The following is a 144,179-nucleotide window of genomic DNA, read 5'->3' on the forward strand; positions in this document are numbered from 1 at the left end:
TTAGCCGGCATCGCGAATACATGAACACATTTTAACAGTCGTTTAAAGTTCATTTTGGTTTAACCGAGGTCATTTTATGTTCATTCATGTTAAAATAAACGATCGCCAAAACAGTTAACGACTGCTCGATATCGCATATAGGCAAACACGGGGAAAAAACTCGAGCAGTATAATTAAACGACTGTTAATTTGTACCGCAAACGCTCTTGACAGTCGTTTGTTTAACAGCGGCATAGGATCAGTCGTTAAAAATAACAAAGGAACTCAATGCGTTCCCGATGCCAAATTCTAGCAATTTTAAACGATTCTGGTTAATTTTTAACGACTGCTAATTTTAAACCATTTCATTTGGCTATAATTTGGCCTTAAAGCGGCCTATAATCATGGCCTTAAAGCGGAATTGGCCGACTGTATGCTGAAGTTGATTTAGAAATTGAGGCGCAGATAATATATATTCAATGACATTTTTTCTATGAATGGTTTGAAAATCATATTATGTTTTTCTTAAATATGACTGCCCATCCGGAAATAATTTCATTTGAAAAACTAAACTTAATTTAAAAAAACTTTTCTTCAACAAACTATCACATTGCATCTTCAGGCGGTGACTGTCAGAAGGTGATTTCCTCTTTTACTAGAACTGACATTTACTAAGATATAAATTTCATCTTTTCGTTAATCAATCAACTGATACATTTTCCAAAACTCATAAGCATCTCAGCTTAAAACGTTAGTTCGCGAAGCGAATACTGAGAAATGTGCTACCATCTCCGACACACGCACACACCGGCACAACTACAAAGCCACAAGGAAAGCGACGGGTGCAATTAAATTTTCATACAATTCTAAGCATGTTCGAACATTAGCGTATTTAAACAACGATGCTACAACGCAGCGATGCAGCATGTACACTCGACGTTTGAATAATTGAGATAAGATTCCAAGTGGGTGTGAGACGAGAGAAGGACAAAAAAAACAGCAGAATTCTAACACGCCATCAGCAAACACACCATGCGTTAGTTATATTTCCTTTCCAATTGACGCATCCTAACGGGGTGCGCAAAACATATATACACACACCGACCTCCCAAACCCTGTGTAGTGAGTGTGTATGTGTGTGTGTGCGCGCGCGAATGTAAACATGATTTAGTAAATATTTAAACGCCGTATGATAAGTTGTCCGAATGCGAAGTCAGGGACGAAAACGGATACCCCCAGCAAAGCAAACCGACGGCAACACCAACAAGCACCAAGCCAACAGAAAAGAAACCTTGGAGAATTCGAAATCGGACACCAGCTTTCCATCCTGCGGGCGGCTGGTTGGAGTCGCTTGGCCTGCAGCTGGCGGCGCTGGGTTTTGGAACAGTGGCATGCCGGGTGGCATACCTATCCAAATGAGTTTTCGTGTGCCCGTTGTTCTTGTGCTGATAACACCGCACCGATGTGCTGTGGCTCATGTTGTTGTGTTCGGGGAGGGGAGGTCGAGTTTTTCGCCGTCAACTCAACGGTGCGAATGAAGAACATTGCATGCTCTTCTCTGTTCGCTGTGTTTCAATAAATTATGAACACAAGCGAGCTGAGCAGCAGCAGCAACAACAACATAGGTAGAACATCCTCCAGAACGGCAGCGCCCCGTTTAGTGAAGAAGATAGAAGAAAAGGGCGCAAAGGCTAAAGGGGCACCATTTTCACACGAGCAAAGCTCAGGACCTTTGCGAACCCCGAAGAATGGAAGGTCGGGGCGTGTGGGCTTGGACGACTTTGGACCTCGGTAGAACACAGCACACAGGCCATTGGGTAGGATTAGGATGTGCGTTCTACTCACCGATCCTTGGGTCCCGGGTTCATGAGCGATGAAAATGGGATGATATATTGTGCCTCATGCAAACAAATACACACACACACACACACACACACATGATTCGCTCGGTGGACATACGAAGGGAAGGTTTGCGAAAAAAGACACACCTCATGCCATCCCAAAAACTAAGTAAAGGATTACTGCGGGGCGAAAGTTTGCAGTGCTTAAGAAAGGCATCAAAGTTTCGCTTCATTGCGGAGATCCTCCCGATACTGGGACTGGGTCCAAAATTTGTTTTCCCGCTCTGTTTGGAGTTGAGTAGGCAGAAGCCTCCGAACTCGTAGCGTGCTCCTGCGTATGAGGGCCGGGCCGGTGTTGCCAATGGAGCCAGAGGAACAGTGGTTTGAATGATTTATGCTCGAAATAAGAATTTTGTTTGCTTTTTTGCATGCTTCGGGGGTGCCTTTCTTCATCGGCCTGTGCTGCTGGCAATTGTCTTCGAGTCTTTCCACTATCTTTGAGCTCGGTGTTCGCTCGAATGGAATGTTGTATTGGCACACGACCCAATCAGAATGTCTAAGAATAATATCTTGGACGACATTATTGTGAGCAGTGAGAGCAGGGGAGCAGCTTTTGTTGGTGTGTGTGTTTTTTGTAGTTGTTTCGTACTCACACAAGATCACATAACGCAACCTGGATGCTGCTTTGAAGTGCACCGGTTTTCGGTGAAGCTGTCGATGCCTGTGCCTAGCATATGTGTAGCATCCAGCAATTGTATGGAACGGTGAAACGTGATCGGAAAATTTGCGTGTACTTGTGAAAATGGGGCGATGAGAGTGAGGTAGAGAAGGAATTTTCCATTTCCTGAAATTTTCTCAACCACACACTCTTTCTACCACTCTCCCCTCTTGGGCCGCTTTGCTTCCCTCAGTATAGAGTGCATGTTTCCAATCGTCCATAGAATCTTTTGTCGTCCGTTCGATCACTTGCAATCAGATAATAAACGGATGATTGGGTAAAGCGCACAAGGAAAAGCGACAAAAAGGTCTTTCTCTACACACACAGAAAAAATTCTCTAACTGGAATGTGGACTACAGTTCGAGCATGATTGGTCGTGAGGCGAGGGCAAGAGGCTAGGTTCTCCGGTTGCGTTCCAAGATTTTATCATGCTTGCCATCGCAACGCTCATTCTTCCTGTGCATTTCCGGAAGGTCCAGATTAATGCACCGAACGACACAGAAGGGGCGTCGTGAGTGTTCTTCCATACACATGTGTTGTGTGTGTGGGTGTGAATGTGTGTCATGTGAGAAGAAGGATGTCAGCCATACCAGGATTGAGTGTATGGTGGTGTGAAAGTTTGATTGGATTTATCAATATTGATTGTGATAAGAAATGGAGCGTTCTGCATATTGGTCATTGTGTGTTGGTGTGCTTTTATGTGTGCAGTTCAAATCTGTATGATGGAGCTGGAGTGAAAGAGGAGCAATAGTTTAATCTCAATTTTTATATTTTGTTTATGGAGACGGTTCATTTGGAATGGAAAAAAAGGACGCATTGAGAAAATCTGTTTTTGAGGTGAATGAACGATGTTTTTTTATGAATAGTGGAATTGGATATTAACATTCAAAGCAGATTTTGTGTGAGAGCATTTGAGCATATTGAATTGAATAGATATGTTACATATTTAAGACAACATAAAATAACACTTTTCAATTGCTTAAATTCTTGCACTACTGTTATCTGTTTCATATTTTTTCTTTTTATAATAATGATTTATAATTGCGGTCTGGTGGTACAGTCGTCAACTCGTGCGAGGTAACAACATGCCCGTCATGGGTTCAAGTCCCGAATAGACCGTGCCCCCATACGTAGGACTGACTATCCTGCTATGGTAACAATAAGTCATTGAAAGCCAACCTCACTTCATTAGCGGGTACAGGCAGGCCTTGACCGACAGCGGTTGTTGTGCCAAAGAAGAAGATAATAATGATATTAAATTAAATTAATTAATTAAATTTAGACTTCATTGAGGAATGTTTGTATTTGTAGTGTTCAAAAGAAGTGTATCACACATAATATACCATTAAAAAATATAATCATAACTGACTGTAAACAATGTCCTAATAAAGAAATGTAATCAAATCAACGAGCAAGCCAGCTGAAATTGAGTAAATATGACACAATACCGAGCTTTTTTTTAAGAAGCCCAGGTTGTAAACTCAGAAGCTCAGCACAAACTGTCTTCTATGAAGATCATTTAAGCATAATGTAACTTTGAGTTATCCAAACGAAGCTCTTTTTTTTGCTGCACAACAGTGAGATAGTCGCATAGCTCATGTAAATTGTCGTAGTATCGGCACCTCCATTGTCCTTTCACAGATACGGGGCCTTCTGAGGATCTTCTTCACGAACACGGCTAAGCGGGTTTCGTCATATTTGGATAATGATCCTTATCTCAGAGGCGTATGTGAATACGATGTAGCCTCAGTTTCGTCTGTCGCGACAGGTTCTTTAAGGTGAACTGCTTTACAAGGCTGTAGAATGCTCGGTTGGTTTTTTATATACTTACGCGCAACTCAGATTCCTTACTGTTGACCTTTGACCCGAAATAGGTGAAATGTGTGTTCATTTATCCCATATGGGAGAGTTGCCGGCCAATTATATCTCTATCATCAGCGTATACCATGAGCTGATTGACTTGGTTCCCGATATCTACAATCTCGCGTCCCTCTACAACCTTTGCCCAATTTACCTAATAAACTTATATTTACTAAATGTCAATGCGGTTTTTTAATGATTCAAAATCTAAATTTACGTAGAAAGCTGATCGGTAATGATTTCGCTTACATAATGACAGGAACTTTTAGTTATTCCAGCAACATTTACTGTTCCTCCTGTTTTAAAAAGTGATATTGAATGTTTCGTACAACTCAATTGGAATCTCAAAACTTGCATACGGAAGAATGATATGTATATGGTATTTAAACTCGAATATAATAAAATAATAAAGTATAAACAAATTGTACGATGTCCAGCTCTACATGTCCTGCCACGTCTACAATAAATTCTGATCTGATTGTGATCATTAAAATAATATTATCGTGTTTAGCTAAAGCTATTATTACATCTTTAATATTCTCTTATTTTTAACTTTAAAACTTAAGATTTTTGGATTAAATACAAGCTTTTAATTTATTTACCTATCCTGAAACTACTCTTTTAAAATCTCTATAATAAAATTCTAGTAAAGGCTGATCAGCGTTACTTTAGAGCAATAAAAATAAAAGGTTGGACAAATAACGGACTGGCAGACGAAGCCGCGAGACATTGAGCGTTTTTGGACACTTCTGAGGCAGACCAAGACCGCATAGCGGTTGTAGCGCCGGATAAGTAAGTAGGTATCTAAACATTATCATAAAAAAACTAAGCATAGCAGTTTTTAATTTTTGAAACTGGTTTTATAATTTAATACGCACATAAAGTACCAAAAATGACAAAACATTTATTATTCATATTCTACTTCATAATGTTCACTATTGGGAAGGTAAGGGGCTGAGAAATGAAGATTTCCCGACTGTCGCAGGGGACCTTACATCTTCGCGCCTTTTTTATATATTTGAATAATTTACAATGATATTTCAAGATATCGGCGTATTTTTTTACAGGAGCACATTCAACAAATATCATGTACGACGTGTAAAAAAATATTTTCCGATAAATTGTTCAAAAAACTGTGCATAAAATCTTAAGGTCAGAAGATATGAGATATCCGGTTTTAGTATAGATCCGGCTCTATGAAAATGTCGCAGCAATCTTACTGCAATGGCAACATAAACAGATCTTTCTTTTTTCCTTTTGTATTTTAATGTGCATTTATTAGTCCACAAATTTTAGCTTTAGCAAGCGTCCCAATTTCCTGCTGCAAATAAACATACAGGAAAAAAATGTGCTAAATAGTTCCTTGACTTAGATAGATACTCTTCAATTTGACGTAAACGTTATGCTTGAAATATGCCAGTCTATACAACTTCCAGACTTTATTCAGTACCAAGCACCCGGATAGTCAGTCCTCGCTACGGGGGGATGGTCCATTCTAGGATTAAACCCACGAAGTGCATGTTGTTAGGATGTAGGAGTTGGCGACTGTACCACGGGACCACGCGGTACAGATACAGGTTCTGTTTTTTGGCCATAATAAAAAAGACATAAATTTCAGGCAGCAGTTTCAGCGATTTGAGGCCAGTTCCAAGATAGGAATATTGTAAAAATCTGTTCCAGGAGAGGTATAGGTTCTGAATCTCTTATAAAAGCGATATGCAAACGAAATCAATGCCAGAACCAGTATAGGCGCGTAATCTGTTCCAGGACTGGTATATAACAACGGGTTATAAAACGGGTTATTTAAAAGTTCCAGGATCTAATTTGTCTTAATAATGCTCTTGGATTCAAGAGACAACCGATTGCGTTGTCTTTAAAAAAACCTTGACGCACATCATGATAACACCCCAATTATATTGCATAGCTCTGAAACGGTGCAAAATTAACTAGTTCATTTAAAAATACTGGTTTAATGGTGTAATAACAAACCAAATTAATTTTTACTACAACCCACCATAACACCATACGAATCAGTACAGAATAGGGAAACCACATTCGGTACCATACCAACGTGACCTGTGTCCCCTTACCCATGATATTGCCATTTACACACCGCAAAAAGAAGCGGCAAAAAAGTGTGTGCAGTATTTTACCACCATAACCCATCATGTTGTATCGCCTGAACCATTAACCATTAACCACACTTTGTCCCTTTTTCTACGCTGGCTGGCGTTGACTTGCTGTCTCTTCCCACTCCCAAGGCAAACTTCCAAATGTGTGCTATTTCGGGGTTGATTGAAATGATATTTATTCATCATTTCTGCCATTAGCAGTCAATGAGATGAGGCAGTAGAAGCCGGTAGTTTGCCGGGTTGGTTCGCATCGTTGCTACCGAACAAAAGGCGCGAAGAAAAGGAATCATCTTTTTTTTGTCGTGTGGTGTGGCGTACCGCCCTTCCTAGTGTCGCGCTTCTATGGATCCGGTGTTTTTTTTGTGCATTTGACAGATCATTTGTACGCACATGAATTTTGGAGCGTCATGCCATGCAGTCGCATAAAGATAAGAAGCGTAGAGCATTGGATTGCTCGTGGTGAAGGAGACACGAGCTCATCGTGAGCATGACGGAGGAGCTTTCTTTAATGTTCGGGCGATGCCTAGTACTGATGGGCGAACGGTGAACGGTGGTTGAAGGGACTGACTGGAGGTGGGTGTTATCTTTTAACCATGCGTCTTGTGCGCCGTTTGCCGTTCGCGCATGTTTGCGAAGCGAATATTAAAAGTCGAAAGCTGAAAGGATAATAGCGAACGACGCTTGACACACTGCACTGATGGGTGTCGTGCAATGTAGAGGGGAAACAATGATTATTTTGGCGTTCTTTGGTGGAATAAGATGACGTGAAGGAAGACGCCTAAAGTATGGAGGGAAATCATTAGTAGGAATATTAAAAGATATGAACAAATAAAAGAGGTAAACTAAGAAAAAAACCACTCACATATTGGAGCAATAATTAATAAACAAGACATAAAGATTAATGGTCAGGTCAAATGTCAAAATGTGTCAAAATTCGTATCCCCCTTCTGATGAGCCTGCCATCGCCGTGAGCTGTTAGATGTTGTATCTAACAGTGTTCTACCCCTGCACACACCAGTAGCACACATTCATCCGTGTATTTTCCACTTCACGAGCAACATAATAGAATAAACATAAAGAAAAGTGACGCAAAGTGTTAATGATGAGCCAGCAACTTCTGGCCGATGGCACAGAAGAACGACTCGACTCCACCAGCCCTGTCCGGTCGGCATCTTCTGACGCTGAAACATCCAATCGATGGCAACCGAGTGTGACAGGAGTGTGCTGGTATTGCTACTAAGCGCTCCCTTAGCAGCAGCAAAACGCAACATTTCGCCCGCATGCAGTACGGAGCAAACAGGGGATGGGGTGACACAGCCAAGCGGAAGTCATCCTCGGACGTCCTGCCTAGTGAAGAGAGTGCGCCGGGCGAAAGGAACGCGCCGAATCATTCCATACGCAAAGCGGCCACCCGCCACCGTGATGGCTCGTGATATGGCAGCGTACAGCCACCGTTCGGGGTTGGGTTGGGAAGGAAGCACTGTGCGCTAGGAATGTGCTGGGTGTCATAGACCCTTTCTAGCGTCCTTTGCAGTACAGGGTTTCGGGGTGTGTGCTTTTTCCACTTGGCATGGCATCGCACGAAATCGTGCGCATGAAAACGCGCAACTGGCAGTTCGTGTCATCTTCCCGGAGGTTGACTTTCACTGTGCAGTTTTACCACGCTGCCCTATCTATCGTACGAGCCCTTCAGCCCCGGTACGTGTGTCCTTATGAAGTGCCGCTTGTGTACGTGTGTGTATGATGCCGCATTGATGATGACTTTGATTTCTTATTCTCGGGCAAAAGCGACCGATTGGTCCTGCTGTTGGCATCGATACCGATGGGTTCCGGATTTCCCATTCCCGCACACACATACACACACATACAGGCATAAACACAGACCCTCTCTTGCACCTCTTCCGTGCGGTCTAATCGTGCACAATAACGCAAGGCAGTTGACCTACGACGTCCTAGTACACATTGATTTGCTTCCTTTCGCTAGGTGCGCTGTTGAACCATTGGTTGAGCGAAACGATGCGACGTGAAAGCTGCACGGCAAATACGGCGACTTCGTTCGTGTATATTTGTAGGTGTGTGTGTGTGAGAGTGTGAGTGTAGCCGGCGAGATAAAGCTCCCTACTCTTCCACAAAACGCATACCTTTCATGCAAACAGCCCGTGCGCTCCCCGCCCGACTGTGTGCGCATCCCATTTGGGAGCGCTGGTGGTGAATGGTTCGAAAGATCGAAGAGAAAAGTTAATGTCTGATAATGATGCGTCTATTTTGCCATTCGATTAAACACAGCCTCCCCAGAGTGCCAGTTGCTTCGGCCCTGATCTGGAAGGTCGTACAATTCGAGACAGCATAATCATTTTCGGTTGACTCGAGCTTGTGTCCAAAGACGAAGCGGCGGTGCTTGTGTCGGGTGTGAGTGGTTGGGGATTGCGCGGCACGCTGCTTCCGATTGAATTCGCACGGAAGACAATCGCGCGATGATTGTCTGTCTTGGTTCACTGTTTCCCATCCCATCGTATTGGTTGAGGGCAGTATTAGTAGTTGTGTTCTATGAAGGATATTTTCAGCTGTGGAATGATTTTTTTTGCAGTTTTTTTTTTTAAAAAAGGAGTTGGTTTGCAGTTTGCGAAAGTTTAAGAAAAATAAATAATAGAAACGATGTGAAAACTCTGAATGATTAGAATAATAAATTTAATGAAAATATTGCTTTTTAAGAAAATAAAACATATTTTTTATTTATATTAGTTTATTTGGACCAGTTACAGGGATATGCAAGATAATTTCAAGAAATTTTGTAACTTTAAGGTGCGGGCAAAGGATTTTTAATAAGACAACGTCAATTCCTGGTGACTTTTAAGGCCCGGTTCTATGAAAATGTTGCGGGAACATTTGTTGCCAAATCGTGTGGACGAACTGTCAATGCGTGTCATGTTGCGGGAAGATTTATGTTGCAAGAGAAACAAATCGATTTGTTTCATGTTTATTTGTTGCAGGAACTTTTTTGCATACCAAAACGGATAAAAATATTTATTTAAGCAAAAACTTATAAATTGTTTGAAAAAAAAAGGAAAATTCAGAAATGTTGGTATTGAAAAAATGTTGTCGCAACATGTTCATAGACCCGAGCCTCAGGGACACATACCGATTCAGAACCCATACCGTTCCTGCAATTTTACAGATCTTATACTAATGAAGGAAATTACTCCAATCCCATTTCAATTGAGATTGACTCTATTCCGGTCCTGGACCTGCTTCTAAAGCCGCATCAGTTATGGAATTGATCCTGACCCTATACAGTTCCTGTAATATGTACCTACCGGTACTGGAGCTGATAACAAATACATACTGGCCCTTGAACTGATTAAGATTATATATCGGTCCTTCTGCAGGCCCTGTAACTGCTTCCTTTTTAATTTGGGTCCAAAAATAGTGCCTACATCTGTCTCAGTTATGGAACAATCGAATCCAGTGGTTATCCTTTTTTGCATTGGGAGGTCCTGCAGTATTATCGTCTATTTGGACTCTTAATAACATGTCTGTCTTGGGTATCAAACCTGCAAATAAAATTTTTCATGAAACAATTTGATATGCAGTGGAGATCAGGCTCTCATATAAATAATTTTTTGCCCTTAAGACAAGAAACAAGTTATTTGCAAGCTTTTATTTTTATTTCATCGTAAAATGCTTGGATAAGGGAACATTTAATTCATTTCATTTATTCATTCACATTATGTAAGCCGTGAGGGTTGTACGTATGTTGAATCTTATTGGGAAATCTCACTTAACGGCCATTACAACTAAGAGAATGAGTGGCTAGAAAGCTATTGGGAAAGTTGCATGGGTTCAACGACATAATAAAATCTCAGCTTACCAGAATCATTAACGAACAGAAAGTGCAATTAAAGAGATATAAAGCTAAAAAATAACAAAAAAAGGTTTTCAATGGCATAATAATATGAGTTTATAACTTGAATCAACAAAAACAATAAATAAATAAATCATCAACAATAAACAACAAATAGAATTCTGATGGTAAAAAACATAAAAGATAAAATAATAGCCAGGCAAATCAATAAAAATTAAAATCCTCACATCGTTCATTGAATATATGTATGCAACGTTGCAAAGGATCATCAAATACAGATCGCCGGGGCTCTATATATAGGGCAGCTCGATCTTCTCGCAGGAACGTACCAATTGAGTTTCGCTAATAATGCGGGAGCATCGATTTTAGTTATATTCATTTGCCTAACACATGTTTAATTTTATCATATTTTACCACATTTAATCAATATTCTAGGACCTATATGAACGACCTAGTCGAGATAGAAACGGCAATTACATCGGGATAACGGAGTGGTAGAATAAGGTGCGAGGCCGTGAACGGTTTTGGACGCTCCTGGAGAGGGCAAAGGTCGCGATGCGGTTGTAGCGACTAAGTAAACAATTATCGCATAATTTCAGCCTATGTATTTAATTGTATTACTACGGATTATTCGGAGGAGTAGGAGCACAGACACACTGGGAATGGGTTCAAGCCCGGAATGGATCGTACCCTCGTAGTAAGGAATGACTATCCGGCTACGTAGTATTGAATAAAGTCTAGAAAGCCTGTATAGGCCGGCATGTCCGCGTAGGACGTTTACGCCAAATAGAAGAAGAAGAAAACAACAGGATCAGGCGTTTGTAAACAAATTTGATGGCAATTTCGATACGCTTCGGTATTTTGTCTATAATTTCGTAAAAAAAATGCTAGTCCTATTGTTTCGTGTACGAAAAAATCACGAAATACTGGACATTTATAGTTGATGGTTAAAATAAGATAACAATGAACGTTCTGTAAAATAAGTCTATATTCCCCGTATTTTTGGATACGTGGGCAACACTGGCTTTGGAGAGGATCTGCTAAGAAAAATGGCCACCAAGCGTGCCACGTGCTCTTCGAAACCATAGTTTACAGCGTATAGGGAACCGTGTGTTGTTCTCACATTCGACACACACATTCGTCACGGTTGTACTGAAATGTAACCGAGCCGAAACCTTCCCATTCGAAAGCTTTCCATCTTGTGATCATGTTCCATCTTGTGGTCATGTTCAGCTCAACCTATCCCTAAGAATGGTTCATGGAGACTTTTCGCTCGCACGGTGACCGATGTCGAAGCCATGTGTGGATATGCGTGTGTGTGTATTATTTTTGTAGAGCGATAATACGACACTCCGTTGACCAATCTGTCCATTACTGGTTGGTCTTTTTTCCAAACGTTCTTGCTCGAGTTTTCCAACGGACGGGCACGACACATTGTGGCGGCATTCGAAATGGTGTGGAAAATTGTTCTCATGATGACCATTAGGAACCGATCATGCCGTAATAAATACACATTTTATTATGGTTTATGCTGGTGGCAAACAAATTTGTTATGGCGTTAGTGTTGCCCACCCGTGCGGGCAGTGTGTCGCTTTGCCCTTTCGTGCCATCGCTCACCCGGTGCGCTACGGTGCGGTATAGTGTCCGAGTGAAGAATTCTTTTATGTTCCGGGCTGGTGTTGTTTGTTGTGCTTCGGGTGGTGCTTTGTAAGGTACGGTTTTATAGTTACATTTTCCGGAACACATAAGAACCAGCGTTTTTTTTTATATTGTGTTTACTTACCACCAACGTTAGCTTTTCTTTCTCGTCGACTTGCTTACCTTGATGGATTGAGTACGGGATTGTAGTGGGTTTTGTAGCTGGTGTTCCTGGAAGTTGTTGCAGCAGGAAGCTTTGCTTTGATTTTTTGTTCCCACTTGGGGATGTCGTTAGCCGATTGTGCTGTACGGTCTAGTTTCACCTCTTTTACAACAGACGGTGGTAGAGAGTGTGAAAAGTGTTTTGCACACTGTAGTACAAACACTACAAATTGGCCTTGTTGTTAAGGTGTCCAGTGAGGTAGTTTTTATGGATTAAATTCTACACAGACTAGGAGCGAAGTATTTAGCCAAAGGGGAAATTGTTTACACGTGTAGATGAAGGATAATTTGCTACCGGTATGTTTGTGTCTAATATTCCATACCTGATCGACGGTTAATATTTATTTAGGCGATTAAAAGTATTTTTGGTGTTATGGAGCTCACTAGAAACATATTAATATTTTGCTTCTTGTGTGAAACAAATTTACAGCGAGCAGCTTTCCTAGCAGCACAAATGGCAAAGAGGGGCCAAAGTGTACACTGAACACTCAAGGTTTGTTTTTCCGAAAAACTTGTACCAGTGAATATTTTAGATATCCTAATTGAAAATCCTTTATTCTAAATAATCCATAATGAAGTTAGTTAATTATGTAAAAAAATATGTTTCATATAAATATTTAGTTTTTACTTATCCATAATCACAAATGAATGTTTGTATTTTTTAATATATTTTAAACCGATGAGTGGGTGGCGAACAATGATAGTCATATTTGTTTTTTAAATGCATATTTGATAGTTTATCTTTTTCGTGTGGAGGAAATAGTAAAGGGTAGGACAGAAAATATAATAACGATTTTTAAAAAGAAGACAACAATTTAAAGAATTTTCAGAAACTGCATGATTATTTTATTACCATAAATTATCATATAGAGGCAAATTTTGATCTGACACTGCCCATCAAGTTCAGCGCAGACTTGTCCCCGACGATTTTTGAAACTTTTGATTTACAGGAGTCCAGGTTTTCAACCTCTTTTCGAAAATGCCTCGCATTTTGAAAGCTGGACTCCCGAAACTTTTGAATGGCGGTTTGTATAGTTCCGAGAGTGACACCTTCTAATTTCGCTAATTGGCTTAGCACCGTTTGTACAAAACACTTTTGAACTATTCGACGGAAATACCTCGCATTTAAAAGAAATGGCTGAAAAAAATAGTTTCAATAGTTTGTAGTTTTGAATATAGACAATCTAGCACACGAGGAATCGGCTGTTTTGCACCATCCGTTTACTAGTAACTTAATTATCAATTCGTGCGTTTTCTTCCTGGTACACCCTTTGTGAAAACATTAGCAAAATAATAAATTAAAATGGATATTTCATATTTATTTGATTAAGTCATCTGGATTCAACAACTAAACAGGTGTTCCCCGAGATACGACTGTATTTGGGACCGAAAAAAAATACTTAAAGCAAGTAGTAAGTCGAAATAGTCGTATGTCGAATATCTGTGCATATAAAGTTTATAACCGAAATTGAAGAGTCGGAATCTATGAAATCGTGAATTTTATTTAAAATTTAAAATAATGTACGATAATGTATTAATCGAGGGAGTCGTAACTCGGGGGACGCCTGTAGTTACAACTTATTCCTTATACAAGACAGGATTAAATTGTCAGAAAATAATCGTCAATTCATCTGAGTTAGTATTAAAGTCTACACAGATATTGCACTGTTGACTATTGCAATTTTTTCAACATGAGTAATTGGCATTCACAGTGGATTAAAAACAAAGAGAAACAAATAAAGAAATAATTAAACACACGATTTTAATAAAAATAACTATACAATATAGTTTAATTATATTGCACTGTTTTATGGGTCAGTTTTCAAAGATAACATCAGTTTAGTGACATTTCAACAGCAAAACAGTATCTAATATATGATAGCTTGAGCATTGACTAATGCTGTTTGTAGTACTTTATACGCTAGCGAGAGATTATAACACCATATAAGACACCATAATTGCAGAAGTTTTCTTAAACATAATGTTTCATTCCAATCCTTAAGAGCACACGTTTGCCTCGCTTTCCATTTCCATTGTAAGCGACGCGTTGAATCTGTGTTCTCTCGCGCGTATTCACGCGAATCCACCCCAATAAACCCTTGTGCAGCTGGGTCACCTCGGCAGCGGCTACACATACCGTACACGTTCGATAAATAATGAAGTAATGGGTTTTATTTATGTTTTGCGATTGCTTAAATCTAGATTAACTGGATCTAATATTTGGCACGGATGCGTGAATAAGGGGAAACAGCAGCTCATTGATAGTAGGTTTCGCTGATTAGCTTTTTCTGCTCTGCTCAGCTCTGGTTCTGGTTTCTGGTCTGTAAGGAAAGGGATACAAAGCGAGCGGGCACTTCATCGACGGAAGAAACCACTTGGCATTGGTTGGCAGGCAATCCACTCGAGAGTTATTGCTGCACACCCGCTCCGCATCGTCCATTTGGCAAACCGGACGACCTTCTATCCTTAGCTCAGGAAGAAGGAAAAACAGGACTATGCTTTATTACCGCCCGCTAAACCTTGGGCCACACTGACTGGGGTAGTGGCGCGGAAGAGGGTGTTATTATAATGCTACCACACAGCCAATTGAACGTGTGTAGCTAACAGAAAGGAATCTATTTACTCACAGGCTGACAAGCACGTCGGAAGAGTTGCGCGTATCGTAATGGTATCAAGTGGCTGGCCACAAAAGGCTGGCTGGGTCAAATGTGATGTAAAAGGGGTTCCGTGAAAATGGTCTTGGCTTCAAGGGGCCTCCACGACGCAATGCAAACGATTGTGATTGACTTCCGCATTGGCAGCCGGTACTTTTCCCTGTTTTTTGCTTTCATGGCACATCGATTCCTTTTTGCAGTGATATCGCGATAAGTGTTGAGCTGTTGTGATTTTAGCTTTTGTATTTTTCACTCCTCCACCTTCACTGATCGGCTACCGATTTGAGTCCTTTGTACGCCTTTCATCTCGGGAGCTCTCTTGGATGCGAAGTGACGAATGCTTTATTTGAGCCCGATTTTGTGCGGCGTGTAAGCTAACACCTGGAAAAATGGTTCCTTCTGCCTGGATTCACGTTCACGTCATCAACATCACGCTCTTCACAGCTGGCCGTACAGTCGGCTTGCGGTAAGTAGCTATTAGTGCCAACATGTGCGGACAACTTTCATCTTTTTCGATGTCAAAAGGTAGCTCAGCATCTGCACGAGTTGCTTTTCATCCGAATTTCGTACGCACACGTACGTCCAGAAAGATGCAAATCGTCTCGTCGGTGCAACATTTTGTGTTGTGTTGTGTTGCGGTTTTGTGCAGCCGACTGCCCGTTGGGTTGTGGACAATTATTGTTCGGCTCGGAGGCAGCTTTAAAGTACGGAACCGAGGAGGAGAGTGCCAAACTTTCCACAGCAGGTGATAGTGCGGCAAAAAATAATTTTCGGATTTTGTTTCTGGCTGCTGCAACGGGTGTTGGGTATGGTGTATAATATTGAACGTGAATATATTACAGATAATAGGATTGACCCGTTTTGTGTGTTGCGTTGAAATATAGGCGTATTACGATAGGTACCTTAATGAAAAAGCGTCTATAATTATTAAACTCTTTGTGGGTTTCAATAGATACTTTTTTAAGAGCTTTGTTGTGCTTCTCTGAAAGTAGAGTGAATTTTTATACATATTCTGAATGGTGCAGCTTGTAATGTGCTTAGTAAGAACTATATTTAATTTTCAAAATCACTCGTTTAGTTTCAGATGTAATGTTATTTTACACATTATTTAATTTAACTAATTTAAAGATTTTTATCAAAATTGCAAGGTGTAGAAAGATGTTCAAATATATAGTGGCTTACTTAATTGATGGTATAACTGCATAGAATTTGCATATTAAATTACATTTAAGTTCTTAAGTTTCTAATTTAAGTTCTTGTATATTTTATTGAAAATAGGGTGTTAAGCACGTACATGGCCAATATTAGTAGAAACAAAAAATCATTGAGCCGAGGTAGTGAGGCATAAAATACATAAAATGTCCGATTAGATTTGGATTCAACATGATTTATTTCATTGTTCATTTTGTCGAAATGTTTTGATGTTAAACTCAGACTACGTTCCTTTTGACTCCTATTTTCATGAGTTTTTAGGAACTATTTTAGTCCAAAACAGGCATCTTTCGTTATTTAACTGTAGTCTGAGGCTGGCTGGTGAACTTTATATTACCATTAATTAATTTATTTATTTCGATGACTTATACATGAAGTCTAAGTGTCATAATTTTTTTGACTTTGAAAATATTTTTGAAAACATTGTTTAAAATGCATTAGATAATGTTTGATGACTTTCCTGTTTTAGAATCAAATCAATGCACATAAAGATTATTTATCAAATGGCATATGTTTGGTCTAGCGTGAGAACTGGCCACGATATTTGCAAAAAAAAACTGCGAACATTTTCAATCTCTCATACCTTTTAAGATATCACCGTATCCAAGCAGAATATTCTAAAATATAAGCGAAAAGGAATGAATAATGAATCTTCATCAAGAACACAGTGATTTTTTGATATGTGTGTATTAGTTTAAATTATCATTACTGGCAAATATCAAATTATTGTTAAGCAAAAGATACAGGGTAGTTAAGAGGTAATGAAATGACCTTACAAGGGAAATGGCTCTTCCATCTATAACAGCTTTCTGAACCAAAACTGTACATTTGTGGAGGTAGAAAAAATGCACTGCATGATTAACAGGGATTTACAACAGTTGCCCTGATATAACGTTGTTCGATGTCATAAACAGTGCTTTATACACGACATATTTGAATTCACCTCTACTAAGTGATAAAGTTTTTCTATTATTTTACAGGCTAATTCACCATTGAGCCGGTCTGGTGGTACAGTCGTCAACTCGTACGACTTAACAACATGCCCGTCATGGGTTCAAGCCCCGAATAGACCGTGTCCCCATACGTAGGACTGACTATCCTGCTATGGTACCAATAAGTCACTGAAAGCCGAGCCCACTAGTGGTACAGGCAGGCCTGGACCGACCACGGTTGTTGTGCCAAAGAAGAAGAAGAATTCACCATTGAAGCTTGCTTTTCAGTGGTCATCATTTTGAAATCTGGCTTTGGTTGTAAATTCATCTTTACTTTCCAGTTATTTAATGAAGGTTCCTAAAAAGATGACTCTTGACCATATTTAATCAGGTGCGGAAAACGGCGTTCAATAAAGGAACTTATGAAAAACATCATCTTCAAAAATTTTAATGCCTAAATTATTTTGCAATTTTCTACTTTAATTAGATTTGTAATGTTTAAAAACTGTGTTCATCAAAATCATTCATCCAAAATACTCATTTTAAAGCGCATACCATTAAAATTATAATTACTGTTCTACTATGATCATTATTGTATTACGGAACAAAAAGTGCTTTACACTTGATTGACATATTTAAGCTCATCAGCCAATCTCTCTTTTACGGGCTGTCGCCACCAAGCTCAGACTTTAACGTTCCCCCCGAAATGCTCAATTTCTTCTTCTTCTTCTTTGGCTCAACAACCGATGTCGGTCAAGGCCTGCCTGTACCCACTTGTGGGCTTGGCTTCCAGTGACTAATTGATTCCCCCCCATAGCAGGATAGTCAGTCCTACGTATGGCGCGGCGCGATCTATTTGGGGATTGAACCCATGACGGGCATGTTGTTAAGTCGTACGAGTTGACGACTGTACTACGAGACCGGCTCAATTTAAAGCTGTAAAATTATGATTAACAGCCCCGAACTCGTTTTAGCCATTTGGTTGAAATTGATTTCGAAACTCCGTGTTCCCGTAGCTTCAGCCTGTATTTTATGGAATCTTCTTTTCGAACAAAACAACTCTAACCCCATCCACAACCTTCTACCAGCTGCATCTGCCGTGTTGCATCCTTGCCCGATTGGCTCGTGCGTCCGAAGTCTCCGAAAAGAATGGAACAAGAGCGGGGAGGAGTAGGAGGACGAGCTGAAATGGGAAAAAGTTGGCTGTTTAATTGCGCACTCGTAAAACTTGCTCCATCGACCCACTGTCACCTGCACGACGATGTGCGCGCCAAAGTCCTCGAACTTGGGAGTTTTGGGCTCGTCGGCCCCGGCGGTTTATTTTCACCTGCACGCTTTGGCAATGTGTGCACGATGGATGATAACAACAGCGAAAGGAGTAAGAGAAGATGGGAATGGAAAAAAAAATAATAAAACACCACAGACGGCGAAGAGTTGTGTTTACAGTGCCGATCGATGACGCGGGCCTGCAAAATGGGTGCGATTATGCTCGACCACGGACACGCGCCACGCGTTCCAGTGCTGCACCTGCCGCGAGGTAAGTGACACTCGTGCAAGAAGGAAGCTTTTAGCTGTTTCTCAGCAGAAATACGATCGGAAAGGAAGACCGAGAGAGGAAAGGCAGCTTTTTTTGCTCATATTTTTGATAATCTGTTTTCTTCCTGCTCCTTCGATTGATGGACGGAAGTTTGGTTCGTTGCTATTTTTGACAGGTGAAGTCCGGAAGACGCAAACGCTTGGCAGACGGGTATACGGAAGGAAATGGGAAGGAAGCGTTCCTTGCAGCCATCATCTGCGCGGTTGTTTCCCACGGTTTTGGAGATAAGTATGGGGTTTGGTATGGTGCTGGGAAGCAAATGTGCAAAAATGTGTACACGCACTCACTCCACACTCTCGAAAGCGTACCGGTGTCCACATGATTCAGGAGGCAATTTTTCGGCGGTCCAATCTATCAAAATTCACATGTGCAACCGAGCAAACCCGGGGACTTTGTAATTGCTGGTGAGACTCGCTTCAAATGGGCTTACATCGGTGATCATTGGGTGTGTTGTTGCACTGGCCACTGGTTTGCCTTACCCTGTTCTGACGTCGTCTTATCATGCACACACAAACACAAACTGGGAAGAAAGCATGTGGACTGGAACGTAGCGCAATGTATCCTTCTGGGGGTACACGCAAAAATCAACGACGGCAAAAGGGACATGTTACGCTCGCCGTCTTGGGCAGCTTGTGCTGGATGAGAGCACACATTTGATGGTCGATTGTTTTCGGGACATGTCCCAGGGGTTCTCGATGGCGGTGCAGTTTTTCTTTCTTCTCTCTGGTCGATAAATATAGTGCGGTCGGATAGGTAATGTAATAATAACACGAGCGAAACGGGCAGCCATTTTTACTAAATAAGGTCAACGAGATGATGAAGTGAAATCACATCCGATTGGTGACTGTACAGTGGTAATGAGATGCATTATATGTAACGGAGATGTTAATTTTGGAAGCAATTGAAATTAGGGAAGCAAGCATGGGAAAATCATGCAGCGTTGAATGGGAATTTCTGTCCAAGATGTTGCATTTTAGTTGATTAAATAATGAATTAATTGGTATTTTAGGAGTTTCAAAACTGTGTAAAAAGGTAAATCAAGCCGGGTAGCATGACTATGGCCGGGGCTCATAATATACTATTATACCTAACAGACTCAAACCTAGCTTACAGGATTTCTCTAGCTAGCTCGATATCGGAAGCGAACAATTGAATCCCGTTAAATACATTTCAACATTAACAATGGAAATGCGAATGATCCGTCATTAGTTGTTCGGTATAGGCTCGACATTCATTTGACAATATTGAATAGAGATTTTACGGATTGGAAATGAAGCTTACAATGTTGATCAGACTAGAGGAACACTGTATCGCTGTTCAGCACCAAAGTAATGAAACATTTGCAAAGAAAATTAATTATATGAATAAATATAAACTAGTACCACCGACAAACCGACGTGACACTTGCGTTACAAAACTGTCCCACACCAAAGTACTATCATTTGCAATGAAGGCGATCACTTTAGCTCATATTGCTCTGTTCGCAGCTGCTTAGATGGAAACAACTTTTCCAAGTACAAATGGCGGAGGAAGTGTTAGGCAAGATTTTATGAAAATAATTGGACAAAATACTCAGAAAAATCATTTGATGGGGTTTCAAATCAATAAAAATGATATGAGGAGTGGAGAAAATATTCTTCGTTGGAAGTTGGGGAGAGCAAGCAATCTAAATTAGTTAGTTGATTTGATTTCAACTGAAGATTAAAATTTTGTACCTTTTACATTTTAACCAAAAGGGAATTTATTTTGCTTTTAACATTTCATGTGTCAAATCAGTACAATTTGCTCAAGAATGTTATAAGAGACCAGGTGGTGGAATAACCCTTCTGATAGCTTGCCATTGGAGAACCCGCGTGTCACTTTTCCCAAGTTTGAATATGCAATTATTTAAATTACGTTCACTTTTCATTTATCTTACATTACATAAACATTATAAAATGATGTTTTTCATATAAATTAACCGTTTATTTCGTTAAATATGTAAAAAATACAAACAAATGTTTTTACGAATTTTTAAGATGCATGGGATCTGACATAGCGACTCTTGCTGGATCGAGAACCTACACTTCAAGAGGCGGTTTGTCAAATTGCTCTGTATTCTACCACCTGGTCTCTTTTAACATCCTTTTATTTGCTAAAAAAAACTGTCAAATTAAGAAAATCGAGTTTGTCTGGGTATACCTGTATATCTTCTATATTGTAAATTGTTTTTTTATTGAGTGCATTAAACTATTGGATATAGGATTGAACTATGATCTTGTAAGTATGACGTATGAGCGTGACATGGTAAGAATGGACGTGTAAAAACCATTTCTGAACATAAATATCAAACGAATATTTCAAAGCATCGACTCACAATTATCTACAAAATATACATGTTCTTTTTTTGGAAGTAAAGCTATAATTGCTCTATTCTATGTATTTTTCTTTTTTTTGTACTTTTTGTAGTTATTGTTACAATTACAGTGTTCGATCGTTGGCGTCTCTAAAATAACTTCAAGTATAAAGAAAAAAGCCGGTCTCGTAGTACAGTCGTCAACTCGTACGACTTAACAACATGCCCGTCATGGGTTCGATCCCCAAATAGACCGTGCCGCCATACGTAGGATTGACTATCCTGCTATGGGGGGAAATCAATTAGTCACTGAAAGCCAAAGCCCACAAATGGTACAGGCAGGCCTTGACCGACAACGGTTGTTGAGCCAAAGAAGAAGATAAAGAAAAAATGCAACGCCAAATATTTCTGATTTTATTTTATCACTACCAACCACACAAAGTTTATCAGTCATTCATAATCATCATAATGGCGCAAGGTATGATACTTTTATGCCTTTTTAAATCATCCTTTTTTCATATTCATGGTGTCCCCGTTCGCTGCCCATGGTTAATGTTCTGTTTGTGTGCTACAAACGCTGTTTATGATTAATACTTTCACGTAAGATGCGTTACTTTCAAAATTTAACTTGTATTTTTTGAATCTTGTTTCAATCTTGTTTTGGGCTAGTTCAAGTAACTTATTAGGTCAAAATAATACCATCCATGTTTGTAGTTTGAAGAAGACAAGCCAAAACGTCCAGCAACTTTGTTCGAAGAATAATATCGTGAGAAGAGTACTTCATAATTGTATGTTCTTAATCATCTTTTGTAGACAACGTGATAAACATATAACACATAGCTAGCTAGTAAAAAACATCCATTTTTTATCTTATCTTGCTTTACAAATTGAAATCAAAAAAAGGTAATTTAATAACTGCTTGTAACATTCAATTTACGTCACACATTACATAATTTCAATCTCGTTACATTAAGCTGGCCGTAAAATTCATAGCTTTTTTCCTTCTCAAATTGATTGATCATATGAAAAGTCAGTAAAAAGGGAACAATCTTGCAACTGGGGGGGAGAGGGGGGGGGTAGGGGAAAGAAACGTTCAATCTTCATACGATACTGCCGCACACAAACCATCCCTCGGGCCGAATCAAACGTAATATTGTAAAGGCTTCGGTGTGCTGTGCGGACGCTTCCTGCAAGCGGTAGAAGTAGAGTGAAATCATTTTTCGACACACTTGACCTCCAATGTCAACGTACTCGCTCTTCCGGATGAGAAACCCGAACCCTCGGTTGAAGATGCGTACCTGCAGTAAGGAACCCGGGCTGCATCGAGGGAAGCAGCAAACGTAAGGAAGGAACGCAGGCAACCAAAGAATTAACCGACCGGACCTTAAACGTCGGCAATCGCCTACCCTATCGCCGAAGGGATGAACCCTCCGCTCGTCCGCGTGGCAAATGTACGGTATTAATTATGATTCCCTTTCATTCAGCCCTCCTGTGATGGAAGCCCTCGATTGTTGCGCTTCGTCGTCTGCTCTGTCTCAAACTGTTTCCCAATGCAATGCTGAATTGTAAAAGATGCGTAAAGGGCTGATAATATTAATAATAATAACACACATAGCCACACCGCAAGGGGTGCATCACTTACGTTGGTGTTGGTGCAACGTAGCTGCTGCATTCACCACCGGTTGACCGGTTTTCTAATTGCTACCGAAAGCAGAAAACGCCTGAAGATGGAAAGAAAGGAATGAAAAAAAAAAATACGCTCGGCCGGTGTTTGGCAGGTTGCATTCATAATAATTGCAGGTGGCCGGTGGTTTTCTGGACCTGTTTCGATGGTTCACGTTCCGGAGTTCATCGCTGTAGCGTTGCGTGCAAGTTCATGCAACAACCGGGCATGGTAGCACCAGCTACCAGCCTTCAGCCTGTTCGTTGTATGGTGAGCCATCGACTGTTATACGGCGCTATGCTGCTATGCTCGCACCGGGCACAGCGAAGGAACGCACGATGAGAAGCGTAGTGAGACATCGGGCAGGGCTCGATTGCGCAAGCCCTCGCGAGTTCGACTTGCGGTCGCTCTGCTGAGTGCTCTCCGGAGTGTCTTCCGCGCGCTCTCTCTCTCTCTCTCTCTCACCCAGTGTCTGAAGATTGAGACATCTCGCGCGGCAGCATAACGCAGTCGGCAGCATCGGCAGAGCAGAGTTCGCCCATCTCCGCCGAGACCGTGGTCGGGCAGTTAGTAAGAACTTCATCTCGGAACTGAACGGTTGGTCGTCGTGGAAGAATCGCCCGGGAACTGGGAAAACGCTTCCCACACTTCTGTATTCCTCTCGCCGCGAAGCAGTACGTGTGCGTGTGTGAGTACGTGTGTGTGTGCCCGTGTGTGTGTTGTGTGCATCTACGTGCGTATGTGTCCCAATAGTGCGTGTGCGCTGCGGCAAATGTAAGCAAGCGAATCTCAAAGCCGTAAAAGAAAAAGTCCACCGAATTAGTTTTTTAGGCTCTCTGGCCTATAAAACGACGCCAAACGTTGAAGGAAGGGAAGATACAAAAAAGTGACCAGTGCTTGATGTTTTTGTGACTCACCAGAGGCCCGCAGTTGACAGTGGAGTTGACGAAGTGTGCCTCCCCATATATCGGCCGTCTGCGGCCCACGGTCTCTGCACGACCACGCAAAACAGCAGCACAAAACGAAACGCTGAATAATATGAGGAGTCTTTTCGGTTCGGTTTCGTTTTTTTTATTTCTTTGGTTCACCTTTTCGGGTGTCTGACAACTCATCCCAAGTGACCCGAGACCTCGGTAATACGGTTAAAGTGCTACAGCGATAAAATAGGTGAAACTCCAGGGGTTGAGTGCGTGAAGAAGCAAAGGAACAGGAAAGAATTTTGCGTCCCTTTTGCGACGGAAGCGAGGGAAGATCGACCGAAAAAAGGATAATGGGAGGAACGGGGAGTTAAAACGATCAGGTGTGTTTCAAAAAGCCCCTGGCCGTGCATCAGCCGTGCTGCAGGTGCTGGCGCAAACGAATGCATGTAGTACAGTGGTATAATGTTTGTGTGTGAGTTTATTTTATTTTCTCATTTGTTCCATTTCTGAAACTACTGTCTGGATATAACGAACGAGAGGCAATTCAACCAAACAGTGAATGTGAAGAACGCAATGATTCCATGTTGAAGATGCCAGTGCCTAGCAACCGGACCAAGAGCTCTGCCTACGCCAATAACACGGAAGGACAAACTATCTCTGGCAAAATCCCAGCAAGCCGCCTACTATGCAAAAGGAAAAAAAAGTCATCCGAAACAGCCTCCCTGTTCGCTACGAACGGTGTCCTTTCGTCGGCCTTTTCGCAATATTTCGAGGCTCTGTGTGCGTGCGGGAGCGTGTGTGTCTATGGTGTGAGTGCGTGTTTGTGTTGGTAGGTGTTTTTCCTTTGCTCCACGCGGTCACGAGGCCAGAAGCGAAAAAGTCGACGTTCCGTTTTCCGACATCTGTTCCAGATCCGTGGGGAGATTGAGGCTTAAGGCTTTCCAGAAAAAAAGACGATCAGTAATAAGCTGGCAGAAGTCTCAACGTTGCTATCAGGAACATTGTGTTCTCTACTTCAGATCAAAATATTACCAAAAACAAGGGTGGAAAACCTGACCGTGCTTGGATACCACCGTGTGGCCAAGTTACTGTGTGTGCGTACATCACTGCTTATTCGTCCCGTACCAACCCGTATCGTGATGTGTTAATGTCTGAGTCTGTGTGTGCGATTGATGCTTGCCAGTGTGCGTGTGTTTTCTGGGGGAGAAAAATCCTTTTTGCGGAGGAAAATCTAACAGCATCCCAATTTTTCCCGAACCAACCGAGGGCAGTTCTCCGAGGTTCGCGTCGTGTGTCGTGTGTTTACGGAGGATTCGGGTTTGGGTTCGTTCTCACGGATCGGAACGGCACTTTTCGTCCTCCGAACCTCGTGCTGGAGAGCATAGATTGGAGTGCAGTCTCTCTCTCTCTTCTGGTTTGTGTGAGCTTTTCGCAAATACAGAGGAAAAACTCCCCTTTTCGTGAGGAAATGCAGGCCACGAAAAACTAAAACGGTGATGAGAAAATCGGGCTGCGAATGAGCAACCATGTGAGTGTGCGAAAATGTTGACAGTGATGCAAAAACAACAAAAAAAGAATGAGAAGAACGGAACGAACAAAAATCGTGTGTGCCGTAGGTCCGGTGGAAAAATCCTAACCCATCCACCCAACTGTCCGGTGTGCGTGTGTATTGCTGAAGAGTGGTGCGAGGTGGAGCTCACACTCTTCCGCTGCAGCGTCCACGTTCGTCGTTGGGAGGAGGTTAGGATTTTTCGCTCTCGGAGGAACTCGGTGGACAGTGAAGGATGCTGTGCAGGAGACGTACAGCAGAAAGACAGTGCGTGGCAAACCGTTGGTGTGTGGTACCGCCAACCGCGATGTTCGGTGTTGGCTATAACACGGCCGCATCATAGTTACCGCCCCAGCCTACTCGAATGCCCTGGTGCCTGGTGGTTCGTTTGGCACACACAACCGCTGCTGCGTTTGACAGCTGGAGGCTGGAAATACTGTCGATAGTGTTTTGTTTCCACTTATTTCGCTAGTCGTATTATCAATATCGTGGTGTGTGTTAGTGGGTGCGTTTTCAGCGTGTGATTTAGTTTGTTTTTGGAGTTTCCCCCTGGAGTTAGCGAAACTTCATATCCATGACATGAGCTCCTTAGCTTCCACTTCAGCTCTTCAGTGCTTCTACATCTTCATCTTAATTTCTGTATTCCTTCCATTCCTTCTTTCGATAGGTGGTTGTTGCTGCGATGGATTGTTTAGCTAAGTGTAGAAAGTGAGTGAAAATTCCCTAGCGACCGCAACTTCATCTCCGGTGACACACAGACCCGGGTACATGGCGAGGAACAGCAGCACTGCCTACCAACGGAGCAATAGCTAATGGGTAGCTGGCTCATATAAAAGTGTACCATAGTAGAGTGTGCGTGAGTGTGTATGTGTGTATAATTTTTTTCCCGGAGCAAAAGGTGTCGAATTTCATTATCACATCCCGGAAGGAAGGAACGACACCTCAATGGCTACTACGTGGGGAATGCTTTTGCGGCAGTGTGAAAAGGTGCTTGTGGAGGCCGTGTGCTGAAAGAAACAGTGGAAAATTCTCATCCAAAGCCCATTTATCTGCGTGTGCGGTGCGTTTGTGGAAGTGACATGAGATGGTGCAGTGTGAAATGATTTGCCTACAGAAGGAGGATGCCCGATAGCAACGTCCGTGCGGTGTGTTGATAGTTGCTTGGTCCCGGGAGGCCTAAACTGTGTGTTGTGTGTGAGTGTGTGTGTGTGTCGGTGGGTTGGTGTGTTTCTGCTGAACGAATCAATTGAAAAGGATAAAGAAAACGGGGGTCGAAAGTCCCCTGTATCATCGGAAAGTGTGTTTGTGTGCGTGCGTTTGTGTATATCGGGTGTGTTAATTTGTTTTACCTATCGTCAGGATACAGTCAATATTGCTTCTTCCGGTTGTAAACATCGAATTTTTAGATAGGTAAGTAGTGCACAGTTCGAAAAGGAGATTTTGTGCCGAAAAGCATTGAAAATATTTGTATAAAAGTCCATTAGTGATTAAAATGCGTTAAAATGTCCAATAAGAACAAGGCGTATTTTACAACTAATTAAATGGAACTTAGGAAACATGTAGAAAATTCCTCATTAGTTTCCTTAATTTGGTAACTCTTTTTCTATCGTTGGGATCGACCACGCAACAATGACAAGGAACGAAGCCTAGACTGCGCGGCGGCTGCATGCTTAAGCTAAGAAAACCTATAAAAATCTGACGCGACTGCGTTAGGTCGTTAAACCAACGGAGAAGTCCATTTGTATCTTCCCTTGTCATTAAAGACTGAATTTTTATCTCCAGCAAGGCTTTCGTGCGTCAGTGTTTTATTTCGATTGTGTTGATTTGTGTTGCGACGTGGATGTGCCCTCATGAATATTCTTTCACATATTTTCCATCTCATCGAGCGGATCAAAATCAAACCATTGGTGTTGTGTGAAGTCATTGGTAAAATACCAAGATTTTCAAAACCGCAGGGAAGAAACTTAGCGTGACAACACAGAGAGATAGCAATTAGTTTAAACATTTTGAGTCTTTAATGTTTGAGGATACAGGTAAAATAACATAAAAATGGAAGTGAATTAATGAATGAATAATCATTGGAATGATAACAAAATGGTAAAAGTAACTAGTAATTGTTTTGCAACAAGTTGTTCAATAGAAATAGGCGAAAGAGGATCTTGAATTCTACATAATCAATTGTACAACAAGAGCATATAAAAAAGAGTTAAGCTCAATTCATGTTGTTGTGAATGCTTGAAAGGAGGTAAATTAAACGAATGCTTTAACGAAATAGGTTGTCTATACAGAAGACAACAACAACTCATGGAAATAGAAATTATGGCTTTGAATGGTTTTGATGTGCGTGGGATTTGAAAATTATTCAAATTATTGAAATAAAATGTTCAAGTTTTTAAATATTGCTTTTTTTTAAATCTTGGCATTTGGAATACGTAGCCTGTGACACGAGTATTGTACAAGAAGGCATCGGCAAATGTAAAACCAGAAAATATTCATATCTATCTGGCTACCTTTTTGTTACTGTACAAGAGAACGAGTGTGATTTACCGCAGTCTCTCATCAATTGTAGAAGCTATCTGGCTTCTGGCCATCTCACGGTTACAGATACAGGGTTTTTTTTACACCCATTGTGCAGATTAGGCCAAATATCCTTCAACCTTAATTACCACCAATCACGAGTTCATCAATTTTGCCGCACAGCATCGCAGCAAAACCATCGCTCATCCGCTCGCTGGGACCTTGGTGGAGCCACTAACAACAGCAAAAAAAAAAAAATGAAGAAAAACGAAAACTCTGAAAGGATATCCGTCCTCAACGTCCGCATTCGCCGCTGATTGGAGAGGCATGCAAGTTGATTTTCTGCTTTGCCGTTAACTCCTCGTTAGCGTATCGGGAGGCGTGTGCTTTCCCGGAAATGATTTATGGTAAGCAATGCTCACCATTTACACACCCACAGTGCCACGGCAATGCGGGGCAATGTGGCGGGCCAGACAGCACCGACATGTACCGTGTACATCTTTGGTGCTGTGTTCGCGTTGCCCCGTTTTTTCCTTCCACGTTCCATGCCGCTGTGTTGTTTGCCCGAATTGTTGCCTCCCTGACGAGATAAAATTATCCCATCCGATGTCCTTGGAAGTGTTCGAAACATTCGCCATTCGCTCACTCCCAATTGGAAGACAAGCTCGGTAGGCGGTGAAGCTTCCGTACTTCCGTTGGTGCCTGGGCAAACAAACGGAAGCTGAAGTGAATAGATAATAGGAATGAATTTATCAAAAATAATTTTGACAATTCTTCGGGATCTCCCGCAGTCCTCGCTGGTGGCGGGATGATAATGTAGGCCAGGGCCGAGCTCGGTCTGAGTGACGGCTCCCTGCCAAAAAGGGCTTAGGAACTTCCTTAACGGCTCACACAGCTAGCAAGAGGAAAGTTCCAGAGACATTAGCGGGGCCCGAACAGTAAAAAAAATCGTAACAAATTAGATATAATTCTTATCAATCTAAAGCATCACTTAAACAAGCGTACTTCGCTTCGCATGTTTTGTACCTTTCCTTTGCGGGAGAGTGTTTCGGCAATCAACCGCTGCTTTGTCCTTGGTACATATTAGGGCGCTAGAAGCTACCGACCCTCCTTGGACTGAATTTTCCAAGATATACATTTTTTTTCCATCTCAATGCGCTTCGAGGAGGCGAACTCATGGTACTGTGTTCGAGCGCGCGCGCGCGTATGTGTGTGTGTGTGTTTGCGTTACTTTTCTTTCACTCCGTGACCGTACTTATCGCTCGCTAGGTGGCACTGGAAGGCACGCAGGATGTTGTATGGAAGAAAAATGCCACGCGTTTCGAATTGGAAGGCAAAAAACGGGCGTGCCGCTGGGTGCAGATAGGTGAGGTGAATTGAAAATAGGAAAATAAGAAAGCAGCACACGCACAAAAGAACAGTAGAGAAATTATGAAGGCGAAGAATATACTGAGCTCTCCCACTGGCAACGACAACATACCCCTGGCTCCGACACAGAAGACGTCGACTGTTTATATTCCCCTGCTGCTGCTGCTGGCTTAGTGCGTTCGCGTTCATCTCCTGCCGAGCGTAAGCAAGCGTGTTAGACTCTGCTTTGCGGTGCACATGGTCCACTTATTAGTGTGTAGTGGTGTGTGCCTGGGTGGTGGGGGCCGCTTCTCGCTAGCTAATTTTACGCCTGTCGTTTTACTTTTCCAGCGGAATAATATTATGCCAAGCGTGGCGTGCATTTCTGCACAAGCTTCGCCACGCTGCTGGGAAGAGCGTTTCGTAGGGAAGCGCTCCTATCCTGCTTAGGTTAAACTGGGTATCCAGTTGCTCGGCAGTGGCCAGTCAGCTCGAATTAGATACGTTGCGTGCGTTAACTAAGTATGACAAATGCTGTGAACAGTAATTTCCCATCATACAAAGCGTTCAGTTCGGCAGTTTGCATAAATACATCCACCGGCGCTCATGTGTTGGCGAGAAAAGCCCCAAATAGCGAGTGCTGCGGTTTGAGGTTTTCGTTCCATTTTGCTTAAAATCAGTGTTGAAGGGCCACGATCGAATTGAGTTGTATGTTGCAAACACTCAGCACGAGCTTTATTTGTTCACGGACGGGTGAATTCTTCCCGACCTCCCCATACACAATTGGGATGTCGTGATTGCAGCCCATAAGCTATAGTATTCAGAACAATCGCCATTGGAAATGGAAATGGGATGGGGCGAAGGAAGGTAACAAAAATAGTTCTGATTGCCTTCCATTATTCATAACGCTCGGTTCGGCATATCGGCACGGTGTGTGTGTGTGTGTGAGAGAGAGAGAGGTGTGCTCATTATCTTGCAATGCTTATGCAGTTGCATGCACGCTCAACGGATTACGCCTTGCAACCCCAATTCCAGGAAACTAGGGCCTAGGTGCGGTGCGGTGCAGTCTCAATTCGATGCCGACCATTTGCAAGTGACCGGTCAACAGACTATGGCTTAATTGGGCAGGGCTGTTATAATAACCGTATCTGTCTTCTGCTTCTACCAAACCCACACACAGACACATATAGTGCCAGCCACGATTGCCACAGGATACCAACCAAGGAGCCCTGCTGTCCCTATTGTCCGGATGGTGTGGTGTAAGAAAACATGATGTCATACGGATGTGTGGGACGAGTCGGGTCGGTTCTTCGTTTCCTTCCTGCTTGACCTCAGCTCTCGATCCGACGGCTCTAACTGTTAAATCATGCTGATAAGGGTTGCTGCTGAATTAATTTTAATTATGTCTCCTTCAACCATTCCGATTGTTCTCGCTCTTGCTCAAACACAATCAATCTTGCTCTCTCCGTCTCTCGGCTTCTGGTTCCTTGGATTCAATTGGATCCGAATGACCTTCCCGGAGAAGGTGCAGGAGGCGAATCACTATCATCAGTGTGTGTGTGTGTGTGTGTGTGTGTGTGTGTGTGTGTGTGTGTGTGTGTGTGTGTGTGTGTGTGTGTGTGTGTGTGTGTGTGTGTGTGTGTGTGTGTGTGTGTGTGTGTGTGTGTGTGTGTGTGTGTGTGTGTGTGTGTGTGTGTGTGTGTGTGTGTGTGTGTGTGTGCGCGTGGGCCAGCAATGGTTTTGCCCTAGTTAGTACCACTTTGACCCGCATGACACCTAGCGGCATCGAATTCCCAGCGTTTGTGTGGTGGAAATATCTTCACAATCGCTCCAGCCAGTTCCGTGCTTCTCCGTGTCAAACACGTAGCTAACCCATGGTTTATACGGGCCGGGTGTATTTATACATGTGTGTTTGTATGTGCATTTAGTGCGCGAATCAATAGCGCACCACTATCGCTATCTTCGCACTTCATTGATGTTGGCGCGATTAGCCCTGCATGGGCAGCAAATCATGCAACGGTGCGCGCAAAGAAATACCACAAGTGTTTAAGCTGTTCCTGCAGGTCCTCGTGTGCGCACTTTCTCTCTTCTACCACGCATTCACACACACAGACAGAAGTGGACTGGAAAATGGCGCGTGTAAATGTGATTGCTTTCGGGTAGAACAGCACGTTGGTTTTCGTGGTACTGTTTGTTGGGAAAATCGAAGGAAATCCAAGGGTAGGTGGGTGCAAATTTCTGTACGACTTCCCCTCCCAGAACGCTCGCTGGTGGGATCTGATTTCAATTGATTTGACGCAGCAAACGCTTTGATGTACCTTAGTGCTTTTGCGTTGCCGGTACTGCTGGTAGTTTTGATGAAGATTGCCGGGGTTTGTTTGCTGGAATTGAGACTTTTGTTTATCGAACCGTTCGGGATTCGTATTAAATTGAAACCATGGTGAGCGTGACGTCGCAGCTCGTTCTTCTTTTCCCCTCAACCGATCCAGGACTCAGTTTCTTAATGATTAATCCTGAAGTAGTACTTGTGTAGGAATTATGGTCTAGGTGTAGGATATCTTTAGCAAGTGCTTCAGTGACTAATGTATTACCTCCTCTCTTTCTCTCTTCCAGGAATACCAAAATGAATCTACAAACGCTGTTGATAAGACTTTTAACACCAATTCTAACAGGTAAGTAACGTGTACCACTAGAAAGCTTAAGCACACTCCGTACCATTCAGACGCTACTTGAGCCGAAGCTCCCGGAACTTCCAGGGTGTTCAGTGTGTTTTGTACAGGTACACAGAGAGGGGTTGCGTAAAATTTACTTACCTTTAACGAGCGAGGTAAGAGCTTCGGCAAACTTTGCTACCGTGTGTTTGTATGCTCCGGGGGATGTCTCCTTACGTTTTGATCATTACGTTTGGAATCTTCCAAAGGAAGCGTTACAACTTTCCAATTTGGATTTCCATTCCGAAGGATTTGCCATCTCCTGCACCTAGAGCGTCGGTACCGGTCATGGGTAAATTGAAAGCGCTCCCGGTCCGGGACAGTTTGTAGCGCTGTCCTTTTCAGTATTCCATTTGCCAGCCGGAGACCGGAGCATTTAAGGGGCTGCCAGCTTCCGTTTGGTTTGGGGAGGTTTTCCCATGCAGCCGGATGCAGCATCGGACGAGAAAAGGCTGCAGGTCGAAGCGCAATAATTCTTGATTAAAATCAAATAAAACTATTTTATTAAATATCCTTTTCCCATTCCGAACTCGCTCGCCCTTTGATGTTCGGTCGGTGCAAAAGCTTTTGTGGTGCAGGGTTGCCTCGTTTGTGTGTCCCTTGTTTTCCGCGTTTACCTCCCTTGCGGCATTGTGAGCCTGTGTGTCTGTGGAAATGTGTAAAAAACCCCTCTTTTCGCACTGAACATCGCCTGCATTGTGTTACGGTGCAGTTGCAGATTTTCAGCTCTACCCAGTGGCACACTGCCTATTGCTTCTGCTGCAGACTGCGTTGGAGCTCGTAGCCAATTTCCAAGTAGCTGTGAGAACGTGTGTTTTTGCGTGACTGTGTGTGTCTGTGCTTCGAGCAGTTTCAACCGAGAAGGTTCCAGGGCTTCAAAGGATCAAAGAAGCAAGCCAGCAAGAAGCTGGCAGCAAATGGGCTCAAACACTCGTCCGTCCTCTCTCTCTCTCTCTCTCTCTCTCTCTCTCTCTCTCTCTTTATGTCCTTTGGTTTCCCCTGCGATCAGGTCAGACGCCATGGCACCGGAGCGCATCCGTTCGGTGGATGACTCTTGGTGAAGCAGTGTGTCGCAATGTTCTAGTTTTCTCACACCATTTCCAAACGATAAAAGGCGTCACTGCATTGACTGCAGGGGAGGGGGAGGGGATTGCAAAGACGAAACAGTTTTCACGATGTGCGGGGCTCACACAAAACGGGGCACACACAAAAGCGAACTAACAGAAAAGTGCTGACGGTGGCCCGATGCGGTACACGCAGACACACACAAAAAGCGTGGAAAGAATGAAATGGAATGGGAGGAAAGAGTTTATCCCACACCACTCGGGTGGGCTTCTCTTAAGATCGTTTGCAAAAAGTCACATGGACATGGTTTCGTCTTGAATCAACGTCGACATTTGCGCTTGGCAGCCGGCGGAGCAGCCGGGAAGCGGGTGCCTGAAGATAGTATCGGAGGTGGAATATCTTGTCTCGAAATCTTTTATGCGAAGATTTTATTCAAGATCTTCCCCTCACACACACACACACATACACACGCGTACATACGGTCATGGCCTTGTATGCTGGCGCTTATATTGCTTCGAATTGCTCGGGGTTATGCTTGCGGAGGGAAATTCACACTGGGAACGGAAGATAGCAGTGGGGCAAAAATGTCCCTCCAAGGGAAGTTTCAAAAGAATACGACCTCATCCTTAGAAACTGGCACACATTGAAACGCACACTTCTACCGTAGATGAATTTCACGATCGAACATTTCCCCACTTGTATCCGCTTCTATAGGAAAGCGCATATGTGTTTGTGTGTGGATGTACGTTACTGTGCTGCTGAAGTACACGGTGACATAAATTTTCATCCTACTCTTGAATTCAATTTCGACATTGTCTTGTTCTCCTCTGCGCGGCAGGGGCATCATTCGATGGCAACGGTTGTGGGACATTATTACTAGAGCGGCATACCTCTTAGAGCACGCGGTAGACACGCGGAAGCACACGCACCACTAGAGGTCGTGATCCTTCTAGGGCGCGACGCTTTAAGACACGCGACGGGCAAAGAAAATGCCACGCTGCCTGCCGCAGGGAAATATCGATAGAGTGTGCGTATTTCGCCGGGGAAAGGGCCAGCGATGGTGGCCTGCGGAGCAAGGCTTTTGAGCGCAAATTATGCTACCATTGGCAACAAATCGTTGTGATTTTGTAGGTACACGCGCGCGAGCTGCTCGTTTACTCACGCGCATAATGAGCTCGAGGCTCGGTTATCTCGGAGGTTGTCGAGGCGTTTCGGGCTGCATGGCAGAGGGGCCCTGGTGGTAATAGAATTATGGCTTTGGAAAGCATTTGCCTCGGCTTCGTAGCAGCTGGCGGAAAATGGTGGTTGATTTAGAGCGGGATGGGCCTTTTTTCTACAGTCAATGAGCTGCTTGCAGGAAATCCTTAGATAAGGTCGTCGTTGTTTGAGTACCTGAAGAGTTTTAAGTGAACGTTCGGTGTTGTTAACTATATTGGAGGTGAAAAAGTATGCGTTAAACATTTGGGAAAGCTGGCACTGCGTTGTTTAAAAATGGAACAATCGTTTTATTTTTATTCCTCAACACAAGCGTATGGCTTCCGATTCCGAATTGTTTGCGGGCGTTGCAAAATTTCGTATTCCATTTTGCGCTTTAAACCCATTCAATCCTTTCGGGAACGATGGCTTTAAAGTGTCTCCGCCGTTTGATGGTAGTGGTGGGCGCATGGTTTGCAACGTACGCCGTACTTCCCAGCGCTCCGGAAGTGTATCATAAACGATTGCGAAAAGCTTTTCCGATTCATCCGAATTCTGATGAATAATTCACACCATCCTGGCATCTCGGCGCTCATCGTCACCGTCAACTCGGGTGGTTTTTGTGGAAGCAATGTGTCCGTGTGTATGTGTGTGTATTTGTCGGTAAAATCGGCAGCTGGAAGAACAGCATTTTCCCAACTTCCCGTTTCCCGGAAACGAAGAGCTCTCAGTGGCCTCCACTCACCCGGTCGGTGATGTATGGAGCTGAACTGTGGCTTTATTTTCTGCAATGGATTCAAGCACGGTATGGAAAGTTGTAAGGCGCCGCGCTATCCTCCACTGACCGTGATAATGATCTGAAATTTATTTTCTTCTCCTCGGACGGCCGCCGGCGTGAATGCGGCGAAATCCCCAGAAACGTATGGGCCAGCCTGGCTACGGGGCACAGTGTTGTTGTGGCTGGAAAATCCTTCCATTCGCTTTCTCTCACTCCGTAAATGGTGTTGCGCTATTGCGTAGGCTTTAGCAAGATGGGTGGCTAGGGGGTAGGAACAAAATCGCACCCATCCCCGTACACAAGGGTGTCGGAGAGGATTTCCCATGTGTGAGTGTGTGTTTTTTCGGATTTTACGTGGGATGGGGATGTGTGCATCCCGATCGTACTGGATCGATAGGATTTTATGAGGGAGAAAAAGTCGATGAGCTTTGAAGTATCTAGATTTACGGGTGAAAAATGATGTTCGACCATGTGTGTGTAGGAGAGAGAATAAACGAGACGGAGGATGGGTTTATGTGGGGTAAAGTGAAAATACCACTGTAAATAGGATTTGATGATGGAACGTCTATGTTTGTCGATAAAGAAAAGGTCGGAGAAAGTTCATCCATAACTGGAATCATTCAGAAGTGGCCTGGAACATTAAAAAGGTTTACTTTCTGGTACATTAGTTCAAGTATCGCCTTATTATTTGCCTAACTATATTATAATGAAAAATAACAGTTTTATGACATTTCTTTTAAGAACCAATGTCATTATTTTACTGCCCTAATAGTTTAAGCCGGTCTCGTAGTACAGTCGTCAACTCGTACGACTTAACAACATGCCCGTCATGGGTTCAATCCCCAAATGGACCGTGCCGCCATACGTAGGACTGACTAGCCTGCTATGGGGGGAAATCTATTAGTCACTGAAAGCCAAGCCCACAATTGGTACAGGCAGGCCTTGACCTGACCGACAACGGTTGTTGAGTCAAAGAAGAAAAAAGAGTTTTTAAAATACAAGTGAAACATCTCTTCACTTCTCCCGGATACAACACAATATAGTTGCTTTTAGTCTAAGCTAAGCTTTTAAAAGATTAGCCACATCTCCAAAGTTCAAGGTACAAGCCTTGCTTGGCCAACTGAATTTGCACTTGAATAACTTTATCTTATCCCACAACGCAAACTTCACTAAGTCTGCTCAGGTTCCATTTCCGTTTTTCCATCGTCGCGCTAGAGTCTAAAAACTTTAAATCTGCAACATTAAATAACGATCACCGCACACGCAAAACTGGACGGGTTTTTTGTCGTTGTTGTTGTGTGTGCCTCCGTCTAATTTCCATAATCGTGGCATTCTGATTTGGCCAGCGCTAGGGTTGTGCGTGCGTGTTTATTTAGTGTCAATCGCCCAGCCAAACGGCAATATGATGGACCAACTCGGTTAAGAAGCTTGGCGCACGAACGCGTCGGCAGGAATATTGCTCGATTGGCAGATGAATGAAGCTTATGGAGAATCTATGTGGTTGTGAAATGGGATTAGGTGGAGCGGTAGCTAGAGCATCATTTGTGCTAAAACGAGCAAGAAACCAAAAAAAGTGACACAAAAGATGAGCTGGGTTGCATTTGCATATTGATGATAATTTCAATTTGCCATTCCTTTAGCAGAAAAGTGGCCCCGTTTTGGGTAACATATCCGTGTGCCCGAGTGTGTTGAGCAGCTAATAGAGGGCGTCGTTGTTCAATTTTCTTGGACCAGCGACGCGACACAGCGTGTCCGCTTATCATTTGCAACTGCTGTGCCCGTTTAACCGTTTAGCCAAGGTTTTGTTCCCTTTTTGTCCTAGTTGACCTTCTTCTGTTCGTTTTTTGTGACTGCGGGCATTTGCTGCGGTGCTAAGATCCCGAACCGCTGATATGGAAACAGGCGTCTCCATTCCGCTAGATTGACGCTAGCGATAGTCATTTGCTCCCGGAGCTCTGACGTACGGCCAGCGCTTAATTGGGCCTATGGGATGTCGGCGTGGGGGAACAAAAAACTTTCACACAGCATCAACCGGCTCCATCCTGTTTTCGGATCCTTTCCACCGCCAGTAGGATTGTCCAGCAGGCGCGCGCGAAACCGAATGCGGTGAAATAAAATTGCCCATCAAGCTCATCGTCCTGGACAGTGGATGCGAGCGCGTGCTCATTGGTGTCCTTGGCGAAATTTGCTCCCTTCCCACTGGCATTAGAAGGGGACGGGGCGCGCAATTTTCACTTGCTTCTTGAGGTACGGGTAGAGGCAGTCATCATCAACCGCATTGATTGACAGCTAGCAAATGAGCGAAGATTAATAGGTTTTTTTGGTGTTATTGTTGTTGTTGCTGCGGGGTTAGAATCTCCACTGCACAGTACGAGACATTCTGGCAGCCGTGCTGCGTGTTCTTCGCAGAATGAGAGATGGAACAAATCTTCGGTTGGAAGTGAGAGAAAGAGCTCAGCATGGGGGTAGAAACGTGGACAGAATAAAGGAGAGCGCAGTGGCACACCCGAACACGCGTATGATGTGAAAAAGCCGCGCCGAAACCTAAGGGCTCGATAGACGTGACTCAGGGGGATTTGAAATGGAAGCTTTCAGGGCAGAGGCAGCCCACAGCAGCTCGCGGCTCAAAATGACATCCCGCTCCTTCGGCCGATGGCGAGGTAGGGGTGACGGGAGGCCACCACCACTTTCTCCGTACGACCGTGTCGTCCGACGGCCTGATGCCGATAACTTAACTGCGAACATCAGACCAGGGGCTGAAGTGGTGCAAATCGCACGCTGGCTTTTCCGCTTTTTCCGAAAGTGACGCACAAACACTGTGAACACAGAAACGAGCAGATCAGAACGCGGCACGCGGCACCACAGCAGCTTTTCCTCTTTTTCCTACCCCCCTCCCAAGGGAGGATGTGAAAAGGAGAGAAAATCCATCGACCGTCACAACAACCGCAATGCGGTAAAATTTTACAATAATGTTTTGAAAGCATCCGGCCGGCGCTCCATCCCCGGTGGCTGGTGGTTTTGGTCCGTGAGCGCAGGGCTTCTGGGTTCTAGGTGGTGTGGGGATGGATGTGACGCCGCTTATCTCTATCGCAGAATTACGGATCGAGCACTTATCTGACGCCAGAAGAAGGCTCTCCCCAGCACCCAGCATCGAGCGCGAGCATCGAAGCCAAGTGCCAAGATCGCGGTTGGCGTGTGTCGATGGTGGTGATAAGAAGAGAGGGAGAGACCGCAAAAGGGAAAAAATCCTAATGCCGGAAATGGTGTGACATGCGTGTGACAGACTGACAGACAGACTGTACAAATGGAAGGGAACCAGGTCTGTCTGTTCATATTGGAGCTTGGAAGTTTGGAGTTTTTGTTTTTATTGCAAGTGTAAACTGTGTCCTAATAAAAATCGAACCACGATTAATCGTGCGGAGCTGAAGACCCTCAAAAGTCAGGACGTGCATTGGAAAAGAAAAGTCCACAGAAGCTGATGGATGCTTTTGTTGGGTTAGTTTGAGTGGAATAAATTACCGGACGGGCTGTGGATGCTGGCGAATGAGCCACCGTCTCTTGCGGTAGCCAATGACGTCACCGCCCATGAAGGTTAATGTCTATTTTGGGGCTTTTCAGAGCTGGCATGTTTAGATTATACTCAAGTTGTTGTTTTTCCAAACGGTACATTCTCGGAACTTTTGTATCAGTTTCAGCAGTTCCCCGAAACCGGCTCTACAACGATGTGAATTTTGCGTGCTTTATAAGCATAAATACATATTCTGCTTGGGTGAATAATGCACGATAAGCTTACTTAAAACAAAAAAAAAGTTTAAAAAAACACAAGCTTATTGTTATTGAACCTACCCATCAAAACCTCTGCCCATGGCCTGATCTGATATGGAGCCGTAGATTTATTATTTCCAGTGCGCTGTTGCCCCTCGACTCCTTTCGAATTAAGACGCAGATGATGTCTCATAAATTATTTCCATATCATTTAAAAATTAACTTCTCGCTCTCTTTCACTCCACGCTTTTGCGTCGAGCACCGCAAACCGACCGAACAATGTGTCTGTAATGTACCATATGTTGTGAACATAAGAACCATGTAGCGGTTTTGCTGCCGGGCCGACTTTTCTTCCCATGCAATGTTGGGTGAGTGGCTTTTTTTTTTGGTTCGGGGACACACTTGGGGTCCTCCTTTTGTTTTTTTTTTGTGGCTTCCACGGAGAAGAAGGATACATTCTGAATTAAAAAAACCACATTCTCTTGCAGTGAGCAGGAGGCACACAATGTTTAAGCGTTGCTTCTTTGTGTATGTGTGCATGGGTACCCGGTTTCAATTGACCGTTGTGCAAAACGGCGACTCCTAACACAATTGACTCTCGAGGTTTATTCTCGTGTGCGGGACAGTAGGACCCAAAACGGGAGAAAAACAGGATGCAAGGGCAGAAAATGAAGAGCGAAGAATCCTCACCGTACGAACACAACGGTAAAACAAGTGGTTGCCAAACATTGCTCGCTCGGTGCGGTACACCGCATGATGGTGGCATCCGGTTATTTTTGGAGTTTTTGCTTTTCGGTTGCATGTGGTCTTGTGTCCCTCTCCACTTTGGGAAGGACGAGTTGGAGGGACGGGTAGGCAAACATTTTTCCCAGGGAGTTGGTAACTTCGGGACCCGCAGCTCCCCGTATGGTTGTGTTTATTTGCTACACTAACGAAGAAGGTTAGCCGAGTAAGAAGGTTGCGTCGCACAAACCTAAACCCCCGTGGCCTGGACTAACTTCCTTGCAACTACTCGTGTGCGATCCCCCTTGGGAAGCGCACATACTACACACAGCCTGAAGTAATTTGGCTGAAATTTGTGTTTCATTTGCATCTTTTTCCGTTCCCCCGTCTACCCAGCCGTGTGGCGGGCATGTGTTGTTGTGTAACGTGTAGATATTTGCGATGATTGAAGCCATTCCTAACATGTGTGCTACACAGGTTCGTCGTCTGCTCGCTGGTGGTAGTGCGAGGCAGAGTTTTGAAGGTCCAGCGCCTTTATGAGCTAGACATGAGTTGCCTCTCGAGGGGCTAGTGTTAGGAAATAAGACACGGCGGTGGGCTCGTATGGTGTGAATCGTAGAAATGGTTCAATGGCAAAATGAAATAATATCTCCCAAAACGGTGGAACCCCTTTGGTTTTGCCTTTCGGCCGCATGTTCTCTGGCGTATGGCGTACGCAACGCAAACAGATGGTAAATGGATCGAGAGAGGAATGAAGAGATGAGCTGGTGGCTGTTCATCTCAATCGAAATATAGCCGAATCGGAAAGGCGTAAAAAATTGGATGATATTATCATGTGGCCGATGATGGTGGCGGCTAGGCCGGGCTCGCCGCGTATGTGTGATGTGTTGCGGGTTAACACATTAAGCAAACGCGGTTGGCGCATCCGACAGCGATCTATAATTATAAAGATTTATTTCACATAAACAGCACCTAGCCTAGAAAAGGGCTATGGATGGGCAGGGGCTCTCTTTCTCTCTTTCTTCCTCTCTTCCTGCCTTCCTCTCTATCATTTGTATGTTCCCTTTGGGGTAGACTTCAGTTAATGAGTGTGATATGTGTGCTATTAACGAAACACATTTATTTAGCGTAATTATGAGCCCCATTCGAGTGCAGACCATCATCAAAACCCCTTTCACAATAGGCCGCGATAAGGCAGTTAATGAAGTTGGTTCCGTCAATAGAATGGTTTCAGCGTTCTGTATTTGGTTTTTTAAAGAGTTCATTTCGATTTTTGAATCGAGAGCCCGTGTGAGTCTGTGTAGACTTTTGGAAAAGCAAGAATATAACTTCGGTTGGCTCGGAGTACCAGCATTGGAGCAGTGTGTAACCAGCTAGCAGATGTTGGATCGCTTCCGGCTTGACCATATATTCAGACACTGTGTGCGTGTCTTTCGTCTACCAACTCCGACAACTCCGAACTGTATCTGTCCGACCGTTCGAATACATCCGACACTGGGTGCCTTTGTTTTGTCTTCCGGCACCGAGATACAGGACATTCTGGACGCACACACACTCACACTATGCCTATGGAGTATAGAAGGACTTGAACATTTCCAACCGGCATATTAGGCATGGAGACTGCCCGGAGGGTAGAAAGATTACAGACACGGACAACGCACGCCAACACAATGGTCCTGTGGCGAAAGGCGCTATCGTAATGAATGCCATGTTTCGGACACTCATTTTAGGCATGCTACACACATCCCAGTGATGGTGCGGGTCCTTGTCGTGCACTTGCCCAACGATGGTACGGCTGAAACGGGCGTAAAAGCCGCGGAACAGCTGTGCGCCGTTCGGTACAGCCTGCCCGGTGTTGCGGACAAATGATTCGAGATAGAGATGATTAGTTTGGGCAAAGATGCGTAGCCTGCGGACGATGAAATGATACAAGCATTAAGGTTTAAGCAAATGTTTGGAATATGTTCTACAATGGAGATAGGACAGGTGGAATAAGCAATGGAGGACTCATACGCATAAGCACATGAGTCGTGGGAGACGAATGAAATAAATTGGACATTGCTTGAAAGTATAAGTAAATAAGTCCATACTATAAAGTTGCCATAATTGTAACATTTTAGGTGTGTATCAAAAATAGAATTGCATGAAATTCGTATGTGTGTCATTTGAAATTTAAAAACGTATACCATAAACTTTTTGAAGGTCATAGAAGTTCATGGACCTCTTGGATACAAAAGATTTCTGAATTTATTGGTTTCCCCTCCCCAAAACCAAACACCATTGAAAAACTTTTTAACATCATTCCGTTGACAATCGCTTGTCACAAACACTCCTGCCCAGGACGACTCCAAAACCTCTTCCCTGTGTGCTTCCAAGTTCACAGAGTTTTGTGTTGCCGGAAGAATTTACGACACATGAAGCCGACAAAAGTGGGTCTCACGCTTCGCGAATAACGGCCAGGATCAAAACCAAATGATACGGATTGGCTCATCCCAACCTATCGGTGACCGAAAAGTTGTTTATTTATTTTACATCCCTCCCGATGCATTAAGCGCATCTTAAGAGCTTTCACGTTCGTTGGGAAGCGATTCCCGATTTTACGCCCCACCCCGCGACAATCGTAATCTTCGTAAAAAGCGAAAGTTTTCCCGCTTCTCCACGCAACGAATGTTTTATGTCTGTTCCATTTCAAAGGACTCCCTCGCGCACCCTCGGAGTGACATTTGCCCTGAACATAGTTTTGTTTTTGCGTGATAAACAATTAAAACATTTGTTTGGAGCAAAGTTTTGGTGGCGCTCGCTCGCGCCATAGCCCTCGCTTAGCAGCTGAACTTTTCGGTTTTCTGGATTTCGTCGTTGGATTGCTTCTGCTCACTTGAAACACTCAAAAGTCTGATTGTTTTTTATTGGTGTTTTTAACTTCTGCGACCGACTGGCTTTTCGGCTGGGCGGGCGAATTTGGCCGCGAGGGAAGTTTTTATTGCTTGGAAATTTTCAAGAATTTATACTTGCCATATAAAACCGAGGATATTATTGGGAGGAATTCGGGAGGGTTGTGGTGCCTGAACGGAGCGCGCCTCTAGAGGGCAAAGCAAGCGCTGTTCGTATGTACGTGAAAACGGGCCTTGTGAGGCAAGTCTTCGATTAAGATAAATTAATTACGATAATGACCGTTTGGCTTCGAATCGGCTGTTCTATTGCCGAGGGTGCCTTCCACTGGTTTTGAGGTGGCATGGGTATGTGTGTATTTGTCCATGAAACGACGAAGCAGTTGACCGAAGTCGCCGAAGTTGCCGATCGAATGTGCTGATAATGGTTCGCTGGTAGTAAAACAGTGCGACTCTATTTGTAGAACATGAAATCAAATGTCGTTTGCTTTTTGGAGGTATGAGTGCTCACAAAGCAATGCACACACACACACAAACATACCAGCACTGTCATCGGGGCAAAGGAATTCATATTTTGCCAGACGTTGAAATATGCCTTTTGCTTGCGTTTTCATGCTGTTGCATGATGCCGTAGAGGCACGGATTTTGCTCTATTTAAAGCAGCTGTAAAAGACGCATCTTGTTTGCCGAACCAGCGTGTGTGACTTGGCCAAAGATGAAAGGAATTCAATTCCAAGATGATCCCGGGACGAAACTACAAGCTGATAGGTATTGATCCACCTTTGACGTGATGCCGGTTTCTCGGTCAATCGGACGAAATCGATCCCGTTCGATTGGCGGAAAGGTTGTGGAAAGGAAAACGGCATTTCAAAGTTATTTTGCCAACGTAGGAGTTCCCAAGGTTGGTGTGTGTGTGTGTGTGTTTATGGTATGCTAGAAATGAAGGAAAATTCAATTTCATCGCTCTCTGTTCTCTGGAGACGGGTCAAAGCGGGGGAAATCGAAAGCAAATGCGTCTCGGTCGGAACCCACCAAGGCCCAAATCAATCAATCAATAAAATTGTCCTTACCGTGTATAGGTGAGGTGTAGGTTTGCCAACGTATGCGTGTGTCTGAAAGGGGTGTGTATCAATACATACATGTCTCAGGGAACAAACCAATAAAAGTATTGATCAGTCTCGGGAGGTTAATAATTCTGTCTCCCGTAGGCGAATGCAGAGTGTAATAAGTTTTAGCGCAGAAATAAAGTAATCGAAAATGAAACGTGACTTTTATGGATGTCGTGGTGTATATTTTTTGTGCTAACGAAGGGAAGGGCATAAACAAATGATACCGTAATAATTGTAATGCAGTTGGTTTACAAGTAATAAAAATAATTTTGGCTTCTAATGCATCATAAATTTATTATGAAGAACTACACATGTTCAGAAGTGTTTTATTCGTTTCATAAAGCTTAATAACATTCTTGGTTATTGTTATAAATAATGCTTATTGTTGTTAAAAATTTGTTTAAGAATTTTTATTACACATGGAAAACACTGGTTCTCTTGATGCCATCTTCACAAAAGAATAAAATCAATTCCCTTGACTTTGTGAATGGGTTCGTTATTATGGCTTTAATAAATAAAGATCCCAAACCTGTTGGAAAACTTTTCTCACGTTTCATAACTATCGGATTAAAAGCAGCAGTGCTTCCAACTCGTGACCAAACCAGTTTGCATTTCAGGTCCGGTTCGCGAATTTTTGAACACGTCCAAAACCCATTCGCCGTCCCGGTCCTCCGGATGGAATGTAATTGTTTCTTAAAATAGAATTGCTTTACGAACCCGGGGCCTTAATCTTGGGATTAAATCGTGGCTCGGTGCACAACCTAACATACACCGCAAGACTTTGGAGCTCGAGTGCCACCTGCTTGCTACAGGTTAGGAAGTACACGGATTCACCGGGGTACACCGGTAAGAAGTTAGTTTCACTACCGGCATCACCACCATTACCGCCACCACCACCGGTCGTCGCTGGTCTGGAGCGGAAATCCAATTAGAACTACCAGTGTGCAGTCGAAAACAAACTCGAATGGTTGGCGGAGCTCTGAGGTTCTCAACTATTGCCAGAAGTTTGAGAGCGAGGTCCGGTTTGGCAGTAGTTCCGCTAGTTTGGCTGAAAATTTGCCACTTGCTTTAATGAGTTTGTAATTCCGAATTACTTCCTCGCTTACCTGACTGCTTTAGGTAGGTTGGTGGCTGTGATTTTCCCTCAACGCGTTTCAAAACTTGGTGAACGTGATCTGGGCGGCTAATAAAGATTACCTTAAAGCTCAAGTTCAAGACCCACCCCCTGTCGGGTATGAGTATTATGTCATGTCATCCTTCCAAATAGTGTTGATCCAATACTCAAAAAAGCCTCCATCTTCATTTTTGGGAAATATCTTTGACAGCTCCAGGGGAGGATGGAGGAGGCCTCGTAAAGTCAAACGAATCACGTGCTAATGTTCTCACGAATGTCAAAAGGCTGTTCGCTGTTTACAGTGACAAAAAAAAAACAGTAAACGCCTCCAACGCGATCCGATTGGTTTGATATTGTGGCCGCAAGTTCGCTTCAAATGTTGTCACCTTTTACCAAAAATATCAACCACTCCTCCTCCCTCGCCTCTCCCGTCCCACAGAACCGCCTCCGGGTCGGGACGCACAATTTCCGAGTTGCCAAGCATCGAGCCATCGCGGAGACGGGGCGGGGTACAAAGTTTATCTCAAATATTACGACTATTGTGGCCTTTGCTGTCTTGTTCGCCGCGCTTATCGCGGGTGCCACGATCGGGCGCCGGAAAAACTGCCAACGGGGTGGAAAAACATCGAACACAGATACAAAAGTTCGGAAACGTTTCCCTCCGGCTGGAAAGTCATTGCCGTTTACGTTCAATGTCGACGCTGCCTGGCGAGGGCTGGCAGGCTGAAGTCAGTAGCGTCGGTTGCTTTTCTGGTGAACCTGTCGCATCAGCAATCAGAGGCCTTTACAGATGAAGGAAGTGGTAGCGGAGCGGCAGGAAGATAAAGTGTGGTGCAGAAGTTTTGGTGGCGTATTCGGAGGGAAAATCAAACAAGCGCTGCCAAACTCCGGCCTGCCTGCCTGCTTGCTTGTCGGAGTATGGGTGCCGGAAATAGGGGACCAGCAAAAAAATATATTTATATCCCCAAGGCGCGTCCTACGCGATGGAGTAGCGCCAAGAGCTGTACAATGAAGACACTGGAAAGTCGATTGGACCCAGTAACGGTGGGAAATCTTCAGCGGCTTCCACCCTTTTGCCTTCGCTGCCACCACCACCTGTTCCCGATCCAAATCCGGATAAATGGTGGGAAAAAACTGTAACAATTAGCCATAAATTAAATGAAGAAAAATTAAGTCGTTAACGAGGCGCTGACCACACGCGGGAACTGGTGGATCTCTGGAAGTGCGGTGCGAACTCGCGACTTTATACCGTTTCACCTTGGCCGCACCGAATTCGGAAGGAATGCTCTGCAGGCGGGGGCTGTAGCCTGGGAAATTGCACAGCTTGTTGGTGGTGTGGATGTGTCTGTTTTACAGACGGCCCTTGTGTGGCGGTCCCGAGTTGCTTGTAACGTTTGAAGATTTACGGTACGCATTGCCTCGGGTAGGTGTCCACCGGGGAAACGAGATTTTTTCCAACTTCAAAACTATTGCACCATCGCACACACAGCAGCAGTAAGACGTGTTCTGATCCATCCCTATCCAAGGCTGGATGATGAAATGGTTGGCGGGGTGAATTAAATAAAACAAAAATGATGTTACGCCTCAGGTGGCGCTGGCAGCTGCGCGTTCATTTGTTTCTGCCATTTTGCCCTCTTCCCCGCTGCCAGTTTTGGGCCAGCGATGCATAACGAAAGCCGTCCGGTGGCACCGGAACCATTGCCGCACACACTCATGGTTGAGAAAGAAATGTATATTAAAATAAAACACAATTACAAAAATAAAGCTACACTAGATGCAGGTTCTTCGGGGTTCCGGTGGTTCTCATTGGTGAGCTCATCTGCGAAACGAAAGAAAAAAAAATGCAAACGGAAAAAACAAAACGATTTGAGCAAAAAAAAAAAAAAGTTTCCAAAGGTTCACAATTGTGGGAGAATTGTGCGAGAGCTTTCAGAATCAGATATGAGCTTCATATTTTCAGCTCAAACCACTGTGGTGTGAACTCTTGCAGAGGTGCGTTTTAGGTTTCCCGGAGAGTTGCATGTATTCTGAAAGGGATCAACTGACGTGTGCTCATACAGTTTCTTTGGGGGGAAAGGGGATAATGGCGAAGAAAGCAAAACTATACACATTCACCCATTTTCAATGTTCAATGTGTTTGAATATTGTGCAGCATGGATGCTATAAATACGTGTCATAGGAAAACTTTTCTATTTAACGGCAAAGGACTCAACGGAAATCTTTACCATTTTGGGTATGGTTTTTCATTGCCACATGGGTCGTGCTACGCTCCTGTCAAGCGTACGGAATCTCAGATTTTAAACAGTTCACGGTACATACGCTACGCCATTGCAAAACAGCTCTACCCTCATCTTCCTTTCCAATCGGGGCTGTGCCATTTGGTGTTTTTTTAGGATAAACTTTTTGCCTGTTGTCGTTGTCGTCATCATCGTTCGGCAGTTTGCTGAAAGCTGAAAGCAAAAGTTCATTAATTGCAAAACATGCTCCGATTTGCGCTTCCGTCGGTACCGGTACCGAGACCATCATGTGCACAGATTGGCCTTTAATTTACTTTAAAAGAGGTTTTCGGTTTGTGCAAAGTTTTGCACTTCGTAGAGATGACGCATTTCGGGTACGGCGCTCGTGATACTTGGAAGGTTTGGCAGGAGATTGTGATAAATATATATAAACCATACATGGGAGAAAATCGTACCGATCGAACAGAAGTCGTACGAGTGTTTAAAATTTCAAATGAAGAGACGTGAAACTAACTGGAAGCGATGATGATGATGATGATGATGCTGCATGGTGGGAGTTGTATTGTAAATGAAAACTTCACAGCCAGTGTGTGGTATGGTGGGTATGGTTTTCTCATGTTTCGCACTCGAATGTACCGGAAGCACCGAACAGGAGAAGGAGAACAAAATAGCGACTTTTTTTTTGTTTCAATCGAAATGATAGACGGGCTCTGAAAAGAATGTTGTTTTGAAACTCCAGCCCACCAATGTGCCCTCCAATGTTCCTAGTAGCATCTCCCATGTTTCACCACCACTACGAGGTTCTTGGCAGCTCGAACAGACTGAAAACTTTACAATTAATCAAAACACGGACGATAGAAGCCACTCGGGCGCACTGAGATCGAATGGAAGGAAAATAAATAAATGTATACTTTTTTTTGTTTTCCTGCACGGGAAAAACAGCTCTCCCACCGGGGGTGAAAGCCTTTAGGGGGTTGGTGAGCAGTGAGCACTTGAGGCATCGAGACTTTGTGAAATTCGGCGGACCAATGCTGTGGACCTGCCAATGTGTTTCGCCAATGTGTACCTATTGCGGGGGGTGGGAGAGCACCATTTACCAAAAAGCCAACGCGCCTAGCCGCAGGGAAAAACCGCAGCACTGTAATTGAGTCGGCGGCTGAGAAGAGGGCTCTTGAGGTGCGGCTGGAATTGCCTCGACTGGATGGAGTGCACTTGGGGAGTTGTGGGGAGCTGTTGTTTTGTGTTCCAAGCAGCACTCAGCTATACAACGGCTCCTGGAGGGAAAATTTCTGTGTATATAAGGTCGTATCAAAATGGTTTCGTTTTATGATTTGAAAAATTTAAATGATAGTGTTTAAATGATAAATGTTATTCGAGGTTTAATAGAACCATTTAATACAAAAGACACAGTACAATGAAATAAAACTGCTCGATGCATATTCTTAAACTTCATCATCAACCATTTTCGGTGATAATGGGCGTTCAACTGCTTTGATTGATACTAATAAAAGCCTGTGAGCTTGGGAAAATTGAAATTTGATGCGACTAGACCAGAGGGGTAGAGTGTGGATTGAATATCGCAGGTTAATTCTGTTACCAATTTAGTCCGATTTCGATTTAAATTTCGTGGCCCTCGTCCCATGCGTTCCCGTTTTGGTTTGGGGGTTTATTTATCTCCCATCCCAAGAAAGCGGTGGGAGCAGTTGAATTTGATGAGTATCATAAAAGAAAAGCCATTCGCATTCGCTGTACTGCAATGCTAGCTGAGGGTTTCACAGCTTAAGGTGCCTATCAACGATTACGGTACGAATGACATCGTCAAAGCCAGCAAGGTTTCAAAAGATGGTAATATATTTTTTTTTTATTTGAAATATATATAGATGAGGTTTAAATTGATTTAGTCGAATTTTATCGAAAAAACAATCTGATTGAAATACTTTCTAGAATGATTCTGTAACTTCTGAACTAAACAAATATTAGAAAAAAAATCTTTAAGCTCATGTTAAGAGATAATTTATCAATTGGATGGTTTTAAATAGTTTTTTTAAGTGCAATCTTTCAGCTTCATTAATTTTTACATAAAGATTTTTGTCAAATATTGTTGTTGAATAGTCCCATTTTGCTTCTTTTATCACTTACAGCCGTTGCCGTCAAATTTTGGCTGAAGTCACCAATTTTTGACAGTGTGCATCAATTTTTGTCTCGAAGGCGTCAATTTTTGACAGTGTGCATCAATTTTTGTCTCGAATGCGTCAATTTTTGTCAGTGCGCATCAATTTTTGTCTCGAAGGCACCAATTTTTGTCTCATGGTCACCAATTTTTGTCGCTTGCTCATGAAATGTTGTCTCCTTATATATAAACATGAGTTTACCTGATTTGACGCGTAGTTAGAGTTATTTAATTGTAGTAACATTTAAATTCAATAAAAATCTGTGGTTTATGAATATTTTATTGGGATTTTAAGGAAAATGCTTCAACATTTTTGACTAAATTTCAGGTACGTAGATCAACACAGCTGATTGCTTTTGAACAATGAATATACTTTGTACTCCTTAATCGAAAATGGCAGTACAATGATAAACCATACGGATTGCGAGAACTATTTTAGGAATTTATTTAACTATTTGCCACGATTGCCGGTCTCGTAATACAGTCGTCAACTCGTACGACTTAATAACATGCTCGTAATGGGTTCAAGCCCCAAATGGAACGTGCCGCCATACGTAGGACTGACTTTCCTGGTATGGGGGAATCAATAAGTCACTGAAAGCCAAGCCCACAAGTTGTGGTACAGGCAGGCTTTGATCGACAACGGTCGTTGAACCAAAAGAAGAAGAATATTTGCCACGATGCCAAAATGAAGAAATAATCGAGGATTAATCTTCTCTAAATTGTTTTGATATTATTATATATAAGACGTAAAACTATGTGAAATACAGAATTCCTGAATTGATTCCTTTGCATTGTATAACCGCTCTAATTTTGTTGTGCATTCTGCAATTATTAAAATATTAAAATAACGAAAAAATACCAAGAGACAAAAATGTGTGACCATGAGACAAAAAATGGTGCCTTTGAGACAAAAATTGATGCACACTGACAAAAATTGACGCATTCGAGACAAAAATTGATGCGCACTGTCAAAAATTGACGCCTTCGGGACAAAAATTGATGCACAATGTCAAAAATTGACGCCTACGAGACAAAAATACATGACTTACGGCCAAAACTTGACGGCAATGGCTGTAAATCCTAAATTCTCCCACTTTGGGCAACATATTTCCAACATGTACAGGCACCTTCAGCAGTAAAACTGCCATTTAATCGGTAAAACGTATCTTCCAGCAACCTGTAAACGAAAAATAAAATCCCAAAACAGTGAGGGAAAGCAAATCGCGATCACGTCTTTTTATTTTGCTTGCGTCTCCACTGCCCACCGACACTGAGCAGGAAGAAAGCACTGTGAAAGGAAATGAAAAGTACATTTTCCCTCTTCCACCGTTCCTCATGCTCTAATGACACTGAATTTACAATGAAATACGAAACATAAACCTCCCGCAGGCCGAATGTTGATTGGGCGGGCGAGAGTCATCGATGCCATTTTGCCTTCACGGGCACTAGTGACCACGGTTTCGCCCTCGTTGTCTATCAAAATCCTTGGGGCATCACCATCGCCGTGAAGATCTTCATGACATGACAGAGCACGGGGAAAGATGGTGGAAGAGTGTCGGTTATGGTGTCGTTTAATTTTGTTGAAATTATTTTATGGGAATGCACTGGCTTGTTTGGGGGTTGTATGTCGATTACCCGCCTCACAAGCTGTCAGCGGGAACAATTTTCGCCAAACTTTTTCCCCTTAGTTTGGGAATGGTTGTGTTCTGGCAGTCTCTGAGTCTGGTATCTCTGGTAGTCTCTAGCGTGGATTCCTTGTTTGGCATTATTATTCAAATGATTTCTTGTTACGTTAAATTGGTACCGTATTTTAATATGAGACATTGAGGTGGGAATTAAAAATAGAAGCCAGTTGGTTAGAATTTAACTAAAAAAGACCCATTCAGTTATGTTGAGAGTAACTTATTGCAGAGAAGTTCAATTTTATATAACAATAGTGATTTATCAGCAATGTTTGCGATGTAACGTTTTTCCAAGAAATGCTGTGGTAACATTTTTCCATCCATTCAAAGCTTTCCTTCCTGGAAAGGCATCCTTGTTATTCGACCTTTACGGGCAATCTTTTATGCGTAGCCTCCCGTCATCGCTTGGCTCTTCACAGCGCGATAGTACCTGACTGGAGGGGGAAATTGATCGTATCCGCGAGGCAAAACGCGTAACAATACTTTACCGATTTATTTTCCGATCTGCCAGGACCGCGAACGGAGCAGAACCTGGCACAGAGCCCGCTCAAAAGCGGGCCAAAGTTTAATCGCCATAATGTTTCGGCCACCAGCCGCCTGCCCCTAGTCACGAGTTGTTGTGCAAGAGCAAACGTGGCAATGAATCTAATTGAAATCAATTTTCCGGAAGCATATCAGTCAGCCGACTTTCGGCCTTCTGATCCACCCCGGAGGTCATCCAGCAGGTGTGTGACCTCTATCTTTGTATTTAGAGAGAACAGACTGGGAAAGGGACGGTAAAACAGTCAACAGTGCGCTATGTCGCCGCTTCAAGCGAATCACACGGACACTGTGTTGTGCTGTGTTCCCTCACCCGTCGTATTAGAATTTATGGTACACGTTTGTACAGGCAAGTTGGTGTGTGTTTGTGTGTGCTGGCAAGTTTGTGCCGGAAAGTCCTCGGGGAAATTTTCTCAAATTGCGACCGTAACGGCGATTCTAAGTGAGCGCAACCGTTTTAGTTCGTAGCGGATGGTCCGGAGGTGTTGCAGATATTAAATTTGTTGAATCGTACCATCCGTTTTTCTCACACATCTCTCCCTTTCTTTCTCCCTTCATGTTTTTTTGCAGGTGAGTAACGACTTCCCATCAGGCCAACGATCGCCAACTGCGGAGTGGAACCATAGATGGAGTTTGCACCGGGACAAAACTCACTGAACAGTTGTACCATTAATCGGCCGCTTGGCGGTGATGAGTTTAGCCGGGGCTGAAAAATCACTTCAAACTGTGAAATAATTCAAACTGTGCGTGCTTGAAAGGACAAAACGGATCAGGACCCTGTGCCTTTCAGGTGTCCCAGTAGAGCGTGTTCCGTCAGTGTTTGCACAGTGTGTTGATTGTGCCGAGTTAAGTATCGGACACAAAACTGAGGCGACCGGTACAGTGTGTGTTGTGCGAAAGGTGTCCATAGTTTTAACACAACGTCATCAAACACCGCGTTCAAGGTAGGGGGAGGGGTAGTTGAATTTTGGATGGCTTTTCTGTCCAAAGGCAATTGGGAAACATTAGTCGATTGCGGTGTACGGCGTAAAGCGTGGATGATCCAGCAACGCCTGCCAGAGCACCGGAGGGATAGAGCACTGGTGAACAATGTTTTATGGTGAACTATCACGACAACCCGTTGGTCGAGCATGTTTTATACCTTCCCGTGGTCCTCCCGTGGCACCGTCCGCACCTGAGGTTACCCATTACGGTTTACCAAAGCCATGTTACGAGTGGAGTTTCCGGTTTGGAGAAGAGTACAAGGGGCGCATGTTAGCTAACAATTGGAAACACTTGTAAGCTCACACCGGCAGTCGAGCCGCGATCGCTAACTGCTGATTAGCATGGTCCGGGAGGAGAACCCACAAGAAATGGCACGTGAACACAGCGCTCCGGCTCCCCGAACATCGTAATCTGATTTGTGACAGTCGTTAAATGACGCTTACACTTACTTCCAACCACAATTACTTCAGAAGTATTCTTCTGCTCGTACATCGAGCTGGAAAGCGTCTGGGAGGGTTTTGATTGGATTTTAAATACTACTCCTACCCCAAAGCCAATGGGCAACACAGTCATTGTGTCTGAGACACACACACGCACACACCAACACACTCCCACTTATACAAAGATATACTTATTAAGACATCATAATTTATGTTGCACGCACGAAGCACACGGTCTTAACGGCTAATCCCTGCTCGACTGCCAGGGACGGTGTTCTCGGTGTTGGAATAATAAATGCGTCTTCCGGAGAGTCTATCGCTTTTTCGATGTCCATTCATTGGCCGGGGGACGATATCATCTTTCTTCGATCAGCATAAAAAGATGGCAAACCAGGAGGGACCGACTTGCAGCGCGTCGCTAGCATCTTCCGTGCGAAGAGACGGTCCGGTGCTTTGGGAAACACTTCAATCAATTTCCCAGCACCTGATCCAGTTAATCCGGTGATAAGTGGAGCGTGCTTGACTCGGACGAATATTGTAATGTTGTTCACCACTACACACCATCTCTATCACCACCACTACTACTACCACCATTGTGTTACGTTTAAGTGCGGCGATTGACCGACAAAACCGTAAAGGTGTTTTTACTTCTCTGGCTCAGAGAGGGATATGAGGACCCATTTTTGGCAAATCCAATCGAACCTATCGCCCATAGTTATTGGACGCCCGGGCGTGGGCTGAAACGGTGAGATACGGCCGGGTCTGCCGTTCCGTGCTTTCCATCGGTGATATTTCGTCTCCATTTTATTCACTGTCAGTCATCATTAGGGAAACGTCGTCTGTACATATGTGTGATTGGAAATGGAGAAAGAAATCGCCCACGCTATAAGTGGAAGATTTGGTTCCAATATGAAGATGGCACACGGCATGGTGTGGGGATTTATCGTGAACGAATATTCGAAGATTGTTATGTTAAATGCAAAAGGCAATGAACTTGTGGGGAGTGCTTTCGTTGTGCGTGTGCGTTTTTTGGAAAATCGAATCGACGCTTTGTCTGCTTCGGTCGATTTAGGCAAAGCAAGTGGTAGAGTTTCCGAATTAATCATGAAGCGTGTTTGTGTGTGTGTATGTGTGTCTTTCTAGCACAAAAGGATCAAAGGCTGAGACATTGGTGATAGATGCGTATGCGTGTACATAAAAGGCTGTTTGCTTGAAGTCGAAAAGCTTGAAGCGCACACCACTTGGCAAATGTTCTGATGTGGGTTTAGGGGTTTCTTCTCTCATCATTGCGCTTCAATTTTCGACCTGCCGAGATGATGAAATTGAAGATACACCCGATCATCGTAACGTCTCGCCAGAAAAATAAGCGCCCGTTTTCACCCATTTTGTGAGGGGGCGCTGGCCTGGAGCTTGCCGAGATCTCCGAAAGGATCGGCCCGGGACCGACTTCTCGGTCGGATGAAAACGTTGTTTACCACGCTTACAAACGCTTCATGTTCGTGAATACATGTGCAATCTCTGCGATACGATACACTTGCTGCTGCTGCTGTTCGGCAAATACACTTCACTAAACCTCTGGTGCCGCCGGTCGAGCCCTTGGTACATGAATGTGCAATCAAGGGTTTGATTAATTATTTACGGCTACCGAGAAGAACCTGCGCGCACCCTTCGATCGTCGAGTCGTACGTACCACGGACGAAGGCTGGCAGGAATGATGGAACATCCAGCACAACGTAATTATCGTACCACTTCTGGTACATCTTCTGACTCAGTTGGCTGGCTTTAATAGGGAGTGTGTAGAGGTAGCATTGGTAAAAATCAGAACGTAGCGAGAAGTGGTTCAACCTGTTTTCGTGCTGTGTGTTTTTTTCTTCTCTCCCTTCGCTCTGCTCTTTTTCTTTAGGCCTAACGTACCGTCGGTACGCTGTCGGTGCTCACGCCTAATGGTGTTCTGGACATTGGAGTCTGGCGCCCGTGATTGCCGACTCTTGGGAAGCCGTCCGGACTGGGGCAGTGGGAGATGTTTTGATGTGTTAGAAATATGAAAACCAATGATAGTGTGAAACATTTCAGTTCTTCTTTAACAATCTGATTTCCCACCAAAAATTGGTTTCGATAGGGTTTCTTACGTCAGTACGGTAATCGATGGTCAAGTTGTTGGTAACAATCCTTCGTTTCATTTTGGCTACAAATATATACCCGGTGTGGAAAAAGAAATCATAATTCAATTTCTTGGAACTTGTGTACTAATTTTTTTACCTCTATCGGCCGTGGCATTCGCATGTCAATGTTTTCCGGTGGACAGGACAACATCCTGACAACTTACTGAAAGACCTAAGCTGATTCAATTCCGCACGCCAATTTCGAAGATATGCCACGAATAAGAGAGCATCGCTACGAAACAAAAAAACCACAGCACAAAAGCAAAAAAAAACACAGCCCGAGGGCATCCCATACCACGGGATCCCTGGTTGGTCGTGTGGCTGCAAACCCGCGCTGGTCCGAAAACCTGTATCTTTGCTGGGCGCGTGTGCCATCGTGCAGTGATCGTTCCCGTGGGGCCCGCGAGACCAATTCGCGTGGACGATGGACGGGCCACACGCTTCCATGTGGCAGCATCCCGCAGCCTTTTCAAATTCTAAGCGTCGACGGCAGCGTCCAGAAAATTGAATGGAATAGGGAAAGTGGAAGACCAGGGTACGCTTGGTGGATGAGGGATGCGGTGGATACGAGCGAAAATGAAATAGAAAGAGAAAAAAAGAGACACACCGAAAAGAGGCACAACGAAAAGGAAATCGAGGAGATGAAGTAAACCAATCAGGCGTATACGGTGGTGGTTTCAAACGGTGATGTGTGTCGGAAAGGGGTAGGGCAAAAGGGGCTCTTGCGTTCCGACCGATCGGCAACCTGATCTGTCGACCTGAGCGCCGACCATACGTGGTGCTGCTGCCGCCGTGAAGTCCGGAGTTCAAGATCAACCGATTAATGACGTTAGAATCGAAGGGCAAAAGAGAATCGGCGAGAAAACGAAGGGTGTACAATGTAATAACACACCTGAGCGCACAAAACCTTTCCTTCCACTCGGAGCAGAGTGGTGCTGCGGTTACGCGTGTGTGAGGGCAGAGTGGGGCCTGAGAGCATCCGGGGCAGTCGCTGCCGGCTATGGAAGCGCTACGGTGAACGGAAGTCTCCCCCTTCCCCCCTTCTTGGACCGCATCGAACGGGCCTCCAGGCAGCGCCAGGGATGGGTGGCTTTTAAGGCTTCATCATCATCTTTCGGGCCCGGTATATAGAGCTTCGGGAGCGGCTCCCTACATGAGGCCCCTGTACGTATGCAGCGAAGATACGCGACGAGGGAGCAGGGAGCGTAGCGGGGGAAAAAGTTGTCTTCCTACCCTACCAGGTCCTCTCAACAAATATTAAACTCCCCAGTTGCTCGATGGGAAATGATAGCACCCAGTGGATAGGCGCAAAGACCACGCGGCAAAAGATATGGCAGATTCAGGCCATGTCCAGAGAGGACCCCTTACCATGGTGGAGCTATGAGAGAGGACAGAGATGGTCGCAGCAGAACAAGATAACTCGTTTTATATTACGCAGAAGAGAGGTTGGGGAAATACAAAAAAAAAAACACACACACCAAGACCTACTGGAGAACTAAAGTTGAAACAGATTTCTTTTGCTTGGCTCTGCCTCACCGACCCGGGACGAAGAGATCTGTCGGTATCGAAGCGCTTCTAAAGATGCGGGGTTATATACATGTATTGTGACTCACCATGGAGGGAGGGATGTATTTATATTCAAAATAACCGTGCAAACCACTCGGAGACACTGGAGCAGGTTTTGCGTTGGTCATTTCGCAGTGCTCTGTGTGTTTGAGCGTTTCGGTATCGCAACCCGTCATCTGTGTCCGGACCTGTTTTCGAGTGTCGTGTCGTGCCTTCGGTTACCTTTTCGGATGCTGAAACTCTTCACGCTCTAGATGTGGAGGTAGTTAAGGTGGGGTGACGTTTTTTTTACTTGTTTGCCCTGGCTGAGAGGGACTTGAAATACGGGCAAGGTGGGAAGGTGGGCCGAGTTGGTTGAACTGTTCGCTGCGGGGCACGGCTGGACTTATGAATGAAAATCACTACGCGCGCGCTGTATGTGAGTAGGTAGTCGCCGATGTAGTGTGGCCGGATGAAAGGGCTCTTGTACAGCTTCACCCTGGCGGGTGACTGGGTGTATAAACAACAACAACAACAACAAAAAACGACACTCTCAGAACTGGTTTTACTCCGTACATGGTGGGAAGGAAACGGAACCAGTTCTGGTAGGAAACAGAGGGGGAACTGGTTGGAAAGCTTGCACACAAGTGTGTGCGTTCGTGTGCTTGTTTTTTTTTTCTCCCAGAGACGAAATGGAACGAAACCAAATGAGCCTCCGCCTCTTCACTTTGGGATCTCTGGTACACTCGCTCGCTGCCCCAGTAGCAGCAGGACGACGTGTGTATATAGCGTCACAATAGATAGCGCCTGCCGTTGTTGTTGTGGTGTCAAAATCTACCGATTGGTGCTGGAACGGAAGTGTTCCGTCGCCCTGTGAAAGCCCCTGCTTAGTATCCCGCGCTATTGTTCTAGTGTCGGCAGATGCGAAATAATTTATGAGTTGATTGCTGGCTTGATTTACGACAGTGGGCGCGCTCTCTCGCTCTCTCGCTTACGCACTTTGTGCCGCCTGCTCACCTTCCCCATGAATCCAGGATGGGGGGGGGGGGGGCATCCATCTAGGGGGTGACGGGGTGTGGGTGCTCATCTTGACAAATTTATGAAGATTTATATTTACTTCCTCGGGGTGTGGGAGCCAGGTTTTAGGTCTGGCCACAGGAAGCCTCTCCAGGTCCGGCAGTCTCGTGATTGTGGTGTGCCAAAAAGTGGAGCAACCATTCCAGTGACCGCAAACGATGGTTTCTGTCCCTCCTCGGCGTTGCCACGCTGCAGCTGGAGCATATCCCGATGGCTACCCGATGTTGTGGTCAGTGCACTGTAACCAGCCTGGGAAAAAGTGACCAAGCCAAATGGGCACCCGAGGGCTTCAAAAGTTCCAGTTCGGTAAGCTTTGGGCTCGTATCGAACGATATAAATTTGAAACCCACTCAACTGTGCCTGCAGTTTTGGAGGGAGGGGCAAGGTAGGTGTTGGTGTGCACGATGCGAAACCCTATCGATGCGATTTTGGGACGGTAACTCCCCGCTTGGTAAACCCTCACAACGTTCCAAGGATCTCGTATCCGCCGATCCGTCGCCTTCGTCTTCGATCGATGCCACTGATGGATCGGACCGGAAATTAATAATCGCTGCTGCACACTGCAGCGCTCTCTGCCCGCTCGGTGGAATCATTTTTCTTACCTCGTGTTGCCTCGTGCATTCGTTCTGGAGTTTCATTCCATTTCTGGTTCTCCTCGCCCGCTGCTGAGTTGCGGGTTTTCCTATTGTGTGCGGGGCGATAGAGATGTTCCCAGCTTTACTCCCGCGGTACGGGCGCTACTCACGATGATACAAGAAGCACAGCACAAAAAATAAACAGACAACGAACCCCGGACGAACACATCGAGGCGATTGCTCCCTATCGAAGAAGGCTCAATACCTGATGTCTTTATCGTGGTTTGATTGATTCCCGCTTTCTACGTTATTGGATTTGTGGGCTCATCGAATGGCATCAATCTTGCTTAAAACCCGGTGCTTCGCTTTCTGTGTTGTTCGTAATTTTGGAACTTCATCCGTCATTCAACTGGTTTTTTTGGTCAGAATTTATTGTTTGTGTGTTTCGTATTTTGATAGGCTTAGAATACAATATTTATAAATAGAGATTTCATTACATTGTACCAAGTTTTTCCCTACAAGGAGTGTAGCGTCATTAAATGGCAATGCATAAAGTAGCAAATGAAGCAATAGGTTTTGCCTCTTACATCACATCCTGCATTAAGGTGGTACTTGCCTCCAACGCAACGTGTCAAAACAGTGTCCAGAGCTCTACTGGTCTAGGGTGTTGAAGGTGTTGGTGTGAAAAGATGAGGAGAGAGCGCGCGCGAAAGAGCGAAATAAACAACTTCAACCCAAAACCTTCGACCATTTACGATCGTTAGTTCGATTGACACTCGGGTCTATCCATCGTTTGGTTCGGCACAAAAAAAGCTCCGGTCATGACGACCACGCAAAGCACAACAGTGCGTCTTTACCAACGGGCAGCTGCTGCTGCTGCTGCTCAGGGCCACCCGTTCGGGTTCGGCTCGAGCATAAATCAGTGTCCGTTATGCGTGTGCCCGTGATGGCGTCATATGCATATTGAGTGGGATGGGAGTGGGACAACCACCGTGCGTTCGGGCATCTTGCGTAGGTGCACACCGACCCCATGCACGGGCTGGCTAGTCAAAACTCCGTACCAAACCCGGGCTGTTCCGCGGATGTTTAATACGCGCACAGTTACATCGAAATACAAGCTATTAATCCTTTGCCCATAAGGGAGCTGTTTTGTGCGCGACATCAGATTAACGGTCGGTGTGGCAGTTACGGCTGATTGGTGATTCGTGGTTGATTAAAACATTAGTATTTGTATAAGATGTAAAAAGTGTTTGGAGAAGGTAAAAATTAGTCAGGAACGGGTACGTGTACGATGTTTGCGTTTAGTACGAACGTGTGACACAGGGCTAACGCTTCGTAAGCTGTTAAACCCAACTGGCTAAGTACGCCGGCCTGATCTACATCCCGTTGCAGCCGGCACAAGTACGGTGCGCGTCCACTTTTACAGCCCCGTAAAACCAAATCAATTAGAAGCTTCCAATTAACGATTCAACGATACCGATCGAGCTGGTGGTTTAATGCTGGAGAAAAATTAGTTTTATGGCTGTTTAGAGATTTGTTCACCGGTCGTGCGAGCTGCTTGTTCTTTTATGTTTTCTTTCCTTATTCCATACAAACCGGAATCGAATGCCAAGCGCACGTGTGTGTGTGTGCCGGTTGTTTTGGAACGAGAACAAGTGCAGCAAATTAATACACTATATCACCTATCCCCCAAATCCGACAATGATGTAGTCAATGCGAGATTTCCTGAACCACGCTCCGTGGCTCATTTATGGCTGCCCCGTGCGCTTGCCGCCCATTTGGACAGGCGCACAAAAGGGAAGATGGAAGCCCTTTCCTAGCTTCCTAGCGACCGTGTAGTTTATTCACCGCTTCCTTAATGATCTATCCATAGAGACATGTTTGCTTGAAGCGTCTTGCTGTGCTAATGAGACGCACACACACACACACGCCATATAAACGTACGGTTCTCTCGTGTACCCAGCATGGGGCAGAGAGGGTGCTGGACGCATTAATGAAGAACGAGACCGTATCCCCTCCGTCTCCGGGGTTGGTGTAACATTTCGGGTGCGCTGCGATCGGTAAGTATCGGTATCGCAAGTAAGGATTTCGTCGAACTCTCGGCTTTCGGGTTCTAATGATGATTAGAGCGCGTGGAAAGTGTGAAATTTAACCGATTCAAACGGTTTTCCGAACCAGTTTTCCGTGAGAAACGATCGCTGCCGCTCATAAATTTATGTCTTGTTTGATTAAAGGCAAACTCGTGGTCCGTTCTAGCACTGGCAGCTTGAACTTGGGGCCCAGTTCGGTTTTGTGGTTCGTTATTTATGGGTTGGAAAACCAGGCAAGGTTTTGTTGGAAGACATCGTAAAACTTGGATAAAATGTTAAAATCATCACCTATTGTAGGGATTCCAGTTAGCGTTGGCAGGCAAATAGGCGTGATGGGCGTACCGTGCACTATTTTCCTCAAAAATAGAGAAATAATTGCTTTTTAATGTCTTTGAAATCGGATTTGTCTAATATCCCAAGTTTCGATGTCTTTACAATTAGGATTTTCGATTTAGTCTTGAGTGTTTGAGTGGTGATTGAGCTGATAACTCTTATTGAAGGCAGCAGCCTTGATTAGATGAGTGAACAATGTATCAATGTTTTGTTCCTGTAATGAACGATAAAAACTGTTACCTGCTTACAAGAAACATAAAAATAAATCAAGCCTTTTTATTTTCAACGTTAGTTTCTTTGTAAACGTCCTTTAATTGCAAATTTATTCATGAGGCGAAATTGATCACGCTCTCCTCATTTAAATTGGTTGCTCAATTACCCACCCAAAGGAAACTCTCCTGCATCATCATCATCATCATCAACCTCGGCTCACAACAGCATATGATGGGAACAGATTCATATGTTGTTGTTTTTTTTCCACCAACCCTCCGGAAATCTCTCTTTGCGATGCTCCAAATCAACCGTCACCCTTGCACCTCGCGGAACGCGGACAGCAAAAGCCCTATCATTATCGCTTACATTTTACGCTGGGCGTTGGTCCCCCTCCCCCCCCTCCAGTCGGTGTACTCGTGGTTTCGATCGAAGATGAAGGAAAAATTGGAAACTTTCTCAGGCTAGTGGATGGTAGGCAAAATATAAGACGAAGAAAAAAAATCCTCTTCCGCCCAACCTGCCGATGGTCATCGATTTGCAAACTGTCAAACCAGAAACGGTGCACTCGATGCTTCCTCTACGCTTTTGCAGCATCCTCTCGGTGCGCTTTTGCTGAAGTTTATCGCAGTGGGAAACGTCGCTGCTGATTGCACACTTGCTGCGTTGTGAGGATTCCGTCCTTACGCACCACACGTCTGGGTCCTGCCGGTGCCCGCTACGACTCACCTGTTTCCTTCCGCATGCAAACGCTTGGGTCCGTTACGCTCGTTTCCCGTGTTTCTGGTGTTTGGGTGCGTCCTTTGGCAAACATAATTATCTCCCCTCTGGCCTCCCGTGTTCCGCATGTAGGTTCTGGTGCTGTCCCCAAGATTACGTATCAGGTCGCCGGTTCCTTCTCGCGGTTTTACGTTCGATTTGCGGTTGCATATACTTTTTTCTCTTTTCGTACGGTGTTTTGTATTATAATTTCCTTTCCTTTTATGATTTTCTTATCGGTCCCATTCGTTGGTGGTAACACTTGTTCTCTCCATCGTGAAGAAACGGGCCATTTATATTACATGTCGCTGAAGTGGCTTCTGGAATCGGAACAGTTCTGTTTGTTAAGAGAGGTGGAAACGTTACATTTTACGTTCATTCATGTACGAATGGCTTTATCTGAAGGAAAGAGAGCCGGTTCGAAGAGCTGTTTAAGAGTGTTCAAACAGGATCTTGATGGAAAAAGTACCTTTCGGGCAGAGAGTCATAAAGATGGCATTTATCTATATGCTCTTATCAGTTGAGTTTTTTTAATCCTTTGAAAGTACATTACACACTTCATCATGCCATCGGTGGGAAAAGGTGACGAAGCTTTTCAATGTACCAAAACAAAAACAAAAACAATCCCCCAAAAACCACAAACAACACAATGCCCTACCACTTTCCTCACAGCGTCGACCACATCATCAGGCGTGCATATGAAAAGTAGCAATGATTAAATTACCGTCTGCCGAATGGATGCGTTCGAATCGGTCCTGGGAATCAAAACCGGAATCCCGAACGAGCGGCGCGAAGGGTTGGCGCATTTGGGTCGTAAAAATTAATACTCGCGCGACACTCCGATCACCAGCGCCTGGGTAGTTAGGTGGGGGTAAAGGAAACCCTCCCATACGTGATCAATATTTTTTGCCTTTTGGTTTTGTTCGAGCCCTGCACACTCAATTCAGAGTTTGATTTTATTTCACTTTTTTTTGCCACACCGGGATATTATTTACTCTACTTTTTGCGCTGTCCCCTTGGCAGCGTTGGGGGAATGGGTGGTTAATGTTAATTTAAGGGTGACGGAAGCACCGCAAACGTGGAAGTGGAAGAGATACAGCAACTCGAGCTCTGTGTTGTAGCTTCGGGCCTAATGTCTTTGCACATTTCCACTTATTACGGTTTCATTAGCGGGAAAACGACACACATACGCATGCGGGAAGCAGGGAATGTTCTGGGGCCGACATATTATTCTGATTACTTTGCCCACTACTGTGGGAGCGGGCTGACCGTGTCTGTGTGTCTGCTGCACAGTGCTTCGGGGGAGGAATACGATTTTGCTGTGCAAAAAAATAGGTAACACAGCACAGCACAGCGGACGCACTGATAGCATTGTTCTTGTGTAACGCTCCGTTCGCTGGGATGCAATGGATTAGAAAGTTCGCAGAAACTGTACGAGCGGGGGAGTAGTTACATTGCAGTTGCAGTCAGGTCGTATGTTAGCTGATACCTTCAGGCGGCACTCGCTGGGGAGTGTGTGTGTAAATGTAGGTTTGTTTTGTTGTTGTTATTTTGCTCTTCTGTATGTCATTTTAATGTTGAGTTTATTTTGCGATTTACACAAGAGCCCACATACATACACACAGACACACATGAAACAATGCCTTGCGGGATGTGTGCTGTGTAATGCAAAGCTGCTGGTGCATAAGCTGGTAAACTTCTTTAACGTAAATCGGACTACGGTGTTCTGCAGCTGCGCTTGTTGTTGCCAGCTGCACGAGCTTAGAGAGTTGCGTGGAAGGGGATTGTGCTGATTAACTCATGAATAATTCGAACAAAAAAGTACGAGAAAATGAGCTATTTATGCAGATAGAGTTATTAAGCAGTTTTAAACGCCTAAAGGTATGCAATTCATTTACTCTTTTAAGGTTTTTTGTATATTTATGTAGTTCTTCAATAAATTCATTCACTTAAAACTACAGACATACTTCAGACACATCATTTGATAAAAAAAATCTGAAAAATAATGCTCTTTTCAATAAATGCAAATTTCAGCGCAAATTGTGCCGGAAGCAATGGACAGAAGAAATTACGTCCAACCATTTCCGGTGTCGGATTATCTAGTCAGCGGGACAAGGGTAATAAACATAAAATCTCTAGCTCAATGTCCCCACAAGGCACGGGATAATGATATGGTTTGTTTGTTACCATATAATCAATCCCCATATATTATGGCCTATTTAAGATTTTGGCTTCTTACCTACGGCCGTTCCGATAGTCGAGATTTTGAGAAACTATTGGCGCACCATATTTTGATAGCAACTTTATGGGACACAGCAAGAGTAACAATTCGAGAAGAAAAAAAAAACTCACATCTTTCCAAAACGCAAGGTAGAGCACACATATTTTTGGATCACGAAACCGCGCCGCGTCGCGTTCTGGAGCGGCCAGGTTGGAACCAGTTTCCGGTCAGGCTGTTGCAAAAAACCGGATGTTAAACGAGAACGACACAGACCGCATAATGTGAAGATGAAATCGTCGTCATTCATTAATTGATATCACTTGACCGCTGCGGGTAGTGTTGGTCGTGGTGGTGGTTGGTGGAGAGATCCGTGAAGATGAGTTTTTGAGACGACATGAGACCTACCCTGGGCTTACATCTCTGTGCATTTTGTGTGTGTGTGTTGTGTGTTGAGTTTGCTGGAGATGCTCCTCCAAGACGCTTCCCGAAGCAGTGGTAGCGACTTTTGGAAACGGGCGCCCGGAGTAGGAAGGCAGCTGAATGCCCAAACGGATACTGGGCCGAGTGTACGTGACGACGGTCAAGCTGCTGTGGCTGCTGCTGAATTATAACTTCCGGTGCGCGTGGTTTGCGATGCGAAGTGACTGAAAAGATAATGAGCAGCGAACCGCACGCGGTAGGATACGGAGCAAAACTTTACAGCAGAAAAAAAAGACCAAAGTTGGGTTTTGTGAAGGGCAAGTGGGAATGGTTGCAATGCGGGGAGGCTAAAAAACGGGACGCTTTTGAACAGTTGTTTTTGGGCGAATGTAATAATTTACGAAACGGAGGTTTCCAAATACTGCTCTCGGAATTGCGCTCGGGTTTTTGTTGAGGTGAGTGGGGTTTGGTTTACTTTTTTATCTGATATAGTTCCATGACCGAGTTTTTAAGTATAAGATCAAACGATGTTTTCAAAAGCTGTAATGGTGGGGTTCGCCTCATATCGCTATCATATGGAAGAGGAGAATGTTATATTACAAAGTAATGGTGAGTTTGTTTTGCAGTAGCTAGAACACATTGTAACGTCAGTAACAGATAACAGTCACTTGCAGGTCAGCTTAGTACTTCAGGTGGAGTATTTGTGCTGTTCTCTGAATATCCTGTTACACGTGCAAAGAATTCGCTACGGCTTTGTAAGAAGAAATAAAAAATAACTTTTCATGCGTGTGCCGCACTTGTTGTGACAATATGTTGGTGATGTAGCAAAATCAAAACAAAAAATCAGACCGCAAAACTGCGTATCGCTATCCTATACTGTCAGCGACCGTTTCGAACGTTTACTAATTGTATCTCATGCAGTCTATATATTCTACGGATTCTGGGTAGTGATTGATTTGTTTTTTTTTTTTCGTTACTATACACTGCTAGCCGGACACTGATTGACATGTGTTACTTTTAGGTAGACAAATACACAATGTAAATAATGCTGTAGACTTCCAGAGCCCGTTTCCCTTTTTTACATGCATCCCGATGAATCTCGATGGGAGAAATGTCTGAGGGATAGATTTATCGCTCACTGACCCAGATTGAGTCAGCTGATTTGATTATTCAATTTGTAGAGCGTTTTATTTTGTACATAGACATCGGGATATACTTTTCAATGCAGCTGGATTACACATTTCATCTACAGACAGACGCACACATGCCTGTACATATTGGTTTTGAATGCCCTTTTGATTCAATGTAACAAAATCCAATCCGATCATTGTACTGGATGATTCTGGACTCCCTAGAAGAGTGTTTAAATAATTGTTCCTAATCCTATCTCCTCTGCGTGCATACTGCATACATACCTTCGGGGCTTGAAGTACGACACGCCCTTTAGTTGAACAAAGAAGCCACAAGATTCCTTACGGCATTGCAGCAGTGCAGTTGGGGGTGGGTTGTGCTTTTGTGTGACTCTCGCCTTGAGGGTTGGGTGGCAGCGACATCCTTATCTTTCTAATCCCGGCCAGATAATTGTAACTGTACTGTGATTGTCTCTTTCCAGTAATCCCGATGCTGCTGTGCAATGCTCAGCAGAAGTTCCGCATCGTACCGAGGGATCTGCAGGTGCTGGAAGGTACGGAAGCGTTGCTGCGTTGCGAAATCTACAATCTGGTCGGTGCCGTCCAGTGGACAAAGGATGGTTTTGCGCTCGGTAAGTGTATTCTATAGAAATTTACCCTAACATGTCAATACAATAGTGCCCGATTGCTGACGCTACCGTTCTGCCGTCGACCTGGTTCTCTCACACCTTTTTTTCTCTCTTTCTACGACAGGATTTTCCCACACCATACCGGGGTACCCGCGGTACTCGGTGCTGGCCGACCGGAATCTCGGCATCTACAATCTACGAATATCGAACGCCTCGATCGAGGACGATGCCGAGTACCAGTGTCAGGTCGGACCGGCCAAATTCAACTCCGCCATCCGTGCCAACGCTCGGCTCACCGTGATATGTAAGTAGCGCTCCCAGCGTCAGCGTTTGCAATTTTCTGTTTTATTTTCAGCGATCAGTGGTATGGGTGATTGCAATTTTAGGAATAATGTAACATGTTTAGTGTTCTGATTGGCAAAGGTTAGTGCAAAGATCGAAGGAATTGAAGCTTTTGTTTGTCCTTGGCAACGGCAACGTGTATGAATCAGAAGATCTTCATAATCAGCATTGTGCATACCATTAGGCGCTGTGCAAGAAATGGCATGTATATCAAATAATCTTTTTCTTATCCTGAAAGCAATTGAATATATTCGATCATTACAACTACGTATAGCTTCAATAGCTTTTTTCTAAAAAAAATTACTTGTTATCATCATCATCATCATCATCATCATCATCAATAATCAAATTAATAATCATACTGAAATGCCTCTAGTAGCAGCAATGAGCTAGGAGCAATCTAATATAGGCACAGGTATGAAACCTTCCAATAACTGGTAAATTTATAGTTTCGTAAGAAAAACGTTGCACTTTTATGATTTTATATTTACCCGTGCCGAGTATTTCCTCTTGCCACATTCGTGTACGTTTTCCTACATCGTACTTTATATCGCTCGAAAAAATATGAAATATTAAACAAGGAGTTTTCATTACAAAAAACCCCTCACAGAAAGAGGCGCTCCAGAATGCCCATTATCCTATGGCACCACCGGTTGAATGCAGTTGAATATGCATTCTTTAACAAGATGGTGGGGCTGCACAAACGATGCAACGGCGCTTGCCACAGTTTTTCACCGGAATCCATCCAACTGTTTTGCGGAAGAATGATGAAATAGTTGCACTCACGCTACCGTGCACGTACCGTAGGGTGGTGAGAGCGCACTGGCAGAAGTTGTAAACTTATTGGTCTATTGTTTCGCTCGCTAGTCGCTGTACACCCTCTAGACACATAAAACTTGCCCTCCCTACTTGCTACACTTTGAATCGTGCACTTGGTCGCTTTCGTGCCGGTACTGCTTCACTGCAACACGGGCGTGGTGCGGGATAGCTTTAAGCGCCCAACACGCTGGGAAATGGAAGCCATCTACCACCAACGCGTACAAAAGCTCCGGGTCCTTGAAAGCTTGAGAAGATGATGCTGCTGCTGCTGCTCCAGCTGCTATGAATGCATGCTTTCAATGAAAATTCCTTGAAATTATTTAATAACAAGTAAACTTTATCCTGTTCCTTCGGTTCGGAGGTACAGAGTCTCTCTCTTGCACTCACTCAGGTCGGCGTAATTTATCTTACGTGAAGTACGTGACGCGTTGTTGCGTCCCGTGTTGGGAATGGAGCGTCTACTACGAGACTGGCAGCCAGATTGGCCAGCTCGTAAGCGGACGTAAGAGGGCAGTAAAACCAGTCGCCGGTAGGTGACAGCCCTTGTGGAGCATATTTTTCACCAGCCTGCCACCTTGCTTGGAGAAAAAGAGTTACAAGAAAGGGGTTGCAGTGGTTACATTTAAAACAGAGCAATGTTTTTCTGTAACATACAACTGCCTACTATCATTATACATGAAGTATAGATGTAATAATAGGTAGAAGGAATGAAACCCTTTTGATGTTGGACCCACTATTTAAAGTATGTTTGGTTATCTTTTAATATAACCTTAAATTACACTTTGGGTATGCTTTATACTTAATTATAGATTATTTGTTTATCGAACAAGAGCTCCCTCTTCTAATTTTCTTGTGAGATTATAGAAATCATTGTATTTAAACTGTCTGTTTGATAAATCGCACGTTTCAAATTGACCCCAAAACCCCTGCAAATGGTTCGGTTACCTTCGCAAGCCTGGTCCCTGGTGGTATACCGGTGGGAGTGTTGCCAAAGGTGGGTAGAACAGTTTTAGAAATTCTAGTGTCGTCGTCGCCCACACGAACACACACAAACATACACACTCGCATACACACGGGATGGTTCTTCCGGTCGCGCTAAAATTATGCATCATCCAAGAGGCACATATGAGAAAATAGTGGGGTTCAAACTTTTGCACCCCTTAGCACCACTTACCTGCCACACGGCCTTCCGGGATGGGCGAATTCTATTTGAAATATGAAAAATACATGCTCTAAGTTATGTATGACGGTGTGTCATGCAGCAGCAGCAGCAGGAGCAGGAGCAACAACAGGCTGGTAGCTAGTATTGTTATACTGGTAGGAGCGGCCCGACCTTCCGGTGTAAAACACAAGCAGTTTTCCGCAGCATCCGAGCAGCGATGATCCATTTTTGCCGACCGAATTATGTACGACACGGTACTTTTGGGCCTTGGCTGTTGGGTACGAGATCTTGGGGTTAAACTTCCGTTTGACATGGTTCGCAAATAGTTGCCAGGGAAGCATTTCTTGGAAGCGCCCGGATAGAAACTTTAGTGGCAAAACTATTCCTTGTACGGCGTGTAGCTGATGAGCAAACTTTAGCATCGCTGAAGGAGAGTAGCACGAACAGAGGCGTATTGTTAGCCAGCTTTGTTCAAACGAATGTCGAAAGATCATAAAGGTGTTTTTAAAAATATAAAGGAATAAGTAAAATATGCATCACACATTCCACTGCTCGTATGTTATGTTTTCTACCAGAAAAAACGCAAAAAAAAACAAAGCGATAACAGATAAAAATAGTCAGGAAACAGGATTAAATCGTTTTCGCATTCCGTGCCGTAAGATCAATTTCATGCTAAATTTCATTCCAAATGGTTTTCAATTACTTTTTCATCAATCTCTCACCGTCCTGCTGCCAGGGCGCCCTGGCCCACACGCAATTTAACTTAATCCTGGCGGGAAGGCTGGAAGCTTGCCGTTGCGATGCGTTCGGTAGTTAGGTGAGGCTGGCGTTGGATTGGGATGGATTTTTATATATTTTTTTGTTCAATGTTTTGTCTGATTTTTTCTGTGTTTGGGTTGCAAAATGTGCCCCTTGCTGTTAAACCCTCCCCACCGCGCGTGCATTCGCTATAATTGAGCAACACCAACAGGATGTGGGTTTGTTGATTACTGAACAGGAATCTTTTCCCCCTTTTTTATTGTCACACCAATATTTTTTTGTTTGGCATTTGCTACTGCTAGTTTTTGTTTGCAGTTTTTAACATTATTTTAAACGAACCCGCCAGAATGGGAAGGACAGACATGGGAAGGGAATGGCTCGAGGAGGTCTCATAAATTTCAATAACCAATTATTTTATGTAAATTTCTATTCAAACAAAAGAGTACGCTTTTTCCCCTACCCCATCGCACACCGTTGACGATCTGCATGGATTGCGGTGCTTTAGTTTAATGCGTTGGGTAGATTTGCGTCGATTTGCTGCGTAAAGTGTTTCCAGCGTCGGATTGATATATGCTGGAATTGGTGGACAGCATTTAAAAAAATGCATTTAAAAATTGGTAAGCGTGCCATTTCCGCTGGTTTTGGATAAACAGTCGCGTGCCTTTTGTCAATCACGAGCGGGCATTTATGTGGCTTGGTTTTGCACGCTCTTCACGTTGCTGACCGATAGTGTGGCCATGTAATGTGCGTTTGAGTGTTTTCTGTGTAATATATGTTTAAATGTGGTAGCATGAGAAACATAGCAACAAACAGACCAAACATATTTTGCATAATTTTAATGACACGCCCGCACTGAGGTTGGAGTGCCAGAATACACACCGGTGTGGAATGTTTGCATTTTCATGAAGGGGAAATATAGTACATAATCGTGCCGTTGCGTAAATTCATCCCTGCATCGTAAGTGATTAATTGCGGACAAATGAGAAATAAACAATGTGTGCGCGTGTGTGTGTGTGTGTGTGAGCTTGGGGAGTTTTTCTTGCAAAAAAAAAATCAGTGCATCATTTTTGAATAAATTATGTGGTTAATGGTGTTGCTGCGTGGAAAAAAGGCAACGGCATGTAGAAGTGTAAAACTTTTTCGTTCAACCATTTACCAATTTCGTATGATCCACTCATCGCATCATTTTGCATGGGTGAAAAGAGTGTAAAAAATTGCGTAGTAAATCATGTAATGGGAAGACAGCGTGATAAGGAGCAGTTTTTTATTTACTGGCCAGTTGTTGACTGCTGTTTTTGTTTGTTTGCTTTCTTCACCCTAAGGTGGCAAGAAAAGTTGAGCTTTCTAGAAAACAAACGAAGGAAGCATGTAAGCGACCGAATCAAATCCACACTTCCTGTGGTTCAAGGAGGGCGAGAGAGGGCATGGAAATCCTCCGCCCGCTACAGGTGAGATGTTTTAATTCGACTTTAATAACACTTCGAGTGTGCGTTACCGTCCCGGTCATGACACTCACCTGTTCCGGGGTGTGGTCTAGGCACAGGAAGAGAACAGCCGGGAAGAAAGCTCTTTGACTTGTTTGATGACGGCTTTGTTGGTCTGCTGTGTCGGTAACAATTTCGTGAACGGTACGAACATTTTCTAATATTATGGTAATCACGTGTAGAGCAATTTCGGTGCCGGCCATCCACCCTTCCCGCACCGTGTCACCTGTGCGGATGAGCTTGCGCCTTAGTGCGATTCGCCCGGGAGGTGTAAAAGTAGGCTAAAAACAAGGATTTTGTTTTGGCATTTTCTTTTGCCTCCCTGCCCCGGCAGCTACTTGGTGGAGGCGCATGATGTCTTTCACCTTGCGTGTTGGCTCCCTGTCGAATGTTCGTTTTATGTCTTCGTTTTCAGCTTTGGCTGGGTGTGGGCTGGTGGTAATACCGGTGAACAACAATGCCAAGTGATGCCTTACACCCCCCCACACACACACAAATACAGAAGGGGGAAACGAAAAACGAGCAGGAAAAACTTCAAACGATCGTAGAACACAGCACGGCACGGGGCAGAAAGAAAAAGTTGTAATGCTTTTTAAATATTCAAACGATTTTAACCGGTACCGGTGTTCGCTTTAGGACCGCTAGGGAAGCGATGGGTTGGCTGTTCTTTACACCAACTAACCGAGCCGAGGATTAGAGCTTATGGGAATTGGGGTGGGGGTTGTTTTAGGCTGGTTTTTACGTTGTTGTTTTTCTTTTCCTCCTTTTTGCTCACCCTTCGTTTTAAGCTTGAAACGGGGCAAAACAGTCCCACAGCAAAGTGCTTCGCCAAATAGTCTGCTGCACAGAGCGGTATGTGTGTGTCTTTTTGGTGGTGGTGGTGGTGCAAATTGAAATACAATCCCAGTGCGAATGATACATTCAGCCTCTCAATGCCACTCCCTCAGTACTAGCGAAATTTTGATAAATTTCTTTACCCAGAATCGTTATACCACGTAAGCGAACCAGTGGAAAGTTTCGTGTTTATCTTCTCTCCGTAGTGGTTTCGTTGTTTTTTGGTTGTACTCCATTTGCTGTTTCATTTTTTTTCATCTTCCTTGGAACCAGCCAGAAGTTCGTTTGTGTTTGCAAGAAATATTTGGAAGTTTTCTGTCTCTATGTAAAGCTCGCAGCAAGGAAGCTGTTGTGCGGAATCGCAACATCCACTTCATTTCTTGGATGTTTTCGCTTACCTGTCACGACGTTCATAGACACTGTGATGCTGTGGGCAACTTTTGGGTGGGTAAATAATTCACCCGAAAACAACACAAGTTATTCGGAGGAGGCATAATTTGTCCCAGTGAGTAAAATGATGAAATTGCGGCATATTTGACGCACCTACAACACCTGCCTGGAAAGCGAGTGATTCGTGGAAAAAGGTATAAAAAGTGTGAAAGGAATTATTAATTGCTAGAATTGCAAGCCGGACAAAATGGGAGAACATTAAATTGATCTAATTCCATTTGTAGAGAAATAAAAGTGTATAATTGTTGTAGGATGACAGCTAAGAAACAATAGATTAGTGTTTGGAATTTATATACAAACTGATAACATTTTAACAGCTTTGAATAATATGTGTTGTATTTGCCTCGTTTGACAAACACATATTTACTTATACCTTGAACATCTCTCGAATATTGCTACAAAGCGCTTTTAAGGGAGCTTCTCATTCACCGTATTTATCGATCTGTTCTCGCAAGCATGGCATCATTAGGCTCGTGTTACTCGACACTCGAAGACAGCAAAGAAAAAAAAAAACCTCCCCGAAACAATTGACAACGCACCAACAGAATTGAAAAGGAAAGAATCAACTCCCCTTAAACCCTGCACCCCATGTGCTCCTTTCCAACTGTCAGCTTCATTCGCGTGAGGCTTACACAACCATTTGGCAGCGACCTTGGAGCATCAGCCTGTGCAGGATGTGCGTATGATATGCTCTCCGGCATGGAGTGTAAATTTTCCGTCAACATACACTGATTTTGTTGGCAGCTGCTTTTGACTATACATGTTGCGAAAAGGGAAAAAGGTCTAACGCATGAAATGGGGAAATGAGGAAAAAATAAAACACACGCACACGTGTATAGAAAGGAAAAGAAAGCAGTCAGAAATTTCCTCGCAAAATGACAGCAAAATCCCTTTTCACATCACTTTTCTTCGGTAAGAAAAAAAAAATCGAGTAAAAGTGGTTCGACCGTGTGTACATCATGGTGGCGCTACAGTGCGCTGGGTGTTGATTTGGTTTTGTTTGTTTGTGGCGCACTCACCCGTCGGTGATGGTGGTGGAACCACACGGAAGTGCAGGAGCAGAAGTGGTACGGATTTACGCACGAACGCATACTGACGTGACGTGGTGGCAGATTGAAATTAGGTGAAATTGTGATTCGATCAGCAGCCGGAGCCTGCTTCACGGCCCCCCGCACCATATGTGCCTGCCAACCATATGTGACGTGTGTATGCGGCGTTCACTGAGAACAATACACGGTCTTGCCGCCCGTGCACACCCCCGTATGGGAATCGAATTTTCAAACAAACAAAATCCTCCATCCCATCGGTAGCATCTTGCTCCGTGAGCTGGTTGATGGTTTGTTGGCACTTCAAATTTTAATATGATTAAAGTGGAATATCACGAGCGCGCGTACGCCTTGTTGGGCTCTTGTGAGCGGAGTGATTTTATATTTTTGATAGCATTTTTGCTGCCCTTTACGGATAGTGTGTGTGTTTTTTTTTTCACCGGTACCGGTTGTGTGATTCTGACAGTGCGACTGACGTTTTGGAGAATGATATCGGAAAAAGCACAAACTCATGCTACAGGTGAGTTTGGAAAAATACTGATGCCCAAAATTACATTTTTTTGAGTGGAATTATTTATTCATGGTGCTTTGTTTTGAAGCGTATCCGCTCGGGGCGTAATGTTGTAGGCGGTCAGGCTTTGAATTGAACTGCCTGATGCTGGGAACATGGGTTGATAAAAATGTGTAAAATACATTTTTTGAAATGAATTTAACAAAAACAACCCATTTTATTAGAAAAAGGAATACTAGACTTTTTGGCAATTTTTCATTAAAATCGTTACGCAACCACGCAACCCATTGATTTACCAGTCAACACTTTTCTCTTTATATTTGCGGTCTCCACTTTAAAGCTCTCTCTCCCATCCACAGACTACTCGCATCTAACGATTAAATAACCGACCAGTCGAACGCGTTGACGCTACAGTTAAATAATTAAAACTATGCCTAACAAGCGATAACGGGGGCGCGTTGCGTTGCATTTGCGAGATTTGCAGCGGTCCAGTGCGCTCGGCCTGCGTACCGGAATAGTAGGAACAGACTATAGCAAAAGCTTTCCTTCCTTTGCCATCCCATCTCCCACTCTATCCCCCATAAACGCACCGCAAAATCCATTACCAACTCTTTTCCGATTGCAAAATTCGAGCACGCAAGTGCGGCAAATACAGGACTCATGCAGGATGTTCGGTGGACCAGAAATGCATCCTTATTCAATCGAATCTCGCCACTAAATACAGGCTTCTGTTGTGCTGCGCTGTGCTCTGCTTAGAGCCAGGGTCAGGCTGGGTATGCTGAGAAGAAAGGAAAAAAAGGAAAATTAAAGCAAAGAACTGGAGGCAACAAAACAAGAACACTCTTTGTACGATCGGCGGGCATACGAGGCAGGCGGGCCTGGGTGAGTCTGGTGCGGCTCATCACCGGGTTTTTTTTCTTGTTGTTATTCAGCAGTATGATCAGCATCATTTCACCATCGCCACACATTTGGGTAGACGGCTGTTTGGATGTGTCTATGCTTATGTGTTTGTGTGAGAAGCATTGAAAAATCCACTGCGCTATGTAGACGTGTTTTGCATATGCGAACAGATCGACCAAGAGTTCCACTGTGCATAGATTTTTCGGCCCGCTTCGGTTGAGCGCTTTGAGCCGTGGTGGTGCAAAAATGCTCTGCCTACATTTGCATCCCAACTGTATGTATGTGTGTGTGTATGTAGATTTAAAATTTCGTAGCCAGTGCCGAATACAAATTTCCAATTCGCGTCACATCGCCACGTTAGTTATGGGCCAGAAACTATTTCCACCCTACCCACCACCCACCTCATTTGCGCGTTTTTGGCCCATCACATCGATGTTAATCCTGCGCTCTTGTTTTTCCTTCAAAATGTATCGTTCAACGATAAGCTCGGCACAAGAGTGTTATCGCAGCCTGTTCAACTAATAACGCGTGCGGTACAGACACACGCACACAAAAAAAGTCCTCGTCCACCGGACGGACGGACTGGATCTAGCCTCATTCTCTGCCACGTTGGCAGTAGGGGCACCAGTGATTGAGCACACGTTGCTTCTACCCCCCCGAAACCCACTTGGCTCATTTGTATGTGGACTGGAGGAGATCTTTATGTATGTGAAGTGTGTGTCTGTGTGTGTGTATTGATTACAATCTAAATTAAAAATGTGCATCGGTGTCGCGCACGTGTGTGTTTTGTGCGTGTCCGATACTCACCGCCCCGAGGTCAGGTTTCGATAGCGATCTGTATATGTGAATGTGCGGTACGCTTCCGACCCATCCGAGTCCGCTGACAAGGGAAGATAAATTTCGAACCACCCGACAAATAGTTTCAACATACATTCCAGCCTCCCATTGTGCCTTGTCCCACCGTGTAGGAAATTGGAAAAAAATTAATTCATGAATATTTCATGCCAACCCGTGTAGCGGGCAGGACCTATCGGACACGCGGACTGTTATACACACCGGAAACACGGTTGCTTGCGAGTTTTGGGACGATCGTCTCTTTACTTCCAATGACCGCACAGCTAGCTTTGGCTCGGATATCCGGTACACGATCCGGCTTCCAGTGAAGAATCCGTCAATGGGAAGGATATTCCATCCGTGGGTGGTTTTCGGCCACTATGCGATGCGCTGATTAGTCCGTGCACGCGTCGTTGCTCCAACATGAGCGGAACAAACCACTGTTTGAAAAGGTAACGGACCATCCGACGAGGGTGATTAGCGCCAAAAAGGGATTCGGTGCGCCGGATCAAAACAAGTTATATTGCCGCGGGACCTGCCAATGTCAGAGAAGCTCCAGCAGCGCAGGCAATGCTGCTTAATAATGTTGAAAATGTTGAAAGGCTTCGAAATGGAAATGAGCGATATATTATTGCGATCGGACGATTAGTTTAATCTAATGAACGCAATTCTCAGAACTGTGAATCGGCGGACATGCAGCTATCGTGGAACAGGAGGAAGGTTAACTATTTTGGTGGACTTTGATGGCTTAACCAGAGAGGATGCGCGATCACTACGGGTTACGGGTATGCAATAAATGGCACTGCTCATTTGGGATAGTAGTAATGACTACTTACTGCTCGGAACTGAGGGCTTGTGAAATAGATACATCGTTCAAATTGTGGTGTAGAATATAATTTAAAATTTTGGAGTATCAATCGTAGAGTCCTACTAGGCAACTGCGTTGATAGGCCTAGCGTGAGCTAACTAGTCGTTGGTGTTACGCACGTATTTACGTATTTTAACGTTCATATTTAAAAAATAAGGTATTATAGTTGGTTGGTTTCTAATTAGGGTAAATGTACCAGTATTGGGCAGGTTAGTGCAGCAGTTTCACAAAAACTGCTGGTACACTTACAATTTTTATTACTTTTTATGAAAGTGGCGTTATTTTGAACGATAAACTATCGAATTATGTTGTGCTATTTTTTATTTGTCGTTTCAAATGCATTTTCTAGCAATACTCACGAAAATGCAAACACTGTTTTTGTTCCTATTTTCTGCAGTTTGGTCCTATTTTCGGCAGGCTGTGCTCCTATTTTTGGCAACGCGAATACGGGTCGGAAAATGTTTTAATTAATGCTAATACGTAGACAAAAATGTTTAAAACAATTTTATACTCTCACTTTCCTGAGAATGGTGTTAAAAGTACTTAAATTATTAATTTTATGTTCCCCATTTTGGGCATTTTGCTGGCAATTTTTACAGTCGCTTTGATGTGAGTTGCAAACTAAGTAGGCGTTGAAAAATAGAGACAGTCTGGCGGCTGCAGAGTACGGCTCCGACTGCCTCACAAATTATTATTTTTCTCTCAAGTTATTGGATAATTTATAGTGAAATTGGTGATATTTGATACAAATAATGTGGTTTTATGTGTCGACATACGCATTACAGTTTTCTGATCATGTTTTAAATGAATATTTAACGAAATCATAAGTGTGTTTTTAAGTTTCGGCAGTAGCCCAAAGCATTGATCTGTCAAAAATCAACATTTACCGTGTACCAATTTTCGGCAGCATTTAAAGTGAATAATTACTTGTTTTTAGTGATTTTAAAATTTCAAGCGGGATAGTATAAAATCTGCAAGCATAGAATCTTTCATAAAAACCATACTTTTATTGTTTCGCTGCTCTGAATCTGTTAATAATGAAACCTGCCGAACTATTGGCTAACAGCAAATCTGCCGAAATATGTTGAACTCCGCTTGGTATTTTGAAAAATATGCATGGAAATGATGTGAATCTTTGTGTATGAATAACAAATGAGCATATCTCTATGTAAAACATAAATGTTGATACAATTTTCAACGCGTTTTTGCGTAATTACACGTTTTTAGTTACTCTGCCGAAAACAGGTACACTGCTGAATACTGGTACAGTTACCCTTTTTTTTTTAAATGGCAAAAATGTTCAGAATATTAAAATATTTATATTCTTTATATTTATATTATTATTATTTATATTTATATTGAATATTATTATTCAAAACTATGGAAAACTGAAAAATTTAGCTGACTTTTTCTGAAATGAAAACAACTACGTATGTATATTTTTTACTGTTGGGAATTTAAATAGTTCGAGTTACATTTGTCGTCCATTTAAAAAGATTGTTAAGTGATTAGTAATGCAAGTAAGTAAACACATTTTGATTAGACTTTGTAAGCAATCCAAAACATGTGACTGCATAGAGGTTTTGATAAATTTAAAAATAATCTATATACATACCTTTAATTTCTTGCTTGAATGCTAACCATCCGTTTCCAAAACCATTACTACAATGTTCTGTCGCTGCGCGCTCCATTTCATTCGGCTTCGGGGATGCAGTGTCGCGATATGTGGGAAATTGAATTCCACTGCCGGCTACACTACAAAAGCTAATTGAAATCGATCAGCCAATACCGAGCTCAAGCGGGCGCGCTCAATTTCCATTCTAATCCCGTTGTGCAATGGCACTTTGATTCGCGTTGCCAGGCCAGGCATGCAAGCAATGCACGTGGCCGTTTCCGTAGCACACGCGGGGTCATCGAAGGCATTCGCGCTTCATTGGCGCTGCCCTTATTCACTGCACAGGGCAGCAGGGTAAATTTGATTACCCCGACATTACCGGGCTCGGAATCGAATTAGTATCGAATTTCCGTGTCTGCAAGTGTGTATGTGTGTGTGTGGGGCATCTATTGACATGTGGATCGCTTGAGCACGAACTTCTCCACCTCATCCCCTGGTGGGACGACCAAGATAAGCAAATGAAGCGTTAAACAAGAAAGTCAATAGGTAACATCCTGCCAGCGTGTTGCACCGTGGTTGTTGTAATGAAATGAGGAGCAGGAGAGGGTGCAGCACTGGCAGCACAACTACAGTGCTGCACTTTGCGCTCACGGGCGAGAAAAACAAAGCGCCCGAAAATGGGATGTGAACGCGAGCATCCCGGCATCGCAACTTTACATTGTAGGTTTACATAAGCTAAAGGAAGGATGGTTGACTTCATTGAAGAATTAATTTCAGTAGAGTGCACTTTTTGCAATTCCGATTCCCATCTGTCAGTTTAAGCGGCAGCCAGTGTGTCCTTTCACTTCTCGTGGTGCCAATTTCTTCGGATGCTTCGGGGCAATGGCAACATGTTTCAGCCGTAGTATTTTGCAGCCAAGCAATCTTTTATGAATGAATCTACAAAAAAAACCGGTTTCATGCTGATGGCTTTGTTTTTTGGTCAAGGATAGCAATCGTTATTGCAGACATATGAATGAAACGAATGGGCTTCTTTAACCCTGTGCGTGCAGCGAGAGGAAATATTAATGGAGCTCTGGGATAGTTTACCGGTTTTTTCTTTGTTTGTCTGGTTCGGGGGTTATTTTTTCTCCACTGTCCTCTGATGCGCATTAAAACACAGACACATTCAATTTCGCCTGCGATTGACGGATCCCGCGAGGGGTGGGGGGAAGAGAAATGAAGGAAATTAATTGGCTGCATTGATTATAAATCCCACGGTAAAGGAGAATAACAACAGCGTGCACAGTGTCTGGGTTTATGCGAACCTCCAAAAACTGCTGCTTACGTATGTGTTTCGTAAAGGTTCGAAAATAGTAGGTTTTTTTTGTTGAATCTCAAAATTATACCGGTCGTGAAGCATAAATTAATGCTGCCTCGCATGCGACATGGACGAGCCGATGTTTGGTGATTATAGACGCTCTCTCTCTCTCTCTCTCTCTCTCTCTCTCTCTCTCTCTCTCTCTCTTTCTCTTTTACTCTGTCCGGATCAGATGAGACTTTGTACGTTGTTGACATCATTCATTCATTATCGAAATCGCTAAGCTTGGCGGGCGAAGTCGTCGATTGGACAAGTGCTGTGGGAGGTTGAGCGATAAGATGCTTGAGCGTTTTTTTACCCCTTTTCAAACGTTAGGATCGCTTTGGCTAATATGCATATCGCAATGTCGCACTACGATAATGATGGAGAATAGAAAAAATATTTTTTTCTTATATATTCATCAGCAGGAACTATTTACTAACCTTCATCAGTTAATTAAAGAAAATCAATTCTAATATTTTCAATAAATTTAGAATCATTTCTAATATTTTCAATAAAATTAGAAGTGATTTTTAAAGGCATGCTGATATTAGTATTTATATAAAAAATTAGAAAAAAATTAGAAAAAAAAAATTATATAAAAAAAGGTAGTGGCATTTTTCCTACTTTTCACAACCATCCAGTTTATAAATTTCGTGTTCAAGTTTTCGATTGTGTAGTAATATAAACTATGGCCATCATGGCCCTACATATATTTGAAATTTTCTCATTCGCTATTTAATCGCAAAACAATAACAATCATTTTTGACAAGCTCACCTTAATCAATGTCGGTTTCTATTTCTGATTGACTACAAGAGAGATTTTCAGACGAATGGCTGTTGCATTTTTTTTATAATAGAGGCTGAGAAACAACATAATCTATAGTGTTTCTTCAACAGAAATCAATGACTTAATAGTGAAAATATGATAAAGTTTTCCTAGAACTAGAGGTAGAAGTGAACTAGAGAATGAAAAAAACTGATTTTTGCTGATTTGTGTTATTTATGCTCTTTCGCTCATTCCTTTTTTCAAAGAAAACCACTGCTTTGATTCGCCTTCAATTCCGACGTCATTTGCATGCAATCGTTTGACGTTACAATCTGCAGCGCAGCAGAGTTTTCTTCCCCTGTCCGTCCGGGGTCCGTGCGAAATGTCATTTCACATTTCATAGCGTATCAATTTTCATTGTGATAAATCTATAAATATTGGATCATCGGACAATATTGATGACACTTTTCTGCACCAGCGGGTGCGCGCTCGTTTCATTTTATGCAAAACACCCGACACGGACAGCGGAAATCTTAAACCGAACCGGTTGCGCTGAAACTGTGTCGCACTGGGTTCGCTGAGACGGAGGGTTTTTGGTGAATGCAAGAGCATTAGAGCAGGAGTAGCCAAATAAAACCGTTCCTGCAATAAAATGGTACAGCCTGCTGTGGGGCATCAAAAATTCTCCTTGAACTTGCAACTTGGACTCACACAGGTCCAGTCGGTTGAGTCAGGGAAGGAAACTGTCTGGTAAAGGTAGAAGGAAAATGCTTGAGCGGTAGTTTTTTTTGCATATCTATAAACGTCGCGTCGTTGGAAGCAGACGCAAGTGAAAGCAGCATCAAAGAAACGAAACCAAAAAAAGAACATTTATATACACTCACATAGGAAGGATTCGTGGGATAGAGTGTTCGCGGTAGTACGCAATAGGGGAGAAAAAATAAATTTAACCCGAGATCGGAAACGAGAAATGAATCCAAATCCATTTTGTATCGCTTTCCTGCTTCAATTTATCATATATTGGACCAAACGGTTCGTTTCTTTTCTACTCGTTTTTTGTCATTCACTTCATTTTGCGCTGAAATCGAGAGAGAGAGAGAGAGAGAGAGAGAGAGAGAGAGAGAGAGAGAGAGAGAGAGATCGAGAGAGTATTGGGCTCGGGTTTTCACTTCCAACTTTTTTCTGTCCTTTCTACCGAACGCAGCGTGTCAGTTTCATTCAGCTTCAGTTTTATCTGTTCCGAGTTTTCTATTATGGAAAAAAAATATTCGTTTTTTTCCGAGGCTAAAAAACTCATTCGTCCACCGTTGTCGAGGTTGGTGGCATTCGTTTCCCCACCGGGTTCACCACTTGGAACGTGAGTTTTGATTTTTTGCCTTCCAAACCACCAAACCGGAGCAAAAAGGATTAGGACACTGGGTGGAAGTGTTTGGGTGCTTTTTACGACCGTGTGCATCACATCTCTCATTGTGTTTGCTCTTTTTGTTCATTTTGGTTATTTTGGAGAGCTTAGTGCTTTTTAGTGCTGTGTGTTTGATGCCATTTTTAGAGTTTTCCTCCATAACGCGTGGACGATGCTGTCCGGTTTTCCCACGTTTAGGTTGGGTTGAGTGTTTGGGTTGTTTTGTTTTATTTACAATTCCGGGTCTTCTTTTTTCCAACTTCAGCTCGACCACTTTACGCATCTCATGCACGGCTGAAACCGTCAGGTCGGTAAAGTTTTGTCCCTATTTAGCAACGGGGTATGATTTTTGAAAAGTGTTTTCTTTGCTGTGGTGAGCTCCATTGTTGTATTATGCCGTCCCCAGCAAGGTCGCCACCGAGCTTGTCTTTCCCACTTTGCGTAAGTCGAAATATAAACCATTTCCTTCGTTTATTGCAACACGGAAGAAGCGACAACGTGGTAGAAAGATCAACTGTGCGCACCAGTAACCGAAAGAATCGAATAATTTCGAAACACTCCACCACATCCCGAATAAAACACCCGAACCGTTACGAATGCAAATTGAAAGCGTTCTTAGCGTCCGAAAGCTTTCGCCGTTGCTTTCGAACCCCGTGTACCGGCTGTGTGTCCTTGCGGTCGCACACAGATTGCAGCATTTTGCAATCCGCTTTGCGCTGCCTTGCCTTTGGATTATTTTCATAAGTATCTTCTTCGCTTTCAGTTTTCCCCATTTTAATATTCATTCAGGCAGGCGGGTACGAAAAGTCGCTCCAGTATTCAAATGTGCTGGATGAACGTTGGGAGAGGATACTAGCTGGAAGTTTTTTCTTCTTTTTACCATCTTCCTTATCTAGTGTCACTTTCTAGAGTGCAGCAGTCGCACACGAAAGATAGATTGTGTAAGAGCTTATGAGAAAACGGGCACAGAAGGTGTGGAATTTAACCGATTTTTTGTTGGCTTCTAATTTTGGCATATTCTGCAAGAAACTCGTTTGCACTTTCGTCTTTTCTATCACTTCAATTCCAGCCCAAGAGCGGTGTACCTCGCCTACGCTTATCTAGTTTAAAAGCGAGCAAAAGAGCGAAAGGTGCAAGCAGATTCACAACGACACGTACCTTTACAAAAAAAAAAATCAGTTAAAATCTGTTCCTCTCTAGCTGAATTTTTGAAACCTACATTCGTGGGAAATACTTTTGTGCAGAAAATCCTTGGAAGGATAGAAAGCAATTTTCAGATAATTGTGAACTCGTTATTCGCTTTGACATGGTTTTATTTTCTTTCTTTAGTCAAATCGACAATCCACACCCTTTTTCGCAGCTTGCTCTCTCTTTCTTTCTCGAACGGTGGAACCACTTCTTTTCACCACTTCGTGTTAGTGCATATTCTTCCAGCTCCAATAGATCGAAGGAAAATGAGCGTAGAAAAAGTCTGAAAGTGAAAAAAAACCCGATTATAGAAAAAACGGTTTACCGATTTCATACATTTCGATTTTGCTTTCCCTGGTGTGTGTATGTGCATTTTTTGCCCTTTTTTACATACTCAGCTCTACATCCTTTTGACAGTTCCGGGAAACGGCGTAACATGGTGTCATTCGGCACAGAAGCGTCCTGATAAAGTGATGGCAAGAAGTCCGCACCGGCATGAAGAGCAGGTGGTGGAAATGCGAACGATTCGGAGAAGGATTTTTTTGTTGTCATCTATCCCTTTAAATTTTCCCCATTTTCGTACCACGCTTTCGTGCAGATGTCGCACTGCCGTTGCTGCCGATGAGTGCGATACCGCTTGTGGAAGAATGTCACCGTTTGGAGGAGCAACGGGAGAGAAAACGGGATAAGATAAAACCCCTTTCTCGAGGTATGCCGGGCAGGCGTTTGGAGAGGATGGAAGATGGAGGCGAGTGGTTTCGGGAAAGAATGATGAGAAATTTGTGGGAGGATCAACATGCTCCCGGGATAAAGGATTTTCCAATCGATTTCTAATGATTATTTAAGTACTGGTCGGGATTGTCGTGCCGAGAGATATCCTATCCATCCCATGGTCGTGTCGGTACGATAGAGATGTGGTGCAGAAATAGTGAGCCATGTTAGGAATCTGTTTTTCTTTTCCGTTTTGGAAAGGTAGCACGAAAAAACTCTCTCTCACACACACATACATTTACCATTCTTTCATGCAGCCATCTAATCAGCAGCGAGTGGATGCGATCGAACAATACCGTCTGGGGTTTGGCAATTACCGTGGAAAGAAAATTACACACCAATTACACGCTTCTCTGCTGAATGCAGAGCAGAATAGGGGATGATAGCTAGACCGGGGAGCATTTGATATGAATTTGCTTAAGCTTACGAAGGATTTTATGCAACGGATCAAGTGAAGCTTTTAATTTATTACTCTCTAAAGAAGACGTCTATGAATATTTGATGAACACTTCTATTCTGTTTTGTCGGAATGATGATTACAGTGATATTGAGAATATCGTCAATATCAGAAATTAATATTAATGCATATTACATTTTTTTGTGTTTTACTTAATCAGATATACAGTTTAAAAGAACAAACAAATTTTCCCGAACACAATTACTCTGGTATCGACATTGAGTCAGCTTGAATTGAATTAGCATGCATTGAATTAGCTGTCGCCTGAAGATTTTACAAAGCACGACTCGAATGTGAGTTGAAAATGGTTAGGATTTGTTGAAGCGAAGATCTGTCAAGAGTACTTTTCAATGAAGATCCTGCCACTCTAAAGTCTGTCGAATTGAATCATGCATGAATATTTGAATAATAATAAATATTTTTATAATAAAAACAAACCATTTCAAAGTAATTTAATAGAGCTTTTCCAACAAATCATGAATATCCAAAGAGTCTATAACTGATAACCTACAAAGAGAGAATAAATAACCACAGTTTGTTTGTCCTGAAAATATAGCACACTTAGTTAACATACTACCGTTCAACAACACCCTGTCTAACGTATATTTCATTCTTTTCCCTTCCTTTTCTTTTTTCCCCAGCGCCACCATCGTCAATCGAGATACAGGGTCACAGTCGCAACGCCAAGGTGGAGGTCCGCGAGGGCCAGGACCTGACGCTGACCTGCGTAGTGTCGAATGCAAAACCGGTCGCCCAGATTGTATGGTACCGGGGCAAAACGGAGTACAAATCGGGTAAGCACATCTCACATACCTCTAGCAGGTTTCCTGCAGCCGTTTCCGCGTGTCCTCGTCGGAATGTTCTCGAGCTTGCGGTTTCAAAATGGGTCAGCAGCATCCACATTGCCAAAGTGTGGAAAGTGTTATCTACCGAGCGAATGGTTTCCTTTCGTGTGGCAGTGTGGTGTGGTTTATCGAAAATATTATCTCCAACGACAGGCACTATTTACTGTTAATGTGTGAGAGAGTAATAGAGAGATAGCGAGAAAGAGATATAGAGCGACCCCCGGTCCACGAAAAGTGTATTGATCAACATCTCAGGCCAGAACCGAAAAATATTTGCAACACTTCCTGCGGTCCGCCGCGTGTGCCTTGTTGCCATTACGCTGTTAGCCTTCGAACCGATCGACAGGTTTCACCCGCGGGGTCGGCGGTGGTCTTGCGAATGCCTTCGCTAAACAACTTCTCGCTTTGTTGTTCTTTTTCGGGCAGTTGTTGTTGTTGCCGGCAGGGCCCAGAGTGCCATCATGGAACAGTAGAATGTTCTGCGTTTCGCCGGAAATAAATGGGATTCAACTTTAACAGCTTCCTTAGCTTTATTTACGGGAGCACCTCTAACCTCCGGCATCGGGAACGTTGCCCCGGAACCGTTACACCGATTCAGAATGGGGTTGGTTGATCAGTGGTGTTTATGGAAATTTTTTAGACCACACCAGGACCGGACTCGGTTGGGCTCGTGTTGAAGAGCACTCCACTCCACACGGAGTACACATTCCGATCATGGGAAAGAAACCGTTGGGAAAACGGGGAGCCCCTGTGTGCGGTCGAGCAGTACACACTTCATTCGAGCGATGGCCGGACTCGGGCCGGTACGGCTCCCGCCACAGCACACCGTGGTGCCGTAGGTTTCGAAGTGATACGAATGATCAAAATCATCCTCGACAATCGGTTATGTTTAGGTTTCGGTTGCTTCGAAGGCCGGTGGCTAAAGGAAAGTTGGGCGAGGGGGAAAATGCGGTCAGCATCGCCATAAATAACGGTAATATATTCGGAGGAAATGGCACCAGGAAACACGGCAGTCCCGGGTCCACCCGGATCTGGCAGGCGGAATAAGATGTTCCATTTCGTGGTGAACCGTTTGCGCCTGTTTTTTTTTCTTTCGGGTGTAGTTTGCGGTCGATGAAGTTGGTAAATGTCACTAAATAAATTATACAACCTTTTTTTCCTTCTCCAAGCGCCTCCAAAAACCTCTTCCTTAACCTTACGCAGGAAATGTTATTTGGTGCCCGGGTGTGTGTTTATATGTGCTGGTTATTGTTTGCCGGCAGATGTGAAGGATGCTTGCTCGGGGATAAGGGCGCCAGCGCACGATGGCCAAGACAACACCTTGACAATGATTGTCTAGCGGCGTTGTGCCAACTCGTTTGACTTGATGCTTTGATGGGGTAGTGTTTTCTGGAGAAAATCTATCATGTGATGTGAAAATTGTTTACCGTCCTCCGTGTGTGTCACTGTCACTGGCTGGAGAGCGCCGAACGAAATGTGGTGTCCCATCTGGGCACCGCAACAAAAAAAACACCGCTATGAAGATGGTGAGAGTGCGTTTGTAGAACCAGAACTCCAGATCTCTGACCCTTCATTCGTTGGAGCATCCTTTCGTGTCTTTAGCAGCCACCTCTAGTGTTGGCTCACGGTTTAGCGAGGAAAAAAAAAACCACCCCACGTCAACCGTTATCGTATCCCTCTTCAAAGGGACATTTTTCAAGGATTTCGCGCTGTGTGCTGTTTTACTTTTCCTCTTTTTCCGCTCTATCTCTAACCACCGCGGTGGACATAAGCTTCTGTGTTTGTGCTGTGTTTTGTGTGTGTGTGCATCTTTTTGAAACGCTTCCCATCGTTGGTTTGCACGGCTCACGGCAAAACCTGCCATGAAGCGCTCGGAAAGGTATACTTCTTTCTCCCGTTGCTGCAACGCTTCCGCACGAAATGAGCAAACAAAATAAATTGAAGTCCCGCTCGGTACATTTTTCATCATTTTTTGACATTCCCAGTGTCTGTGCGCCCTTTGCGCGAGGGTGTCTATATATATATATATTTTGCACCTTTTCTGCCGGCCCTTTACAGAGAAAGTCTGAAAGCTGCGCAAACCGTTTTGAGTGCCAATGAAGCTTTGCAGTGGGTGAAAAACGAAGGACATCAGGCACAACCATTTTGTTCGGGCAGCATTAAAAGGATTTTCTTTCACTAAACTGCCATAAGCTTTCCTTAATCGTTTAAAGGCAGCGCTGGGGCTCCGTGTTGGAAGCAGGGTGGCATCAGGTTTGCTCTTTTGGTGCACTACGTCACGAAACGTTGATGGAGATTTTGAGTTCATTTTTTTGTGTGTGTACTGCCGCCATTGCCAAACTTTTTGGCTCGTGTTGAAACAAAAACTAAAAGGGCTGTTTCTCGTTTTTGGGAGGGGTAAAAAGTAATAGTTGCGAGTGTTTTCCCTCCCTCTGCAACAATCATGAGCTATTGTCGGATGAGGAGCTGCACAAAACGTATGCCCGGAGGATAGATAGTACTCAAGCAGCCGACTCACACACGACGTCGGATGAATTGTTTGCCGAAAAGTCATCTTGAAGCGAGGATCTTGCCTGGGGTTGAAATGAAAAAAACACTTCACACTTGTGGACATTGTGAAAATGGTTCGTAAGCACGGAGGACGGAGATAAAGAACCTCAATCCCCCTCACCGTACGCTTCAATCGAATCAGGCAAAGTGTGACGACATCGGTTGCCAGTACTCGAGGTGACAATCCTGTTACTCGTTTGCGAACATCCCACGTCGCCGTCCCAAGTTGATAGATGTCCGCACTTAAAAGGGTTCAAGCGTGGTTTCAATTTCTTTGAACGTACTGGTACATAAAAGGAGGGAGCGTCTTCCTCGTAAGCGTTTCGAGACGCTTCAATATTTTCTTGAAACAACCGAGCCCGGTTGTTCCGTTTGTCGGTCGTTCTGGTCGACCTTACAAGGCCACCCTTAAATGATCAAAAATGGTCACACATTTTCAATCTTTCGGTCGCCACACGGTCCGAAATTGGACGATGCCGATGAAATTCTTTCCATCCAAATGTGGAACTGCGAGGACATGCACGTTCCCCGTACGGACTATTCCTTCTTTTGTCATTCTTCTTCATTTCATCCTTCCCTCCCATTTCTCCACGCCTGAAGCAAATGGTTGGAATGTTTTCCCCACTCGCCCGTTCGCTTATATGGTGATGACAAATTGCTATCCACACGTCCGGACCAATCCATCCCGCCGAGGGATCACCGCCCTGTCTGTGTCCGAACGCCCGCTGGAAGAGACGAATGGGGACGAATGAAGCAAAAAAAATCCTATTTTCATAAACAAATTTGTCACGGAATTGTCCAGTTGGTGGTGCTCCGGCCGAAGCGTGCAATCGAGACGCAAAACATTTCACAACCATTCTACACACGCACGCAGCGAGAGATTTGGATGGGAAAACGTTTGTTGTATGTGTGTCCTTTTTCCCATGACTCTCTCGCTCTATCTATCTCTCTTTCTCTCTTTCTATCTATAGAGTGTGGTGCCAGATGTGGACTTGCTAGGTTTTGGTTTCATTTTTTCATTTGTTGTTTTGTGGATGGTTGCTTCATGACACTTTCATTGCTGAATGAAAATTGCTAATGGATTCTCCCTTCGAGCGACTTTGTTATGTGTCTCGTACAATAGAGCTTTACCCCAGTGCATGCTCGCCATTTCGGGGAAGTGGAGAATAAATTAGACCACGCGGAATGGAAGGGCCTTCGGCAGAGGTTAGGGCTATCGCTTTTGTGGGGCATCGAAATAGGACAGAACTTTTTTTTGTCATCGTTGTTGTATTTGTATCAATCATTCAGCATGAACAAATTGTGTAGATGTACCGAAGCACAGTCACACACATTGCAAATATGGTTTTGGGCGATGAAAACTTTGGCAAGCGAGGGTCTCATAATTGTAATAGCAGTTGAATGGACAATAAAGCCCAAAAGTTCAAATATTGAGTAGAATTCATGTTCATTGCCAAAGAAAAAAAGAACTCCAATGTCCCAATGGGCGCCAGTCTATTGTAATTGTATCTCAAAAGTTCAAGAGTCCCATGAAAGCTGAATAGAGGTGTAACGCTGCTTGTCTGTGCTAAATTGAGCATCATTATTCTTGGCCCTGGTGACGAAGTGCGACAAAGTGACGGCCGGCACCATCGCAACCCTACCTGGCAGCGCGTGGACAGGCGTCCCACGAAGGTAGAAAAGTTATCGTACTATCTCTCGACAAGAGATATTAAATTATCTCCCCTCCCTCTCGCGTAATGAACCAACGAAACGAGCGTTGGTTGGTGGACAAGATATCAACATGGCATAGTTGGTGTTCACGTGTCGTTTCACCAAAACACAAGGGAGGATTCTTCCAAAAGTCGATGAACTTGCGTTAATTTTTTCGTCTCGTTTTGCACTATTCACCACTGTGTAATATGCATTGTAACCCATTTTGTGTCTTTATTTCGGTGTGATTTTTTTCCAGATACGATCGAGAATAAGGTCACCGAGACGGAGGGTAAGCGATACACCGTGTCGTCGCAGCTCCGCATCAAGCCAACGTCCGAGGACGACTACATGGAGTACACCTGCCAGGCGAAACACAAAGCCCTGCAACCGGATCGTCCGATGCAGACGAAGGTTCAGCTTTCGGTGCTGTGTAAGTAGCATGCGGAGCTATGCTCCTATAATCAGTTTCATTAGGACTGCAAAAAAACAAGGTAACGTAATGGCAACGTCTGCATCCTGTGCTCCAAAACAGATCCACCGGGCGAACCACAAATTGAAGGGTTTACGGCGGGTGAGGTGTTGCGGCGCGGTCAAAACGTGGAGCTTATCTGTCGGAGCCGTGGCGGCAACCCGCCGGCCCAGCTGATCTGGTACAAGAACGATGTCCAGGTGCGGATGGCGTACCGGACGACGGATCGGCTGTCGGAAAACATCTACTCGTTCGTGGCGGAGGAAGGCGACAATAAGGCTCGGTTACGGTGCGAAGCTAACAATATAATGATAGCCGCACCGCTCAAGACCGAAATTACGCTCAGCGTTTTGTGTAAGTATTGGCTGGGTGGGTGGTGTGACAGGTGAAAGATATGACGATTAACACCAACGCACTTTGGCTTGGTTGTTTATTCCACACAAACAGTCGCTCCAACTCAGGTTACCATTTCGGGTGCATCGGAAGCGCGCACCGGCGATGTGGTGTCGCTACAGTGCCAGACGGCTCCGTCAAACCCGCCGGCCGAGATCAAGTGGAGTGTGAGTGGACATCACGTGAAGAACACCACATCTAGGACTATCGAAAATCCTGATGGTAAGTAGAAGCTGAGCAAAAGAGCATTGCGGGATCAATTGGACACCAATGCATCAATTTTTAACAATTTCTGACAACCACACAGGAGGATGGATCACGCTTTCTAACATCTCAGTGCCGGTGGAGGCCAACAAACGATCACTGGTTGTGATCTGTCACGGGCTCAACATGCAGCTGACGGAGAACGTTATTGCCACGCATACGGTTAATGTTTTGTGTAAGTACATTGAAATGCTTTCTGAGTTGTTGCTACATTATTAGAGAAGCAAGGTTTCGTTCTGTTCGCACCAGATCGTTACTTTCCGTTCGAACGAGTACACTTCATTATTATGCACCTTTACCTGTTTAAAACAGTACTTGCGTTATACAGCATTCTTGGTTGCGCCACTCGTAGGGTTGGCGGGTAAAGTGAACCGGTAAATTAGTTTATCCGTAAAGTACTGCAGTGCTGCTATTTTACGGCAGCTTCATCGCCGTGTCGTTGATGCATAGCGAAGGTACTTGCTCGCTCATGAGATTATGGTTTTGCGTAACAAATTGAATTATTCATGCCGCCATAGCTTCAGTAGAGCAAAAACCACCTTTAACTAGCTGATATGGGTATACTAATGAGGAACAGCAGCTCGTAACATGAGTGAAAATTGAACGGAGTACAAAGTAATTCTTCATTCTGTAATGCATAAAGAAATCCCATAACACATAAGGAGCTTTCGAGAGCGAAACAATTTGGCTAAAGTGGTTTTGTTTTGCTGTAACATTAAACATAACCAGATATATTGAATCTTGTCCACGTTTTGCCTTTCCATTTACTCTAACAGTGCCACCGAGTCAACCCGTCATTACGGGGTACACCGAGGGAACGATCATTGCGGCTGGTTCGGTGCAGCGGCTCCAGTGCACGTCAACCGGCGGCAACCCGTTGGCAACGCTGACCTGGTACAAAAACGATAAAAAGGTAAGTCAAAAGGGAGTTCAAGTCGGTGCGCCAAATCACGCATATTTGCTTTCAACTGAAAAATGGCTCACTGTTTTATATAGGCAGGCGGAGGGAGGTCGATAATATGTTACCCACTTTTGAAGCAGTTAACGCAACCATCCTCCCAAACTCAATCCACGTGTTGTTTTTCGTTTTGGTATAGGAAGTGTGTTCCCCATGTGTTTGCGTGGTTGCGTTTGTCCATGTGGGAATGTGTTGTGTTAACATAGTTTACATCATTCATCACCAGGACACAGGCCCTGGTGTGTGTCTGTATGTGTGTGTCCCCGTTTGTTTAGTGTTTCGCAACACCAATCGCAACAAAAACCCCCACTGCAACGGGTGGCAAGCGCTTTGGCCGCTGTGTAGCGTGTGTGTGTGTGCGCGGGGGCAGGTGGCAGGTGGCGATAGGGCAAACGGTTTGATCACGACCAAAAGACCACGTGTTGAGCCTGTGGACCGTCGGGAAATGTCCCAGAATGGGCCGAGAGTAGTCCAAGCAGAAGCAGCACTCGGTAGCAGCCCGCGTGGGAGATTTAATTAATTTCCGCAAACTTTGCACAAGCGCCCGGACCCAGTGTGGCCTCCGTCAGTAAATATTTGCCACCCGGCATCTCCGGCGCCACCCTCCGGAAAGCTGACCAACACCCTGTTGGATGTGTGTGTGTGTGTGTGTGTGCCACAGTTGCCACTCTACAGGCAGGCCGTTGTTGTCCGGTCCGGTTCTGGGTGCTGTTGTTTTTGTGCTGCGCTGTTGTGCCGTAGCTGCTTGGGACCGTCTGGCCCAGGCCCCGTGGGGATTCTTTGAGCTGGAGGAAAGTGGTTCTGGTTTGCAGATGCTTTCGGTTTCGGTGAGTGTGTGTAAGAGTGTGCTTGTGTGCCATGTTTCGATTACCATCCGTCATTTCGCACCGATCCCGCAGGGGGAAAAAGCGAACGGGACCGTTTTGTGTGATGTGTGCGTCCTGGCTGATGCTCAACGTTCCATTCAAAACCTATTGTGTGCAGTGCCGTGGTGCTTTGGTGCCAACGTGACACCGAGATGAGCTTAGCTTTGGCGATAGATCTTGTGAGGACGGACAGGAAAGGTAGAAGCACAGGGGACGTTAAGCATAGAAATGGATTATTTGCGCAAATGGAACAGTGTGAAAGTTGTTGAATTCAATTATGCTGCAAAACAACAAAAAACAGACCACGAATGGTTGGTTACGCCTTAAATCATTCAACGCAAGACATTGCGATCAGCATAAAGCGTATGAAGAATGTAAATAGAAAGTGAAACCAATTTCTCGTTCCACTCCACAGCTCAACACACCCACCAAAACGACGGACAAGTCGGTATCGTCCGAAATTTCGATCCTGGTCAACGCGACGGATAATCAGGCCAAGTATCGCTGCGAAGCGCACAACTCGGCCACCGAAATTCCAATGTCGGCCAGCCGTACCCTTGCCGTGAACTGTAAGTACTTCTTGCGAGAGCATTTTCTTTGATCCGGGCTGGCCAAGCGCAGCGGCAAACACGATTTAACCGTTTCCTTCTTCCTTCGCCCTTTGTTCCAGTCCCACCAGAGACGGTAAAAATCAAAATCATTCCACCGGAGCTGAAGCCCGGCATCGAGGCGACGCTGATCTGTGACTCGAGCTCGAGCAATCCGCCCGCCACGATTTCGTGGTGGCGCGATGGCATCGCTGTGGACGGTAAGTGCTGCTGGCCCGAATCGCTGGGCATGGGGATGCCTTTGCAGGGATGGGGATACCTGCTGAATTGCTGCAAAATCGTTGGCAGAAGCCTTCTTTACCATCTGTTTTATCGGTTGTGTTTTTGTTTGTTTGTTTGTTGCTTCTATCGCCCATGCTATACAGGAATGAACAATTCGTCGAAACCGGGTCTATGGGGCGGTACCGTATCGTCGCTCGAGTTGAAGGTGAACATCAGCCAGGACATGGATGGCAACGTGTACACGTGCCAGAGCGCCAACGAAGCGCTGCAGCGCAATGTACACGAAGCCATCAAGCTGCAGGTGCTATGTACGTGTCTCCGAGCTTCTCGGAAAAGGCTCGCCGATCCTCTTTGAATGTTTTCTGCATCTCTTAAGTCGGTTTTATTTGCATCTTTTTCCCGTTCCCTCCAGATCCGCCCAAGTTTAAGCCACCGCCATCGTCGACCGTCGTCGGAGCGGAAGGTGAACCGCTGACCGTGGCCATGGTCGCTACCGGAAATCCGATGTCGATATCGTACACCTGGACAAAGGATGGTCTACCGATCCTTTCATCTGCCGGTACGTATGAGGAAATAGGGATGGGAAAAACAGCTTTTTACACGCGAGTGCGTGTGTGTGTGTGAGTGGACTTGGCTACCCATTCCTCTAATCAGCGAAATTAATCTGAGCGCAACTGTTTTTCTTCCCCCGTTCTCCCACAAAACCCGCCCGTCGATAGGTGCCCAGCGAATCGTCTCCGAGGGACCGATCCTCAACATTACCCGGCTCAACCGTAACGATACCGGCATCTACACTTGCGAAGCTGTCAACTCCCAAGGGTCGGCGATGATTAATATTTCCGTCGTAGTTGAGTGTAAGTACATGAATCAAACTTTGTCCAACTCGTGCTGTCGGGTTCGTCGTCCCGGTGCGGACATTCTGCCAGCCTCGCTCGGCGCTTTTCACTCTCCCAGACAACCGTGACACATGAGTTTTCTTTGGCCGATTTGCCGAATGTAGACCTGGGGAAAGTGGACGGGCAGCAACGGGCGTGGTACTTACACACGTACGCATTTGTCATCCGCTTTGGTTTGCGTTGTGCCCGTGTTCCACTGCGCCGCACTTCTGTTTCCGGTACAGTTTGAGAGGCAGTTTTTCCTCACCGGGCACACTTTTCGCAAACCGGCACGTCCTGGCTTCTGGTAGCCGCTTTTGCCATTCTGCTACCCGTTACACGGATCAATGCCTGGGGACACCGGCCCTTTTTCCTCTTGCGTCTCAGACTTCTGCCGTTTGCAAACGGCTTACCGGCGTATGTGTGTGTCTCGTATGGCAACGGTCAGTAGCGGCGTGTATTGGGCGTGAAAGACAAATGGTTTTCATTTTGCTTCTGGGGAGAGGGAGAAAGATTTCCAGCCTTTTCTCCACCATTTGGGTGCGCCATGGTGCGTGTACGGGTGTGCTGGTGTGTGTGTGTGTGTGTCACACATACAGTATGCGCAGGAACACCGTACCGGTGTCCGGAAGCATTTATACGTCAACGGTGCAAATAAAAATTTATTACATTTTATGGATTAATGCATCGGGCCCGTGGACATTAATCTGGATGAAATTGTCTACCGGGCCAATACCGGAATATGGTTGGAGTTTTCGCTTTGGAAAATAAAAGCACACTGAGAACACCGAGAGAACGGCTGCTAGCGGGGATCCTTCTGTTGGCTAGAGCGCCACATATGGTGTTTCCCTTGCGCGGGCGGTTAGAAGACGGGAGCAGGATGTGGGTGTGCGTGTGTTGATTAGTTACAGCCTTCCAGGAACAAATCTTTTACACCAACAGCAGACGGTTATTTTCTCAACGGTTTTGGACAGCTCGGATGCTGTTTTTGGTGTGTTTTGGGCAACGTATATTTATTTTTCTTCTTTGCTTTGCTTCATTTTCCAACAGATGGCGCATCGATACAGTCAATATCGGAGAACGTTACGGTCAATCCGGGCGAGGAAGCGATGCTGTCGTGCACCGTTGAAGGTAGGTTGAGATGTAATTGCACAGTTTAGTACGTAGCTGGTATAAAGATGACTTATTATCATGAATGTTCAGAACAATAAAAACAAATGAGTTTAACGAATGAAGGGGAAAAAAGGATTTAATTGCAGATAACAGCTTTTATCGGGCAAGAGCTCAAATAATAATGATAAAATTCTACTTTAAAACGCTCATGTATCAAAATCGAATGCAATATTCAGAGAGTAGTATTTGATTTTTTTAAATTTCATAGACTAAAATAATTCTTCTGATAGGATCAATAAGCAACGTTTAAGAAAATAATCCCTCGTTGCTGAATTAATTGAATGAGCCGCTTCGATATTGTCACCCAACAGGAAAACCGCTTACGGAAGAACACATACGGTGGGAGCGGATCGGATACGATATGACCATCAAAACGTCCACCACGTTCGCGAACGGAACCAGCTATCTGCACGTGAAAAACGCTCGCCGCGAGGATGTGGGCAATTTCCGCTGCATCGCCGATAATCGCGTTGCCAATCCGACCAGCCGGGACGTTCTGTTAATTGTGAAGTGTAAGTGTCTGACACCATAATTGCAAGGCTTTTGTAATGATTGTTTCCCATTCGCTGCTTCACATTGACTTTTGAAAGCGTTTAAACATTACACTGTGTAATCTTATTTTACATTCTTCATCCACTCCCGCCAAACAGTTGCACCGGAAATTGACAAATCGCCCGTAATGTTGCGTGCGGCGGCCGGATTCGGGGAGCGAGCGCGACTGCCCTGTCGGGCACAGGCAGCCCCACGGCCCAAATTCTACTGGTCCCGGTCGGGCCAGGTGCTGAACGTAAATCAGTCGGCCAAATTCTACGTCGAGCACAAGCAGATCGATGCGCTGACGTACGAATCGATCCTGGTGGTGGAGCGGGTCGCTTCGAACGATTACGGCCTGTACGAGTGCATCGCGCGGAACGAGCTGGGCAATGTGAAGGAGAAGGTACGACTGGACGTTACCTCACCGCCCGATCCACCCGTCAGCCTGAACGTGCTGAACGTTACGCACGACTCGGTAACGCTCGCGTGGACGCCCGGCTTTGACGGTGGCATGAAGGCGAACTACCGCATCCGTTATCGGGAGCTGAATAGCGACCGGTACTGGTACGAGGACAGCCAGCCCAACTCGTACAAGCTGACGATCGGTGGACTGCGGATGAACACGCTGTACGTCTTCTCGATAATGGCATCGAACGGGCTCGGTTCCAGCCGCTACCTGCCCGATGTAACGCGTGCCCACACGAAAGGTAAGGAGCGACAGGCTCGTTTATTTGTTGTGTACAACCTACATTAACCCCTACAATTTTAATGCTAACTTTCGAATTTTGTGATGTTAAATAACTGCATTTGTGGCGGCAAACTTTTGGCAAATCCGCACACTCAACAGATACGCCACCATCCCAGCCAGCCTCTTCGTTGGGCAGCAAAACGGCCACCTCGCAGTCGACCGGCGGCACAATCGGTGCATCCGGTATCGTGCTGCTAATCGGTGTCGCTGCCGGAATCTGTCTCGTGCTACTCAACATCATTCTGATTGGATGCTGCATCCATCGGCGCACCGTCCACAAGCGCATCAAGCGGGGTAACGTGTCCTTATGGTGCCGCAAACGGCTTGCTTGATTTCGTTGTTGTTTTAGCCGTGGACGACGAGGAAGCGTTCTTTTCCGTACCCTGCGTGTTTGCTCTGTGTGGTTCCCTTAGCACCTCAATGCATGGTGGGCAAATCGCTTGTGAAACTGGGGTAGGAAAGACTTTTTCCAAGGGATTCTGAAACCGATAATGAGAATAAGAAGAAGTTTTGTTTTTGCAGAAAGTTTAATGACTTTGTTGTTGTTAAACCATGTTGTTAAGTTTAATAACAACATATAAAACATTTATCAGTTTTGCTACTATTTATTGATAAGATACAAACATATTTGTTTCTGTAATTCAAATTATATAATTTCAACGATAAGTATTATTTGTAAAGGTTTTTGCCCTCCATTCTTCGATTTCTCTCAATGGAGACGCCCAGTACTTTTCGAAGTACAAGCAAAATTATCCAGAGCTGCTTGGTTTTCTGCAAATAATTGCTCATGAATTTGCTATTTTTATGATTAAATAATCAAATTCATCTTATTTTGCATATTTGCAAAATTGTTTCTTAAGATTCCTTCAATACTCAATAAATTACCTCTGAATCGAATGAATAGTTATAACTGATTCTGTGGACATTTTTCCTCGCCAAGCGCCCACTGTGCGCGGGATGAACTCATTTGTATAAGCTCGTCTGCTCGATTTCCCCCGAGACGTTTGACAACTTGTCTCGAAGAATGTAGGGTGAAGGGTGTGCAGTTGGTCCGACAAGTAAATGCGTCACATCGTTGTCGTCGTCTTCGATGCATTGACTCTACGCCGGCTTGAGATTGTCCCTCAACCGGGTAGATGCTGTATCGATCCATCAATCATCTTCATCATTGCCATCCATTTGACACAACTCTATCTCTTTGCGCTCTACACTCACTCATACTGCACATTCACACACAAACACATACGTTTATAGACGCTAGGACAGCTAATGATAGTTGCTCGACCCTCGACGATGCTCGTTGCGTGTTGGGCGACGGATCGATACATTTGCTTCCGATTTCCCCGGCTAAACGCACCATTAGCCACTTGTTACGGGTGCATTCAGTGGGAAACGATAACGATGTAAATTGCAGTTGCAGTTGTAAGGAAGAGAGCGATCAGTGGTTTGTACGTACTAGCAAGAAAATCGGTTTCACAGCAAAAAGGACTTGGGATAATGATTTCCGACTACTGGTTTATTTATTTATTTTTCTTTGGAAACGTTGTCATCGATTGATTCATGACGGTTTGAAGTTGGAAAGCAAAAATGGCTGTTTTAATCTTGTACAGTTGTTGCTTTTACATTGTATGCCATAAAAAATGCAATAACAGCGTATAAAGCTATTTCAAACATTGTTCACATTGAGCGGATTTTCATGCGATAAAAAACATAACTTTTTTTGATAACCTCCACTCCATTGTACATTTTGAAGCACGCTCTGTTTTCTACACGTCAAATAGTTTCCATTTTGTTCACATGCGCTTGATTCGCTTGATATAATAAAGTAATCACAGAATGGTGGAAATATGTTTTGCTTCATCGAACATGCTAGGATTAGGTCGTGTTGTGCGCTAGAGAGTCAATTTAATATTGCTACACAAAAAAGGCCTGCATTGTTTCTGCGATGTTGTCAAAACAAGCTAACTGACATGGGTTTTTGAAGTTTTTGTTTTTGAGCATTTTTATCATGTTTTGTTCCAGGAAAAGTATGATTATTTGTTTGCTGCAGTCTGTCTATTCATATTTTTAACGTTTTGTTGTGCAAGAGCGTTACTTTAACGTTGTACTTTAGTTCAGTAGCTTATTTCACGAATATTTTTGTCATGCTTGCAGTCTTTCAATGAACAATGGATTTAAGATAGTATTATTTTCACTTTTGATATTTTTTTGTACTATTGATACTAATTATTCTATTCAGTTTTTTTTGCATATTTATTTATTAATTTGGTTTATTTATTATTTTTATTTCTTTTCATGATACTTACAAAACTCTTACACTCAGGCCCTGCCGTCGACGTTCCCGAGATGGTACAGAGTGCCGAAATTCCTAGTTTTGTTATTTTCTGTATCGCTCTGGCCGCTCTATGCCTGCTGGCAGTGAATGCTGGGCTTGTTATTTGGTGTATTTTACGCAAACGAGCAAAAGGTAAGTGTAACCATCCACCTTGATAGACTAACACGATCTCCTGCGAGATGAGTAATTGGAAATAAGTTCATTCATTTGGTTGCTGATTTTTGTCTGGAACTGCTAACTCCATGGCTTGTTTTTTTGTAACCTTACGCTGAAACTAAATTCAAAATCTTCTACTAATACCCTGTATGTCGGCTACGAGCTGCAACATTGTTTAGCAGTGTCGTGGAAAAGAACGCACCTCGTCGCACCATCGAAATCGTAGACAGCAAAGCAGTCGTGTGCCAACCCTTTTTTTCTTCTTGTTCTACCATTCCTCGTACTAAACATTCGTCATTTTGTTACAGGCGAAACGCTGTCTAGTGTCTCGGAAAAGAGTGACGCTTACTCGACCGACGCTAATCGTCCTGACTACACGGTAGGTGCCTTTTAACCCTTCGAAACAAGCATGCAGCTTCATTCAAACCGTTGCCAGCTCTCATGTTCATCACGAGGAGCTGTGCGTGTGTGTGCGTGTGTGTGCGTGTGTGTGTTTGTGTGTGTGTGTGTGTGTGTGTGTGTGTGTGTGTGTGTGTGTGTGTGTGTGTGTGTGTGTGTGTGTGTGTGTGTGTGTGTGTGTGTGTGTGTGTGTGTGTGTGTGTGTGTGTGTGTGTGTGTGTGTGTGTGTGTGTGTGTGTGTGTGTGTGTGTGTGTGTGTGTGTGTGTGTGTGTGTGTGTGTGTGTGTGTGTGTGTGTGTGTGTGTGTGTGTGTGTGTGTGTGTGTGTGTGTGTGTGTGTGTGTGTGTGTGTGTGTGTGTGTGTGTGTGTGTGTGTGTGTGTGTGTGTGTGTGTGTGTGTGTGTGTGTGTGTGTGTGTGTGTGTGTGTTGCCAAAGTCTAACGAGTTCTTCTACGTATTATTTCCATCTTCCTTCTTTCCCCATCGACCATAACTCTCATCGCGCACAAACGAACAATTAACAGGATGACACTACCAGCAAATCTGCTTCGACATATCTGGTAGAGAATGGGGATATGCCACCGCCACGCTATCAAAAGGAGGGCACGCTTCCCCCGTACCCTAACAATATCAATGGAGGTGGGTTTACGATCTCTCTTCTTCCGATTCTAGACTCTAACGAGCGTTATTATTATAACCCCGTCTGGATGGCTCTTTGAGAGAGTGCTCATAGTGGTTCCATTCTGAAGGAGTCAAAAATGCAACATTTATCTTTAACCGTTTAAATTTTTAATGTATTTTGACGCTTGTGCTATATAGCTTACGCACGTACCTTGCCCCATCCCCGGCACAACCCAGTGAACTATCAGCAGCGCAGCCACGACGATCAGATGATCGAGCGCAGCAGCTACGTAACAGCTCCGTCCCCTGGACCACCGTTCGACGGGTCCTACTACAACATGAACAGTGACCGCTACCTGTCCTACCCTCCAATGGTATGTGTCTTTTTTGCTATCGTTTCTCAACGTATCCCGAACCTAGATACTTAGTATCTTTCTTGCACGTTCTCTCCTGTTTCCCAAAACTCAGCAGCAGGATTATTCGGCAATGGAAATGTCCACCCCGCCACCACCGGTAATACCGGCACTGCCCAAGAATACTGGCACGCTCACGCGCACATCCCGTCCGATGGTTCCACCGCCGGACGTTACCTACCACGCCCAGTCGGTAGTGAACGAAAGCTCCTCCTCGCCGCAGCACATGAGCAGCAGCCTGAGCAACACGGTCCTCGGTCCGTCGCAAGCGCCCGTCCCGGCACCGAAACCGCTGCAGGGCATACTGAAGGATCCGAAGCGTAACAGCAGCGCCAGCAACAGCAGCCAGCACCAGCAGCTCCAGCACGGTGCTCAGCTGATTGCGGTCCAGAACCCATCGCCGGTACCGCTGGTAGGCGGTGTGCCCGGGCTGCCGCTCGTTGGCAGCACTTTCCTGGGCGCGGCAGTGGCGGGCAATGGCCCGAACGGAGGCACCGGTGGGACTAGCAGCTTGGGCAACAGTTTACTGATCGGTACGTACGATCCGAGCAGTACCAACCTGAGCTCGTTCAATGCGTCGTTCGGCTTCACGGATGCGGATGGACATCTGGTGTAAAGTGTGGTGTTCGGATAGCTATTCCACAACTGCCAAATAGCGGCGCGGATGTAATTTTCTCAAGAATAAGAAGGTAAGTTGGTTTAAACATTATATAAAGTACCTGTCCGGTCGTTCAGCTATCACATTTTATCATACATGCTAACATGAGTCAGTATTCTGATATGGATATTGCAATGACTAAGTGATAGGTTAATTAGTGAAAAGTATAGGATTTGATAAATTACAATTTGAAAAATATTATTTAGCGCGAAGTAGAAACTTGAATTTTGTAGATATTTAGTAATTTGGGTCGTTTACTTTTTGCATTTAAATATAATTTGATTTAAATATAGAATGATACCGATCATAATTGACCATGCATGGGCGGGTAATTAAATTTCATATTTAATTTGGCCAGGACAGTCAACGATCGGACAGTGATGTATCCTTTTTTTACTAAATAAAGTTACTGTAATGTATCTTTCTTCTTTTATTTTTCTTTCTTCCTCACTTTTTTTTAAATATTCTGATAAATAGCGTGTTTGAACGCTGTGTTGACTGTGATAAAACTTTGCTAGCATAATGTGTAATTACGGTGTCGAGGTGTCTGAAGTTGTCGTGATGCGATGAGACGAGACCGCAAGCTGTTTAGAACGCCGCTCACTATGCCACTCATGTTGTCAAGTGTTTGAAATGAGCTGCAAGTAAGCGCGATTTTATCGACAAAGTTCTAGAGCAGCGTGAACTGGAGCGTACTGGACCGAACAGCCCTTGGCGTTCTATTCCCCCGTCTGTCTAGCGATCACATCTACGTTGCCCGGTTGTGAGAAAGTATGAGAAAGTGAGACAGAGAAGTAGCACATGGATATGGACAGAGCGAAGAAGGTTCTTAAAACCCAATGTAAGTACATTAATTAAAAAAAAAACAAATAAACATTTAAAAGAAGGTTTAAAACAAAATGCAAAACAAATCAAGAATCTCAAATGCTACAATCACTCGCGGGTTGCAGCGCTAAATATACATACATCTATAAATATTACTATATATATATATATATACTTATACATATTCAAACTTTCAAAGGTTCATATTCATATATAATGTAAATTCGACAGAAAAAAAAAACAAAAATGAAGGCAAGCTTGCAAGAGCAGCTTAAGACAGTTTGCAGGAAAAGTTAAAGGTAATTAAAAAAACTAGGTGGCCAATTGTTTGAAAATCAAAACGGTGCAGGTAAACGTGTTGTTAAAATGAAAATGATAAAACAAAAAAAAAAACAATTCACATCAAAACGAAAGCATCTTTAACAGATTAATTTAACTTCAGATTCATCAATCAAGCTTGCGAGAAAGTAATGCTTGTGTCAAACGTGTAATCAAAACTGCAGCAAAAACACAAACGCAAAACAAGAGCTAGAACATCCAAAACTGAATAAATCAATGGAACAAGATAGTGAAACAAACATTACAATCGAAATGTAAGCAGCTACAAATAATAAAGCCAGCCAAATACATGAAACAGCGAGAGCAGAACAGAAAAAGTGACAAAATAACGCAGTGTACAAAGGAAACATAAATCAAATTAAACAGGTTAAGGGGTTCATGAGGTGTACAAATAGGACGCAAGCAGGCAACAAACAAACATAACAAAACAGCAACAAAAAAGGAAGGCTCGTTTTGAGCGAGAGTAAACAGAAGCGAATAAGTATGGAAATAAAAAAAAAGAGAGAGCTAGCTAGCGTTTAAGATGTAAGGTGTAGAAAAGGAAGAGAAAAACTCTTTAAAAACACAAACACAACATCACAGTACTGATTAATACTTATGAAGCTAAGTCTAATTTTTAAATTAAAACAGTAAACACTACTGAGCTAGTAAAATTGCAAAACGAGAAAGAGGAAAAGAGAGGGAAAGAGAGGGAGAGAGAGAGAAAGAGAGAGAAAGAGAGGGGAAAAAGGGGAAGGAAGAAAGAAAACAAAAACATGTAAAAAGAACGAAGTAAACACAAACGAATCTCTGATACCGAATTAAATACTCACATCGTTATAATGGCTCCCGGGACGATGGAACCAAGGTGGACAGAGAAGGAGTAAAAGCATTAAACAAGGCCTGTAAAAATATTGTCCTCTTCATCTGTCTGCACCCGTCGTTGCAAACCCGGGGCCGATTCGCTAACGAATACTTATAATTTATTTCACACTCCGTATCGTTGTACAATAACTAGCTACTATAAATACGTGCTCTACGTTCGTTTTCTGTTCGTTCGTTAATAGTGTATAATTTTACCTAGTGTGTCAAAATGAAAAAGGAAAATAACAAAACCATTGCTGTAATTATTATCGAAACATTCGCAACACAAGCCCCCTTTTTACCGCTCTGATCTGATCTGATTGAATTCATAACCAAAGGTAAAACCAGTGTACAGCGTGTGTCTGAGCGTGTGTATGTGGGTGTGTGAGTGTGCGTGGGTCTGAACGTGCTGGCCAAATGGTGGCCAAATCGGACCACCCAACAGCCAAATCACACCCGACACAAATCTTCTTTATGTCTAAGGCATGTTTAGAATTATCTGTTCACAGTTACGAATGCGACGCATTGCGGCGATGGTCAGTCTGAGGGTGAGTTTAGTGGAATAGTTTTATTTTCTACTTCAGGTAGTAATGATTAAGCATTTAAAATAAGTTAATAAACTTCGAGATTTTATAATTAAACATCAGCATAATTATTAATTTGGAGCGTTTGTGCCCTTGTTGTGTAAAAAGGGAAAACATGCGAATATCACAATTTTATGAATGTAGTGGAATTTAACAACATTATACGATTATTTTTCCTCAAACTCATCATTTCTACCGTATTTGTTAGGAACTTTGTGGTTGAGTCGTGTGACGACTTCTAATGCGTGATTGACGTTTGGCATCAGGTAAGCTATATATACCAGGTTTTCCATTTTGCAATCGAATAATCAATAGAATTCGTGGGAAAGATTCATTAGTATTTGTATTATGTTTTGTATTAATATTTGTATTATGCTGAATAGGTGTGTAGAATTTGTAAATTATGCGTTTGTATTTCATCCGTATAGACTGTGATTGAAGTGATATTTTACATTAATCCGTTTTTATTATTAATTCTTATAATCAGTTTCAAATAACTCTTTTTATGATTTTATTTGGTCCGTTTTTGTTATTTGCTCTATTTCTATGTATTTTTTGTATTGCTTTGTGTAAATTTATGTTGTTTTTTTCTGTGGTTTTTCCAGCACTTTTTTTGTTTCATTATTGTTAACAGCTATATTGATAATTCAAGCATTCCATCATTCCCTAGTGCTTGATTGATTTGATTTTTATTTTGTTGTTTTTTTTGTTATTTAAGGTTTAGTTTCTTTTGATGTGTGTCGCATTTTTTGTGAGCATTGTTCATGTGTTTTTGTGGCGTTTGTTTTTAATTAAAAATTTCGTATTTAGTATTAATATTTCGTACTATTTTTTTAATTAATTTAAGCATTCTCTCTTTTCTTCGATTAATTCTTTTCGTATTCTCATATTATTAATTCGTGTTGTATTCTCTTTAAATCTTTTTTGATTCCGTAATCTTGTTTTTTATTACGTATTTGAAAAACTTAGGTTCTTTTTTGTGAATATTTTAAAAAGTGAATTAATTTATTATAGCTTGATGGTATTTATAATTGTTATGAAAGTGAAATTTTAAAAAAGCACTATAGTTTAAATTCAGTCAACATTAATTTATGTTGCCATTCTGGCGCTTTAAGCAATCGTCTGCCTGCAAAAAATCAGCATAAGACATCATTCCATCAGGACACTCTGCTCCTAATGAGTAGCACAATGTTGCTCTATAATTAATAATTCTTCACTCTTCCTCTACTAAACTAAGGTTGCACACGAACACGAAGCCTCTCAACACAACTCAAAACACCATCCGTTTGCACTTCTGGTCCGAAAATAAATCACTCACAGTGAACGCAAAATCTGTTTTTACTTACTTTGCATAAATTGTGATGGGTTCGGGGTGGTTGTACACGTGAGACGGTTTGCGCGTTTGTTCATGAACAACCAGAGTGACCGGTTCCTAGGGACTTGGAGCTTGTTATTCATAATAATTTTTACCGTTCGAACAACATTGCATAATAAATTTGAGAACGCGTTGCGTTGGTCGCGTAAACCCTGGTGATTGGTTCCATTTACATCCAGCCGTTGTTCATTTGTCGCACCGGAGTTGCTCGTTGTTTGAACCGAAGCCACGGTAACGCACTTTAAAAGCAAGCATCATCTCATACCACCGTTGCTTGTTGTTTTTAAAGGCGAAAATGAATTATAGTCTAGTGGCGAAGGCGAAAGGGAGCAAGCCTCCCGGAGACGCCCAAGCACTCCCGGGGATCAACATGGTTGTGCATAATTTAGCTAAAATCGTAACCCTTGGTCGTGATCGACTTACGTGATGTGGCGGGGGCCATCACATTTGTCAAACCTCCGGGCGTTGGGTTCGTGAGGCCTCACAGGGGTGTGAGGTTAGGCACCAAGGAGTTAAAATGCAAAGTAGCATTTTCGAGGCGAGCACACAGGAACAGCAATGATGGAAGTTAATGTACCTTCCAGATGTGGCCATATTGCGCGGATGCTGACCCATCGCTGCCAACCAAGTCAGTCAATTAAGTTCATTCCAATTCGCGCGAAAGGGCCTTCGAAGGGTCTAAAATTTCCTTCAAATCAAAGCACAGCTGAGCGGATGCCGGCTTATTGCAGGCTATCCGTGCCCGCACCCTTAATTGAGCTTGGACAGTCGCGATCGCAAATCGTGAATATGGCGCCGCGGCACGTCGCGGTACGGTCGGGCACGATTGAACCGCCAGCTGACAGCCGACAGCAGGAACAACAAATTCATAAAATTATATAGCATGAATATTAATCAGCTCCTATAGGAAAATGATAATACCTGCTGCACATTAATAATGATAATTCAATTTATTATTTATGACCGCTGATAGTCTGTTGGTTTTCCGCGTTTTCCTTCCTGCCGGGTTTGTGTGCAGCGTGGCTTAAACGCGCAATACGCGGATGTGCGTGGATGAGTGTGTGTGTCCATGTGTGTGTGTGTGTATGATTGTGTGTACATTGCTTTGGATACCGTAGGCTTGGGTAAGACTAGCTCCGACACTCCAAACACCTGGAACGGTGGAACGTTTCGCGCCGGCTCAAATCCTCACCGGAAACCCACACTGTCAACGGGGACCGTACCGGAATCGACAGCTTCCGGTTTGTGTTCCTATCGCTTATCCGGCCATTGTAGGCCTCTGCGATGGCATTGCTCGAGGGATAACAGTGACCTTTCACGCTAGTAGTGGGGTGGGGTGAGGGGGGAGGGGGGGAAATGAATGGGTACGGGCGGAATGCAAATCAGCTCCTTCTTGTGGAGGGCTTTAATGATACCTTCATTATTACTTGTGATTTTGGATAGTATTTAACCTGTAAAATTATGAAATAAATTAAATAAACAATAAAGTGAACTTTAAGCAACGATTTGAAAACAACATGTTTTGCTTAGAAGTATATATAAAAAAAAATCTCAAAAATACAAAATTATTTAGCTAAAGTAATAATCAAGTATAAGATATCAAATTTGGTACACCCTGTAATTAAAGATTTGTAAGCGTTTAGTTAATATTTTATACAACCAGAAGTTACTAAACAATGAGACATTTGTTTACCATAATCATATGATTCTTAATCATTTCAATAGCTCTTACCACAGTAATTAATGACGTTTCATAAGAAAATATGTAAAATAATCCTAATTTATGTATCAACGCATTTACATTTTTTCAATAGAATATTGCTTGTCCAAAAATATATTTAAGTGACAACGCTATAATCACATTTCCTTTAAAATAAACAGAAAAATGAAATGATATAAACAATTTTCTATTCCTACACACAAACAAAATCGACAAAAAGCAACCGATTTTTTCTAGCTTGCCTCGCAATTTGCGCGTTGTAATGTTTCGCTTAAAAGTACGAGGAAATTTGACGTTCCAATGCGAACTTTCAGAAAGGTTACGTTATTTTATGAATTGTGCACATTACGTTTCATTTAACATCATAAAGAATCCAGAAAATGAGCCAATTGCATTAAAGTCACTAAAAACCGTTTATTGCTTGGATATGACCTTAGTACTAGTTAAAAATTAGATAAATAAAAGTGAATGTAAGAAAATGAATATTAAAAGATGCCTTTTTATTTAATTATTAAGCTTTTAATTTTAACTGTTTTTGTTGTATTTATAGAAAATAGCAAATACGATTGTCTATACATTGAAGGTAAGAAATTTATTATAATCCATATAATCCATGGCTTTTTCCATGGAATTTTCAATACAATACAGATATACTGGATTTCTAAATAATATAGCATATTCAACAGTAGTATAGGAAATTGAAACTATTCGTATGACACTACCCTTACAAACGAATTCCGATTACTCGTTCAAAGCAATAAGATCATCTCTATGTCATACTGATCGGACCACAAACGTTTCATTTACATTTACACCTCACCAACCGTCCTCGAACCGTTTTCGATTGACTCGAACCGTTGATGCAATGTGGGGTAGCGAGTGTGAAAAATGGTACGATAATGATTTGCAAAAATGTTCCACTTTTATTCGCTTGTTTGTTCGCTTGTTTGTTCGCTGGACGTAACGTTGTGCGTTCCATCATCTCCGGAATATACTTTGCCAACGTGTCAGGTTGCTATGTGCGTACAGGTGTGGCCGTAGAGCGCAACAGTTCGCAACAGCGTATGGAAGCAGAGGGGGAGCAGTTGTTGCCAAGGAGAAAAGGGCTTAGTGTGCGGATGGGTTTGGCTGCCAGGATACGGCCTTTATATCCGGATGAAAACACGCCACCGTTCGGTTACGCTTTCTGGTGGATGATGTGTGACTTACGCGTTTGACAAGATGATTAGGTGCGACCGTGTGTATGTTGGGGCAAACATTTGAGCTGTAAACGTAATTGGCTCACATAAGTTTGATCTTGGATAGGTATAAATAGAATTTGTCATTAAAATAGCTTTGGGCAGGCAGGCATCTAGCTTCAATATGAAAACATGGATTTAACCGTTTGCACTTGAAAATAGTTTAAAAAAAGGTAGTATATGAATCTTATTTACGGGGAACGGTCGATATGTACTTCAAAATGCCTGCATACTTTTCAGTACACAGAACATTTTCAGATATAAGAAAATGATCATGGTATCTTATATTACAAAATATAACAAATATCCATAGTTTTTGAGACAAGGTTAGGGATACCAAAAGTCACACACCTCGATATTTCATCTACCTCAGACAGACGGTTGTTATGTTCTCTTAAAAACTTCGTGGAACCATATTTCGTTGAATCACCTTCACAGAACTAAGGCTGGGTGGCAGGATAGGATGGATGTGACTAAAAGGGTAGTAAAATACTTGAAATATTTATTTATTTATTTATTTATTTATTTTATAATTCTTGTCCGCCAATGATGGCCCCACAAGATATTGTAAGTTATTATAGATTAATGTAGCGCAGACCTTCACTAATAGTGGACATAGATGTGTGAAAATCAACTCCTGCATAGAATGAATTAAAACTGCGTGCCATTGCTGATATCGGTTCATTTGCCGCATAATTAGTGTTATGCCTATCTACATACAAAAGGGACGATGAACGAGGACTAGAGCGAGGAACGTGTATGTTCACTTTGCTTAATAAGCGAGGTGCGTCAATTTCTCCTTTTATCAGTTTGGCCATAAAGATTGTTTTAGCCTTTTCACGCCGCTTCTCTAATGATTCTTCACCTAACAATAAGCATCTTGTCCTATAAGGTAGCGTGTCACCATTTGGCCATCTAAGCTTTTTAATCGCGAAACGAGTCATTTTCCTTTGTACACTTTCAATGCGTTTGATCCAGCGGTCGGTATGAGGACACCACACAATTGATCCATATTCTAGAATCGACCTGACTAGACTGTTAAACAATGTTTTGATACACAAAGGATCATTGAACTCTTTCGTCATTTTCCGTACTAAACCTAGGGTCCTATTGGCTCTGCTAACAACGTCTTCTATGTGTTTTGTAAAAGTTAATTTATGATCTAGTAAGATACCAAGATCGCGAATTGTATCTACACGGTTAATCGTTTGTCCATCTATGTCATAATTATAATAAATAGGTTGCCGGGCACGAGTAAACGAGATAATAGCACACTTATCGATACAAAGGACAAGAAAATTACGATTACACCAGTCGGAAAACATTTTAATCACGCGTTGCAGTTCGTTATGGTCGGAGTGCGTGTTAACTGGACGAAATATTTTTACATCATCTGCATACATTAAGTAACTGCCGTCAGGTAAAACAAAATATGTAGAACGTATTGCAGCGCAATATAACTGAACAAATATTGAAACATTGATCATTGGTGGATTACATTGCACCATCCTTGAGAATATCTATGAGGTATAAAATATTTAAATTTTTATTAAAACAAACCAGACAAAGCGCTATCGATGATGTCTTGTGAGTAGCAAATTTCGTAAAATTTCAGTCTATGTTCATTTGATAGATTTTATTTCAATGAATGAATTATTGCAATTTTATTCACACTTCTTTCAGGCGCAGTAAATCAGATTTATTAATAATAATTCGTAAAATGACTTAAAACATAGGAATGAATCAAAATCGTATTCATGATTTTTTTTTTTTCAAATTGATTAGTGGACTTGAAGAACTGCCAAACAATTAACTAAAAACAGTGTAATGTTTTTTTCTCATAAAAATATGCTGTTGTTGTAGTGTGTAGTCATTTGGGAATAACGACAATAGTCAATGTTTTGAGAAGTTTTTCACTTACTTACTTATCCGGCGCTACAACCGCTATGCGGTCTTGGCCTGCCTCAGGAGTGTCCGAAACCATTCACGGTCTCGCACCTCCGTCTGCCAGTTCGTTATCTCGGCGGACTCCTCCACCACAATTTTCTGTCCTTGTTGACGGCGTAAAGTGACTTCATACAAGTATTTCACTTAACCAAAAATTATGTTAGGGAAATGCGACTCCTAAAAACCCTCGGTTCAAAATAAAGATAAGAAAGGTTTATAAAAACTTCTAAAAAAACAGCCACCCGTGTGGTTCATATATAACGCTACACGCAAATGAGAAAGCAGATATCCTATTTGATTTCGTGACGCTTTCTATTTTCCTTCACGTTCTCGCCGACGTCGCAGCTTGAGCTTAGCTTTCGATACGTCGGCTGGTGAATATGGACCATTCCATGACACACAGCCAAATACGCAACCTCACACACACACACATACAAACATACAGGGCCGCACATTTGCGTCCGATTTGAACTCATCATCGTTGCCAAAGCGTGCAATTCGGGCAACACAAGGACGTCCGCCCTGGTAAGGAATCTTGAACGCACGTAAGCCGCCGCCAGGGCGGTGGGAAAGCTGAATCGTATTTATTCCTTTCACGTGCATCTAAATAAACCAACGAACGAAGATGAAATCGTTAGCAGCACAGCACAGTCCATTCGTCGCTTCGTTCAATCGTCTGTCGGTCGATGAAGTCAAAATGAATGGATGGAGCAGATATACCGGGGCAAACTGGAAAGCAAAAGACCGGTGGAGGAGTGGGAGAGAAAAACGATGGTTACCAACGGATATCTCTCCAGAGTCGTCGTTTGGGCTGCATCGAAAGAATGGACCAGGAATGGTAGGAGTAAATGGTAAAATAATGACACCTGAATCGTCCGTGTTCGTCCATAAGTGAACAGACTTGGTCACCCTTCCATTTCTCTTCCTTTTGCTTCTTGTTTTTTACGTTTGTGTGCATTTTCAACGTGTTTGTACTTTCCACTTCACCAACTTTCCAAGAAGGGAAAGGATTTTGCGTTATTCCGGGACAACAACCGGGGGATGGGGAGAAAAAACTGAGAACTACAATGGTTTTGTATCACGTGATGCGACACCACCGGGGCAAATGGCGCGAAAACCGATGTGGGAATTGTGGGAGTTGAACGAGCGTTTTTTTCTTTATCTAGTATTTTCGTTAAAGGAAACCAAGAGATCCTTGTAGCGAGGAGAGGGGAGCTGTTTCACCTTGCAGGAGGATGAGTGTGTGTGTGTGTGCAATGGGCGGAAAATAGCGGTGAATATATGGTGCGGTGTGCCGTTGCCTGTTGGAACCGAAGAACGGAAGTGAAATGACCGTGGGAAATTGAATTTCAGCATTATCATTATTGGTGATTACCTATAGGCAGAGATGATGTGCGGGGTGTTTGTGATCGGCATATATTTTGGGAGGATTTTTTGCCGGATAATTATGTGATGCAGATGGTTTGCAGGATTTTGCAGGAACGATTTAATAAAGTTGCGTTGAGCGTCGCACTAATACGCTTAAAGCTTTTGCCCCCAAATTTGTCCCAGATCAAGCTTAAAGAGTTAGCACAGTTCAAGCCCAACAGCAAGCTACAAAATGTTACCACATTTATTATCCATCGTGGAATGCAAACGCGACCCACACGCTCGTGGTATCGGGCAGGCACGTACAAATGATTGGATTTTCGTCGAATACGGTAAAATTTTTGCTACACTCGTGAAGCGATGAGACAGACGAAGGATAAGCAAAACGCCATGCAAACGTGCAAAGCCCTGGGTTGATCTTTTTGCAATCTTATGGGCGTATGTTTGTGTGGAAGGAATGAGATGCTCATAACATCCCCATCATATGTATGACGTCAGAAGATGAGTTGAGCTTTGCTGGTACGAGGTTTTGTCTTTGTTGTTTGATGGAGTTTTGACATACAGCGACATTCTTTCAATTGAATTGTTACTGTATTTGTAGGAAAACAAGATGTGATTTGACTCATTAATGAGGAAAGGTAAGAAGTATTGAAGTTCCCCATTGTTGCTAAAAAATAATGAGGAAAGTAAGGAATTGTATGAATCGAGCTTGTTTTGATACGTGAAGAACAAAAAGATGTATCTTAATTTTCATCATTTTTTTTTTGTTAAAATTCCACTTTAACAACAGTTATGTTGCATTGTATTTTCTGGTAATTAATACTTTTTCATGCAATGACGTGGTATGGACTGGAGGTGTGGTAATCTTTTACGTGATCGATGGTAGATTATATATGCTCTTGCATAAAATAATTGATTGTTGATTGGATTGTTGTATCGCTTTGCTTTGAAAGAGAAATTGTTTTAAAAACTACGGTATTTTGCTTTGTTGGCTTAGCAATCATAAATGATTCTTGAGTTTATAGCCAGCTTTAGGCATGGTTTATTATATCAAAACCAAGGAGCATTAATGAGCTTCTCCAAGAGAATTCCCCAAGAATGAAGCCAGGGGACCTTATGAGAAGTGACATATTTTCAAAATGCTATAGATTACACCACCTGGTCTCTTGTATCCACTTTGAGCTAAAACATACAAATTATACTTCGACAATATACCTATCCAATGGCCTTAATATTGAAATTTGAACTACAGTCCGTGGAAATATTCGTCAATCTGGCTATATTTATCTAACGTAATTGGCAGTTGCGTGAAACTTCCTTTAATTTTGATCGTTATATTTGTTTTTCTTCGGCTCGAAAAGAGCTTCATACATGTCTGCAAGAATTCTGGCAGTTTGATAAGAAAAAGCTACAGTAAATTAATAACATGTTTTGAAGATTACAGGACGCACATCCGCTGTGTATCATAATCGTTCCTATATTCCAGATATGTATCATTATATATTTGTTTTGTGTCGTGCACAAAATAAAAACAGTACACCGTAGCTAACAATCGTCTTAGGATTTACCCCACAGTAACCGACCCTGCCACAGGCATACAAGCAACACAAGCAACAAAGTGCGACCCCATGTATGGCTTAATAAATAAAACCCTAGCCTGTCTATTTCATCATTGTGGTTAGACATTTCCTTTCCTTTAGTGCTTCCGGCTACCACCGATTCCCGATCCGAAATGATGAAACGTGAAATATATCACCTAAACTGAGAATGATCAAAATCCGCCTCAGTGCTACAGTAGGAAAAGTCTGCTCTCTGCTCAACTTGAGTGTGGCAGTTGCGGGGGAGCTTAGGTTTTACGATATTGGACGGATATTGGGCCACGGTAGATGGCAGGAAGAGGGAACCTACACGTACATCGTGGACAACACAACTGTACGCACGGATGTGACGCACGTCGGAATGATGGCAGCAAACGATATCATGATGGTTCGGTTTTATGATTTATAGCCGCATAACAATGAATTCGGCAAACACCTTTGCAATCAATTTATCATTTTTCGCTCGATTTTATTGTTCACGGGCTGCTTCCTAATTCCCACCTGAGGAACGCAAAATGTGTATTGGCAAACTGTGCCGGTAAGGGAAATAGACTTCCGCTCGCCAAGATCTGTATGATCGGTGGGCCGTGAAGATGTGCGCTGGATAGAGATGTTTGCTGTATTGATGTGTTTAAAAATTTTAAGCATTACTATTGCCCATCGTTGAATATACCGTTACCTAAACAAGGGACGACTTTATGTTGTTAGGATATGGGATACAATTTTCTCCTTAATGAAAGTAAATATCTTGCATTGTATAGGGGAAGGTAGGTAAAGACAGGCACATCGCATAAATGAATGAAAGAGGTAATTTTTGAAAAATTCATCAATGCAGCATGCTGGGGTCGTAGTTCTATACTGTTGTTCCGCAAGCTGAAGCAACGTCAGCTGTTAGTGCGCGATATTTTAATATACTGCATTCTACGATATATTACAAGCGCTGCTAACAATTCCTAAAATCATGGCTGAATGAATCGTCGTTGCAATTGGCCTAGAATTGGTTTATGTACGTACCAGGACGTGAAAAGCAATATATATGTTGAAATACTATAAACCTCTTCAATTTTCAACGTTTTTTTATAGGTGTTTATCTTACTTTTCATGGTGTTCATCTTTCCCATATCAGGTGTCCGTCTTATTCGTACATTTCAAAACTGCACGAAAAAAAAACATGTTTTCAATTCATGAATTCTCGCTCTCCAAAAATATTTAGTTTTGAGTAATTTTACAGTTACAGTTTTCGAGTAATTTGTCTTGAAAGGGAAGTGCTGGGGCCTTAATGGCTGCAAGCAAATAGAATCTAATATTTTAGGAAATGGGTAAATACGATTACGTTTGTATTAGTACTAGCAAGAACATGAGGGTTAATTACAAGTATATAAAAAAGCTTTGTAGGGATCAGACAGTCGACACGGCACCTTTAATTTTGAAACCACAAACTTTACTATCACACATATTTCATAAGCTATCGTTCAGATAGAAATCGAAAATATTTGTCTTATGTTTTTTCTTTAGAATTATTTAAAAGTAAAATGACCTTTTTTTTAATAAGAAAATTTAGTCATCAGCGCACTCTTAACGGTTCGTTATCTTCCGCCTCGTTCGTTCTCATCCCAACCATTGCCAATTTCCTGGCTTACATGACTACGAACGCGTGTGCTTTGCGTGCCATTTTAGTATAAATTTAATTCCACATTTCGATGGAAAGCATCTTAGCACAGAAATTAGCACCTGGATGCATCAAAAGTGAGTGCAGAAAGCTTTCGCAACGGGTTCAACACCGAATGGCCGGGTAACACCCTGAAGGTGCCCAGCACCACCGACGATGCCTAATCCTTCGACTTTCATTGCTATTAGTTTACATTCGCACTGTCCTCCGTAGTATGCGTCGGCCGGCCCGGGTCTTGCTGGAGTTCAAGCGATACGGAAGCAAGCCACCGGGAAGCTTCCGGTACGAGATGTTGTTCATAATCGCATTTCGCAGCTTTTCTGCATCATGAAAGCAATTGCTTGTTACCCATTAAGGGTACGAAAGGGTGGATCTGTGAACAAGGGGGAGAGAAAGAGACAGAGAGAGAAAGAGAGGAATACATGCGATGCTTTGTGTACTCGCATCTATCTATCAGCCATACAAGAGTGCAAGCTTGCACGATAGAACAATTTGCATCTTGAAGACGCTTCACACATGGATGCACTTCCCGGGAAACGCTGCCCAGGCACTGGTCGGCGAACCGTGCCGTTCCGTTCGCCCCCGGAAACGACCCGAAAAGGCAGACCCCCCGTCGTTTCGGGGTTGCTGCAGCGTCCCTTCGCCAGAGGAGAATGAATGGTGCACACATACCGTCGATAAATTTTCATCTCGAATAATGCTGGCGCCTGGTGTATTGTGGCAATATTTGCAAAACATTTCACCGCTCACACTACCGGTTTCCCTCGTAGTATGTTTTCAGTGCCACAGTTGTCCCTCCTCTTGCCGTATAGACTCATGGCGGTCTCGGCAGTTTCGCGTTCTTTCCACCAATGGTCGCCGATTCCCTGCCAAGCTGCCGAGCGATGGAAGGATGTCTTTTGCTCTGACCAGCTTCAACTCGATATGTTTGCATAGTAAAAGAATACAGTCGGGCTAGGTTTTGGTGAGGTGAACCTTTTGTGTTTCAATGTTTCTGTGAGCTGGCTGGCTTCGCTTTGAGTTAGCCGCTAATACTCGCTGATGATGAAAAGTTTGCAAATAATTTAGCCCTCGTCAGAGCGGCTTTCCAAAAATTAGCGAGCAAGTGTGCCCCACCCCCCTCCCATTCATACATGGAACATTTGCCCTATAACTGTGCATTTTGGGGTGGCTGTAGCTATTTTTGAGACTTTAAAATGTCGTCCCATGTGTTTCCTTTGAATACGCTCCGGATTTTGCCACTTCTCCGATGCCATAATTTCCGTCCGGCAGTATTGTGTGTGGGGCAAAAGCATTTGTATCACAATGAAAAGGGGTGAGGTAAAACACAAAGTAATTGTGCACCCTCACACCACCGGCACTACCTACGGAGACAATCGTATGAAACGGAAATGCAAAAATGGAAAATGGTACATTTGGTATAGGGCTTGCAAATGCACGGGCAAAGAAGAAACTATAAATTCCACAGTAAAGTATGGTGTGAATGGTAGATAGAGCACGGTGAACGATAAAAGAATCAGAGATGTCAAACTGCAAATCTGACGCTAGATCGCTGTATGTTAGTCGGAGAAGTGTTTTGAAATTTAAAATAGTAATTTGTTGAACAAAATTTTCCATACAAGACAATTCAACGGAAATAGCGAGTAAATTAAAACCAATTTCAATTAAAGTAAGTAAGTTAGTATTTAAGTAAGTAAGTAAGTAAATATGTAGCTACGAGTTAGTAAATCACTTCTTATATTTGGAGAGCGTCCTTAGTGGTCATGCCGGACAATACGGGCTTTCGGTACTTTATGATGATGATAAGTCCCTCTTCTTACCCCTACATAGGTTTGAGAAGGACGAAAGTTTCTAATAGATAATTTTACTCTGATAGGTGTAATGAAAAAAAAAACGAACAAGTGGTGGCATCGGAAAACTCTCACAGGGACACTTCGGGTCATACACACACTCAAGACGATCATCCATCAAAGAAAAATCGGTACCACGCAGCCGGATAGTCAATCCTTGCCACAGGGGACGGTCCATTCTAGACTTGAACTCTTGACGGGTGTTTTTTAATAACAGCGATTCTACCTTACAGATGCGTTGTGGCGAAGTAAAAACGGGCGAATTAGTGAGAGTAGGGAAGGTTCATCCCGAAGGTGCTTCGCATACAATGGATGAGCCTGCGCAAGTTAAATGGAATGACCAGAAACGGGTGGGTCAGGTTTTAAAATGGTCACTAAGGCGAAAATCGACCCCTTTCTACCATCGCGCCAAAAATAACTAAGATCAGTCAATTTTTTAATACAAAGAAAGTTGAATTAATTTAAGAAAAGTGAAGTTTTTATGGAGCTACCTCTCGAAAGAAAGAGCTTTGTTGTTGGACGCATTGAGTTATTAAATAGACCTGTTCTTACTCTCCATCGAATATTTTTCGGGTTGCTATGTATCAACTACGTTTGAATCATTTTTAACTACGTCTAAATTGTTTTCAGGCTATTGTTTATTCAGTGATTGCGCGACCCATTTGGTATTGAAGCAGAGGTTGTAGCAGAATTCAGGCTTTGAGAGGTTGAAGCAGATAATACATTTATTTTGAAGATAAAAACATATGTTTTTTAAATTTTGAATTATGAAAAGGTTCATGTAAAGATTAGTTACTCTAGTTAGATACATACACAACTAAAAATGTATGCAAAAAAGAAAGTTATTCGGTCGAGTACGATCTGAAGCTGAAACTGAAAGTTGTTCACGATGTTAAGAAGTTTTATTTTTTAAGAGTCATGTTAAGCTCACTTGTACTATTGATATTTTTTAAGAATACTTGCCCACATTTCATTTTTTTTTATTTAACGACCATAATGTCCTATGTAGTCATTCAGTTATTTCAGGCTTTTAAGACATAGCCGGATATTTTTTGCTTACTACAGGGAAACGGTCCGGTTGGGAATCGATGCTGATGCGTAGATCCTGACGCATTTGACAATTATATCATCCCAACACACCGCAATATTAAATTGTTCCTCTGTAAATCTGTCTGTTGCATAGATTATCGGGGGGACCGCCGTGCGGTCACTAAATAAACAGTGGGCTGCAATGAAATTCGTGTAGTTACAGCAATCTTATTTCTATTCTAGCAATACGGCCGTCCCTTCCGAACAATAAATAAATATTACTTAATGCTGTTTAAATTTAAAGCACCTAATGCATTTGACGTACCTGCTCTTTAAAGAAAAAAAGGCTTATACTCCACCACGGGTTTGCGAAGAGTTATGGGAAGAAGTAAAACCTTCGCTTCTGTCGCACGGCTGACGGGGTAGCAGAATTATATTCGGCACTTTAAAATATTGTGGCGTACTTCTAACTTGCCTGCACATTGGTGTCGACCGTTTATCCCTCCAAAATGCAACATTTCCAGTGAATAAAAAGGCCATCGGGAGTAAAAAAGCTCACCCCAAGACTGGGGAGAAATGATTCCCTCTGGCTAGGCGCCCGATGTTTTTTTTTCGTTTGTTTTGTTCGAGCTACGATCGTACAGATGCATACATGTGGCATGTACCTGAGGAATGTGCGGACAAAAAGAAAAACCATATCCTCGACCTTGCGCCAGGCCAGGTCGTATAACGCTGGACGCGAGAGCAAATGGTTTCGCCGTTCGGTAAGGGGCAGTCGCTGTTTAAACATTTCTTTTCATGGTAAATTAATTTGAATGATTTTGCTTGTGAATTCAATTAAATCTTGGAACGAGTTCAATTAATTTGGTTGCGTGCGTAGCTGCCAGCGCGATGTTTGCTGTTCTCCGTGTGCCCAGACAGCCCAGGACTTATTGCACCAAATGTGCGGTACATTTACTAACGAGCTGAGTACACTGCGATGGGGATTTTGTTGAGGTTATTTATGCGATCTTTTGCAGTGAATTGTTACGGCACGGGTGAAGGAACATTATGTGTTTGTTTTGTTATTGGTTTTTCAGCGATAAATAGTTTTTAGGCCAGCGGTGCTCCAGCTTTATTTACTCAAACTCTCTTTTCAGGCATCATGCATGCTTCTGCCCAATATTTCGCTCTTTTTTCTGCTACCACTACCATATACCACTTAAAACCACTTAAAACCTTCTCCCCGTAATACGACTTAAAGCCTTTTTGAGTTTCTTTTTATTTGCCGTTAAATATTACAATCTTTTTGCAAGCTATGGAACAATCAGTGCCCACTTGAAATAGAACACCATGTGCATGTGCCTCCAGCTATCGAATCCTGTCAGATCTTGCTCACGTCAGAAAGTTCTGATCACTGTGCCGCTCAGCAAGCTCGCTGTGCATACAGGGTTTTCATAGCCAATTCGATATTGTTACCTAGTTATCGGTTTTCGTCAAGTATGACTTTGGTGTCGTAAACTTTCAATTGGACATTGTCAACTCTATTCTGATCTTGTTAAGTGTGAAACTGTCGTTGTCAAGTTTGAATCCGGCATAATCGACATTGTCTAGGGCTTTATTGGTTTGAATCTAAGAAACTATTTTATAATTATCTAGAAAACAATAAATATAGCCTCATCATTATTTAATTCATTTGATTCATTTAATCCATTTACTTCAATCACAGTCTGCATTTATGGCTTGACTTACAGTCAGTCCAAAAAGTATTCGACTAGCTGAACATCTTACGGAAAAAAGAGAATTATGGCCGCAATAGGCATGGGTTGGTTAAAGTAATGATTAGGATTGATAAAAGGACCATCAAAAAAAGATGGGTCACATTTGGTTGATGGGTCACGCTGCATGTCATTGTAGCTGGTCGTGTTATGGCTTGAATGAGTGAGTTGTAACAAAAATGTTTTTTTTAATAACACCACACGCAGAAAGTGGCAAAATCTAGTAAGCAGCATCAATTAACTAAAAAAAACATTTGAATTTGGCTCTACTAACACATTAAAACAAGTTTGACTCGTCAAGGTCATACGGCCGCCGTCTAGTAGAGCAAAAACAGTCTAGTAAGATGCAGCATCAAAATCTCGTGTAACGGTAGCACCACGGTGACATGATACTACGGCTCAGTGAGGTAAGGGGAGGTAAAGAATGATTCAAAAAAGAGATTTGGAAACATATCCTTGCAGTTTTGAAGTACTTTGAGTCCCAGTTGTGAGAAAATTTACTTAAAAAGCACCACATGTGCAAAAGTACTATTTTCATTTTTTATTCAAATTCTTGGCTACCGGGCATCATAATAAAACATGCAAAATTCTGCAAAATAAACATAAATGGAAGACTGTTGATGCCAATGTGTCAATTTGCATGAAGCCCAGGAGCGTGAAGAGTTGCACAAAGTTCATAGAGTGTATTTGTAAATGTGTCGTAATTTTCTCAGAAAACCCCTTTCTTTTTGTATTTTTTCATCCAGCTGTCTGTGTTATAGCTTAATCAATGTTTGCAATCTATTTTTAAAAAACTCAAGCGTACTTAAATGTCTCAATAAATTGTGGACAAAATATTTCTATTTTTACCATAAACTTTTGCATATTAAATCTATATTATTGTTTGAATTTTTTGTATCTCATTCAATCCCCATCCTTCGTTGTGGATTAGTTTTTAGAATTTTTATTGGAAATACCGCAAATATTTCGATTAGATACACACTCACGCATAGCCCTTTTTTATAACCGTCCTTACCGGATCAGCATTAGCGTGGCTTTGCTTGTTCGGCCGTGGTTCGGTTGTCTAACGAAATAATTATTGCACTTTCATTGAAATATCGAACCATTCTTTTCATGTTTTTGCTATGGTTTATGTACAGCTAAACCCATTCTCACCCTTAAAAGCTTTTGCATTGGTGTTATGCACCACATATGCGCTGGGGCGCAGTTTTAATAAAGCACCTCATGCGATCGAATTCAGAATATTTTCCCACCCTTCCATACATCTCCACCCACTTCGCAAATACACACACACGCACCACCGGATTGTGTCGTTGACCGGGGACAAGAAAGAAAAACATTCCCTTTCCCTTCCCTGCTCTTCCCAACAATCTAAACCCCTTCCGTATTTTGCTCCCCGAACCTGGGGCGCATATGCACCTAAAACCACCCACTGGAATCAGCGCTGGCACCCACGTTGAGTATTGGAGAGTCGGATTAATTCATGGTTTATTGTTTCGTGGTCCATTAATATTGACAAACGAAACAAAATGGTGTGATTTATAGCTGGCAATTATTAACTCGGACATAACTCGCGGGAAACCAGGCAGCCGGGCAGATGCCGTATCGGTCTTTGCTAGCTTCGTTCTTCTGGTCTGTCGCATCCGGGTCCGAGTTAGCGATTGGCGACCCAACCCAACAACTCCCGCGCTGTGCGGTGTTTTAGTATGCAATCGTTTGATAATTCACACGCATGGTTTGGTTTTGTGGGACAGCATAATGCACCAAAAGCGCCACGGAATGCAAATGGAATGTAATGGTGCATTATGAAGTGGCAAAGCTCGGTTAGTAACGCAGGTGGTGACGGGGACTCCTCCATTTGAGGGGAGACTGTACGCGCATAGTGTTTAGATTGTGGTTAGGTGGGTAAGATACAGGGATACAGTCAGTCTTTCGAGAGGCAAAAAGGTGGGCCGCGGATCGCGCGAATGGATTTCGGTAAACCGATGGCAAATTTCACCATGGCAGATGGGATAAAATGAACCGGTCAGTTGATATAATAGGGTGTGTGTGTGAGATTGGCTGGGGGAGGGAGAGAATGAGAGTTTCCGGCATGTGTCTGGAATGCAAGCAAGTGAATTTTGTTTTGTTTTTACAAATCCTGTACGGTAACAAGCTTATGTGGTTTCCGAGCAAAAATACGATTATTATGTTTGCTTTCCATATGGCATGGCTATTGGTTGTTTAATGAACAAGGTTAGTAACTGTTTAGTTATTATATATTTTTTTGAATCATGGTCATTTCATTAATATGAATGTTTCCACTTTGTTTATTTGATTTATTTATTAGTGTTAACATGATAATCCATTGAATGAGCGAAAGTACAATAACCATAATTTACTTACTTGCATTTATTGAAAAGAAAATTCTTGGAAATCTCGGTCGTAAAAGGGTTTCAGAAGCGAATGTTAGCTAGGCGCATGAGTCTCTAAGAGACATAAAAAAGTATTAAAAATGCAATTATATTTCATTAATCTATTCTCTTGACTCTTCACTTCACTTTTCATACAAAAATAATTATTTTGAATGTTGTGCGGTTAATTATATTTATGATGTTTACGGGATTTAGTCAACGATTCATGGTTTTTTTTACTTCAGTTGTTGAACTCTCAAAGAAATAAATAGCTTGAAATGAGACAGACGTTTTACACAAACATATAAGCATGATCTATGAAGCGATTCCTGTGGCATCACCGAGAATTTCATTCAACAATGTTTGGCAGTCAGCGTGAAGCCAACAAATAATTGGGTTCAATGTTCGAATTAAGCATCAAAATAATCATTTTTAGAATTGATGACGATTAGTCCTACCTCTTACTTCAGTTCGGACTTGAGAAGGATGGAAGCAATTTTGAGTTTAAATTTTTCTTAGAGTAGGCGTAAAAATGCAACTTGTGACAAGTTTATTCATTGCATAAATACACATACACATACATACACATACAGAGTCATACACATAACCTAATCTAAATAATCTAATATATTGTTACTGTTTTTTTATTGTCTCCCAACCCTTCCGTACCTTCCAACTTTCTCAATATCAGACAATATACAATCGTAACATCCTGTCCAAGCTAACTGAACCGTAGAAAATTAATACTCTTGTCATAGAGAGAGCCGTCTCGTGGTACAGTCGTCCACTCGTACGACTTAACAACATATCCGTCACGGGTTCAAGACCCAAATAGACCGTGCCGCCATACCAAAGACTGAATATTCTGCTATGGAGGGTAATCCATAAGTCACTGAAAGCCAACCCCACTAGTGCACAGTAGGGAATGGTCATACAAACACCGGGATGAAAATCAATTCCTCGTGCTATTGCAGTTTTTCGTCATTCTATACAATTGCTCTTACTATACAGGGCAGTTAATTGTCAAGACAGCGAATAAAAAATAATAATTATCGCCTACAACATTGCACTAATGCGTAGTAGTCAACAGCATTAACAACAATTGTTAGGAAATAACACGAAGGCGGAATAAGTTTCTTACTGAAAATGAATTTTTAACGTATTTCGCGCTAAAAAAATTGTGTTTTTCATGATTGGTTTTGAAAAAAGCTGATTCCTATCTTACGACCTTTTTTAAACTGTTTTTCCTCTCTTCAGTTTTGTTTATTACCTGTTTGTTTCAAATACCCGTTTATGACAGGTAGTTGGATACTGGTGGTGTATGGCTCCTAAAACAACACATGTCAAAATCGCTCGCGCTGTTTTACAGAAAAAGTTTAATAATTTTCGGGGTCGCGGACGGTCGCAACTAATTTTAACGACAAAACGTAAGAAAAATGTTGATTTTTCCTATGATATACGACTCACGAGTGAAATCGAGTCGTATCAAAAGGGACAAAAGGCCAATGACAAAAGGGAAAGGATAAAAAACTTTTCCAACGACACATTGATTATCAAAATCTAACCATCATATACTAAAATATTATGATTTATGTTCGGTCGAATAATAGCTCAAGTTTGGGACAAATATCACTAAGTTTATACTTTAATGGTCTATATCTCAGCAAGTTTGAGATGAACACGTAAAATATTTTGGTTTCAACTAAGTTTAAAGATCTATTTTAAAAAAATGTTTATGGTGTTAACCTGCGACAAAGTTGGTTTTTCGATTGTTATGCAGGTGTTTGCCCAATGTGCAGTGGTACAAGCAGGCCTTGACCGATAACGGTTGTTGAGCCAAAAGAAGAAGAAGAAGTCATAGGGAGAGAAAAAGAATTGCGAAACAAAAAAAGTGGTGATAAGGTTTTCCGTTCCTGCATAAGATACAAATTTATACCAATAGAGTAAACATTTCATTACATGTATTAAATTAAATAACATTAAATTAAAACATGCTAATTTTATAATTGTTCAAACCACAAACTCCATTCAAGTTTAAAAACTACAATTTCTCACCAATGATAAATCGTCCTTTTAACACATTACGGCACAAATAAACACTTGACCCATCTTACCAATGATTTGAGTGCATTTTGATTACATTTCATCGTTCATCGTGATCTTAAACGCAAAACAGACGCGCCCACAAAATTGACCAAATATAAGAAAGAAAAAAACATACCCACCACACCGGAGTCGTCACCATCGTCCAACAAAAGCATCCGAACCATTCATTAGGCTCCCAGTTTCGGTTGTGTGATTTGGATTTATGTTCCATCCGCTGACGCTGGTTAGCACCTTTTTCGGGCCTAAAGTGGGCCACCGACGCCGATTTGCCCGCCCATCTCGGACAGCAAGAAAGCGTTCCATTTATTACTTTAATATGATTCTATCTTTTGGCCGACTTTCGCTTCTTGGTTGGCAGTAAATTTACCCACAGTCCCATAGCACATACCGTACCCGCGCGTGTCCGTCGACGGTCCCCATGTCCCGGGAAACCGTCACCACAAAAACCATCACAGTGGTCTGAATGGTAGGACGCTGATGACAAGCTTTACATCCTCCGCTGCCAGAGAGGTCCAGATTCAGGCCACGTGCAAGATGATCCGGAGCCACCTTGCCGGGCTAGCAAAACCGGAACCTAGAGCTGTAAATTAATGTTAATTTTGGTACACCATGCTCCACTCGCTTGTGTGAAGAAAGAGAAGGAGATATAAAGCGAGAGAGTGAGAGCGAGAGTGTGATAGAGAGAGAGAGAGAAAGAGAAAGAGAGACCGAGGAACTAGTAGTATGGAGTGTAAAGGTATGAGGTTGGTTTATGATGAGATGGGCAAGGCGACAAACAGTTTACTGGCCCTGCGTCTGGCTTTAAGGATCACATATTCGCACTGTTGGAGCGTATGGAAGCTGCAGGATATCGGTTGGTACTTGGTTTTGTTTCCGGTGCATTGGGGCAGGAAATTCCAACATCCTTTCGTCACCTTCCGGTATGCATCTTAGCAAAGTTGTAGTTTAGTTTGCTAGCATATGATTCACGTGTGACGTGAGAATTGAAAGCTGACGTTGGTAGAAACACTTGCCATAATTAGTACTTTAGCTCATAATGTAGGATTATGAAGATGAAAATAATACATACGGATTTTTTCTCGGAATTCAATATAAAGGCTTTGAGGATCATAACGAAGAGCTCATAATGTTGTCTTGATCATTTGAGATAAAGAATTCCACGAATGAAATTGAATAATGTGTAATATGTGCTCTTTTTTCTCTCATGTTTCATCATTTCAGATTTCTCATTAATCTACGTGTTGATCTTTTTCGTTTTAGATGCTTATGTCAAAATTAAATTTTCTTTGTATTTGAATGAATAAGACATTGGAATTAAAAAAAAGCGTTGTTTAGGCTTCTATAACGAATTATTTCACTTCGACTCTTGTAAAAGCGTTGCTGAGATATACAAAGCCTTTGTTTAACAGATTCTTATTTATCAAAAGGCACCAATTAACCGGTTTTTATTCCATTGAACCTGTGAAGCGGCTTGTGTCAGTTATCATACGTAACATATTATTAAGCATGATTTGTAGTCTACAGTTTTCGCACATGTGATCCATGGGCTGCGTATGTTGCAGCTGGTAGGATTATCTGTTTATAGACTGTCAACTTATTTAATTGTGATCAACGAGACTTGCGGAAGATCAAACCATGGGACAGTTGTCCTTCATCGTCAAGCGTATCATTACTTGAAAGAAACTAAATTCTTACCTATATGTCAATATTCAATAGTTTTTTCATTCCTACTCTCTACGATGCTGCAAATAAATCTAAGCAGAGTGCAATAAAACTGCAATATAAATGCAATCGAAAGTAAGAAATCAACCCTGCAGGAAGGATGTATTGCACTTTATTCACTCACAAAAGCAAGTCGAAACCAGCCGGACATTTGTTTGATGTTCTCTTTCTATCTATTGAACCATCATGATGTTTGCGTATTGCGGGCACGTCCACCGAGGTACTCTCATTACTCGGTATATTGCTCAATATCAACGGTAGCTTCCCGTTTCGCGGTAGTTGCAGCTAGAAATGTGGTTCGTTTTGCTGCATTTTTGTGTGTGTATGTTTGGCACTAGCAACGAGAGCTTATGATTATTTCCTAACATCGAGCAGTTGAAATCATATATTTTGCACGCCCGAATGAATGCAATAGGATCCTACGTACACGTGAGAGTGCATGGCTGAGTGCATATTCTCGATGGATATGAACAAAAGGGCCAAAGAGATGGGGCTTCACGGGCTCATTAATCTTTGAGATTTATTTGCTGATTAGTTTGATATGGGTTCACACAGCTAATACTGGTGCAATATGTTACTTGAAACAAATCAATGTGCTGAACAGTATCGTAAATGAAAGTTTATTTAGTTATCAATAAATTGAAAACTACGAACATTACCCTGTTTCCAAATATTTATGACAATTTTTCAGCAAACTAATCAATAAAAAGCGTATAAAATTAAGCTAACCGTTTTTAGGCATAGTTCGATCAACCCTGATTACTCGATCTACTCGATAGGGCAGTTAATCTCCCAAATTGATGCCACCAAATGACATCATTAGTACAGGAAATTACCAAAACAACACTACAGAGCAAACACAGGGACAGCGGGAAGCGGAGCAAACGCACGGTACAGAATAGCAAATCAAGCCCAGAAAGCAACGCTGACCAACTCCGAGGAACAAAAGGTCCTCGGGTCAGCTTCAATGGCAAAGTGCAGGAAGTTTGCGAAATTATTGCTCAAAATTTCAAACTTAAACAATCCAAACACGTACCGTCATCATCCTCATGTTGATCATTTTTTAAATGATGATGGAGGCGCTTGGTGCCCCACGGCATGGCATCGCAGTGGTTGTGTCTTTTGGAAAATACCAAACAAAAGAAAAGAGAAGGAGAGAGATAGAGAGAGAGAGAGAGAGAGAGAGAGAGAGAAGCAAAAAAAGTACCACCACTCGTACCGATAGCCAAATCAAGCCAGCCAATATTGGTGGTTGGACGTTTTCTCCGATTGTCTCTGGCTCTAGCAACGGCAACGGCCAACTAACCGGGATGGGCCCATCTTGCGGAAATGTATCCGATAAAAGTTAAATTACGTTAACGTAGTCTCATATAAATTTTACGCCGCAATGCCTACTGAAACATTGCGAAAACTAAAGAATGATTGGGAAATTGCTTTATGTGGCGGCTCAGCGCTTGTTAGCGATTTAATTTCTTTTCGACCAGCCACGGTACGGTCACGCATTATGATGAAGTGAGGGAAAGAATTTTCGGGGATGATTCCTTATTAGATCACGTATCCCGCTATAAGCTAAACACGTGCCCGTTTTTCGATTATTCTCATTATGAGGATTGATGGTGGCGAATGCATCTTGCACTGGATGGTGCCATTGAATGGTGTGGAAAAAAATATTCATCTTCTAGCAAACGGTAAAGAGACAGCTTAAGTGGTATCTATTGGGATGCTGAAATTGTGATGCAAGGTGATCGGTGCATGAGTTCATTTAAATGGCTTTACAATTATATTGTATTTCAAATACTTTCCTTGATTTACACAACGTTTCATTTACGAAGTAAACATAAGATAAGGTCTGTTTTAAGTATGTATGTTCATAACAAACATTTGTAACGAATTGGATATGCTGCTCTTTAGTAATTAAAGGAGAACAGATGCATTTTAAAGCTACGAGTTAAACAGTATGTCCTTTTCTTATTTTATCATTTGGAACAATCCAAGTCAAAACAATTTGATGAAAGACATGCTATTTTTCCGCATGAATCACGCTTTCTTCTATTTTGATTAATACAAATAAGGAAATAAGTAAAACTAAGCGTAAAATCCTGTGACATTGCTAACACGAATGATTTTGGAAAAATAAATATTTTTGTTTAGGTCAGCCAACTAAAATAAACCGTGTATTATGCGGCATTTATTCAACCGAAATCGGCGATTGTTATAATTTAGCAAATAGTACGTGAAAAAGAGGTAGGGCGTTTGTGGTAAAAAATTGTGTTTTTCCAATCAGTATTTTTAGATAAACGACTAAAAACCGAAATGTGTAAACTAATATAAAAAAAAAAAATTAATTAAATACCTACATGCCATATGTTTACAAGCAAATTGATTACTCTAGTTACAAATAATTGGATTTTAGATTGTATAAATTTTTAATTTATTTTTAATTAGTCAAACAAAACGTAGTTATAATAACTAATATTCAATATCCAAACGAGACTATATAATCCATAGTACTAAAATCTATAACATTTAAATATTGAAAAGAGTAGAATAACTTTTAAAAAACGAGATTTGAGAAAAGTCAATGCTAATTCCAAAGCAACACAACTCTATGTTTTGATATTTTTTAACGCATTTGAACCTTCATTTTTATAATCATTACCATTACACCTTATTCACCACTTGAATTCTTAAAGAATGACGGCTTTTTTTCTGATAAATAATGAAGAAGAAATAAAACAATTTACCCTAATATTCATCTAGCTCTATTTAATATCCATAACATCCCATAACCGAACTGCTGCAACCAGGCAACAGTCATTTATCATTAATTTTCCGGCTTATCGTAACAGTGACAGGTACACGATGTAGAGGCAGTATTAGCAGTAGGCGTTTATGATGGAACATTTTGACATCGCTTAAAAAAGAGCAACTTAGTTAGCATAGCGGATTCAAAAATTGTGAATGGGGAATTAAAACTGGGGCGGGTTTCGGTGATGGTGAAAGGAGAACAACAAACGATTTTGATGGAATTGGTGAACGTCTGTCGGGTAAATTTGTTTAGTTGCTAAAGGGTTTTGACGAGCAAACCAAAATATGGAAAGATTGAATGAGGGTTTTTAATTTTCTATAATATTACAGTATCGTTTACTTATCGGTAGAACTATATAATAACCCTAAGCTTGAAATAAATTTGGCCTCGTGAGATACGGATGAAAACTAAAGTATTAAAAATAAGGTTCAATGTGCAAAACAATGAAGTTTGTTAAATTTCTTCTAAGAAAAAAACATCTAAAATCACGAAAACTGTAAAGACTCTACAAAAATCTTGTTTCACGTATTTTGAATATTTTTTTAAGCGACACAAATGCCGTAAATAATTGATGGCCGTCGATGAAACTGACGCAAATTTGTCAATCGATCTCACTGAATCAGAGCTATGGTGAGCAGATCTTTTATTCAAATTATGCTAATCATTTGGAAATGTTACTTCATTCGTCTACCTAGGCTAGTATATTAGATGCTGCCAAGGCGTCCAATATTTATACGCAACAAAGGCAAGTGAGAACTGTAACAGTGCTTTATAAATATTCAACAGCATTGAGAGCAGCTGCTTGTACAGTAAAGTTGAAATTTGCCTCACTTTTTTCGTGGATTAGGTAAGAAGGAAATATGACGACTGTGTAAAAGTGTCCTTCGGTTTCATGGAAAATGTTATTGCCTAGTGTTTTCTGTTTATTCATCTTGTATGAAACTGTACTGAATTTCATTCTAATATTATACCGTTTAAATACATTTAAAATTACTGATAAAATAATTTAAGAATTACAAGTTATTTTATGACTTTTATAAGTTTGCTTTATTTTGTATTGTTTTTATTTTGTAGCCATTTGTTACCCATGAATGAAATATTTTTTAAAGATGTAGTTAAGAATCTCAACTTCTTTATATTAAGCGAGGTAATAATTTATGACCCATTTAAGAGGACTCATGGCTATTACGAATTTCTACGATTTCTCAGATAAAATTAAGAAAACTAACAATGATACTTTTGACAATGTTGTTTGATTTATTATTTTTTGAACCACTGCAATATGTACAAAAAGTTAATTTATGCTAATTTTGAAATAATGAAGGTTAGCTTAAGGATTAATTTATGAATGACTGGTAAACATAACAAATTGAATTAAATAACAAATTATAGAATTGATCTTTTGCAAGAAATTTATTTGTGTGTTCAGCTGTAGTTTCTCTTTGTTTTTCATGGATAGTAATAGCATTTATGTGCAATGATAGTTTATATCCATCAGTTATGTATGGCCAGTTTCTCAAGTTGCAACCATCACTGCACCACCCGTTAAACCATAGTCAAGAGATATAATTTAATTACAGGAGAACTGGCAGAAAAGTGTTACAACTTCCAGTACAGCAGTAGTTTAATCCTTAAAGAGAAAAAACACGGTAGAAATATCTTAAATTAAGTTAGCTGTCATTACATTTTCTTGCCAGCTTTACCACCTCGCTTGTGTTTTTTTTTGTGCTGTGTTTTTGTCTCTATTATACTCAAATTATCACGAAGCAGTCATCATAACCGATCATCCTGTTAGTGAACAGCATTATCAGCTCGAGTGGTCTACAATCCTTGGGACAGCTGGAAACTCAACAGCGGATGAACAAAATTAAGTTAATGATTTGTGTTCGCCATTAGTGGACGTTCACAGGGTTCTTGCTGCATAGACAGGTTTTTCCCAAAGCATCCAATAATGCAGTAAAGTAGATCCAACGTTTAAAGTGTATTTATATTATTACAAAAAGCGAAACCAGCTTAATTGTAATCACTCTGTAAAGTCTGTATGGCTGTAGACGTCCACGATCAGTAATGGTAAACAATGCTGGTGGTTGTCATGGGATACTATACTTATGCCCTTCAGTGAGTGCTGGAAAAAGGAACGTAAAGAACATTTAAGAAGAAACTTTGTGCCAGAGGTTTCTCATCGAATGGTGGAAAATGGTACTCATCATCACATTACGAATGGTTATCTTGCGTTACACCTTCTGGCACCAGTTGCCACAATGGCTGTGTATGTGTATCATATTGTGAAAAGTAATTAGCTTTAGTATACCCAAAGCCATTTCGTTGGAGATATGATTTTGCGCTACATGACAAGTGAGACAAGGAAAATGTAACGCTGTTAGGCAAGAAATATGATTCAACGTCAATTACAAACTAATTATTAAAGTTCTCGTGCTTGCTTAAGTTACATATGAATTGTATATTGTTCTTTCATATGGCAGTATACTTATACTAGGTTTAATGTTTTAATAGATAGTTTTACATTATTTTTTTTCTTCATCTTCCTAACGTTTTGGTCTGAATCGGTTAAATCAGTTTTATACATGCGTTTTTGAAAAACTTGTTTTGGCATTCTGAATTCAATAATGTTTGAATAAAATTATGATGAATACAACAAAAAAAACATAAATTTAAGCCTTTTAGGAGTGAATAAAATGTATTAACATTATTTATAGTTTTAATGCAATCATTGGAAAAAAACATCTAAAATCGCGAAGACTGTAAAGACTCTACAAAAATCTTATTTCACGTATTTTGAATATTTTTTAAGCGACACAAATGCCGTAAATAATTGGTGGCCGTCAATGGAACTGATGCAAATTTGTCAATCGATCTCACTGAATGTAAATGTTGATTTATTGTTGATTTAAATTTATAATGAATTAAAGTTTTCAATTTATACGATAACTTATCTGCTGTAAAAATTTAACGCATGATCCCATGGTTCAGCTGTAAACTCGCACGAACTGACTTGCTGGCGGGATGGCTGGCAGGTGGGCTGGTTGGTAGGCTGGATCGATCGATTATTGCTGACATGCAGATCGGATGCGCGTGGCCACACGCCGGAGTCAGGTTGCTGTTGCTGTGTGCGCTGCACATTGGTGTTGCACTACTGTTGCTGGAGTGCGCTTCCACACGTGGCAGTACCTGTGTGTGTGTAGTCTTCTTCTTCTTCTTTGGCTCAACAACCGATGTCGGTCAAGGCCTGCCTGTACCCACTTGTGGGCTTAGGCTTTCAGTGACTAATTGATTCCCCCCCATAGCAGGATAGTCAGTCCTACGTATGGCGGCGCGGTCTATTTGGGGATTGAACCCATGACGGGCATGTTGTTAAGTCGTACGAGTTGACGACTGTACTACGAGACCGGCTCGTGTGTGTAGTACTTTGTCTAAAAAAAAAACAAAAACAAAATTAACCTTTGTAAGATCAATCAAACCCATTATTGTTTTAATCTGCCGACTATGGCAACTCTAAGTTTCTTCTTATTTTATCTCCTTTTTCTGCATATGATGTACTGCTCATGTTACAATCAGAGTTTAATGTTTAATTATCTTTTGTATATTAAGGATTTTTTACTTAACCAAATCAATGAGTTTAAGGTGTATGATTCAACAGTTTCAACGACTTTTTACTAAACGTTTTTGTATTACACTAGCAAACGGGTTGTTTGGTAAATAAGACAAATGTTCGGGTAAGTTTCAATGCACGCACGTTGCAACATCAGTTAATCAAATCAAAATCATTATAACCACATCAATTGCCAATATCAGTGCAACACGTTCGCTAACATTGCCTCCCTCCGGTGTGCTGCAGTACATCCACAGCATTTAAGATCGACGAAATTTGCCCTACGGCCTATTTTCTCGCTAACCTAACACACCTGCCCGTATGCCCCATTTCGCCGTTGTCACGCCGCGGTCGGTAACGCTTTGTTTTAGGAATTCTTTCAAATTCAACAAAGAATGTACAAATTCCTCAAAGCTCAAACGATGAAATATTCCGTTGAAAGTTAGAGCACCCCGGCATTTACCGTACACTGCCGACCACTCCCACAAACCCTGGTTATACGAATACGAATTCATGTCCATCACCGGGTGCCACCACCGGGTGGTTGGTGGGTGAAAGCTTCGCACGTTTGCAAATCCTTTTCAACTAGCTCAGCTCAAGGCCGTTCAATATGCCGGCTGGCAGGTTTCGTAATTATGAGAAATTATCATAATTTTAACAGCTGCTCATAGCCTTTCACAAAATACGTCCATGTGCCGCGTTTCACCATGTTTCTTTGTCGGCTGGCATTTGCTAACCAAGCTGGGCCGACCGGCTGGCTGACTGTTGCTGGAATGGGATAAAACCATTAGTGCAATGTTTTAAATTCCAACTAACCGTATTACACCTGGAGGGACGAGTGAATGAGCATAAGTAAACGATTAATGAAAAATGATTGAAAATTACTTTAAGCAACTTCACTGGTTCTGGAATACATTATAGCATTTTTATTGAAGTCCAGACAGATGTCCATTTACATAAAGATTAGCATTTTACCTGTTTTAAGCTAGAATTGTATTTAAATAATTGATATGAGTCCATTCATGGGAGAAAAAATCAAAGCACGTCATTATGAGTGTCAATCCACTTTGTCAGAAAATTTAAATTAGTTAATTTATTTAAATTTACAAAATAAAATATAAATAACTAGGATAAATGTACCTAAAACGGAAGTAATACCGAGAGTGGTTATTGTGTACAAAAATATGTTTTACACGATAATTCAGACTAGTTTTTTACAAGGAAATGAAATTTAAAAACTCAATTATTTACGTAGTATCCAAATAATCCATTATTTTGTGAAACGTATCAACTTAATTCAAACCGTTATTATTTCTTAATTACTCGTGGTTTTATCTCTACTGTAAATGATAACAAAACTACGAAATTACTGAGTATCTTTCATAACTAATATTTAGAGGAATCATTGACTCAAAAGCAATACCTTTTAAAAAACGCATATCAATCTGAGTCGAGAATTATTGAGCTGAGATTTTATATCAAGAATATCTTTCCTGGATTCCCCTGGGGGGTCTGGATTGACTTATAATATTATTCAGTGTTACGTCAAGTATTAACGTGATTAAAAATAATACATTTATGATTATTTCGCTCTAGATACTAAATAATATTCAAAATTCAGTTTCATGCAAGCTTTTGTATACAGTTTTTAGGTTTCCTTGTGTACTACCTCTATAGGAATACGACAACTCGACAACTGTAGGAAACATTATACCACCATAATAGGGGTTTCCATGGTTTTTGGTTGCTTCCCTAATTTTTTTTTTTGATATTTCTTAAATTTTGTTGGTGTGTTCCCACGATTTGTTGGTTGTTTGCCAAATTTGTCTTGGTTCAATTTTATTGATGTCCGATTGGACGATACCAATAAATTGTGGGAACCAAAAATCTTCGTGAAACGATTAATAAATAGTGAGCCATAAAAATTACGGGAACCAACTAAAAATCATGGACCAACCAACAAAAGATCAACCAAAAATACATGGATTTTTCATGACTTTTCATGCGTTAACAGTACTTCATCGTTCTGGCATACTGTGTCAAACCGCTCACTATTTACCATTTCAAATATTCCGTACTAATTCGATCTTCCGTAATCATAAACATATTTTACTTTTTCAGGTCTGAAGAGCTTGAATACATGTGGGAATGTCTGTCTGTGTAAAGAGTCCTTCAATATCCTTTTACATCTACAAAGAACAATATAGACATTAAATTATGGAACACGTGAACGTTGTAATATATCCGATTCATCAAACTATTTTCTGTGATTTGAAAACATCAAAATAATTAAAAGAAAAATGTATTTGGTTTCATGCATGAAAAATGTTCACGATAAATAAAACTAAAGTGTCCAACGATTTGAATGATGAATGAACGTTTTTTGGCGTTAGAGGAATAATAACAGTTTATAACAGGAATAGATACAACAAATAAAAATACGACAAAATGCACTTTTTTTAATTCTGGTTAAGAGCTGGTTTTATTCAGTTATTTTATAGAATTTTTAGAAGTTTAATTAGTTAGACATTTGTGTTGATCCTGTTTAAATCCGAAATCACATCGATTAAAAAAAAAAGTTATTTAAGTTGACATGACATGACATGACTTGACCTATGTGAGTCGTAAGCTCTGTATCTGGCTGTCTGCTAATCGCTGAAAAGCTGGACGTTGATTCAAAACCTGTCAACCTATGCTTTTCACTCCAGAGAAATGGCGTCTATCAATGAGGATGGCGCTACACAATTTTGAAAACCACCTACATACAAAACTCATTCCGTCATTAGATGCAATTTTTGTTGAGAACTTATATTTGTTTCACTGTAGTCAATTGTCTAGTTCCGATATTCGCACACATTCTTAAAAAAGAAAAGAGGAAAAAGTATTGTGAAATAACCAGGATATGAGGATGAACGTGAAAGATTAATGCTTGATCAGATTGTTACATATCACCTAATTGCGGTTTCACAATTTTGCAAACCCGTAATACCGTACATATCCAGATAAAACCACAGCAAATCTAGCACTAGCTACGATCAAATAAAAAACCTAACAGTAGGAGGAAAGAGGCTTAATTTTCCGGTTCCTGAAAAATAGGACAACAATAGGACAGGAATCCAAATAAAAAATAGAGAACCGATGAACTCAGGACCTTTTGCCAGTACCAGTTCATCAATCCCGCCTCCTTCAAAGCCTACACCTAACATCGGTAAAAGGAAACAAGGCCGACCTGTGATGGCACCCAGGCTCTTTCTTGTTGTTCTTCTTCAACTTAGACTTACAACAAAACCCTGAATCCACCCGAGCCCATGGTTTCGAAGGTCGGAATCAAATTTATTTCACAACAAACGTCGGGCCACATGTCAACATGACAACGACGTGAAACCCTAGAACCCTTTACTAGTTGCCTGCACGGACGGAATCGTACATACGGGACATGCTAAATTGATTTAATTTATTTCAAACGCATTGTGTTTTTCGGTCAGTTGAACACGAAACGCTGACCTCTCGGAGGGCGCTCTGCCATCGTGGAGGGCATCGGTGATGGCCGGTGGCAGGATCTGATGCTCTGCTAGCATGTACGCAGGCGAACAATGTGAGCGTGTGTGTGTGTGTTCGTACCCTATTTGTTCGTTTTTCGATAGTATCGATCGTACCGAATCGAGCCAACCGGTCACCAGGAACCGGGCGAATAGTTTTAATTACATTCCCAGCGTTCACTGGGACGCTCAAGTGGTGTCCGTTTTGTCCGAAATCGTTATCGTCATGTTAGGTGGCAGCCAATATTCAACGGCAAATGAGTAGTAGTGTAGCAAAAAAACATGGTTGTGTAAACCTCGAATTTTACTAATTTGAACTAAACGTTGAACTTATAAAAGGCACAAAATCGGAAGGCAGAAGAATTAACAGAAGGCTGAAGGTGTTGTCAGTACAACGATCCGTAAACGAATAATCTTTATTTTTGACATTCGGATTATCGCACAGTTGTCGCGGTGATGGTCATATTCCGATCCGGCACTATGGTCTAATTAGGGGTCAAATCTCCAGGGTACTACAGCTCGGCCATCCTAACCAACAAATTGACCTCAATTTATGTGTAAATATATTAGTAATTCAAATTTCGTTAACGGTTTCATACGGCTCACTCCATTTCTTCAACTTGTTTGATTCTAATATGCCATCATATGGCATCTGAGTTATTGGACAGCCCTCAATGTCCCTAATGACATAGCGATCGTTAGGCAATACCTTATGGACTATGTACGGACCTTTATATTTAGGAATCAACTTCTTATTCTGCTGAGTGTTGCTATCAATGTTCCGCATTACTACATAATCTCCAACTTCATATTTAGCTGCTGGTTTATGATTTTTACGAAAATATGCCTCATTGGTAAGCTGAGATTTAATTATATTTGCCGATGCTTCAGCCCGAATGTCGCTTAAATCATTTAGTGTACTTCCACGACGCTCGTCTAAAAACTCCGTTAGTTCATCAATTAAATGACCCCGTTGTTCAATACCAAACAGGAGAACTGAGGGTGAAAACTTCGTACTGGCGTGCTTTGAATTATTCAACGCATATTCAGCATCCAGTAAATGCAAATTCCAATCATCGTGATCATAAGAGTCCGAAAGTTTGCTGAGGATGGGTCGAAGTACGCGGTTTACCCTTTCGACTTGTCCGTTTGCTTGTGGTGAACCAGTAGCGTTGAGTACATGCTGTACCTCATTTGATCTAAGGAAATTTTCGAACTGGTTGGACGTGAAGCAGGTACCTCGGTCACTAATTATCCGTTTGGGTCGGCTGTAATAGGAAATGTATTGTTTGAGAGCATTGCATACTTCCTGACTTCCAGTGGAACGAGTCGCGTATAGCTTAGTAAATTTCGTAAATGAGTCTATCACAACTAATATATACTTTTTGGATTTCGTAAGAGGTAGTGGTCCCAGGTGATCAATGTGAAGTGTGTCAAAAGGTTGGGGAGCTTTCGGTATACTGTGGATGTTCTGATTATTAGTTCTAGTGGGAGCTGAATATATGATACATTTCAAACAATTCTTGATGAAAGACTCAACTCTATTCCGCATAGAAGGAAACCAATAATGACAGCTAATTTTTGAAATTGTTTTGTCAACCGATAAGTGACCTATTTTCTCATGTGTGTGGCGGATGATATTATCTACCATCTCGCGGGGGACATAAAACTGAAGCTCTTTTGAGGGTGACTCATGATATACGAAACCATCTTGCAAAACATATCCAGGTAAATTTTCCAGTTCTAGTTGGGACCTAATGCTTTCAATAGTAGGATCACGAGATTGGGCTAGCTGTAGTTGGAAATCAATATCAAGTTCACTTATAGCACCAATTGCTTCAGTCCGGCTCAGAGCATCCACGTGGGCCATAGAGGAACCTGAGCGATGCTGAATAGTATAGTCATAATTCTCGAGGAATAGGGACCACCGGGCAATCTTCGCAGAAGTGTTACGATTTTTCAGCGTTTGTACAAGAGAATTGCAATCCGTGATTATCTTTAAGGGTAATCCATGGACGTACGAGTGGAACCTTTTCAACGCATATATTACGGATAGAGTTTCCAACTCGTAGCTATGAAGTTTTGATTCTTCTTTAGAGGTGGTTTTAGAAAAATATGCTATTGGGTGAAGTTTCCCATCATTCTGTTTTTGGAATAAGACTGCACCAAAACCGAATGAGCTCGCGTCGCAATGCAGCTCCGTCTCATATTTGGGATTAAATATAGCCAAGACAGGAGACTGGACGAAGGGTTTGAAATGCTTGGATGCAGGAATTATCAAAATCAAATGGCACATCTTTCTGAAGAAGATTTGTAAGAGGTTTAGCTATATGAGAAAATGATGGAACGAACCTACGGAAGTAAGAAAAGAGCCCTAAACATCTTCTTAACTGTTTGACATTAGTAGGCATAGGAAAGTTATATATTGATGTAAGGTGTTTTCCACTAGGTCGTATACCAGAGGCACAGGCTTCGTATCCAAGATATTCCAAATTAGTGTGGGCAAATTTGCATTTATCAATGCGCAGTTCAAGTCCATTTTGTTTAAGTTTCTCGAGAACAGAACTCAACGTCTCAAGATGAGAGTGAAAGTCTTTAGAAGCTATTATGATGTCGTCCAAGTAGACAACTAATTTCTCGGAATCTATAAATTCGCGTAATATTGAATTTATGAATCTCTGAAATTCCGCGGGGGCATTTTTAAGCCCAAAAGGCATCTTTAAATATTCATATTGCCCATCAGGTGTTACGAAGGAGGTGTACTTAATTGAGCTTTCATCCATCTTTACCTGATGGAAACCGCTTTTAAATCAAGCAAACTAAATACACTTTTACCACTCAGGTGTTCGAGGCATGTCTCAATTAACGGTAATGGAAAATTATCCCTTACTGTTATTTTATTCAGGGGCCTGTAATCGACGCACATACGCACTTCACCACTTTTTTTCTAACTAGCACAAGGGGAGAAGCGTATGGGGAATTACTTGGTTGAATGACTTTATCATTTAACAATTGATTTACTATCTGTCGCACTTGATTCCTCTCCCCATAGGAAAGTCTACGTGGCTTTGCATAAATAGGGGTATCATGAACGAGATTAATTTTCATGGAATACTGAGGATATTCTATATTCTCAATAGGATAGTTAGTGTAGCAATGATCAAATGCGGACAAAATGGCAGCAGACTCTTTAGGCGAAAGTTGCTTCCCGATATCTAATTCAAGGGGGCTGTCAAATATCTCCGACACACAAATGTGGCTAAAAGGATCACCTACATCAAGGGACTTAACAGGTTTTGGTATCTTTTCGAAATCTGAATTACCCTCCGGTTCGCGAGCATAATGTGCGGGAATCATACTTGGGTAGTGTGTAAGAAAGATTCTAAATTTTCCTAAAAGGTCACGACCTATTATGAATGGCCAAGGCATACTTCTAGCAGGTAAAATGATAAGCGAGTGTGTCACACTAATATTACGAATTATGATCCTGCACTCCACTCGACCTAACGTCGTGAGCATAGTATTTCCTAATCCTCGGTACCCAGAAGGGGTAGGTTGATGCGGAAAGTTACCTGGTACTACATTGTCTGCTATTAGACTTACAGGGCTGCCTGTATCAAAAAGTGATCGTAAAAACGTTTGTTCGCTCCATGTATGTTGGATATTGAAACTAACACATACCGTTTCAATTTCGCTAAGCAGTATTTGGTCCGCAGTTTCCTCATCGAATCCATGGGAACCCAGATGGTGCACCGCAGCAGTCGTAACGGGCTGGAAGTTTCGGCACTCTCGATGTGTATGTCCCATTTGGTGGCATTTAAAACAGGATCCCTTGGGGCGGCGTGGCATTGGGCAAGCGCTTTGATAATGGCCGAATTGAGAACAGTTAAAGCATCTGGCCGGTTCATTATTGTTGTTCTGCGCCCATTGACGCGAGGGGCCAGTGCTGCGGGGTGGAGCTGGGGGTTTAGTGCGTAACGGTGCTGGTGTAGGAGTCACGCCACGAGTTTGACGAAAAGTTTCGTATTTTTTCAGCAGGGTTTTAAGGTGCTCGAGCGATTTTGCAGCGAAACGTATGGATGACGTATTAATAGGATCATCAATTCCGTCAATTATAATATTGACCAAGTCTTCCTCTGGAATGACGGTGCCCGCTATTTGCTGCATTTCCAACACATACCTTGTGATGCTTTCATGTTGCGAGAGATGTCGTGCCCTTAGTTTTTTAAACACTTCTTCTAGTGAAGTTTTTGATGTGAAAGTACTAATAAGGTCAGCTTTCAGTGTCTCATAGGTGCATGCGCCTGAGGTTTTAGCAAAAATGGCGGCGGTGTCGGTGAGCAGGCGGCGCATACAGAAAAATTTCAGCTGGTCGTTTAGTGTGTACAAGCTACATACTTGTTCAAATTCTCGAAACCAGTGCTCCACCCCTACTCCTCCTCTTTCACCACTAAATTTTCCTATGAAGTCTTCAAAGTTGGGTACATACACTGGCAGCACTGTAGGTAGCGGCAAAGGGAGCGGTGGTGACGATGTTAAAGATGGCGGCACTGGCTGCGCTGTAGGTAAAGGCAGCGGTGGTGGTGATGATGATGATGGTAGCGAAGTCGAAGCGATGTTAGATGACTTCAGCATAGCGATTTTCTGACGAAGTTCGAGCACTTGCAGCTCCTTCTGCAGTGTTTCTAATTCCGTCTCTAACCCGCCAGAATTAGCTGTCTTGACAATTTCTTGCTCGTCATTCATTTGCTTTATCGCCAAATCCCCAGTATCAATACTTTCATGCGTTACTTCGGGCGCAAGCTTTTGTTCGGCTACAACGTGACTTCTAGGAAATAGCTCCTCGTACAACATGCGGATTTGAGCAATCGTAGCGATTGGAGGCACCGGCACTTTCGCGTTCTCCAGCGCACACAACATATCTTCTTTAGACGGCATGGCACAATCCCACTTCTGAGATGTAAACCTCGAATTTTACTAATTTGAACTAAACGTTGAACTTATAAAAGGCACAAAATCGGAAGGCAGAAGAATTAACAGAAGGCTGAAGGTGTTGTCAGTACAACGATCCGTAAACGAATAATCTTTATTTTTGACATTCGGATTATCGCACAGTTGTCGCGGTGATGGTCATATTCCGATCCGGCACTATGGTCTAATTAGGGGTCAAATCTCCAGGGTACTACAGTTGTAAAATCGTCATTGGAATCTGTCCATTGTTTAAGCATCGGCAACAAGCACACTGTCCAGTATGGATAGTGCAAGTGTGCGTTGATATGGATCGAAATTAAAATTTTCATCCCTTTTAGGCCAAATGTGCCTGTCGCCCGATATGGAGCGATAGCACAAAACTGACTGTGGTGAAGTAATTATTTCGTTATCTAACCGATGCTAACGACACACCCGAGCACATAGATAGTTTTACCAGCAAGCGTAGCCGTTTAGATGACACATAAAATGGTACCAGCAAGTGACAAAGTTTGCGTTTTCTCGTTCGACATCATCAAAATGGGCGCATAAGCATCACTTTGAACGAACTGAAGGAGTCTATTCTTCATGTCTCTCTAAACTACCTTAGATTATTTTCAATCATTGTGAAAAGAGTGTACGTAGAAACTAAATATTATTTAAATATGAACATTGTTTTATTTATTTTTTCTAAAATAATATATTTTATATGTAGATGCCACCTCAATGATGTGAAAAGGTATGAAATGCATCGATTAAACGGTTTGCACGACACATTCCACTGTTCGCGATTGAACAATTTCAACCAACCAGAGTCAAATGGTGGGTCAAATGAATTATTGTACCGAGTCCGCAAAGCTGTTAACGGTTGAATAAATTTAAATTTTACCTCTCGATTGCTCCCACCTCTTCCCCACTTTACCCTACTGATATACTTGCTAGTACTTTTGAATCGCAATCGCATCAATGGAAGATTACTGTAAAGTGTACAAAAATTGCATTTTCAATTGCGCTTCACTAGGACGACGAACAAGGGATGGCACATGAAGAAAAAAAAAAAGAAAAGTCGATTTTATTGCTGTTGCAGTTTAACACACGCATGCATCACTTGGGCTTTGGAAAAGCTTTACAATTTATTTGATTTTTTCCAACTGAACTATCACACCTCTTGGAACAATCAACGCTAACAAGCTCTGCACAAATGAACGAGATGATTCAGATGATGCTGTTTGTTGGTAGCGCGCTGTAAGCCGATTTGTTCCCCAGGCACTGTTAGCTTTGTGATTTCATACTGCCATGCAATGTGATTAGAGTCGTTATTTTTATGAGAGGTTTTCAAATTGTTGAGCATTCTGTTCTCTGATTGTTTTAACTGGGATGTCTGAATAAAAAAGTTGTTTTTAGAACATTTTTCATATGTTTTATGCTGTTATATGTTAATTGGAAATCTTTTATTATTAATTCGTCCTTTTTGAATAAAATGAAGGCAAGGGAAGGAGAAGTTTTGCTTGTTTTTATATTTATTTATTTCAATATAAAATGTTTGTTCCATACTCTTCTTTAAGTCTATAAGCATACATACAATAATCCATAGGTTGTAGAACATTAACAATTCAATTGATTATTGACTTATTTCTAAAATTTCAAGAAATTTCTGTGCCTTATTTTACTTGGGAGCTGAGAGCACCATCTTGCCTAACAAAACAAGGATAGTGCTGATTATCACGGAGTACAAGGATGCCTGGCACAGAAAATTAGCCGAGCATGCCTTGTGAAGAATTCGTACATCTGACCTTAACGATACGATGAGTGAGATATATTATGAGGGTATCGAACGGTTTGACGAACAAGAAGAAGTACACCAGCAATTAGCACAATGCATAGAGAAGATCAAGATAATATGTAAGACGCTGGGTGCAAACGAGGAACAATAAGTGCACCTATGAACTAAATATTCTGGAAAATCATTGTTAATGAAATCAACTTATATGCTACAGACATGCTGAAAAACAAAGAGGCTACCAAAGGTAGCTTATAGGTAGGGTAATAATATCAGACACGCACTTAACATTAGGCTAAAAGAACATACAGCTCAAACAATTCATATTCATAACTTACCGGTATGATTTGTCTCGTGAAGCTATCTGCTTTCGTTTGAATATATTTCCATCCTGTGGTAAATAATCGTGTCAATGGAATAACACAGCATTCCACACATTGGAACATCGAATTGCAATGTTCTTCACGATAGTCGATGGTATTTTTTCCCGTCCGTTAATATGATATGCATCGAATTGCATTCCATGAGCTGAAATCGGTATCACTCGTACCGTTCAAGCAGTGTATCAAGCATCAAACGGTTTCAATGCAGTGCTGCCAGTATTTGATCGAGGATCGGCATTTGATTTTGCAATGCAGTGTCGACTTTCATCCTTTAACATACCGATTATCCACCATATCGAAAAGTAAATGCATTGCTGAAAGCTCAGATTGATAACGGATTCATCAAAATAGTTTCAATAATAGTGTGTAGGAAAATTGAGAAACACAAAGGTGAGTTTATGGTGTTATTATAAAAGTTGCAGCATTTACCGCTTGTAAGTGTAGTTTTCAAAGAGGTGAAGTAACAACAATTAGTTAATATATCATATTTTGGCTTTTAAAGCACCTTTCTGGGTCATTTTAAAAATGTTTCGTCCTCAATTCCAATACGAGAGAAATGAACTTGAACTTTTTCGTCTTTTCAAACAAATGTTACAGTAGAAAAGTGCGAGTGAACATAACGCTCGTCCTGGCGAACGCAGCTTAACTGAGTGACATTTTCATTGTGTGGTTGTCGGTGTCAGTTTGAAGACAGCAATTGAACTTTTCGTTTATGGTACAGGAGCAAGGGATGCAAGCAGCACTTTCCATTTCAGCAAAGAGGCGTAAATCTTGTCATAAAACGAACCATCGGTGACTTTTGTGACAGCAGGATTTATACGAACTTTCTCGAAAGCGCAACCACTTTGTTTCATATTAAAATGTACGTGTCCCTGCAAAGGTACGATATGAGCGCACGACGATGTACACAACGAAAGTGTTTTCAAATGGAAGTAATTTATTTAATACCATCACCCGTGATGGTAGTAAGACCATTCGGTAGGATGCAATTTATTTAATGTTGATTTGTTTAACTATATATAAGTAAAGAATGAACGTTTTGAGTATTATTTGTATTTAAAATCAAATACATTAAACTGCGGCTATTGACACCTTGTTGGTGGGTCTATATACATTGACAGTTTACTTTAAATTTACCGATATAATATGCATGAAGAAAAGTTAGATACTAAATGTATTGTTACATTAGTTGCGTGTTCGCCATGACGAAAACAAACCCAAGCTATGACGAACATGTTATTCACCGACCCATAAGGTCCGTTCGTCGTAACGTTCAGGCCTCCAACACATTTACTTTTCCTTTTAATAAATGTATGCACCAAGCAAGTGCTTTTAAAGATAGTAAGAATTGAGTTCCGACATATTTCTTAAGGGTATAATTTACAACATTATTTTATATATTGTGTTAGCCAAACTACTAAAACGGAGCTTTTTACGGTGATCAACTAATAAAATATGAAATGAGTCCTTTGATACTGGGTTAATCAATTAACTATAATTATAAACACTTGGAATGTACAGTTTATTGCTGCTGCTGCTGCTAAGAAATCGTAAAAGATGCGTGCTATGTAGCTTTTTAATTTATTAGTCTTTGCCATACCAGCCAGACATGCATTGCATTGCATGGAAAGTAACACAAAACATTACACCAAAGAGGATTACCGCTTCAGTATCTTCAATATCAATCCTTTCTTCTAGCTAAGTTCAACGAGCCCGCTGTAGCATTCTAAATAGATTCTTAATTTGCAATTTCACTCCATCCGTCTCCAATAATATAAATGGCCCCTCGTCCATTCGTACTCTCTAATGCAACTGCAGCGTACCACCCTAATCATATGCAAACCGATAACTTTCCGCAAGTACTCGGGTGTATCAGACTCACTAAGACTAAGGGAATGATTCGTAAAGTATACGCATCTTACCAAAGTGCTGCAGAAACTTTCCCCTCAGCTCAGTGCAGAACCGCTAACGAGCGTAACATAAATATCTTCATCGCTATAGCGATACGTACCGTACACCATCCATAAACGGCAACTGGCGGGACTGGCAATCGAAAGCTACAACAAATACGCTACAAATTGTGTCACCCGAGGTGGCAAAGGCTTCTGTAGGGAAAGATAGGGAGAGAAAGAGAGAGAGGGAGAGCTAGAGTTCGACCACCACCGGCCATCACTTCTGCGGTACGAGCACAGTTTACTGCACCGACCGTGAGCTTTGACTGCTCTATCAATCGAAGAAGATCCTCGGTACCCTTATCACTTGGCCGCCGACGTCGTTTGTGGGTTTCTGTCTCCAACAGCAGCCACCACCTCAGCTACCCCAGCCTCTAATGATAATAATGGTGCGCGTGAAGTAGTGCCACCGTAGTGCGAATGGCACCGGCAGTAGTATAGTAATAATAATAGTTGCGTTTGAGCTTTCCCGCAAGAGCCTGCGAGGAATTCCTAGCCGGGATCGGGACACCAAGGTTGAAGGATAGTGTGCCAGCGAACTGTCAGGAGAAAGTTTCACTCCTATCGTGCATTCAGAGCCTTCCTTCGGCGCCGTTCCGGTCTTCGATGATCCACCGAAAAGCGAACGCAGAAGCCGGTTCGCTTCGGCTGGTTGGCTGTCGCGGGCTTACAGTTCTTGCTTGCTTTAATTCTAATATTTTAAACCATTTCGTCCGTGGTTCGCGCTAGTGCCTCGAGGGCAAATATGCAACGATACGGGCCAACAAAACGCACTCACACACATACACTCGCGCCCGTTGAAGCAGATGCATTCGAGGACGTCATAAATTTCGCTTCCTCGTCGACGGTGGCTGCTGTCTGCTCCAAGGATTTACCGGTCGAAGCGGTACGTTCCTGTGTGTGTGTGTGTGT

At 42.5% G+C, this 144,179-nt stretch overlaps 2 protein-coding genes across 7 annotated transcripts; one reads left to right on the forward strand and one right to left on the reverse strand.

Moving 5' to 3' along the window:
* The first annotated feature begins 23,207 nt into the window (after window positions 1-23,207).
* LOC120902015 (nephrin-like) lies at window positions 23,208-102,511 on the forward strand. 6 transcript variants are annotated; one of them, XM_040310440.1, is made up of 25 exons: window positions 23,208-23,419; window positions 25,782-26,524; window positions 31,592-31,650; window positions 65,386-65,535; window positions 65,657-65,836; window positions 83,724-83,876; window positions 88,429-88,602; window positions 88,705-88,995; window positions 89,089-89,256; window positions 89,342-89,473; window positions 90,075-90,211; window positions 91,538-91,691; window positions 91,793-91,930; window positions 92,096-92,260; window positions 92,365-92,511; window positions 92,672-92,806; window positions 93,878-93,958; window positions 94,312-94,512; window positions 94,651-95,241; window positions 95,382-95,576; window positions 98,082-98,152; window positions 98,696-98,810; window positions 98,991-99,166; window positions 99,261-99,894; window positions 100,341-102,511. In XM_040310440.1, exons 3-24 carry the CDS (start codon window positions 31,602-31,604, stop codon window positions 99,819-99,821), a joined length of 4,164 nt encoding a protein of 1,387 aa, XP_040166374.1. In that variant the 5' UTR covers window positions 23,208-23,419; window positions 25,782-26,524; window positions 31,592-31,601; the 3' UTR covers window positions 99,822-99,894; window positions 100,341-102,511. The 6 variants fall into 6 exon arrangements, with proteins under 6 accessions (XP_040166374.1, XP_040166379.1, XP_040166380.1 ...); XM_040310445.1 differs by having other exon boundaries at window positions 99,264-99,894; XM_040310446.1 differs by lacking the exon at window positions 95,382-95,576 and adding an exon at window positions 97,606-97,749.
* Window positions 102,512-134,567: 32,056 nt separating this feature from the next.
* LOC120904445 lies at window positions 134,568-139,361 on the reverse strand. The gene is made up of 2 exons (XM_040314413.1): window positions 137,866-139,361; window positions 134,568-135,452 (listed from the first exon to the last, which is right to left on the reverse strand). The coding sequence occupies exons 1-2, from the start codon at window positions 139,120-139,122 to the stop codon at window positions 135,432-135,434; spliced, it is 1,278 nt and encodes a 425-aa protein (XP_040170347.1). The 5' UTR covers window positions 139,123-139,361; the 3' UTR covers window positions 134,568-135,431.
* Window positions 139,362-144,179: the final 4,818 nt, after the last annotated feature.

Source organism: Anopheles arabiensis, chromosome 3, assembly GCF_016920715.1.
Source record: "Anopheles arabiensis isolate DONGOLA chromosome 3, AaraD3, whole genome shotgun sequence".
NCBI lineage: Eukaryota > Metazoa > Arthropoda > Insecta > Diptera > Culicidae > Anopheles > Anopheles arabiensis.

What these genes read in the sequence shown, in the direction of transcription:
- LOC120904445 (XM_040314413.1), bottom strand. Translation starts at nt 139,122, where the DNA reads ATGCCGTCTAAAGAAGATATGTTGTGTGCGCTGGAGAACGCGAAAGTG. An exon ending in TGCTTAGCGAAATTGAAACG is followed by an intron (nt 135,453 to 137,865) that starts GTATGTGTTAGT and finishes TTCCTATTACAG; the next exon opens with CCGACCCAAACGGATAATTA.
- LOC120902015 (XM_040310440.1), top strand. Translation starts at nt 31,602, where the DNA reads ATGAATCTACAAACGCTGTTGATAAGACTTTTAACACCAATTCTAACA. An exon ending in GCTGTCGTGCACCGTTGAAG is followed by an intron (nt 93,959 to 94,311) that starts GTAGGTTGAGAT and finishes GTCACCCAACAG; the next exon opens with GAAAACCGCTTACGGAAGAA. An exon ending in CCCTAACAATATCAATGGAG is followed by an intron (nt 98,811 to 98,990) that starts GTGGGTTTACGA and finishes TGTGCTATATAG; the next exon opens with CTTACGCACGTACCTTGCCC.